Below are 110,380 nucleotides of genomic sequence, written 5' to 3' on the forward strand. Positions count from 1 at the left end.
CCAGGCAAGTACTGTCTGATCAGTCTCCAATCTGTTTAGAACTGAAGACTAAAGGACTAAAGGACAAGGTGAAGATCATTGATATTTTACCTCAAACTGCTTTTGAAGTATGAGAGAAATTAGGATCAAACATTTTGTCAAAAACTGAAAGCTGACATACTTGCATTGCCCTTAGAAACACATGGATTAACATAAAGGATATGATGATGGCATAATTATTTTTACACAACCCACAAAGTTATGTTTGTAGTGTACTAGCAATTGTAAAACCTACTCAAAATCTACTCAAAAGGTCAGAAATAGTTTTAGTAAATTAGGACAACACTCAGTTGTTAAAAAGTTAAACGACACTAAAAGATCAGAAAAACAGACAAACACGACAAGGACAAACAAGTCAGCGTCTGTGAACAGACTTATACTGTAGCTGGTCCCAGTGAACAAAGTTGAGTCATATGTCAGTAGGTTAAAGCCTAACTGAACTTCATTCCTACTGTTTCATGAAAAATGTACTGATTCACATTGGAGGAAACAATGAAAACTGGAGACAAAAGTTCAATAAAATAAATTTATTACTGACGTGCTCAAAGATCAAATTGTCTATATTGTCCCTCTTCTCTGACATCACAGTTTGAAAACAACTTCACAACAAGTTATCAACATTTTCATACTGGAAGGACTGAATAGGACTGAAAGAGGAAGGAGTTCACAAATAATCATTTAGAACTTGTTCAAAAAGAAACAGATTTAATCTATGAACGTGAAAATGACATCAATCTCTCAGTCCTGCACATCACACACACTCAAAGAAGAACCAGACCACCAGACTCCAAACCCAGCAAAAAGAGGTTCAATGAATGTGGTGTTAAAGGTGTGAAGGTGAATCATTTTGTCAGAGAAGACACTGTAGAAGGACACAGAACCAGCAGGACGGTCCACATACACTGCTACTCTGTGAGACACAGCAGAGGAGGAGATGGGTGCTTCTATGTTATTGTGAAAGCCAGAATAACCACCTCTAGAGCACCTCAGATTCCAGGACTGATCGTTGTATCCAAACCAAATGTCTTTGTTGCCTCCTTTCCTTCTGATTCCTCTGTAACTCACTGATAAATAAATCCTTCCTCTCCACTCAACCTCCCAGTAACAACGATCACTTAGTTCATTACTACAAAGCAGCTGAGCCCACAGATCAAATCTGTCTGGATGATCAGGATATGGCTGATCCTCCTCCACATGTGTCACCTTCCTGTTGTTGTCAGAGAGTTGTAGTTTTGTGTTAATTGTGTTCATGTCGATTGTAAGTTGACAGAAATCTGATGGAGAGAACAATGATATTGATGATATTGATCTATCTTCAGTTTGATGACGACTCATGACAGTTTGAAGATGGTTGAATGTTGCTGATCTCATTAAACACACTTACACTTCCTCAGACCTGGTTTCATCCATCGCACTCCACCAGGCTCCATCCTGAAAGAAGGGGGGGGGGGTCAGAGCATGGACATTACATGGCTCTAAACATACATTGGTTTAGGATTGTGTTCAGATAGAGCTCCTACTGTATGTAGGGATGGACTTTAACCAACAACTAAGGAATTGGATCCTTGGAATTTACGGAGAAGGAGAAATTGTGGAGAAATTGTTTCACTGCTCTGTGAAACCTACTGTAGTAGAGACCCAGCAATCCAGTAGAGAAACTAATATCACAGTAACTCATGTCAAACGGTGGAGCATTTTATCCCATTTGTGACTATTTAACAATTTTCCAGAGAAAACTGACGAAGACAACAACACAACAAACAACCTGCAGCTTCACTGGGAACAAACATCAGAGATCAGACTAAATGTGCTGCTTTTACTTTAGGCCAGTAAATTACTCAAATGTGATCAAATCAACAGAAATAAGGTTGTCTCCCCACAAGCAACTGGTTTATTGGAGATTATTTACATAACTGATGCCAACTGATTGTAATTGAATATTTTGGCGCAGTGGTTAGCGTGATTTTGAATCTAGCAGCAGGAGCTGCAAGCCAGTGACTTCTGTGCTGGTCATGAGCCCAGATAAATAGAGGGGTTACATAAAAACTTGCCAAAAAGACAACCATACGAATCATTTGCTGTCACGACCCCTGACAGGAAAAAGCAGAAGAGAGGAGAGACCTTTTACTGAATGACATGAGGAGGTTATTGTTTGTTTTCCAATTGACCAGAAGATATGCTTAATTCATCTAATCCTATTGTGTTAGTTAGGTGAACACAAATAAAAAAGGATTGTTTATAGAATAATTTAGGATCTATATTCAGCTTCTTCTTTTGTTCCTCAGTGAAGCATTTGTTTCCTTACTCATCACATTCTGATTATTTTGGGAAAATAACTTGAATTTCACTTTACACAAGTGCAGATATTTGAGTAAATAAACTAAATGCTATAAATGAATGACTATTAGGTTTTCTCAATTGCTTAAACACATTTTTTGGAACTATGCCGCTCATTCTCACAACAGTAAACATAAATGTATAACATGGTTCATGGCTCAGAAAAATGGGTGTGCTGCTTTGTATGGTTTTGGAAATTTGGTTTAAAGATCAGGAGCCTCATGTACGTGTAAGGGTTCTTACCCACAAAAACTCGGCATAAGCAGTACAGTATCAGAACTTTGTACGCCAAAGTACTGTAGAAACGTGCGCAAATCTATGGTACTGTAGCTGGCTGGCTGGCGTATATACTTTTCTACAGCTATCGGTCCATTAGCAACACGAAGAGGTGTAACTGTTCATCATGTGAAAACGATCATTAGTCACAATGAAGAAAAACAATATATAGTTAATATACAGCCACACGTCTGTACTGTAATTAGATTAGATGATAAAAAAATAAGAGGAAAAAGGTGCAAACATATATTCTACAGCCATGATAGGTGAGCTGTTAGAGGATCTACAGTAATAAAGGATCTATTAGAATCTGGTAGAGGCGTCCGTTTTGGATCGCGACGCACGTGCGGCCAGCGCACATCCAGCTGTTGACCACAGGGTTTCAGCCTCAGGGGCATCCAGAGGGATTGTGATTGACTGTACCTGCTTTGTACAGTACATAAGGGTAGTTATAGAGTTTCAGCAGTTGAGAAAAACTGTAACATTTCACTTTCTCCTCTATCACACATGGTCTTTACTGTAGTTCCTTCCATACCTCAGAGTGTCCAGTCTCCAGTGTGGATCCTCCAGTCCATCAGACAGCAGCTTCTCTCCTGAGTCTCCTGGATGATTGTAGCTCAGGTCCAGCTCTCTCAGATGGGAGGGGTTGAAGCTCAGAGCAGAAGCCAGAGAAGCACAGCCTTCCTCTGTGACCAGACAACCTGACAGCCTGAACACACACACACACACACAATGGACAAAAACACATTAATATAGTTTATTAGAGACTTCAGTTTTTCTCAGTCGCTTTAGTACAATTCTCAGGTCAGAATGAAATTGTTCAACCCTCACATCATTGGGAAAACACTCTGTTCAAAAAACAATGCTCATCTGGCAACTGTAGTCACTCTCACACACACACACACACCTGAAAACACCTGCACAAAAAACACAACACCAAACAGTCTTAGCCTCAGCGCTACAAACATGTCCCAGTCACATGTGTGGAGAACTATGCAAACATGGAGAGTGAGAGGAGGACAAACAGAAAGGAGCCGGCCGGACGTGGACGTGGAGGAGGACGAGGATGCAGGCGAGGACCAGTGTGACACGTGTATCAGATGAAATAAGGGCCACTCTCACCAAGTCCCATGCACTACATGCAGCTGTGCAGCACAGACCAGAGCAGCCCAGGTTTGTGTCAGTTTCCAGCGTGCAACTCTGGTTCAGGATTGGTTCAACAACCAGAACCAGTTCACAGTTTTATACCTGCCCCCTTACAGCCCTATCAAGTGAGGCAGTTGAAAGTATATGATCAGCAACCATATACCCAAAGGACTCTCCAGCAAGCAGTGGAAGAGGCATGAGGAGAGATTGAGGTGGACTCATAACAGAAGGTGATATTTTCCCTGATGCCAATGAACACATCGCCTGTGATGTGGATGAGGATAAAAAAGATGGGATTCATAAGCCCCCCTACAGTACCACATACACACACATCATTGTTTCTTCTTTACCTTTTGTTGCTAGATTTCTTTTTTTGTGAAAATTATTCTTTGGTTACTGCAGAAATGTAACAAAGTTCATCAGTGTGCTGCTGGTCATATGAAAGGGTAATTCAAATGGTGCTTATGTGTAAGGTTTTGTTGAGTGTTAAATGGTGATTGCAGTGTTTCATTTTGGTGAGATGATGTAAGTTCTCCAAGTGCTGATGTCTAATCGGCTTGTGTGTAGAGTGTTAACATAATGGACCAAATTCTACAAAAAGTGTATAAGCAATAGGCAAAAACTGTAATCATTTTCTACATTAAAGACGTAACCCCTGTATAATAATTTGGTTCTGTAATTTGAGCTTTTGAAAGTACTATACAAGACAATGTGAGTGTGTGTGTCCACAAACTGCTAATTTCTTAGCTTCATGAATCCTGACCTGAGAGTCTCCAGCTGACAGTGAGGACTCTTCAGTCCATCAGACAGTAGCTTCACTCCTGAATCCTGCAGGTCGTTGTTACTCAGGTTCAGTTCTCTCAGACTAGAGGACTGAGAGCTGAGAACTGAGGACAGAGCTTCACAGCTTCTCTCTGACAGGTTACAGCCACTCAGTCTGAGAAGCAGAAATGTAAAAAGGTTTCAAGTTAATGTCAATCACCTTTAATATTAAGTATGAACAACCATAGGAATAGCTTAGAAAATGCAAAACATTTATAATGTTACAGTAAATGAGCCACTGATGGGAAACCTTTGCAATTGCAACATTCTATTGTTAACCCTACTGTAGCTGTCCTAATAGTACTTGGCAGGCTCTATCTATTATCTTCAGAATCAGTTTGCACAGGGCAAGGAACTAGTTGTGGGCTACAACACTATATAAATGTCATTTGTGTACATCAAACACAGATGTATATGATAATCTAGGTTATTCCTGCGTTCTGAGAGGTTATCCAATCACTTTGTTCTGCACTCCTACATAGCTTGTCGGAAGTGATTTATTGGTCACGGGGCAATGTTAATTTCTAGTCAGATAGATATAAATAACCATTATTTGGATATATTGATCACTTTTCTTGCTACTTTAAGTGCTATAGTAGTGGAAAAACATTAGCAATCCACAATAGGAAATCCATAACCTCATCTGACTGTTCACAGTAAAATCAATATAATTTTGTCCTGCTTCACTTACAAAACAATATTTTTGCTAAGTTATTGTTCACTAATTGTGTTACGATTATATGGAGGTTAGAAGTTGCTGAGGCCTCCTGAAAAAACATTTTTCATCAGACAGAAAAGAAAGATTTTGCTTTTTTATTACTCGTAAACATTGCATTAGTAACACACTAATTTTTATGCCTCATATCACATCTCACAAGTGTCCCCTATATTATGACATTATTTGTATTCACATAGACATTGTGGTTGCCGAGATAAATTCATTTGAATGTAGCTAAGCCATTTTCCAGAACTGTTGGTCTGTCTCATATGAACAAGTTTTAACATTTTCAATATCTCCATGTCTTTAAAACAAACAGTAGCTTAATCTGACCTGAGAGTCTCCAGTTGACAGTGAGGACTCTTCAGTCCATCAGACAGTAGCGCCACTTTTAAATCCTCCAGGTCGTTGTTACTCAGGTCCAGTTCTCTCAGACTAGAGGACTGAGAGCTGAGAACTGAGGCCAGAGCTTCAAGGCTTCTCTCTGACAGGTTACAGCCACACAGTCTGAAATGTGGATGAAATTAAAACAAAGAGAAATCAAACTTTAATTTATAGTAAAAAAAATGAATTATTCATCATAATTAATGATATTAATGATAATTAAATTCCTTAAGCTTTACACCTACATAACATTTTTGGAGGCTTTGAGCACTTCAAACAAAAAAAGAAGATCCTTCTCGGAAAAGCTTGAGGAGTATTTAACTGGGTCAAACACGGCCAGTTCTTTTCCTGATGACACCAACATGAACAGAAGAGCTGACCACTGAGCAGCAGAGAGTTCATCTGTAGAGAGACTTCCTGAGTCCAGATACTTTTGGATCTCCTCCACTAGAGAACAATCATTCAGTTCATTCAGACAGTGGAACAAGTTAATGCTTTTCTCTGCAGACATAAATTCTGAGATCTTCTTCTTGATGTACTGAACTGTTTCCTTGGTTTTTAAATCACTTCTCATCTGTCTAATAAGGCCTTTAATCTGAGTCTGATTAGTCTGCAGTGAAAGACCAAGGAGGAAACGAACCAAAAGGTTCAGGTGTCCATTTGGACTCTGTAAGGCCTTGTCCACAGCATCATGGTAAAACTGTGTCTCTGTAGATTTGACTGTTGTTGGTTCAGATGTCTCAGATGTTTGTTGTTCTTCTGACAGCAGATTGACCTCAGTATTGATAAATTTCAGATGGACATGAAGAGCAGCCAGAAACTCCTGAACAGTTAGATGGACGAAGCAGAACACCTTGTCCTGGTACAGTCCTCTCTGCTCTATAAAGATCTGAGTGAACACTCCTGAGTAAACTGAGGCTGCTGTGATATCGATGCCACACTCTGTGAGGTCTGACTCATAGAAGATCAGGTTTCCTTTCTGCAGCTGCTCAAAAGCCAGTTTTCCCAGAGACTCAATCATCTTCCTGTTCTCTGGACTCCAGAGTGGGTCTGTTTCAGCTCCTCCATCATACTTGATGCTCTTCACTTTGGTCTGAACCACCAGGAAGTGGATGTACATCTCAGTCAGGGTCTTGGGCAGCTCTCCTCCCCCTCTGGTTTTCAACACATCCTCCAGAACCGTAGCAGTGATCCAGCAGAAGACTGGGATGTGGCACATGATGTGGAGGCTTCGTGACGTCTTGATGTGGGAGATGATTGTTGTTGCCTGCTGCTCATCTGTGAACCTCTTCCTGAAGTACTCGTCCTTCTGTGGGTCAGTGAACCCTCTGACCTCTGTCATCATGTCAACACAGCCAGGAGGGATCTGATTGGCTGCTGCAGGTCGTGTGGTGATCCAGAGGCGAGCAGAGGGAAGCAGGTTCCCCCTGATCAGGTTTGTCAGCAGCACATCCACTGAGGTGGACTCTGTGACATCAGTCAGGGTTTTAGTCTTGTTGAAGTCCAGAGGAAGTCGACACTCATCCAGACCGTCCAAGATGAAAACAACCTGGAACTGTTCAAAGCTGCAGATTCCTGCTGCTTTGGTTTCAGTGAAGAAGTGATGAACAAGTTCCACCAAGCTGAACTTTTGCTCTTTCAGCACATTCAGCTCTCTGAAGGTGAATGGAAATGTGAAGTGTATGTCCTGGTTGGCTTTGTCTTCAGCCCAGTCCAGAGTGAACTTCTGTGTTAGGACTGTTTTCCCAATGCCAGCCACTCCCTTTGTCATCACTGTTCTGATGGCTCTGTCTCTTCCAGCTGAGCATTTAAAGAGGTTTTCTTGTCTGATGGTTGTTTCTGGTCTGACTGGTTTCCTGGAGGTGGTTTCAATCTGTCTGACCTCATGTTCATCGTTGACCTCTCCAGTTTCTCCCTCTGTGATGTAGAGCTCTGTGTAGATTTGGTTCAGAGGGGTTGGGTTTCCTGCTTTAGAGATGCCTTCAAAGACAAACTGGAACTTCTGCTTCAGCTGAGATTTAAGTTGATGCTGACAAACTGCTGCAGGAGATCCTGCAAAGAATATGATTCTTATGATTTAGTTAAAGCATGACAATTTAAATATGGTCCACATTACAAAAAACGTAACCCTCCAACCCATCAGTAAATGTGTGATTGTGTCTGTGATGTTAAATGTTATAAATCCTCTTACTGCTCTGCAGACAGTCAGCCAGCTCCTCCTGCTTCATCCTCCTCAGGAAGTTCACTGTGATCTTTAAAAATGCGTCTCTGCTGCTCCTCCTCTGCTCTTCATCCTCATCATCCAACTCCTCCTCATCCTCCCTCTGACTCTCTAAGCATTCTGGGTAATCTGGACTCAGAACCTTCTGGATCTTTTTCAGCTCGTCTTTCACAAACGTAACAATGTTTTCCTCCAGCAGCTGGAACAGAAACTATATGAATGACAGCATCCAACTAAAACCATGGAGACAAACATCAGATCCATGTTGGACACACTGACGATCCACTGGTCTAAAAAGTGCAGCATGAGATTATTGTGAACACAACAGATGAACAGTAATAGCTGTAAATGTACAGACCATAAATATGGAGTCCAGGTGTGTTTGGTGCTGCTGGACAGACTGAGCACTGGGAACCTCTGAGCTCTGCAGGTCCACTCTGTGGAGGAACCATGAAGAATGAGTCACATGATGGGAGTCTAAATAAAGCAAATCCTTTACAGCAACACTTGAAACACAGACAACTTACGTCACAAGATATAAACAGTACAATTACTTATAATCATATCAAGTTTAAATCATAAGATTGTTCAGCCTGATTCAAACTGACAACAACAACTCACTTTGACTTTGATGGTTGTTGGTCTTTAAAATGAATATCACAGTCCATTGAAATATCACTTTTGAGGGACACACAGCTGGGTTCAGGTACAGGTCCAGCAGATTCTTGTCTCTGATCGAACCTGATGGACAAACAACTTACGTGATTTTCACATATTCATTTAAAGTTTCCTTCATAAATGATCAATAAAGGTATATATGTCAAGATAAAATAATAATAATCAGTCAGATTGTCTCTGTCATCTCACCTCTGAGCTTTGTTTATCTCCATTCTTCTGATTTTAGAGGAAGGGGCTCCCTCCTCTCTGTCCTCACACTGATCTATGCTGCTAAATTCACACTTTATACCTTCATGTAGAGAAGAAACGCAAATCATTTATCTGCAACTTAAACACACTGGGAAGGGGAAAATGAAAGTACAATCATACAGAGTGAAAGAAAAAGAAAGCTCTGCGAATGTGAGCCGCAAAGCCCCCACAATGCATCTCCCCATCACTAGATGGCAATGAGGTGTCAGTCAGGTGTTAACACGCTCCAATAAGCAGCAGCACAATAAGTCAGCTGTAAACGTTTGGCTGAAGATGGAGAGGAATGAACAAATGAAGGTGACAGTAGTACGGACCTCTATACAAGGCTAAATTGGTGTGCAAATACAAACCTGTTTGTATAAAGTTTGGCTTTATGAAAAGAAATAGCGAGGCAGATCCCAGAGCTCAAAGTGTAGGTGTTGAATATGGTATAAAGCAGGGGTGTCAAACTGATGCCAACGAGGGCCGCCGCCCTGATGTTTTTTCACCTCTCCCTGCCCCAGCTCCTACTGATAACCTTGACCAGGTGTGTTCAGTCAATGACAAGCTGGAAAAGTCAACTGACACACCGGCCCTTGAGGATCTGAGCTTGACACATGTGCTCTAAAGCTATCCAGCGAAGCATTAAAATTTTCAAAACTAGGACGGCATCTAGAAACCAAAAATCCAAAACTAGTTGGTAAGCCAACTGACTTTTTCAAGAGAAAACCAAGCACTTTCCTACCTGTTTCCCTGATAACCTCTGCTGTAGTTTTCCAGTCATCTGGAAGGTCTTCCTGACCACCCAGAGCCTGCCTCAACTTCTGCCTCACAGCTTTCTTCATTCTCCTCATCACCTCTGTTCCCCTCAAAAACATGCCCATTGAAGTCTGCTGCGACCACTACCCTCTCTCCTCTGGGTATACTCTCTATGACCTTATCAACCTCACTGCAGAATCTCTCCTTCTCTTCTACAATTACCATCATCCCTTCGATTTCTAACGTTAGGCTCATGCCCTGTACGAGACTCTTTTCACCTCTAGAACATTGTTCACAACCTCCCCTTCAGGATCACTTCTACCCCGTTTCTTGTTTCTCTTCCTATACACACCATGGTAGAACACACCACATTCCCTGTCATTGCACCAATGTTAAGAGTCCCTATTCTCAGATCTAGGCTCTCTCTCTGTCTACAAACCCTTCTGCCTGCTCTCCTTCTTTGACCAACAGTAGTCCAATTTCCACCGGTACCCTGTAGGTTAACATCATCGGTTGTTGTACAAAAGATTGTAGTTTAACTTTAGTTTAGTACTGTTGGTTCTTGTTTTGGCCAGTAGGTGGCGCTCTAGATCTGTCTTCCGTGTGTCAGCGGAGACTTGTTTTGAGAGACACATTTGCATTACACGGACATTTCTGAGTATTTAGCAGTGTGCATCTAATAAAGTAAGTAATGTCGTTTATACTGGATAGTTATTGTGTTGATGTTTGTGTACAGAGACGCCAGTTTTCAGTTATCTATAGTGGGTAATGGTAGATTGTTTTTGGGATGTTTAGAACACTAACCCTTTAGCCATGTAGCCTAACTATTGGTGCTGCGACCGCTAAGACTGTTGCTTGTTCTCAATGTGTCCGTGTAATAGAGCTTCTATAAGTCATGTTGAATATCTTTCATATATGTTATTAATAGGCTTCAGTCATGTCTTGTACTTTAATTGTTTATTGATAATTTCTTAATACTTAGTATTTGTTTTTGCTGTAGGAAAACCACACACCCATATGCATATATACTCAACGTCTGTGTTGCTGATCCTCATGAAGATAAAGTTTTTCCCAATCTGGATCTGTCTCTGCCTCTACCTCGACTCACCTGTACAGAGATTGTTATTCTGATCAGACACCCTGAGATGATAGCCCTTAAACACCAGATATAGTCGTCTGTACAGTTGTCATTGTTACCCAGACCTCGACTGATCCACTATAAAATTCTTGGTTAGTTGTTATTGGCAAGTTTTACGCCGGATGCTTAACGCAACACTCTCTATTGATCCAGGCTTGGGACTGGATTTAAAGGTCACTGTCTTGCAACCCCTGTGGCTAGATTATATAGTCTTGTTGCATGTTGTCTATAATATTTTAGTGTTAATGAAACAACAAATATGGTTGTGCCCCAACAAGGAGGTATAGACACACATTTTGGAGCAGGTTTTGATATTTATACTAAAATATTATAGAAAAATATGCAACATGACTATTTCTTCATAAAAATTAGTGTGCCCTGTGAAGGACATGTAGACACACAATTTGGAGCAGGTATTGAACGATTAGGCCATATGGTGTGGATAGTATTTAAAAATTACAGTAATATGTATAGAAAAATATTATAGAAAAATATGCAACATGACTATTTCCTCATAAAAATTAGTGTGCCCTATGAAGGAGATGTAGACCCACATTATAGAGAATGTTTTAAACCAGTAGGTCATATGGTGTGGATGGTATTGAAAAATTACGGTAATATTTATACAAAAATATTATAGAAAAATATGCAACATGACTATTTCCTCATATAAATGGTTGTGCCCTGTGAAGGACATGTAAACACATAGTTTGAAGCACCTTTTGGAGCAGTAGGTCATATGGTTTGGACACTATTGAATTATTAATTTCTTGAAAATCCAATTATTTTTTCGACGGTCCCTAAGCTAACGTCTTCGTGTATCGAAAGGTCTCGTTCTGTGTCTGCGTAGCGAACACGAAACGCGGATCGCTTGTTCAAACACGGACCGCTTGTCTGGAGGTACTTTCGGTCGAATGTCTGTTGAATGTCCAACGTCAAACTAACTTCACCGCGGTCAATGGATTTTGATGAGAAGCCCTTTTCTACCTTGCTTTAGAGAACAGTATTTACAAGTTATGGCAGATTAAACCGAAATAAGCAGCTAGATAGAATAAGTTAGGTAGGCTGATCTTAACCCCTTTACGAGGAGGTGCGCGCTCCCGCGTTCGACAAAAGGTTTTTGACAGACTGTCGGTGGTGGACACATGCTGGATAACGTCTGTATGGTAGTTCACTACTGTGGGAGCAGCTTCAGCAGCCTGAACTAGATATGTATTAATTAACTATCATCATATAAGAAACACACCTGATGGGCTGCACTACTTTAGCACTGCAGCAGCGGCAAAACGCTTCACCCCCGGCAACAGGTTGAATCCTTCCGTGAAACGTAGCGTCTAACACCCAGACAGGCGGATTTGGTTTGCTTACCAGTCCTTTCTCTCACTAGTTTGCTAGTGAAACTTTCTTACTTTCGCTTTTGCTGCGACGGTGCAACTGGGCAAACAAACACGAGCAGCTAATTGAACCAATTAGCAGCGCTGCTGATGTGATTGACAGAGGTGGGAGCCAACCAGGTAGGAGTTAAAAGTTTCTAATCAAAATGACATCAAAACACGGTGGACGGCAGTAAACATGGCATGCTTAGCATCTATAAGATAGACATGTTTCATATTACATACATTTGTAATCTATTCATGACAAGTCAAAACTCTAATTAAAATATACAGAACTACATTTTTAAAAGTCACAATTCCAAAAAACTATCTTCAATAGTCAGACATCAGTGCTGTGCGAAAGGCTCTTCTCCAAAGCTTGAGGGGAAGTGAGAGCAATGTTAAAGCCACGTTCTGTGGAAAAGGTTTAAAAAAAATCTCTGGTTTAACAAAATGAAACACTTGTCTCCTAAATGTAGTAAAAAACAAAGTTGCAGAAGCACCAAATACAGTGTAAATAGCATTTACTCAATTCAATTCAATTCAAATCACAACAAGGTTATCTCAAGGCATTTTACGAGGTAAGGTATTAGACCTTACACAACTAAACCCAACAAATCCCACATACAGCAAGCATTTAATTTGACATCAGCAGTGGAGAGGAAAAACTCCCTCTCTAAGGAGGAGAAGAGAGAGCTGGAGGGTCCGTGCATGAAGTGCAATTCATTATTCATGTGTAAAATATAAAATTGAAAATATAAATTGAATAACGTCTTTTTATGTTGTGTTTCGTTTCCGTAGATCGGTAAAACACATTTGCAATTTACTGATTTACTCATTCTCTTTTTCTCCACTTTAAAAACGAAATAAGAAAAAGGGAAACCGGGGGCGGGGCCAGTCGACGGACTTTCACAATAAAACGCCCAAGAGCGTTTGAAACGCAACATTGGCAAATATTTGTAACTCTTGAAGGATTGCGGTCGTGTTTTGACACACAATGAGACACACATTGTTAACATTAATCAACGTAACAATTATTGATTTAGCCCGTCTCTGTGCTGACGATAACTGTCGATTACGTTACGACACATGGCGTTTGCTAAAGGTATGACAGGCCAGTCAGCTCGCCACCGTCGGGTCACTTACAGAATCACCTGCCAACAAAGCTAAGTTTTCTGTGCATCCTGCTTCATTAGACTGCAGCGACATCACGACCTTGTCGACACCTGATGCGGAAGAATTTAGCGCATCTGCGGTGTTCCGGTGATTTTCAGTTTATGATGAGACTGAAATCGCGTCCTCCTGCTTGGCTGGTTGATGCTCTTGTGCCCAGGAAGACGCTCTAATGTTGTGCCGATCTTTGCAAGTATTCTAAACAGTGATTTATTACAGTTTATTGTGGCTCTTTAGACATGCTCCATCATTGGACTTCCTGTCTCAGAGCCTGCTTTACCTGCGGGAGAATAACAGCCACTCAACCTGCCTCACAATAACTGAACTCATTGTGAGCCATGACTGCCCTAATGTGCATCGCATCATCTTTGTGAGGCAGATTCTGTGGCAAAGTGTGTGTGATCAGATGATCCGTCACGCAACAAGGTTTTACTGTATGTACAGAGCAGATGAGTGACAGGATCTTTTTATTTCCCACCACCTACCTTCGGTATTGGTTTAGTAGTCATCATACCTGAGAGACTGGTTCTACATCAAAAGCGCTGCATGGTGAGCTCAGCAATGGATCCGCTGCAGTTTGCCTACCAGCCTGGCATCCGAGTAGAGGACGCCATCATCTACCTCCTCCATTGTTCCCTGGCCCACTTTGAGAAGCCCAGCAGCACTGTGAGGATTCTGTTCTTTGACTTCTCCAGTGCCTTTAATACCATACAGCCGGCTCTCTTAAGGGACAAATTGGAGTCAGCTGGCGTGGACACTTACCTGACAGATTGGAAACTGGACTACGGTCTAGGACTGGTGTCAGCAGAACCACCTTCTAATCAATGCAGGGAAGACCAAGGAGATGGTGGTGGACTTTCACAGATGTCAGTCTACACCCCTTCCTCCAGTGAACATTTAGGGAATGAACAACCAGACAGTACCTGGGTGTTCATTTTAACAACAAACTAGACTGTACTAACAACACAGACGCACTGTACAGGAAGGGTCAGAGCAGACTCTACCTACTAAGAAGGCTGAGGTCGTTTGGACTGAATGGGACACTCCTGAGGACCTTCTATGACTCTGTGGTGTCATCAGCCATCCTGTACAGTGTGGTCTGCTGGAGCAGCAGCATCACAGGAAGGAAGAAGCTGGATAAGGTCATTAAGAAGTCCAGCTCTGTCCTGGGCTGCACTCTGGAGTCAGTGAGGGAGGTGGGAAACAGAAGGGTTCTGGCAAAATTCAAATCCATGCTGGACCACGAGTCCCACCCACAGCAGGACACACTGTCTGCCCTGGAGAGCAGATGCAGTGACAGACTGATCCACCCTCGCTGTGGGAAGGAGAGATTCCGCAGGTCTTTCCTTCCTGCTGGTGTCAGACTTTATAATGAACAATTATAACATGGTGTACATTTCTACCACACTGCCACACACACGCTACATCTCCAGAGCAATTGCACCAGTCACTTTAATATCGCACTCACTTTGTTTGGTGCAGTCACCTTACCTCATTGTTATATGTGCATGATGTTGATAACCTGTGGAGTTCTAAGTTCTAATTTATTATAATCATTTTTGTGTTATTTCTTCTGTATTTATGTCTATATGTCTCTGTGCTGTTGCAACATGGTAATTTCCCCATCGCGGGAAAATAAAGGTATTCGATCTATCTATCTACCTTGCATTGAATATTTTATGTGCATGTTCCTATGATAGTAATGTCATGTCTTAGTCCTGTTTCCGGTTTTATTTTGAAGCACTTCTTGTCTCACCCACATCTCAGCTGTTTCCATGTCATCCCAGTATTTAGCCGCCACCTCACACACCAGTCAGACGCCAGATTGTTACGTGTGTACTCACCGCTTTCCAGCAGTATCGTATAGCTTACTGTACCTTGTCAGTGATCTTGTTTCATACCTTGACTTCGGATTCCTGCCTGCTCCTTGCCTGTACTTTTGCCGTGGAAAGACTGGTAACGTACCTGACTGTTTGACCAGGATTAGAGCCTGATCCTTACCTGCACCGCTGCCGTGTTCACCTGATAACGAAAGCTTGCCTGTCCCCGGATTTTGATTCTGCCTGCTCCTTTGGTGCTCACGTCTGAGAGAACCTGTGTATAACTCTGCTTGCCTTGCCTTAAGTTACGTAATAAAGACTGTCACCTCTTAAACCACCAACCTGTTCGTGCTGTGCACGTGGGTCTGATATCTGCAAAAGCCTGACAAGTAAAGCAGCAGTCCTTTTTTTCACAAAACATTTGCAGTCAGAACTGCCCATATGTTTATTTACCAAGTTTAAATCTGCCAACTCACAAAATCTTCAACATCTTCAAGGCTGAACTTTATAGAACATGTAAAATGTAATATAATCTATCAGCATAGAAACATATAAAACAATGGCTTAATTATTTGAAAACAAGTTGCTAAAAGAGCTACAGACTGTTTTTCTCAGATCAGGATGACAGATGAATCAGAAACAACAGTGCATCCTGGAACACTGTGGTTTCACCTCTTGTAATGCAGTCCTATGACCTATATGAGGCTGAGAGACAGTCACCATTGACACGAATGTCCTCTTTTGGCCAAAATCCCTTCCACACCCCAGAAGAACAACAGCATGCAGAGCTATGATTTGGGACTGCATTACAAGGGGTGAACCCACAGTGTTCCAGGATGCACTGTTGTTTCTGATTCATCTGTCATCTGCACATAAGATGTTCAATGCAAGGTATGATGACTACTAAACCAATACCGAAGGTAGGTGGTGGAAAATAAAAAGATCCTGTGCAGGCACTCATCTGCTCTGTACATACAGTAACACCTTGATGTTGCGTGACGGATCATCTGATCACACACACTTTGCCACAGAATCTGCCTCACAAAGATGATGCAATGCACATTAGGGCAGTCATGGCTCACAATGAGTTCAGTTATTGTGAGGCAGATTGAGTGGCTGTTATTCTCCCGCAGGTAAAGCAGGCTCTGAGACAGGAAGTCCAATGATGGAGCATGTCTAAAGAGCCACAATAAACTGTAATAAATCACTGTTTAGAATACTGCAAAGATCGGCACAACATTAGAGCGTCTTCCTGGGCATAAGAGCATCAACCGGCCAAGCAGGAGGACGCGATTTCAGTCTCATCATAAACTAAAAATCACCGGAAAACCGCAGATGCGCTAAATTCTTCCGCATCAGGTGTCGACAAGGTTGTGATGTCGCTGCATTCGTAATGAAGCTGGATGCCCCGAAAACTTAGCTTTGTTGGCAGGTGATTGTGTAAGTGACCCGACGGTGGCGAGCTGACTGGCCTGTCATTCCTTTAGCAAATGCCATGTGTCGTAACGTAATCGACAGTTGTCAGCACTGAGACGGGCTAAATAAATAATTGTTACGTTGATTAATGTTAACAATGTGGGTCTCGTTGTGTGTCAAAACACGACCGCAATCCTTCAAGAGTTACAAATATTTGTCGATGTTGCGCTTCAAATGCTCGTGGGGGTTTTATTGTGAAAGTCCGGCGACTGGCCCCACCCCCGGTTTCCCTTTTTCTTATTTCGTTTTTAAAGTGGAGAAAAGGAGAATGAGTGAATCAGTATATCGCAAATGTGTTTTACCGATTTACGGAAACACAGCATAAAAAGACATTCAATTTTCAATCTACACACGAATAATGAATTGCACTTCATGCACGGACCCTGGAGAGAAGCACAACTACTGGAGAGAAAAGAGACAACATTAGTTAAACATGGAACAATGATGGGAGATTATTGGATAGAGGAGATAGTGTCAGGAACGCTCGGATGAGGACCCAAATGCACAGCGTACACAGGTTGACGGTGATCAAAAGGTGGTTTATTCCGGTTAGGCAGAGACGGCGTCAGGGACAGGCAAGGTTCATACACGAGAGAGATACAATACCAGAATCGTCGAGCGTCAGATCGTGGTCAGGCAGGCAAGGTCGGTAACAGGCGGGTACAACACCAAGGCAGACAGAACAGACAGGGATAAGGTAGAGATGTCCAACTCGAGACCTCCCGCTCGACTCAGCATCGATCTTTTGAAGCGGAAGTGTCGTCAAGCAGAATCTCGAGCGCGTTCCGAATCACGTGACCAATGAGAGCGAGAGGTGTCGATACGTCACGTGACTGCCGAGCGACTTAAGTGCAGTATGAACGGACGGTTGTTTTAATATGTCAGAGCTTTATAAACGTGGCAAGCGGTCCGGAGATGATCTATAAGATGATAGATGATCTATAAGATAGACAGGTTTCACATTTCAGACATCTGTAATGTATTTATGACAAGTTCAAAATGTAATTAAAGACTAAAACTACATTTTGACAAGTCGCAATTCCAATACAAATATCTTTATTAGTCAGACATCAGTGCCGTGCAAACGGCTCCTCTCTAAAGCTGGAGAGGTGGTGAGAATGTGATTAAAGTCATGTTCTGTGGAAAAATAAAATGAAATAAAGGTCTTTGATTAAACTAACTGACAAACATGTCTCCTCAATGTAGTAATAAACAGAGTTGCAGAAGAACAAATACAGCTCTAATAACATCGGACATCAAACATGTTTGCCACATCAAGGCTACTTATACATTATTATCCAGAGAGAAACACAATTACACACCTTTGATTAAACAAGTTTTATTTGACAATAAAACATAGACTGTGGTCCTGAACAATCACGTATCAGCGAGGGTTTGATGGTCAGTCTGCTCAAGCAGTTCTCATGCACAACCAGCAGATGTCGCTGTTGTGACTGTGTCGTGATGGTGTCGAGCAATGTGTCGATTTCAGCCCAACTGTATCATAGTTGCTCAGTGATTCATGAGGCTTCGATTTCGCCATCTCTAGGATAAGGCAGGCTCAGCGTCAGCAGTCCAGAAACAAGGTACGTAAAACACGGCCGGACAGGATCAACGAAACTGGGAGCTATGACGGGTACACACAAACAACGATCTGGCAAGGGACTATCAGAACAGGTGGTGGCTAAATACAAAATGACTTGATTACTGATAACGTGCAGGTGTGGATAATGACCAGGACAGCTGTGACAAGACGTAAACCGGGAGTGAAGCTAAAACAGGAACAGAAACCAGGAGACTACCAAAATAAAACAGGATGATAAGGTCAATGAACAAAGTCCTCTTCAAAATAAAACTGAGCACAGAGCCAGAACCTGACAGATAGAAGGAAAAAGAGGAGCTTAATGTATAGATTAAGTCCCCCAGCAGTCTACAGTATGTCTATTGCAGTTTAATTTAATAGATGGTTCCTGTGACTAACAATCATTGCTAATACAGCCATATTGTAACAGAAGACACGTTTTTAGTGGTTTTACCAGAAACCAATAGGCCTAATAAACTTTATATTATGACAGCCATAGACCAACAGGCTTTAGCTGGTTGTACTTTGTATTAAGAATGAAAGTGAAAGCTACAGTAACTAAAGCTGTCTAAAAATCGTTTCAAAGTAGTAGAAACATGAAAGGACTACACATACGCCCTAAGAAAGTAAGACTGTCAGTTTTTAATAGCTGGTTCTCACATTCAAATGAAGTAATGACTTTATATTTTCCTTTCTTGAAGATATTGAATGAAATCAAGCCATCTGGTTAATTTGTACTTATTTAAAATACAAAGCACATTTCATCTCTTGATGTGTGTAAATGGAATTTAATCACACCACTGTGTCAAAAAAACAATAATCCAGCTTTTATGTTTTTCGTCATTTCCCATTATTTTCCAGCATACAGAGACCAACAACAACCAGGTACAATAAAGAGTAAAGTGAAAAGAAGTGAAGCATCAGAGACTTACAGCAGTTCTCAGCAGCAAACACAGTCCTGGTTCACCTCAAAGTCAGTGAAGCTGAAGATGTCTGAACTGGATCACTGCTGCTGAGAACACTGATACTGACCCATTGAGTAAATGAGAAGGCCGAGTCCCCTGGTCGCCATCTGTCTGATCACAATCCCCCCAAACATTGCATGATAGCAAGCAATGTTTCTACATGTACTGAAAAGTTGTAAAGTCTTTAATGATACATGGCACACCTATTCGTTGCACTAATTATTAAAGCACAGCAGTCCAATTCACACACGAGTAACAAAACAACAACAACCGAATTGGCTTTCAGCACTATCAGCTGCCAGGATATGGATATCCACTGGAACGATAGGGAAGTGGCAAACAGACTGAACAACAAAAAACAAATAAAGTACAAAACATGGTTATTCCACCCTTACAAAATATGCTCCCGCATTTGTTAAACAGACCGTGCAAGACCAAGTGAACTAACCAAAGGAAAAAAAAAATTTAAATAAACTCAACGGGAAGAAGGAAACGATATGCCACGCCGGAAATTCCTGCAACACACAATAACCAGAAATCAACACATCTTTTAATTCGATTATTAAAATCACCAATTTTAATATTCTACTATAAACCACAATCTGATCAGTGACGTGCGGTCGAGGTAGGCAGGGAAGGCAGGGCCTCATCTTGCCTGACAAAGACAGAGACCGAAGTCATCCATGTATTGTTTTAAGGTCTGTACTGATTGCCAGTTCCTGTTGCTCACAGCTTTGCTTAGCCTGTCCAATTCTGGGTTAAATACTAAATTAAAGTCCCCTCCTACTATAAGTTTGGAACCAGAGTGAGCAGACAGTGATGTGAAGAAGCTGTGAAAGAAAGAGAGGTCGTCAACATTAGGGCCATACACATTAGCTATGCAATACTGTACATATTTGGCCAATGATAACGTGAGCCAGCTGCAATGTACAGTACGCTCAACCCTTGATGGCCATGATCGTCATGAAGTGCATGTGAGACATGGTTCTGCAAACACTGGGTCAAAACAAGCTGGCCAACATCCCTTCCTCCATCCGATGCATAAATCTGGCGGTACAGTACAGAGCCTCTTTCTTTGATACCTCTCCACTGGTAAGCCAGCTCCGTCGTGTCCTTGCTTAGAATATTCCTCTCCTTGGGTTCTGGTGTTCTACCAGCCGTATAATATCCCAAAAAAGGCCCAATAACTGGATCTTGTTTCTGTAGAACAAGATCTAATTGTGAACACCCAGGCAAAATCCTCATTTTTGTCTGCACGATAGGAACTCTGTCGCCCTGAAGCTCTAAACCAGGGGTCTCTGCCTGGCCCACGTTCTCATGCTGACGCGACAACGCATCTTGTTACCTGCTGGCTCAAGGCAAACAAGTAGGGAGGCCACACACAGGTTTGTTTACCAAAAGGTGGTTTAATAAGTAAACTAACCAAAGCAACTCAACATAACTAATGAGGTGTGTTGGTCACTCAGTGTCAGTGGTGAGGGTAGTGCAGAGTTGAGTGGAGTATGGTGGTGTGTTGTAAAAGATGCAACAAACCAACAGTCAAAAACAGATCACGGTGGCTGCCAGCCCCAGAGCAAAGTCAGAGTCAGAAAGATCAGACCGCAAAATGTCTGTCCTTTTAAAAGCTCCTCCCAGATAGCACAGATGCTGTTAATCAGCCTTCTAGCTCCACCCACCAGCTACAGTACCTGCAGGAGTGAGGAGTGAACAGAACTGCCAAGCAAGAGGGTCGTCTGCATTGATGTTTTGGGAGCCCTGGCCAGAACCTGTTCCCAGAACTGCACTTTTCTGGACAGAGATCTAAGATGTTGTTCCTGTGATCTCTTGGAGCCACTCTTGTTTGTCCACCACTACTACAGTATGTCGGGTTGCTTGGCCATTACCAGGTCAGTTTGTATCTGTAAGTCCCAAGTGATCTTAGCTCTGTCATTCTTAACCACCTTTGATGGGGTGTCCTATTTAGACTTTGGGACTTCAAACCTGTACTCAGCACAGATATTCCTGTACTCTATGCCGGCCACTTGGTTATGGCGTTCCATTTATGCCCTGCCTGCTAGCACCTTGCATCCTGCTGTTATGTGCTGGATTGTTTCAGGGGCATTTTTGCACAGCTTGCATCTGGGGTCCTGCCTGGTGTGGTAGATCCCAGCCTCTATTGATCTGCTACTCAGAGCCTGCTCCTGTGTTGCTAAAATTGCTTTCAGTCCAGCCTTGTCCCGCCACTGCGGCCTCCCACTGCACTGGACTCCCTGCCTCCACCTGACGAGGGACGTCAGATATGGAAGGCCTTGAAAGCTCAATGCAGCCCTGTTCTTCACAATCCATTCCCCGAATCTGCCCTGATCCTCATGGCTGGTTTGGTGAGAGGGGAAATTAGTTCCACCCGTCAGGGTGCTGGTGGATGTAAGCAGTGCTATGGAAAGAATTTCGAGGACCTCAAATATATTCTCTCAGCCCGATGTTCTTTGGATGGCGCCCCAGAACAAAACTATTCAGTAAAACAATCCAAAGATTCCCGTTTGGCAACTTCATGTCTTCCTGTCCCAGCTCATTTGAAGTCATCCTTCAGCCTGCTTCCAGCTCAGCTCCTGTTGTCCTTGTTTACATTCCTGCCGCGGTAGCGGCTCCAAGTCCAAACCCGCCTCCTTCCCCCACCAGAATATCCCCAGCATTGTGGATTAACCCTAAGTCACTTGTAGATATTACTTCCTTGTCTTCCAGTCCACAGGCCAAGAGGGATGCCTGCCTGGAGGTTGTTCAGCTTCATCGCAGGACTCCAGGAATAAAGGAGACTCTGGGACTAGCTGAACTATTCCCTGAACTGAATGCTACCCGGGCTTCTCAAGTCACGGCTACACAGCCTGTTCCAGTCACCACTCCAGTCCAAGTTCCTGATGGCCCGATGAAGCAGACCCCTCTAGCCCTGGTTTATGATGGTCCGGGGATCACCATGGCAGTGCTTGTTACTGATGGTACAGACAGAACGCCTCCAGTCCTAGTTCTTGTTGGTCCAGAAATAACCATTCCAGTCTTTGTTCTTGCCGGTCCAGTAAAGCGGACCCCTCCAACACTTGTTTCTGATGATCCAGAAATGACCCCTCCAGTCCTAGTTCCTGATGGTCTGGAAGAGACTCCTCCAGTCTTAGCTCCTGTTGGTCCAGAAGTAACCATTCCAGTCTTTGTTCCTGCCGGCCCAGTAAAGTGGATCCCACCAGCCCTTGTTCCTGGCGATTTGGTAAAGCGAATCCCTCCAGTTCCTGCTCAGTTCCTGATCTTCCAGAGATGACCACGCCTGCCTTGTTTCCTGGTGGTCTGCAAATTACCATACCTGCTTTATTTTCTGATGGTCTGGAGGTGACCACACGTGCCCTAGTCCCTGGTGGTCCAGAGTCGGCCACTCCTGCCCTGTTTCCTGGTGGTCCAGAGGTGACCACTTCTGTCTCAGTTCCTGGTTCTGTCAGAAACCTGGACTTTCAATTGTTGGTTTTGCCATTTACTGTTTTATTTTGTACTATTTCCGGTTTGTTGTGTTCTGCTTAGTTTCCACTCATCAGCCTTCTTATTTATACAACAGTACTCACCCCTATTGTTTGCCAGATTGTTGCATTGTGTCCAGCGTTTATTTTGTTTTCTAGTCCGTTTATGAACGTGTTCCAGTTCCTGTTTTTGATCCTGTTTGTCTAGTCCTAGGTTGTCTAGTGTTGGGACCGCTGCCTGCACTTGGATTTATTGTTTCTGACCATTGCTTGCCTGACTATTCTTTTGCCTGTGGTTTTGGAACTAACACCATTAAAACCCTTTTTTACTTCCATGTTGTGCAAAGGCAGGTTATTGGTGGTAGTTGCATAGGATTACTCCCTTCTGTGGGTCCTTCGGGATCAGGGCTGATCAGCTTTCTGTTAACCATTCAGGTTGGGTTCCATCCACTAGCAGCCACATTTGTGCCACCGCGCACTCATGGAGTGAGGTAAGCTTCTTCAACCAGACATTCAAAGCAGTGAATTAGCTGGATGAATTCCATTGTTTCAGACTAAGCTAAGCTAAGCTGCTTTGAAAATGGCATTATTGTTATGAAATGTTTGTTTAAAAGCCTGTTTATAGTGTTTTACCAATTGAGAAAAACTGTGATGTCATTTTAATGATATACAGTGCAGTACACAGTCAACTGAAAAGTTGACATTTAGAGACAGGTTGTTGGCATCACACCAGTCCGTTAACTGGTCCACCTCCTCTCTGTATGCTGCCTTTTTCTTGCTCATAAGGCCTACCACTGTCGTGTCATGTTCTGGAAAAAAACATACCACGCGAGCTTCTGACAACTCAATGAAAAGAAGAATTCAAAAACTTGTCTTTGTGAATTTATTTCTGCATATGCATAAAGAAAAATTTAATATGTTATGTTTAAGGATGTATATGATCAACATCAAAAATCCAAATATTCACTGGAAAACAACTTCACAACAAGTCATCTTTGTGCTTCAGCTTCCACCTTTAAAGGACAGAAGGAGAAGGACCTTCCCAAGGAATCTTGGAAACTGGTTCAGAATTAAATCAACATGACGAGAATAGCTCAAAACTAAACCGTAAGCTTTGGTCTAAATGTACATTACAGGATTAAGCTTTGGTCTAAATGTACATTACAGGATTTTTTAGGTGATATGTTCTGATCTTAATCTGGTCTTGTACATGAATTTGAAAACTACACAAATATGAACAGACTGAAATATGTCAAGAGTCACAACCTTTCTCTGACACGATCACACTCTTACAACTACACATCACACAGAGACATTGAGGAACTAGACCACCACAGAGTAAACCCAGGATAAAGAGGTTCAGTGAATGTGGTGTTGAAGGTGTAAAGGTGGTTCAGTTTGTCAGAGGAGACACTGTAAAAGGACAGAGAACCAGCAGGACGGTCCACATACACTGATACTCTGTGAGACACAGAGGAGGAGGGGATGGGTGTTTCTATATTATTGTGAAGGACAGAATATCCAACACTAGAGCACCTCAGACTCCAGGACTGATCATTGTATCCAAACCAACAGTTTTTACTGTTTCCTTTCCTTTTGATTCCTCTGTAACTCACTGATATATAAACCCGTACACTCCATTCAATTTCCCAATAACAGCGATCAGTCAGTTCATTGCAATACAACAGCTGAGGACACTGATCGAATCTGTCTGGATGATCAGGATATGATTGATTCTCCTCAACATAGGTCACCCTCCTTTTGATTTCAGACAGTTGTAAGTTTTTGTTCACTGTGGTTTTGTCGATTGTGAGTTGACAGAAATCTGATGGAGAGAACAAGACACAATCCAGCTGCAGTTATTGACCTATCATCAGTTTGATGACAACTCATGACAGTTTGAAGATAGTTGAATGTTGCTCATCTCATTAAACACAGACTTACACTTCCTCAGGCCAGGTCTCAACCATTGCGCTCCACTAGGCTTCACCCTGAAAGGAACAGAGGGTCAAAGACATGCAGACATGGACATTACATGGCTCTAATACGCACATTGGTTTAGGATTGTGTTCAGATGGAGGCTTGTATGTATAATATGTGGAGAAGAAGGTGATGTAGAGAAATTGTTTCACTGCTCTGTAAAACCTTTTCATGCAGTAAAGAAACTGACATCACAATAATTCATGTCAAACTGTTTCTCCTCCTTTGAGACTATTTAACAATTGTCCAGAAATAATGTTGTCTCCCCACAACCACCTGGTTTATTTACTGTATAGCTTATAGTTCAGAAAAATAGGTGTGCTGCTTTGAAAATGGCTTACTGTATGGTTTCATAAACTTGGTTTAAAGGTCTGGTTATAGTGTTTTAGCAGATGAGAAAAACTAATATTTCACTTCATCCCCTATCAGACATTCTGTGTAGTTAGGTAGTCTCCATACCTGAGAGTGTCCATTCTCCAGTGTGGATCCTCCAGTCCATCAGACAGCAGCTTCTCTCCCGAGTCTCCTGGATGATTGTAGCTCAGGTCCAGCTCTCTCAGATGGGAGGGGTTGAAGCTCAGAGCTGACGCCAGAGAAGCACAGCCTTCCTTTGTGATGAGACAACCTGACAACCTGTACACACACAATGAACAAAGTCTATGAGTCTATAACAATATAAATATGGAAAAGTCATGGTGTTTAAAAAGATATGTTTACATCTCAGAATTTGTGATTTGAGTTATTTTGGACAGCAATTTGAAGAGTTTATTAATCATTGTCTACATTAAAGACTTAACCCCTGTATAATAATTTGGTTCTTTTATGAAAGTCATAAGTAAGTACTGGCGGTTTGTTCCCCGCTGCTTCATGAAGCACCGTCCACACCATATGACCTACTGGTTTAAAACCATCTCTAAAATGTTCATCTATTTCCCCTTCACAGGGCACAACAACTTTTATTAGGATCAAATCATGTTGTTTATACATGCAACGTGAGCTGTCCCTCTGATGCTTGTTCCTGATTCTGCCCAATCTTGTCACTCCTAAGCTCAGTATTTTCATCTCCGCTATCTCCATCTCTGCCTCTTGTCTCTTTCTCACTGCTATCATTTTTAAACCACAGAGCAGAACTGGTCTCACCACTGTCTTGAAAACCCTTCTTTTGAGTCTTGCTCAAACCTCTTTTCAACACTCCCCATCACACTGAACTGTTGACCCCAAGTACGTGAACCCCTGCACCTTCTTTACCTCATGGCATCAGTGGTGCTCTTATGGGGCATGAAACCATACTCCACACCAGAAAACTTCTCTTCTATTCTTCAGGCATCTTCTCCCAAACAAAATGGTTGAAAACTCCACCGCTGTCTCTTCTGGACACTTTCACACCTCTACAGGTACATCGTCAGGACCAACATCCTTTTCACTCTTCATCCTTCTCATAGCTTTGCTCACCTCATATGTTTCTTTTATTTCCTGCTCCACAACATTCACATCTTCCTCCCCTCTTTCCCTGTCATTCTCCTCATTCATCAGCTCCTTAGAATCCTCCTTTTATCTTCTCCGCACACTCTCCTGGGTTGTTAGCACCTTTCCATCACTGTCTTTAATTACCCTTATCTGTTGCACGTCCTTCTCAACTCTATCTCTCTGTCTGGCTAGTCTGTACAAGTCCTTCTCTTCTTCCTTTGTCTCTAACCTGTCATACAGCTCATAGTAAGCTTTCTGTTTGGCCTTTATCACCTCTTAACTCTGCTCTGAGCTTCATTTGTAGTCCTGTCTACTTTCCTCAGTTCTTTCTACATCCCACTTCCTTTTATCCAACCTCTTCCTCTGGATGCATTCCTGTACTTCCTCATTCTACCACCAAGTGTCTTTATCTTCTTTCCTCTATCCAGATGACATACCAAGCACTTTCCTACCTGTTTCCCTGATAACCTCTGCTGTAGTTTCGCAGTCACCTGGAAGGTCTTCCTGACCACCCAGAGCCTGTCTCAACTTCTGTCTTAATTCACAGGTTTCTTCATTCTTTAGCTTCCACCACTTGGTCTATTTTCTGTCATCTTACTCAACACCATGCGGTGCTGTCTGGCTACACTCTCTCCTACCAACACTTTGCAGTCACTAACCTCTCTCAAATGACCTTGTCTACATAGGATGTAGTCCACCTGCATGCTCTTACCTCCACTCTTGTGTGTCACTCTGTGTTCCTCTCTATTCCGGAAGTAAGTGTCTACAGCCATTTCCATCCTCTTAGCAAAGTCCACCACCATATGTCCTTCTAGGGACTCTTTCCTTTACACCAAACCTGCCCATCACCTCCTCATCACCCCTATTCCTCTCACCAACATGCCTATTGAAGTCTGCTCCAACCAGTCCCCTCTCTCCTCTGGGTATACTCTCTATGACCTCATCTTACTCACTCCAGAATCTCTCCTTCTCTTTCAACTCACAGCCACTTGTGGAGCATACCCACTGACTACATTTACCATCATCCCTTCAATTTCTAGCTTTAGGCTCATCACCCTGTCACCCTGTCTTTTCACCTCTAGAACATTGTTCACAACCCACCCTTCAGGATCACTCCTACCCCGTTTCTCGTTTCTCTTCCTATGCACACCATGGTAGAACACCCCACTTTCCTTGTCAGTGCACCAACGTTAAGAGTCTCTATTCTCAGATCTATGCTCCTGCTTTTCCTGTTCTCTCTCTGTCCAAAAACCCTTCTGTCTGCACTCCTTCTTTGACTAACAGTAGTACAATTTCCACCAGCACGCTGTAGGTTAACAGCATCAGTTGTTGTTGTTCAACCAGACCTCGACCGATCCAGTATGAAATTCCTATGGACAATTTACATAGTTGTTATTGGCAAGTTTTACGCCGGATGCCCTTCTTAATGCAGCACTCTCTATTGATCCAGGCTTGGGACTGGATCAAAGGTCACTGGCTTGCAACCTCTGTGGGTAGATTACATAGTCATGTTGCTTTTTTTTTCAATAATATTTTAGTGTTAATGAAACAACAAATATGGTTGTGCCCCAAGAAGGACACGTAGACACACAGTTTGGAGCAGGTTTTGAACCAGTAGGTCATATGGTGTGGATGGTATTGAAAATTTACAGTAATATTTAGACAAATATATTATAGAAAAATATGGAACATGACTATTTTCTCGTAAAAAATATTGTGCCCTGTGAAGGGGATGTAGATGAACATTTCAGAGAAGGTTTTGAACCAGTAGGTCATATGGTGTGGACGGTATTGAAATATTACAGTAATATTTATACTAAAATATTATAGAAAAATATGGAACATGACTATTTGCTCATAAAAATGGTTGTGCCCTGTAAAGGACATGTAGACACATAGATTGGAGCAGGGTTTGAACCAGTAGGTCATGTTTGGACGCTATTGAATTATTAATTTCTTGAAAATCCAAATAATTTATCGACGGTCCCTAAGTCAACGTCTTCCTGTACCACACGGTTTCGTTCTGTGTCCGCGTAGCGAACACGAAATGCGGATCGCTTGTTCAAACACGGACCGCTTGTCTGGAGGTACTTTTGGTCGAATGTCTGTTGAATGTCCAACGTCAAACTAACTTCACCGCGGTAAGCAGCGGCCGCCCCCGTCTAAGCACGCACACCCGCACCTACATAGCAATCAGTACGCATTAACACCTGATCAGCCACCGAGAGCGGGCGCACATACATCTTGGATCCCTCACACACACACACATTACGCGTTTTTCGTTTGGTATAATTGCTTTTGGTCGTTGTTTTATTACATATCGGGAGTAGTCGGACTTCCGTGTCGATGTGATACGCGGATCCGGCATATTATTTGGTCCCATTCGTTATTAGTGGGAGAGCTGAACAGCTCTCACACTATTGATATCTTCGGTTTTTATTATTTTGCTACTTCTTATTATTTCACCCGTTTTTCGGTCGGTTTCATCGTCTCAATTCATTGTAGAAACGTCGTTAAACTTTCTAAACGTGTGTCGTAAACGTGGGGGCTATTACTTTTCACATTTTCAGCTTTTCAAGTTTTAACGTTATTCAACTTTTTTCGTTGTTTTTTTTAATAATGGTTCTTCTCTCTTTTCATCAGCGTCTGTCATCGTCATTCTTTGGCGTAGAAACTTCATTTCAACTTCAAAAGCGCCTATCGTCTTTCAACTTTATCGGTGTAAAGCAGTGTCCTTGTACCTTCCATACTTTTCAACTTGTGAGCGTTTAGATTTAGTGCGTTTTTTGTTACATTCTCTGTTACAAACACCCCCAAGACCAGACAGGACGGAACCCACAAGCAGTAACAGGCGAGGATGGCAGAATACAAAACGATATTTATTATTACTACACAAAACAGAGGGTCACTACAGAGTAGGAAAAAGGTTCACCAACTAAACTCAGGAGCACTGCAAGGCAGGACCAAACAAACTAAACAGAGGAATAACACTAAACAGAAGTAACTACAAAACAAAATCAGGACACAATAGGTCGCTGCACTGAGTAGGCAAAATATAACCAAGAGTAACAAGGCTTTCACAAACTACAGAGTCAGGCTCTACACCGCTCTACAAACGTAGCCAAATTAGGAGTAGCAGGGCTGTTCACAATCCAAACTAAACAAAAACCAACCGTCATACAGGAAGCCAGATGCAAACAGAGAGTCCACCATGACACACTGACAACCGGAGGAGTCTCCATCCTCCACTTAAATAGTCCCCCAGTAATGATGTTCCCGGAAGGAAACAGCTGCTCAGTGCCGCCCTCTGAGGTTGGGAGGAGACTCACAACATTCTCAGCTTTTCCATTAGTGTGTATTGCGTCAGCTAGAGTGCGTGATGTCACAGCTAGAGTGAGAGGGTGCGCTTTTTAAAGACAGAACTTCTGTCTTTAACTCGTCACTACAGCCACAATTTTTACTCTATCAAAGTAATTATTTCACTAAATCGTAGTCATACTTGTCTTCTTTCTAATGATGTGTCTGGATATACCCTCAGACCTATACTTTAGTCGCTATCGACCTCAAAGCTCAGAGAGATCCTGAAATTCTCCCATAGACTAATGATAATTTTCGGCAGACGTCTGGAGAAAAAAACAGGAGGAAACATATTTTGAAATTGCGACTGTGGCGACAGTGAGTCTTTATTCCTCAAACATAATTAAGCTAATTTCTTAGATGATCTTTAGGGAAATGAATCCTGACCTGAGAGTCTCAATTTGACAGTGAGGACTCTTCAGTCCATCAGACAGTAGCTTCACTCCTGAATCCTGCAGGTCGTTGTTACTCAGGTCCAGTTCTCTCAGACTAGAGGACTGAGAGCTGAGAACTGAGGACAGAGCTTCACAGCTTCTCTCTGACAGGTTACAGCCACTCAGACTGATGAGCAGAAATATAGAGGAAACAAGTTTCTAGTTAATGTCAATCACCTTTAATATTAAGCATTAACTGTATATATATATATATATATATATATATATATATATATACACAGTATATAACTGTAAAATGGCTTAGAAAATGAAAAACATTTGTTATGTTAAATGAATTTGTAATTCACATTCTGTTTAATTTTTGGTTTCTCTCTTATAAATAATTTTTGACAAATAAAATATCTCCATTTCTTTAAAACAAACAGTAGCTTGATCTGACCTGAGAGTCTCCAGTTGACAGTGAGGACTCTTCAGTCCATCTGACAGTAGCTTCACTTTTAAATCCTGCAGGTCGTTGTTACTCAGGTCCAGTTCTCTCAGACTAGAGGACTGAGAGCTGAGAACTGAGGACAGAGCTTCACAGCTTCTCTCTGATAGGTTACAGCCACTCAATCTAAAATGTAAAAAAAGGTATTGTGAAATAAAAAAAGAGAGAAAACAAAACTTAATTTATAGTAAGAAAATAAATAATTATTTTTTTTATAAATGATGAATAAATTTTTAGACTTACACAACTTTTTTGGAGGCTTTAAGCACTTCAAACACAAACAGAAGATCCTTCTCTAAAAAGCTTGAAGAGTATTTTACTGGGTCAAACTCATCCAGTTCTTTTCCTGATGACACCAACATGAAGAGCAGAGCTGACCACTGAGCAGCAGAGAGTTCATCTGTAGAGACCTTTCCCGAGTCCAGGTACAGTTGGATCTCCTCCACTAGAGAACAGTCATTCAGTTCATTCAGACAGTGGAACAGGTTGATTCTTTTCTCTGCAGATGGAGACTCTGAGATCTTCTCCTTGATGTACTGAACTGTTTCCTTGGTTTTTAAATCACTTCTTGTCTGTCTAATAAGGCCTTTAATGGGAGTCTGATTAGTCTGCAGTGAAAGACCGAGGAGGAAACGAAGGAACAGGTCCAGGTGTCCATTTGGACTCTGTAAGGCCTCGTTTACAGCATCACCGTAGAACTGTGTCTCTGCAGATTTGTTTGTAGCAGTTTCAGACATGTGAGATGTTGATTGTTGTTGTGACAGCAGGTTGAACCCAGAGTTGATGAAGGTCAGATGGACATGAAGAGCAGCCAGAAACTCCTGAACACTCAGATGGACGAAGCAGAACACCTTGTCCTGGTACAGTCCTCTCTGCTCTATAAAGATCTGTGTGAACACTCCTGAGTAAACTGAGGCTGCTCTGATATCGATGCCACACTCTGTCAGGTCTGACTCATAGAAGATCAGGTTTCCTTTCTGCAGCTGCTCAAAAGCCAGTTTTCCCAGTGACTCAATCATCTCCCTGTTCTCTGGACTCCAGAGTGGATCTGTCTCAGCTCCTCCATCATACTTGATGCTCTTCACTTTGGTCTGAACCACCAGGAAGTGGATGTACATCTCAGTCAGGGTTTTGGGCAGCTCTCCTCCCTCTCTGCTTTTCAGCACATCCTCCAGAACCGTAGCAGTGATCCAGCAGAAGACTGGGATGTGGCACATGATGTGGAGGCTTCGTGACGTCTTGATGTGGGAGATGATTGTTGTGGCCTGCTGCTCATCTGTGAACCTCTTCCTGAAGTACTCGCACTTCTGTGGGTCAGTGAACCCTCTGACCTCTGTCACCAGGCCAACACAGCCAGGAGGGATCTGATTGGCTGCTGCAGGTCGTGTGGTGATCCAGAGGCGAGCAGAGGGAAGCAGGTTCCCCTTGATCAGGTTTGTCAGCAGCACATCCACTGAGGTGGACTCTGTGACATCAGTCAGGGTTTTAGTCTTGTTGAAGTCCAGAGGAAGTCGACACTCATCCAGACCATCCAAGATGAAAACAACCTGGAACTGTTCAAAGCTGCAGATTCCTGCTGCTTTAGTTTCAGTAAAGAAGTGATGAACAAGTTCCACTAAGCTGAACTTTTGCTCTTTCAGCACATTCAGCTCTCTGAAGGTGAATGGAAATGTGAAGTCTATGTCCTGGTTGGCTTTGTCTTCAGCCCAGTCCAGAGTGAACTTCTGTGTTAGGACTGTTTTCCCAATGCCAGCCACTCCCTTTGTCATCACTGTTCTGATGGCTCCATCTCTTCCAGTTGAGCCTTTAAAGATGTCTTCTGGTCTGATGGTTGTTTCTGGTCTGACTGGTTTCCTGGAGGTTGTTTCAATCTGTCTGACCTCATGTTCATTGTTGACCTCTCCAGTCTCTCCCTCTGTGATGTAGAGCTCTGTGTAGATTTGGTTCAGAGGGGTTGGGTTTCCTGCTTTAGCGATGCCTTCAAACACACACTGGAACTTCTGTTTTAGCTGAGATTTAAGTTGATGCTGACAAACTGCAGCAGGAGATCCTGAATAAACAACCAAAAAAATGATTAATGTAATTTGTTAGAAACATGTCAGTTTACTTCTGGTCCACATATAAAAATCACATCAGTAAATGTGTGATTGTTTCTGTGATGTTAAATGTTATAAATCCTCTTACTGCTCTGCAGACAGTCAGCCAGCTCCTCCTGCTTCATCCTCCTCAGGAAGTTCACTGTGATCTTCAGAAATGCGTCTCTGCTGCTCCTCCTCTGCTCTTCATCCTCATCATCCATCTCCTCCTCATCCTCCCTCTGACTCTCTAAGCATTCTGGGTAATCTGAACTGAGAACCTTCTGGATCTTCTTCAGCTCCTTCTTCACAAATGTGACCATGTTTTCCTCCAGCAGCTGGAACAGAAACTATATGAATGACAGCATCCAACTAAAACTATGGAGTCAAACATCAAATCCATGTTGGACACACTGACAATCCACTGATCTAAAAAGTGCAGCATGAGATTATTGTGAACACAACAGATGAACAGTAGTAGTTGTACATGTACAGACCATAAATATGGAGTCCAGGTGTGTTTGGTGCTGCTGGACAGACTGATAACTGGGAACCTCTGAGCTCTGCAGGTCCAATCTGTGGAGGAACCATGAAGAATGAGTCACATGATGTGAGTTCACACACAAGCAAACACAATGAAGTGATGTTTGATTGAGTCAGAGACTCCCTGTAGTGGTTAAGGTTTACTGTGACAGTCAGTTGGTTCAGTCTCAGCAGCTCTGAACAACATACTGTATATCTCTGCCTCCATCTCTGAACAAGGCTGAAGCAGTTCAGTTAGTTCCATAGTTTTCTCTGGACCCCTCCCCAATGTGACTGGCGATGACATGTATAGCCGGCTGTCATAGCTCCACGGCTGGTTGTCCAAGGGCATTTTAACCTTAACCTGAGCGACAGTAGTGTGTCACTACGGCCAGGGCATCAGACCTCTCAAATCCCTGTTATTAAAAGACTTGATAAGTGACCATCACATAGATCTGTTCTGTGACACCTGGTGTGACAGATCTAGTGTCACAGTGTCAGGAATCGAGAGTCTTTCCCATATTATTACCTACTTCCTGTTTTTATTTTGTTCTGCCTTTACTTTCAATCCATAGTAAAGAAAGAGCATACTACAACATACAAAGGAAAGTGGGAACACTAGTAGGATGTAGTGGGGATAAGAGGAAGAAGATACTTAAAAAGCACAAGACTTGAAAGTGTGAATGTGGAGCGTAAGTAGAGCATGTACAGTAATAATCTATTGCCCAAAATATACAATTCAAAGGAAAAGGTTGATAGAGTGCTTGAGAGTACAAACAAACAAAGTTAGGGTTGAAGATAATACTGAATTCAAAGGCTGAATTTAAGTTCTTGGAGAAGACAGGGCTGGATAAAGTTTGGATATAGTTTTTTAGATACAGTGGGTGGTGGTAATGCACTGTAGAATGCAAGCCACCATAAAAAAATCAAAAATAATAATCAATCAATAATAAGAGTTCTGGGTCATTACTTATCAGCTGTTTCCTGTTAGTCATCAACCCAGTATTTAAGCTCCAGCATTTGTTGTGTAAAAATTCATAAAGTTTATAAAGTAATTACTGTTGAGATTCCAGGAGACAATGTTACAAAATAATATGGCATCTGCTGTACTACAACAGCACCCACTGTGGCAGGTGTGGATAATAGCACTCACTGGGTCACGTGTGTAAGGAGGAGACCCTGTTATGCAACAGAAGTGTAGTAGCACCAAGACCATTAAAACTACAGTGTGTTTTACTGACCTACTGTAGATAAGGCAGGTGGGAGGAGGGCAGCTTCTGCTGCAAGCTCTTGACCTACAGTAACCTGACCTTGCGAAAGTGAAGGTTTGGAGGGGAGCTGCCCCGCCCGGGGAGAAAAGGGCAGAGCAACAAGTGTCTTCACTTTGTTTGGGATCATGATTGGGTAAAAATATAATAAAATAATGGTCAAAAACACCCTAAAAGGTCATGATGATGATCTAACGTCCGGGGAGCTGAATCCCACCCCGTGAGCAACAGGTATATAAGGTGATGTTGTGACCAAAAATCCTCAGTCTGTCTTGTCTTCTGTCACTTTTCTGTGGAATAAACGCTTTGTCGACCCTGGATCTTACTGCTCTGGACTTAGTCATTTTTTGAGACCCTGCGGTTGGGACAATAATAATAAATAATTTTGGGTTCTGGCTACTGGGACTTAGTTTATTTTCCACACTTTGGGAGTTTTATCTCGTCAACTCTTTGGGAAGTTACTAATTTTCTGGAACCTTACAACTGTGCATTTTAGTTCATTTTTTTTCTTTTTGGGATTTACCATTTAATCTCTCGAATTTATATATTTAGAATTTTATTATCTCAATAAAGGATATTTTACACCTATTGGATTTATAAAAAGCTCAGTCAGATTGGAATACAAAATTTAAAGGCTTTAGTGTCGGACACGACACATTCACCATATCCAATTGCCAGATTGTTCATTGTCAGCATTCCAGCATTTTTCTTGTCTTTACCTTGACCCAGTTCCTGTTCTTGATCACGTTTTTGCCTGAGCCCTTACCATCGATCCTGTCTTACCTGTGCTTAGACTGTGCTTGTCCTGACTGCCTCCAGTCTGCTCCTTGTCTGTGCCTGTCCTGTGATTATTGTACAGCTGTCCTTCGTCTGTCTGACCTGCCTCTGCCTCTCATGCAGTGAGTAGCACAGTTTTTGCCTATTGCTTACAGGCTTAAAGCAAATGCTTAGACCAAAGCCTCAATATTAAACTTCTTGTAGCACAATGTCAAACACAGTGTAACCACAAATTAAACACATTTTCAACTTTGCACTTTGGTCTCAATTCTGTAACACTTGGGAAACACAATACAGTACATGTTGTCTTACATTAGACACTTTGTTTAAAACCAAAGTTCCCTGTTATCATTGGGAAAACACTCTGTTCAAAAAGCTCATCTGGCAACTGTAGTCACTCACACACACCTGAAAAAAACCTTCACAAAAAACACAACACCAAGCGCCTTAGCGCAAGAGGACGAGGACATAACCTTTGATGTTGATGAGGTCTTGAGGCCAGACCCAAGTAGAAGACAGGATCCATAAGAGAAAAGATGTCGTGACCCTGTGCTGGCTCCACCAGCCATTCTGTTTTCCTCACCAGGCCACGCCTCTGCTTTGGACCACGCCCACTCCCTCCTTCCCTCAGTAAACTCTTGGTAATCAGTTCAGTTTCTCACACCTGTGCCTGCCCTCTGCTGTCTTCATATACCTTCCCAGCCCATCACTCTGTGCTGGGTCATTGTCACCACTCTCTCCCCTGACTTTGTTGCCTTCCAAGAAACCTGAAGCGAGGACTATTTATGGGTATTGTCGCCAGTTAGTCACGTGTTGCTTGGCATATAAAGACATGCAAAGGCACCTGTCTTTTGGTTAATGCTTTGCAGTAGCTTCCCTTGTTCTTGCAATGTTGCTAGCTTTCAGTTTGTTCATGCCCAGGTTGCCCATATTAGCCACGCATTGCACTGCATGTAGGACGTGCAGTGGCACCCCTGGCCTTCTGCTTAGCCACGGTTGCTCATGCTTTGCCTTAGCCACGTTGGTATCTTGTCCTGAGCTCCATGTGTTACCTTTTGTTTTGGTTATGTGTTTTGCCTCCTGGTGCATTTTGTTTAGTTTCAAAGGAGTGTTTTGTGTTGTGACAAAATAAACTGTTTTCATTGATTCATAGCCTGCTCTGACTCTGCCCAGATGGATTTCCACAGCCTCAATCCTCCATCTTGTGTGGCAGATCGTGACAGAAGAACAATGAAAAAAATCCTGAACAATACTGTATTTGAGGTTAATAGTGTTTTTCATAAAAAGCCTTAGACCTATGAGTTTAGCTTATTTAAAATGGGGATAATGGGGAGTTTATATTTAGTATATTTATCATCATACAAAGTTTACATCAAATTGTTTAGCCTGATTGAAACTGACAACTTACTTTGGATCTGGTGCTTGTCTTTGTTTAAAATCTGTCAAACAACCCTTCGACAAATTGTCATTTAAGGACACACAGCTGGGTCCAGGTCCAGTTTCAGGTTCAGCAGACTCTTGTCTCTGATGGGACCTGAAGTTGTTGAAAAACTTATGTGATTCTCACATTCAGTCAACGTTTCCTCATAAATGACCAATAATAGTAAATATGTGGTGATGAAATATTAACTAGTGTCAGTGACTTGGAGACAGAATCAGTCAGATGGTTTCAGTCATCTCACCTCTGAGCTTTAGTCTTCGTCTCCATTCTTCTGATTTTAGAAGGAGGGGTTTCCTCCTCTCTGTCCTCACACTGATCCATTCTGCCTTCCTACCTTCATGTGGAGAAGAAACACAAACCATTTTCCATCATTACATCTGTAACTATCAGCTGCTCCTCCAATGATTGTCTGTTCTCTGTTTCATATCAGTGTCAGTTAGATGTAGTCAGACAGTGGGAGGCAGAGGAAGGTGCCACCACCTGCTGTACTTCTACTATCAGCCACTAGATGAAGCCGTGAAGCTGCAGCCCAGCACACACAATGATAGAGCAACGGTCAGGTCTATGTGTGTTTTTGCCAGTTCACACACACGTCTAAACAGCGACTTGCCACCAAGTATATGAACACGTCCACTCAGGCATAACACAGTGGAAAGCAAAATACAAACCACTGATCTCAGTGTAAATCAGTGCTTCACTCATCGTCATTGGAGCCTGATGCTATTTGTTGTTTATGCTACTTGTCTTTTATGCAAAGAATTTGATCTAGATGAACAAATGCTTTGATTTATTGAATCAATTTTGAGCTGGATTATTGTTTTTTATAAAAGTACATCTATTCTAAGTCTAGACATATGCAAACAACTATTCACACTTACACCTACGAGCAATTTAGAGTGACCAATCAATCTAATGCATGTTTTTGGACCGTGGGAGGAGGCCAGAGTACCCGGAGAGAGCCCACGCAGACACTGGGAGCTCCACACAGGAAGGCACCCGGGACCTTCTTGCTGTGAGGCAACAGTGCTACCCACTGCACCACCGTGAGAGAGAGTTGTCTTTTGTATAATTTATTGTGATAAAAGAAAAGTAAAAATAATGGGCAAAGCAAAATAAAACACCAGCTGGGGAGATCAGAACATACACCACAGAGGTGTGATGCAAAGATCCCACAATCCTCAAGTCGTCTCCTGCCTTTTGTCCGGAGAACCCAGAGAGAAAAGAAAACCAATGTGTTTTGTAATTTAACTTCAGGACACATTAACAAGTACACTGTTTCAATAGAGCAAAATGAGAGTCTGTGTGTGTGAGAGAGGATTGAACCCTGCGACCTGGGCGACAGAAGCATGACGCGCCAACCACTGTTCCACAGCTGGGGCATGTAATGTCATGTAAAATATAGAAATATTAATTAGGACTTAGTGCCTCACCAGCCATGAAGCTCACGTCACTGGTGAAAACAAAGATACCAGTCGAATTATGTTTATACACGCTCCCTGTCTCCACCTGACAACGCTGGGAGATACAGATTTTAATGTGGGAACAATGTTAATGTTGAAACATGTCACAGAGTCAGAGCACTGGGTTTAATAGAAGTACAGACCAAACGCATGTTTATGAGAATGGAGAATAACTTCTGACTGTGACAAAATGTCTGCAAGTGAATGTTTCCAATCTGAAACAAGGTGTTAGTTCTACCACAGAATGACAGACCTGGTGTGTTGTTGACCCAAAGAAAACCAGAGGATGGGCAAACACTCCGAGTTTAATTATAACAGAGGAACAGAGGGAACTGAACAGTGATACTGAGTTTAACTCGCTTTACTCAGAATTAAAGGAAAACTTCACCAATTTTCAATGGGAGTTGACCCCTAACAATGGCAAGTAGTATTTAAAAATGAAGGGACAAAATATGGAGGTACAGATTCCTCCATATTTTCTATGCAGAGAAATTATCATTTAATCCTCTGCAAGTCCTCTGAGACATCTCAGGAGATTCATTGCCATTTGCCTACAGAATACAACTACTACATCCTGTTTTTTTCTGTACATGCCCCGAGAAGGGTTGGGCTGAGGGGGGTAGAGCTAATTGACAGGTAGGTCCAATCACTGCAGCTCAGGTGATTTGTCAGCGCGCAGTGCATTCTGGGTGGTGTAGGATATGACCATTTTCAGCCACAACACACATTACTTTAGTTTCCTTGTTTTATCTGGAGAAAGACCATCAACATTAAATGTCGTTGCACATTTTTGCTGATAAAATGTAAATTATTTAAAACACAACTTGCTTTTCAGCGGTGAAGTATTGCTTTAACATAGAACCTAGACTTTAAACAACAACACAGGATTTACCACTGGACCTACTGTAACACACAATCAACATTAATAAATTCTGGATTTTGTTTTAAGTTAACACAGCATTCTCAACCAACAAGCCAGGCATGCAGTGTTAAAGTTTTCATTTCCCATTATTTTCCAGCATACAGAGACCGACAACAACCAGGTACAATAAAGAGTAAAGTGAAAAGCAGTAAAGCATTTACATACAGAGACTTACAGCAGTTCTCAGCAGCGAACACTCTGACTCTGAGTCCTGGTTCACCTTAAAGTCAGTGGATCTGAAGATGTCTGAACTAGATCACTGCTGCTGGGAACACTGGTACCGACCTACTGAGACGTTTTAGACTGAGCTGCTTCCTGGTTTCTTGTCAGAGTCACTTCGGTCAAACCTGAATGTTCACTTCAGCAAAACAAAAACAATCTTTAACTGTCTGCTGCTGGCTTGGATGTGGTCCTGACTGAACTGGTTTCATAAGGGTTCAAATGCACTCTTGGGCACTGCGTATGTTCTTGTATGATACAACAATAACATCAGTGCTGAGGCACAGATTAACTATTATTTAATAATTATATATAATAAATGTATAAAATATTCCACAGTACTCCCTAACCTCTCCCACCGGAGAACACACACATGACAGGAAGGGGAGAGTGGGGGGGTGTAGCCCACATTTATCCCCAATACAGAACAAAACAGAAGAAATAAAGAAGAGGTGCTCCAGTTCTGTTACTATCAGGTATTAAATATATAATTAGATACAAGATAATATTATTATACAGTACTAACATCAGATTTTGTGTAATTATAACAATATACCCCGGTTACATATAAGGTTCAGACAGTTGTCAAAAGTAAGTAATAGACATTTGTTTAAGATTTTGGTCTTGTTTGGTTTCGGTTTATATGGCCGAAAAGACAAGAGTCTAAGCTTTCCAGTGGTGTGTAACAATGCTTTTTTGAGATATTAGGACTAGACTGTACATGTCTTTATACTGTAGCTCGGGCAAACCTACCAGTTGGCCCATAGTAAATAGGTAGAATAGGTAAGAAGCTATCTGATAGCTATAAGCTATAACGCTTAAAAACTGGTTTACTACATGAATCTGAAAATGACACAGACACGAACATACTGAAATATGTTGCAACAGTTACAACCTTTCTCTGACAGGATCACACTCTGACAACTACACATCCCACAGAGACATTGAGGAACCAGACCACCACAGAGTAAACCCAGGATAGAGAGGTTCAGTGAATGTGGTGTTGAAGGTGTAAAGGTGGATCAGTTTGTCAGAGGAGACACTGTAAAAGGACAGAGAACCAGCAGGACAGTCCACATACACTGATACTCTGTTAGACACAAAGGAGAAGGGGATGGGTGTTTCTATGTTATTATGAAAGACAGAATAACCACCACTAGAGCACCTCAGACTCCAGGACTGATTGTTGTACACAAACCAACATTTTGAATTACCTCCTTTCCTTTTGATTCCTCTGTAACTTACTGAAATATAAACCCTTCCTCTCCACTCAACCTCCCAGTAACAGCGACCAGTCAGTTCATTACTACACAGCAGTTGATACCAGTTATCAAATCTGTCTGGGTGATCCAGATATGATTGATCCTCCTTCACGTGTGTCACCTTCCTGTTGTTGTCAGACACTTGTAGGTTTTTGTTTACTGTGTTTTTGTCAATTGTGAGTTGACAGAAATCTGATGGAGAGAACAAGACAATCCAACTGCAGTTATTGATCTATTATCAGTTTGATGATGACAGTTTGAATATAGTTGAATGTTGCTGATCTCATTAAAAACACACTTACACTTCCTCAGACCTGGTCTCAACCATCGAACTCCACGAGGCTCCACCCTGAAAGGAGGAGGGGGTCAGAGCAGAACATGCAGACATACTGTAGACATTACATGCCTCTAATACACACATTGGTTAAGGATTGTGTTCAGCTGTGTCATGGATCCAGATTCATTGCCTTGTTCTGTTTTTGTTTCCGGTTTAATTTTGATATTTTGCGTTTTTATTCTGCCTGTCGTGGTTTTGTCTAGTTTTTCCTACCAGTCACCTGTCGTTGTATTTATGCCTCAATTTTTTCATTGCTCATTGCCAGATTGTACTGTTTATGTCACTATTATTCAGCCTGCCAGCATTTCAGTGTGAGTCCATGGGTTTGATTCTTGTGCCTGTCTTTGACCTTGCCTAGCCTGTGCTTTTGCTGGAAACTCGATTTACTGTTTTTAACCATTGCCTGTGTTTCCACACTTTTGCCTGCTGTTTGGATCTGTCACAATTAAAGTACATTTTTATTCCTGTCCTATCTTTAGGGCTGTGCATTTGGGTCCTATTCCCTGCCATTCCTAACAAGATGAAGGCTTGTATGTACAGTAGGGATGGACATTCAGCAACAACCATGGAATTGGATCCTTGGAATCTATGGAGCAGGACTAAACTACATAGCCTTGAGTTATTAATACAACGGCATGTAACTTCTGTTTCTGTGCGCCCATGACTCCCCCTGAAAAAATGCTGGCCACCCAATTGGCCCCGCCAAAGAAGCTCCACTCACATTCAGTGCATACAGACCGTACATCCATCCATTTTCTAAGACGCTTATTCCCATATGCGGGGTCACGGGGGGTGCTGGAGCCTAACCCAGCTGGCTATGGGCGAGAGGCAGGGTACACCCTGGACAGGTCCATCGCAGGGCAACACATAGACAGACAACCATTCACACACACACTCACACCTACGGGCAATGGAGAGAGTCCAATCAACCTAATGCACGTCTTTGGAATGTGGGAGGAACCCGGAGAGAACCCACGCAAACACAGGGAGAACGTGCAAACTCCACACAGAATGGGACCAGGGCCGCCTCCGGGAATCGAACCTTCTTGCTGTGAGGCGACAGTGCTACCACCGTGCCGCCCACAGACCGTACAGGCATGTTCAATCAAGAGATAAATACAAACCATAAATAAATACAAGACCAAATGAATAAATAAGTCAATCTTAAGCAAATTATTAATGAAGAGAATACAATAAAAATACAGTAAGATAAATTTGTCAGATGCATAAAAGAGATGTACCACAAGACAGAATAGATTAATTGCGTACATAGGAACATTCAGTGTAATCATAACAAGGCACAAGCTGTATGATAACAGTATAGGAAAATGAAGGAACGATTTTTCCATTACCAGCTCAGATGCAGGTCACCAGATTTTACTCATGACTCAAAGCAGGAAATAATGTGTATAGTTCAGAAAAATTGGTGGGCTGCTTTGAAAATGGCATTATTGTTATGAAATTTTTGTTTAAAAGCCTGTTTATAGTTTTCTACCAATTGAGAAAAACTGTGATGTCATTTCAATGATATACAGTGCAGTACACAGTCAACTGAAAAGTTGACATTTAGAGACAGGTTGTTGGCGTTACACCAGTCCGTTAACTGGTCCACCTCCTCTCTGTATGCTGACTTGTTCTTGTTCATAAGGCCCACCACTGTCGTGTCATGTTCTGGAAAAAACATATCACGAGAGCTTCTGACAACTCAATGAAAAGAAGAATTCAAAAACTTTTCTTTGTGAATTTATTTCTGCATATGCATATGCAAAGAAAAATTTAATATGTTATGTTTAAGGATGTATATGATCAACATTTAAGAATATGAACATGAATCAGAAACTCAGATCAGATGATTATTAAGGCATTAATAATAAAAATGGGATAATATAAAATTTCCATCACAGTCATCAGTCAACTTACAGTTTTTCTCGAGAAAAACAACATTGAGAAAAGAAAGAGAAAAATCCAAATATTCACTGGGAAACAACTTCACATCAAGTCATCTTTATGCTTCAGCTTCCACCTTTAAAGGACAGAAAGAGGAGGACGTTCCCAAGGAATCTTGGAAACTGGTTCAGAATTAAGTCAACATGAAGAGAGTAGCTCAAAACTAAACCGTAAGCTTTGGTCTAAATGTACATTACAGGATTTTTTAGGTGATATGTTCTGATCTTAATCTGGTCTTGTACATGAATTTGAAAACTACACAGATATGAACAGACTGAAATATGTTCAACAGTCACAACCTTTCTCTGACAGGATCACACTCTCACAACTACACATCACACAGAGACATTGAGGAACCAGACCACCACAGAGTAAACCCAGGATAGAGAGGTTCAGTAAATGTGGTGTTGAAGGTGTAAAGGTGGATCAGTTTGTCAGAGGAGACTTTGTAAAAGGACAGAGAACCAGCAGGACGGTCCACATACACTGATACTCTGTGAGACACAGAGGACGAGGGGATGGGTGTTTCTATATTACTGTGAAGGACAGAATATCCAACACTAGAGCACCTCAGACTCCAGGACTGATCATTGTATCCAAACCAACAGTTTTTACTGTTTCCTTTCCTTTTGATTCCTCTGTAACTCACTGATATATAAACCCGTACACTCCATTCAATTTCCCAATAACAGCGATCAGTCAGTTCATTGCAATACAACAGCTGAGGACACTGATCGAATCTGTCTGGATGATCAGGATATGATTGATTCTCCTCAACATAGGTCACCCTCCTTTTGATGTCAGACAGTTGTAAGTTTTTGTTCACTGTGGTTTTGTCGATTGTGAGTTGACAGAAATCTGATGGAGAGAACAAGACACAATCCAGCTGCAGTTATTGACCTATCATCAGTTTGATGACAACTCATGACAGTTTGAAGATAGTTGAATGTTGCTCATCTCATTAAACACAGACTTACACTTCCTCAGACCAGGTCTCAACCATTGCGCTCCACTAGGCTTCACCCTGAAAGGAGCAGAGGGTCAGAGACATGCAGACATGGACATTACATGGCTTTAATACGCACATTGGTTTAGGATTGTGTTCAGATGGAGGCTTGTATGTATAATATGTGGAGAAGAAGGTGATGTAGAGAAATTGTTTCACTGCTCTGTAAAACCTTTTCATGCAGTAAAGAAACTGACATCACAATAATTCATGTCAAACTGTTTCTCCTCCTTTGTGACTATTTAACAATTGTCCATAAATAATGTTGTCTCCCCACAACCACCTGGTTTATTTACTGTATAGCTTATAGTTCAGAAAAATAGGTGTGCTGCTTTGAAAATGGCTTACTGTATGGTTTCATAAACTTGGTTTAAAGGTCTGGTTATAGTGTTTTAGCAGATGAGAAAAACTAATATTTCACTTCATCCCCTATCAGACATTCTGTGTAGTTGTCTCCATACCTGAGAGTGTCCAGTCTCCAGTGTGGATCCTCCAGTCCATCAGACAGCAGCTTCTCTCCTGAGTCTCCTGGATGATTGTAGCTCAGGTCCAGCTCTCTCAGATGGGAGGGGTTGGAGCTCAGAGCTGAGACCAGAGAAGCACAGCCTTCCTCTGTGACCAGACAACCTGACAGCCTGCACACACACAATGAACAAAGTCTATGAGTCTATAACGATATAAATATGGAAAAGTCATGGTGTTTAAAAAGATATGTTTACATCTCAGAATTTGTGATTTGAGTTATTTTGGACAGCAATTTGAAGAGTTTATTAATCATTGTCTACATTAAAGACTTAACCCCTGTATAATAATTCGGTTCGTTTATGAAAGTCATAAGTAAGTACTGGTGGTTTGTTCCCCGCTGCTTCATGAAGTAGCGGCCGCCCCCGTCTAATACGGGGTGCCAAATGTAAAAGGAGCACCTATAACTAGTTTCCTCACATTTAACTAAATGACACAACATGTTTTCTCACATTTAGTTAAATGTGCAAAAGTCTAAATGTAAATGTTAAATGTAAATGTTAAATATAAATGTAAATGTTAAATGTAAATGTTAAATGTAAATGTTAAATGCTAAATGTTAAATGTAAATGTTAAATGTAAAATGTAAAATGTTAAATGTTAAATGTTAAATGTTAAATGTAAATGTTAAATGTTAAATGTAAATGTTAAATGTTGGCCGAGCGTAAAACTGAATATTCATGAATGGGCAAGTAGACTCCATCCCTACCCTCAAACAGCGCTGGTCTCAGATCAGAGACGCGAACTCAATTACCTCAAACAGTGCGCGCAAACCCCGCCCACATCTGATCTGGAAACTTTTGTTTTTAGCCTGGACGTAACTTCGGCTAGCTAGTATAGTTAGCCAACTAATTCTCCACCGGCGCCACAGAAATATTCTTTTTAAACCTACTTGACTACTCATTAATGGTGTTTACGACAGAACGGCAGTTTGAAGCGGAGCCTCAGCCCGCACACCTGCCGTTACAGCCCGTTCAATCTCCCCCAACGGGAGGGAGTCGGAGCTGGCGGCCATGATGGCTTCGACTTCAGGCTTCTCTCCAGTATTTTCGTGCACCGATCCAGAGTCAGATGTGGGCGGAGCTATGCGTACTGTTTGACGTGTTTGAGTTCACGTCTCTGATCTGAGACCAGCGCTGTTTGAAGGTAGGGATGGAGTCTACTTGCCCATTCATGAATATTCAGTTTTACATTCGGCCAACATTTAACATTTACATTTACATTTAACATTTACATTTAACATTTAACATTTACATTTAACATTTAACATTTAGATTTAACATTTAACATTTACATTTAACATTTAACATTTAGATTTAACATTTAACATTTACATTTAACATTTAACATTTAACATTTATATTTAACATTTAACATTTAGATTTAACATTTAACATTTACATTTATATTTAACATTTACATTTATATTTAACATTTACAATTAGACGTTTGCACATTTAACTAAATGTGAGAAAACATGTTGTGTCATTTAGTTAAATGTGAGAAAACTAGTTATAGGTGCTACTTTTACATTTGGCACCCCATAGTCTAAGCACGCACACCCGCACCTACATAGCAATCAGTACGCATTAACAGCTGATCAGCCACCGAGAGCGGGCGCACATTGCTACATCTTGGATCCCTCACACACACATTACGCGTTTCTCGTTTGGTTTAATTGGTTTTGGTCGTTGTTTTATTACGTATCGGGAGTAGTCGGACTTCCGTGTCGATGTGATGCGCGGATCCGGCATATTATTTGGTCCCATTCGTTATTAGTGGGAGAGCTGAACAGCTCTCACACTATTGATATCTTCGGTTTTTATTATTTTGCTACTTCTTATTATTTCACCCGTTTTTCGGTCGTTTTCATCGTCTCAATGCTTCATTGTAGAAACGTCGTTCAACTTTCTAAACGTGTGTCGTCTAAAGGAGATGGGGGCTATTACTTTTCACATTTTCAGCTTTTCAAGTTTTAACGTTATTGAACTTTTTTCGTTGTTTTTTTATAATGGTTCTTCGTTTTTTTCATCAGCGTCTGTCATCGTCATTCTTTGGCGTAGAAACATCATTTCAACGTCAAAAGCGCCTATCGTCTTTCAACTTTATCGGTGTAAAGCAGTGTCCTTGTACTTGTGAGCGTTTAAATTTAGTGCGTTTTTTGTTACATTCTCTGTTCTCTGTTACAAACACCCCCAAGACCAGACAGGACGGAACCCACAAGCAGTAACAGGCGAGGATGGCAGAATACAAAACGATATTTATTATTACTACACAAAACAGAGGGTCACTACAGAGTAGGAAAAAGGTTCACCAACTAAACTCAGGAGCACTGCAAAGCAGGACCAAACAAACTAAACAGAGGAATAACACTAAACAGAAGTAACTACAAAACAAAATCAGGACACAATAGGTTGCTGCACTGAGTAGGCAAAATATAACCAAGAGTAACAAGGCTTTCACAATTTACAGAGTCAGGCTCTACACCGCTCTACAAACGTAGCCAAATTAGGAGTAACAGGGCTGTTCACAATCCAAACTCAACAAAAAACCAACCGTCATACAGGAAGCCAGATGCAAACAGAGAGTCCACCATGACACACTGACAACCGGAGGAGTCTCCATCCTCCACTTAAATAGTCCCCCAGTAATGATGTTCCCGGAAGGAAACAGCTGCCCAGTGCTGCCCTCTGAGGTTGGGAGGAGACTCACAACATTCTCAGCTTTTCCATTAGTGTGTATTGCGTCAGCTAGAGTACGTGATGTCACAGCTAGAGTGAGAGGGTGCGCTTTTTAAAGACAGAACTTCTGTCTTTAACTCGTCACTACAGCCACAATTTTTACTCTATCAAAGTAATTATTTCACTAAATCGTAGTAATACTTGTCTTTTTTCTAATGATGTGTCTGGATATAACCTCAGACCTATACTTTAGTCGCTATCAACCTCAAAGCTCAGAGAGATCCTGAAATTCTCCCATAGACTCTAATGATAATTTTCGGCAGACGTCTGGAGAAAAAAACAGGAGGAAACATATTTTGAAATTGCGACTGTGGCGACAGTGAGTCTTTATTCCTCAAACATAATTAAGCTAATTTCTTAGATGATCTTTAGGGAAATGAATCCTGACCTGAGAGTCTCAAGTTGACAGTGAGGACTCTTCAGTCCATCAGACAGTAGCTTCACTCCTGAATCCTGCAGGTCGTTGTTACTCAGGTCCAGTTCTCTCAGACTAGAGGACTGAGAGCTGAGAACTGAGGACAGAGCTTCACAGCTTCTCTCTGACAGGTTACAGCCACTCAGACTGATGAGCAGAAATATAGAGGAAACAAGTTTCTAGTTAATGTCAATCACCTTTAATATTAAGCATTAACTGTATATATATATATACAGTATATAACTGTAAAATGGCTTAGAAAATGAAAAACATTTGTTATGTTAAATGAATTTGTAATTCACATTCTGTTTAATTTTTGGTTTCTCTCTCATAAATAATCTTTGACAAATAAAATATCTCCATTTCTTTAAAACAAACAGTAGCTTGATCTGACCTGAGAGTCTCCAGTTGACAGTGAGGACTCTTCAGTCCATCTGACAGTAGCTTCACTTTTAAATCCTGCAGGTCGTTGTTACTCAGGTCCAGTTCTCTCAGACTAAAGGACTGAGAGCTGAGAACTGAGGACAGAGCTTCACAGCTTCTCTCTGATAGGTTACAGCCACTCAATCTAAAATGTAAAAAAAGTTATTGTGAAATAAAAAAAGAGAGACAACAAAACTTAATTTATAGTAAGAAAATAAATAATTTTTTTTTTTTATAAATGATGAATAAATTTTTAGACTTACACAACTTTTTTGGAGGCTTTAAGCACTTCAAACACAAACAGAAGATCCTTCTCTAAAAAGCTTGAAGAGTATTTTACTGGGTCAAACTCATCCAGTTCTTTTCCTGATGACACCAACATGAAGAGCAGAGCTGACCACTGAGCAGCAGAGAGTTAATCTGTAGAGACCTTTCCCGAGTCCAGGTACAGTTGGATCTCCTCCACTAGAGAACAGTCATTCAGTTCATTCAGACAGTGGAACAGGTTGATTCTTTTCTCTGCAGATGGAGACTCTGAGATCTTCTCCTTAATGTACTGAACTGTTTCCTTGGTTTTTAAATCACTTCTTGTCTATCTAATAAGGCCTTTAAAGGGAGTCTGATTAGTCTGCAGTGAAAGACCGAGTAGGAAACGAAGGAACAGGTCCAGGTGTCCATTTGGACTCTGTAAGGCCTCGTTTACAGCATCACCGTAGAACTGTGTCTCTGCAGATTTGTTTGTAGCAGTTTCAGACATGTGAGATGTTGATAGTTTTTGTGACAGCAGGTTGAACCCAGAGTTGATGAAGGTCAGATGGACATGAAGAGCAGCCAGAAACTCCTGAACACTCAGATGGACGAAGCAGAACACCTTGTCCTGGTACAGTCCTCTCTGCTCTATAAAGATCTGTGTGAACACTCCTGAGTAAACTGAGGCTGCTGTGATATCGATGCCACACTCTGTCAGGTCTGACTCATAGAAGATCAGGTTTCTTTTCTGCAGCTGCTCAAAAGCCAGTTTTCCCAGAGACTCAATCATCTTCCTGTTCTCTGGACTCCAGTGTGCATCTGTCTCAGCTCCTCCATCATACTTGATGTTCTTCACTTTGGTCTGAACCACCAGGAAGTGGATGTACATCTCAGTCAGGGTCTTGGGCAGCTCTCCTCCCTCTCTGGTTTTCAACACATCCTCCAGAACCGTAGCAGTGATCCAGCAGAAGACTGGGATGTGGCACATGATGTGGAGGCTTCGTGACGTCTTGATGTGGGAGATGATTGTTGTGGCCTGCTGCTCATCTGTGAACCTCTTCCTGAAGTACTCGCACTTCTGTGGGTCAGTGAACCCTCTGACCTCTGTCACCAGGCCAACACAGCCAGGAGGGATCTGATTGGCTGCTGCAGGTCGTGTGGTGATCCAGAGGCGAGCAGAGGGAAGCAGGTTCCCCTTGATCAGGTTTGTCAGCAGCACATCCACTGAGGTGGACTCTGTGACATCAGTCAGGGTTTTAGTCTTGTTGAAGTCCAGAGGAAGTCGACACTCATCCAGACCGTCCAAGATGAAAACAACCTGGAACTGATCAAACCTGCAGATTCCTGCTGCTTTGGTTTCAGTGAAGAAGTGATGAACAAGTTCCACCAAGCTGAACTTTTGCTCTTTCAGCACATTCAGCTCTCTGAAGGTGAATGGAAATGTGAAGTGTATGTTCTGGTTGGCTTTGTCTTCAGCCCAGTCCAGAGTGAACTTCTGTGTTAGGACTGTTTTCCCAATGCCAGCCACTCCCTTTGTCATCACTGTTCTGATGGCTCCATATCTTCCAGCTGAGCCTTTAAAGATGTCTTTTGGTCTGATGGTTGTTTCTGGTCTGACTGGTTTCCTGGAGGTTCTTTCAATGTGTCTGACCTCATGTTCATCGTTGACCTCTCCAGTTCCTCCCTCTGTGATGTAGAGCTCTGTGTAGATCTGGTTCAGAGGGGTTGGGTTTCCTGCTTTAGCGATGCCTTCAAAGACACACTGGAACTTCTGCTTCAGCTGAGATTTAAGTTGATGCTGACAAACTGCAGCAGGAGATCCTAAATAAACAACCAAAAAAATGATTAATGTAATTTGTTAGAAAAATGTCAGTTTACTTCTGGTCCACATATAAAAATCATATCAGTAAATGTATGATTGTGTCTGTGATGTTAAATGTTATAAATCCTCTTACTGCTCTGCAGACAGTCAGCCAGCTCCTCCTGCTTCATCCTCCTCAGGAAGTTCACTGTGATCTTCAGAAATGCGTCTCTGCTGCTCCTCCTCTGCTCTTCATCCTCACCACCCAGCCCCTCCTCATCCTCCCTCTGACTCTCTAAGCATTCTGGGTAATCTGAACTCAGAACCTTCTGGATCTTCTTCAGCTCCTTCTTCACAAACGTGACCATGTTTTCCTCCAGCAGCTGGAACAGAAACTCTATGAATGAAAGCATCCAACTAAAACCATGGAGCCAAACATCAGATCCATGTTGGACACACTGACGATCCACTGGTTTAAAAAGTGCAGCATGAGATTATTGTGAACACAACAGATGAACAGTAGTAGTTGTACATGTACAGACCATAAATATGGAGTCCAGGTGTGTTTGGTGCTGCTGGACAGACTGAGCACTGGGAACCTCTGAGCTCTGCAGGTCCACTGTGACGTTCTGCCTCCGCGCCGCTAGAGGCGCTCCTGGGGTTTTGATGTGGGTCTGTGGTGGAGGTTAATTTCCTTTTTGTAATTAGTTGACCCACCTGGTTGTGTTGGTATTTAAGGGATGTTTTTTGTTTCACTCATTGCTGGTGTGTACACGGTTGTAGCTGGATGCTACACCAAGTTGCGTTTCAAGAGAGGAGAGTTCATGGAGTTCCTGCGTGTTGATTTGATGTCCTGTGAGGTTTGTGAGTGTCTTCTGTTTCATGTTTAGGGTCTTCTGTTTCATGTTTAGGGTTTATGTTTCATGTTTAGGATTTTTGCCCGTAGTGTACGGAGCGTTAGTTTAGATAGAGTTTTAGGTTGTTTATCGTTTTCCTGCAATGCAGTGATTTTTAGTTCTTCCTTTGTGTTGAACTGAGTCCTGCTGTGCAGTGAGTTTTTGTTGTATTTAAATAAACTGTTAATGTTAATTGTTCCTTCTGTGTTTGGGTCGTGCATTTGGGGTCTTCCCTCTCTCGTGTTTCCCTGCGACCTGGTCTGCCGGTTGCGGCCAGGTGTCTGTGTGAGGGATTACACACAGAGCTGTGTGCTGGAAGCACGTCGGCCGTGGTGCCTGAAGCCTCCGCTCAGTGTGAGCGAGATCTCCTCCCGGCTCCGTGAGAGCCGTAGTTCTCCCCGCTTGGAGCTGGTGTTCACCGCCTCTCTCCACCGCATTCCCTCTCCTGCCCCAGGGTTCCGTCAAAGCCCCGTCGGTTCGGAACCGACGGGGCGAGTTCGTAACATCCACTCTGTGGAGGAACCATGAAGAATGAGTCACATGATGTGAGTTCACATACGAACAAAGTTTGATTGAGTCAGAGACTCCCTGTAGTGGTGAAGGTTTACTGTCACAGTCAGTTGGTTCAGTCTCAGCAGCTCTGAACAACATACTGTATATCTCTGCCTCCATCTCTTAACAAAGCTGAAGCAGTTCAGTTCGTAGTTTTCTCTTGACCCCTCCCCAATGTGACTAGCAATGACATGTATAGCCGGCTGTCATAGCTCCACTGCTGGTTGTCCAGGGGAATTGTGACCTTAACCTGAGCGACAGTAGTGTGTCACTACGGCCATGGCGTCAGACCTTTCAAATCCTGTTATTAAAAGACTTGATAAGTGACCATCACAAAGATCTGTTCTGTGACACCTGGTGTCACGGATCTAGGGTCACAGTGTCAGGAATAGAGAGTCTTTCCTGTATTATTAGCTACTTCCTGTTTTTTGCTCTGCCTTTACTTTCGATCAATAGTAAAGGAAGAGCATACTACAACATAGAAAGGAAAGTGGGAACACTAGTAGGATGTAGTGGGAATAGGAGGATGGATGACCTCATTAGCAGAATGAGGTTTGGGCATATAGGTCTTAATAGCACAAAGAATATACTTAAAAAACACAAGACAGGAAAGTGTGAATGTGGAGCGTAAGTAGAGCATGTACAGTAATAATCTATTGCCCAAAATATACAATTCAAAAGAAAAGGTTGATAGAGTGCTTGAGAGTACATAAAACAAAGTTAGGGTTGAAGATAATACTAAATTCAAAGCTGAATTTAAGTTCTTGGAGGAGACAGGGCTGGATAAAGTTTGGATATAGTCTTTTAGATACAGTAAGTGACCGTTATGCACTGTAGTATGTAAGCCGCAATAAAAAAATCAAAAATAATAATAAGACTTCTGGGCCATTACTTATCAGCTGTTTCCTGTTAGTCATCAACCCGATATTTAAGCTCCAGCATTCACCATATCCAGTTGCCAGATTGTTGATTGTGTTTTCTTGTCTTTGCCTTGACCCAGTTCCTGTTCTTGATCACGTTTTTGACTGAGCCCTTACCATCGATCCTGTCTTTCCTGTGCTTAGACCGTGCTTGTCCTGACTGCCTCCAGTCTGCTCCTTGTAATAGGCAAAAACTGTGCTACCCACTGTCCTGTGATTATTGTGCACCTGACCTTTGCCTGTCTGACCTGCCTCTGCCGGTGGTGCAGTGAGTAGCACAGTTTTTGCCTATTGCTTACAGACTAAAGGCAAATGCTTAGACCAAAGCCTCAATATTAAACTTCTTGTAGCACAGTGTTAAACACAGTGTAACCACAATTTACTGTACACACATTTTCAACCTTGCACTTTGGTCTAAATTCTGTAACACTTGGGAAACACTATACATGTCTTAAATTAGACACTTTGTTCAAAACCAAAGTCCCCTGTTATCATTGGGAAAACACTCTGTTCAAAAAGCTCATCTGGCAACTGTAGTCACTCACACACATACCTGAAAAAAATCTGCACAAAAAACACAACACCAAACAGTCGTGGAAGAGGACAAGGACATGGCCTTTGATGTTGATGAGGTCTTGAGGCCTGACCCAAGTAGAAGACAGGATACATAAGCCCCCCCTTCCAACACCACACACACACACACACACACACACACACACACACACACACACACACACACACACACAGACACACACACAGACTCTCATTTTGCTCGTTTTGCTAAATTTCCGTAAGAATGTTTTTTTGAGAAAACTATTGTTTGATTACTGGAGAATGTTTTCTAGAAGTCTGAGCAAATTACAATTAGAAATGGAGACACGAAGACTGGTATGTTTCATATAACGTTCATCAGTGTGTTGCTGGTGATGTTTGATAGCAGTGTTTCATTTCTGTAAAGACGTGAGTTGTTGATCTCCAAGTGCTGATTTCTGATTGGCTTGTGTGTAGAGCTGGCCAAATTCTGTGTAGTAAAAGAAGTGTGAAAGCAACAGGCAAAAACTGTCACAACTAAAGACTTGCTGTATGTAGGATTTGTTGGGTTTAATTCGGTAATTATGTCGTAAACATTACTGTTCCTTGTAAAGTGGCTTGAGATAAATATATGTTCTGATTTGGTGCAATTGAATTGAATTGAATTGAATTGAATTGAACTAAATGAGGCATCTGCTGGGATCAGCGCTTTAGATGCTGACTGATTGGAAGTGTTTGTCAGAAGATGTCTTGACCCTGGGCTGGCTCCACCAGCCATTCTGTTTTCCTCACCAGGCCACACCTCTGCTTTGGGCCACGCCCACTCACTCCTTCCCTCAGTAAACTCTTGGCAGTCAGTTCAATCTCTCACACCTCCCACGTCCAGCATTGTGTGAGACCATCTCCTCTGACTTCGTCACCTTCCAAGAAGCCTGCGTCTCAGACAGGGACTATTTATGGGTATTGTCACCGGTTAGTCACTTGGCAAATAAGACGTGCAAAGGCACCTGTCTTTTGATTCATGCAATGTTGCTAGCTTTCAGTTTGTTCATGCCCAGGTTGCCCATGTTTGCCACGCATTGCACTGCATGTAGGACGTGCAGTGGCACCCCTGGCCTTCTGCTTAGCTACGTTTGCTCATGCCGTGCCTTGGACCATTTGGTACTTTGCCTGAGCTCCATGTGTTTAACTTTTGTTTTGGTTATGATGTATGTGTTTTGCCTCCTGATGCATTTTGTTTAGTTTAAAGGAGTGTTTTGTCTTGTGAGTGTTGTGACAAAATAAACTTTCTATTGATTCATGGCCAGCACTGGCTCTGACTCGGTCCAAATGGAGTTCCACAACCTCGATCCTCATCTTGTGTGGCAGATAGTGACAGAAGGACAATGAAAAAAAAATCCTGGACAATATTTGAGATTAATAGTCTTTTTGTTTTCATAAAAAGCCTCTCTTTGAAGATCTTTGAGTTTAGCTTATTAAAATTGGGTCAATGGGGAGTTTATATGTTTAGTGTATTTATAATCATACAAAGTTTACATCAAATTGTTTAGCCTGATTGAAACTGACAACAACTTACTTTAGATCTGGTGCTTGTCTTCGTTTAAAATCCACAAAAGTGACCTTTGACCTGTCACTCATTAGGGACACACAACTGGGTCCAGGTCCAGGTTCAGTTTCAGGTTCAGGTCCAGGTTCAGCAGAGTCTTGTCTCTGATGGGATCTGAAGTTGTTGAAAAATAGCTTAAGTGATTCTCGCGTATTCAGTCAACATTTCCTCATAAGTGACCAATAATAATAAATATGTGGTGATGAAATATTAACTAGTGTCAGTGACTTGGAGACAGAATCAGTCAGATGGTTCCAGTCATCTCACCTCTGAGCTTCAGTCTTCATCTCCATTTTTCTGATTTTAGAAGGAGAGGCTCCCTCCTCTCTGTCCTCACACTGATCCATTCTGCCTTCCTACCTTCATGTGGGGAAGAAACACAAACCATTTTCCATCATTAGTCCTGTAACGATATCAGCTTTTCCACCACGGATTGTCTCCTTTTTGCTGTTTCATATCGGAGTCAGCTGCTGTACTTTACTATCAGTCACTAGATGAAGCCATGAGGCTGTAGCCCAGCACACAATGATAGAGCAACAGCCAGGTCTGTGTATGTTTTTACCATTGATTTCTCCACCACATTACAGTTTTTATTGGTCGCTTTGACGCAGCCGTCCAGTGAAACAACACATTGTCTCAACAGTTCACACACAGGTCTAAACAGCGACTTGCAACCAGGTATATAAACATGTCCAATCAGTCATTACACAGTGAACAGCAAAATACAAACCACTGATCTCAGTGTGAATCAGTGCTTCATTGATCGTCATTGGAGCCTGTTGCTGTTTGTTGTCTTTGTAGTTTGTTAAATTTACCTTTTATGCAACAATTGGGTCCAGATGAAGAAATGCTTTGATTTATTGAATTCATGGAATTTATTTTTCAAACTGTGACAGAAAACTGAAATATTGTAAATATTACAGAAAATACATGTAAAATACAGTCAAATCTATTGGAGAATAAGTCACAGCCACTGTTGATACTGTTGATAGACCTCCTCCATCCATGCTGTAAAGACCAACACAGACCTGGCACTATTTTAAGGTCTAAGGACTGATAGCAAATTGAATATTTTTGTGAAGGAGTGTCAAACAGGTGCTATGGTGAGTTCATACTGGTCTTACTGGTTGCTAATTTTTTGGAATAAAACAATGGAGTTTAGACTGTGTTTTAATGGAGTCAGTGTTAACTGTTTTGTAAAACGGAGGAGAAAATGTGTCAATCCAATGAGAATGGGTTTACACATTTGTATGACGTGTCTGATGCTCTGCTGGAATAGTGATGATGAAGACTGAGCAAACTTTTTTTTTTTAGTAAAAGTAAAGAAGTACATCCATTCTAATTCCTCAAATCAAGAGAAACAAGAGCAAAATGAGAGTCTGTGTGTGTGTGTGTGTGTGTGTGTGTGTGCGCGTGTGCGCGTGTGTGCGTGTGTGCATGCATGCGAGTTCTGTGGATGAGTATAAATTACAGATATAATTTGCGCTGTTTGTTGTCTGCTGTAAAAATAACACTCTTTGTAAACCAAATATGTAATGTAATGTAAAAGGTAACTCCTTTCGGCTTTATCCCGTCAGGAGTCACCACAGCAAATGATTCACATTGTAGCTTTGGCAAGTTTTTACACAGAATAACCTTCTTGAAACAGCCCCTCTCTGAGAGGATTGAACTTACAACCTGGGTGACAGGAGCACGACGCGCTAACCACTGTAATGTCATGTAAAATATAGAAATAAAAATCAGGACTTGGTGCCTCACCAGCCATGAAGCTCACCACACGTCACTGGTGAAAACACAGATACCAGTCGAAATATGTTTACAAAATGTCTGCAAGTGATTGTTTCCAATCTAAAACAAGGTGTTAGTTCTAACACAGGATGACAGACCTGGTGTGTTGTTGACCCAAAGAAAACCAGAGGATGGGCAAACACTCGAGTTTAATTATAACAGAGGAACAGAGGGAACTGAACAGTGATACTGAGTTTAACTCACTTTACTCAGACTTAACACACGACTTAGACTTTTACCACTGAACCTAACACACTTACAATCAACATTAATAAATTCAGGACTTTGTTTTTAGTTAACTCAGCACTCTTTCACAATGCAACTGGAGGGGAAGAGTAGAAGGTGGGTGTGGGAGGGCATCGACAAGCAAGACAGATGTGAGAGGGAGGCAGAGCCAGCTGAGGGATCCCAACACATGGAGAGCCTTTTCTGTGTGATTAAATGAGACACTGTGCCTCAACCCACAGGCAAGGCATGTAGTGTGAAACTTTAATTTATTACTCTGGAGATTGTAGAATACATGCCAAAACATGTTATTGTGTCTGAGAACTGGAGAGACAGCACCTGGTTGTTTGGGTCGAAATTGTCAGGACCACAGCTCCCAGTGAGACCAGTACAGTCATATTGTAACAGACACGTTTTCAGTGGTTTTACCAGAAACCTATTAAGCTCATTAAAACTTTATTTTCTGTCAGCAATTTTAGCTGGTTGTAGAGAGTGAAAGTGAAAGCTAACTAAAGCTGTCTAATAAACATAATAGAAACAGAAAGGCACGCACATGCGCCCTAAGAAAGAGACTCTCATTTTGAAAAAGTATACACATAAACAAAAAGCAGGTGCTCACATTCAAATTAAGTAGTGACTTTATATGTTCCTTTCCTGAAAGACTTAACTGAAATCAAGTTAATTTGTCCTTACTTAAAATACAAAACACACTGGTTTTGTTTCTCTTGATGTGTGGAAATGTAATTTAATAAAAGCAGTCTGTCAAAAAACAATAATCCAGCTTTTATATTTTATGTCATTTCCCATTATTTTCCAGCATACAGAGACCAACAACAACCCGGTACAAAAAAGAGTAAAGTGCCAAAAAGAAGTGAAGCATCAGAGACTTACAGCAGTTCTCAGCAGCGAACACTCTGGGTCCTGGTTCACCTCAAAGTCAGTGGAGATGAAAACGTCTGAACTGGATCACTGCTGGTGGGAACACTGGTACCGACCCACTGAGACCTTTAGAATGAACTGCTTCCTGGTTTCTTCTCAAAGTCACTTCGGTCAAACCTGAATGTTCACTACAGTCGAACAAAAATAATCTTTTGTGGACTGTTGGCTGCTGACTGGAATGTGGTCCTGACTGAACTGGTTTCATCAGGGTTCAAATCCAGTCTTGGGCACTGAGTATGTTCTCGTATGATACAAAAATAACATCAGTGCTAAGGCACAGAGGAATTGTAATTTAATATTTATATATAATAAATGAATAAAATATTCCACCGTACTCTCTAACTCCTAACTTGCATAATCATATTTTTGTCCATCCATATTCACTGATTTTCATTTTCATGCAGAACCATTGTATATTGTAAAAAGTTAAGACTTACATCTCAGAAAAAAAACATAGTCTTATTTAGGTGGATCATCTATTAATTGTCATCATGGAAAGTACAATCATTCAGTTTAGTTGAAAACTGTCCCCAGACCACTAATGTCGTTGTAATAGTTTGTCCTTTATTTATTTTGTCCACTAGATGGTGGAGTAGAGCAAGTGATGAATGAGGTTTTGCTTTTGATAGAACCAATCCGATAAAAAGCCTTAATGCTTCACGTGGCAGTTTTAGCTGAAACCAGCTACTATAGCACCATATCACGAGGCACTTTACAAGTTAACCTCCAACACAGGAAAATTACCAGGCTGGATAATCTGCGGGAGGGCTGCGGAGCGTGTGCGCCCGTCGTGACGTGTTTATTGTGTGTGTGTCATCTGTAAATGTGTAATAATTGTGTGATGTGTTGTAAGCGCCTTGGTCGTGATGAGCGGCGTTCAGGAGCGGCGCAGCTCACAGCGCTGTAGATGAGAAGGCCGAGTACTGGTCGCCATCTGTTGTAGCACGTCACTCGGTCTCCACCTCAGTAACTACTTAAAATAATGGCATGCAACTCTAGCAACTCATAAGTAAAGCAGATTTTATTACAATTTTTAAGCAGGCAATGCAGTCACCCTGATCACAACACCCCCCATACATCACATGATACCAAGTGTAACGGAGTTAGTATTAATTCCACTTGTGGTCAGCTGAGGGCGCTGTCTTCCCCCCTCCAGGGTGGGGTGTCACCAAGAAGACAAGAGAGAAGAAGAAGACTGAAGAGTTGTGGCGGGGAAGAAGTCAAGAACGACGCCTGATGACCCCACTGAAAAAGTAGCGATGGCAGCGTGAATGGCCAGACTTTTGTTCAGTCCAGGAAGTTTGTTTGAGTGTTTTGCACATGCGTATTGTTCTCTCTTTTTGGGAAAGGTTTTGCTTCAAGGATGCTAACTACATGGAGATGAGTATCTTGTGCTAGTCCCATAAATAAACGGTACAAAGTGAACAGACGACGTCCTCCCGACCGTCATTTAATATATAAAACACAACGCAGAGTCACTAAAGGAGGGTTGCTAAACTAACCGGTTGGACGCAAAGTTCAATTGAGTTAGTTACACAAGCAACGTTTCTACATGTACTGAAAAGTTTGTAAAGCTTTTAATCATACACTGTGCACCATCTTTTAATTCGAACATTACTAAATTACCAATTTTAATATTCTACTTTAAAATCACAACTTGATTATAAATCTACCTGCTACATCAATCCTCATAAGCACAATAGTTGCGCATCTCCCTCTGGACGCCAACCAAACGACCACGTGGCCACACCGCAACGTCCAGCAGCACTACACCATAAAAACAACAAAGCCTCAGTCTAATAAAACCATTGTCTGCCACAATGCTCAATGCACAATGTTCTCCACTTGGTTGCTCTCCCCCACCATCTCATTGTCCCGGAACACTCCTTATTGCTGTCCTATGCACCTATCGGAGTGCCCCCCCCTGCCCCACAGGGGCGATGGAGTACACTACATCTTGCTCAGAAGGTGGCTGGACTTCCCAATAGGGTTTGGGTAACCAGAAGTCCTGGGTCTTATTATGGTCTCTAACAGAACAATTCCTAGCATACACCAAGTCACCCTCAAAATCTGGACTTACACCCTGATTCTGATCATTTAGAAACTGATTCAGCTCGTTTCACCGAGTATATCATACAGTATGCAACCACCAATTGTCATGTTTTTTACGTTTTATTTTGACAACTCCCTGTGTAATCTCGGTCTGCCCTAGTTTCTCCTGTTTTATTTGAAGCAGTTCCTGTCTGTGTAGTGTTTTACTTTTCGGCTCATTCATGTGATTCACCACCTGCAGCTCATCAGTAATCAGTATGAATTGGTATTTAAGCCCCAGCATTCACCACACTCTTTGTCTGATCACTTACCTGTTCAACTCTCCAGCGTTCATGTCGAGTAAGTCCAGCCATGTACCAGTTTTGGATCATCGTGTTTTTGACCTTGCCTTGCCTGCTCTCTGTCGGTACTGATTTAGACTCTGCCTATGTATTTAAACTTTTCCTGGAGACTAACTGCCCTTGCCTGCTCCCTGTCTGTACCCTTGCCTGGATTTTGCTAACCTGTGTACCGACCTTTGTCCATCTGACCAAAGATTGCATTAAAACACACCAAACACAGTGCTGTGCATTTGGAGTGAACAGGACTGCCAAGCAAGAGGTTCGTCAAAGTCTGCATTGATGTTTTGGGTGCCCGGGCGACAGGACCCATGACCTAAACACTTCACTTGTCTGGCATTTAGACAGCTTCACGTTTAACCCCTTCTTCCCCCTCCAACCATTCCTGATTATGCTGCACATAGATGAAAAAACTATCACGTCATCCAGGTAGCGCAGTAAAGACTGGTGTCTGCAATCTCCAAACAAACGCTTCATTAGGCGCTGAAAAGTGATGGGTGAATTATATAATCCAAATGGCATTTGATTAAACTCAAATAAACCAAATGGCGTACAAAATAGTGTAAAGCAATAGTTTGATACTTTGAGATGCCCCAGGTTTTCTCACAAGCACCTGCCCTTGATAAGGAAGATGCAGCCTGTAGTTATTTGAGATTTGTTCCAAAGAAACCAAAACAAACCAGCACCTGGTCACAAATGGCAGATGTTAAGGAGGATGGGATTCGTAGCAGTCAGCTAGTTATACCCTGATCCAGAACCTGATATCCTTATGAGGTGTCGAAGTTTAGATCTGCTTCCGCTTTTATTCTGAAGGACTTCCTGCCATAATCACACCACAGCTGTTTTCCCTGTCACTACGGGTCCTCATTACACACACCTGTCAATAATCAGTAATCTGCATCAGTATTTAGTCTCCACCTCACACACTCTCCACTTGCGTGCAATCCACCACTTTCCAGCGTCCTTGTATTTTGCCTAGCCTTGTGAACCTGAACCTTGTTTTTGACCACCGTGAACGACTTCTGCCTAATCCTTGTCTGCCGTGTCCACCAAGCCCACCTGGTAACGATCCCGCATTCCATTCTGACCACGAGTTTGCCTTATCCTTAACGGTACTGGATATCTGCCTGCACATTAACAGCGTGGCTCCGCCAGGAGAACGCCGGGGCAGGACTCGTGGAGGCAGTCAATCGTCTCTCCCCGGGAAATCCTGGCGGAGCCACGCCGATCCAGGTTCTGGCACCCGCAGCAGCGAGTGAATGAACTACACTCTCCCGCGTTTCCCACGGAGAGAGCCAAGGTGGCTGTTATTGGAAAAAATAGTTTCTTCCTTATTCTATGCAGTTATTATATGATTTATGACTTATGTTCTGCAATCAATAGCTTATGTTTTGTCTTACTGTAAGTTATTGACATTTCACCTACATTGTTCAATGGTTGTCTCTGCCTGATAGACTCTGAACTCTAACTCCCAAACCCAAGGCCGGGGAGTTGTGTCTCTGTCTGTTGAGACTTGGTGCTCCTTTCTCACAGATAGTTGGACGTCAGCGATGCGTGTGAGAATGTAAACATCTCCACACACGGCGACAGGGATGAGATGCAGTTTGCATGTAGTCTGATTGGGTTAGGCAGACATTCCACCCTAGTCGAACGGAGAGGTTAAAAGGCAGAAGCAACTTGAGGATCGTGGGCTCTTTTCCTCACACCTTCGTGGTGTGTGCATAGATCTCCCAAGCTGGTTTTTGGTTTGTTGATGTGCACGATCAATATCCATGCTTTCTTTTTGCTTTCCCCATTATTTTTATTTTCCTTTATTTTTATAATAAATCTCACAAAAGACAATTCTCTCATCTGCCTCTTTATGGGAAATTTCCACCACAGTGGCGTATGCAATTTTGCACCTGACTGGGGAGGCTGAAGTGTGGGCGACCGCCGAGTGGCAAAACGGTTCGTCATGCATGTTGTCATTTAGAGCCTTCTCTGATGCGCTTAAACATATTTGTCAAGAGATCACACGCGAGAGAGAAGCAGCGCGGAAGCTGGTACACATTCGGCAGGGCGGAAGAACCACGGCGAAGTATTGGGCGACGTGTTCATCCGCGGTCTCTCGTGGCGCGTCAAGGACTGTCTGGCGGCGCGCAATCTGCCGAGCGATCTGAACACCTTGATCGCGCTGGCCATCCAGATAGACCAAAGACTGGGGAGTAGCGAGCGGAGCGGAGCGGAGCGGAGAGAACGAGGTAATCGCACCGAGGCAGGACGGAAAACGTTCTGAGAGGTCAGTGCGACGCAGACAGTTCTTCCGCCTCGCGGAGCTCAGGAGGGGCCCAGCTAATGGAGGAACCCATGCAGCTGGGACGCGCACGTCTCTCCGACTCAGAGAAACGACAACGATGCTCTCAGGGCTTATGTTTGTATTGTGGTCAGAGTGGGCATTTTGGAGTAAAATGTCCACTAGACATTTGGCACTGCCATCATGTTTGGCAGTGCCACCACCATTTCCTGGTGGTGGAGGCTTGCTATCATCCGGTGGTGTTGGGCCACACCTGGCTTCAAAGGCACAACCCCAGGCTGAATTGGAGAAGCGGCGAGGTAAGTAAGTGGGACGCAGTTTGCAGGAACACATGTTTTCAAGTCGCAGCCGAGGTAGAGAACCCACCGGTCGGATCGGAGCGAGAGAAGATAGACCTAAAAGGGGTTCCGGATTGTTACCATGATCTCTCCTCTGTGTTCAGTAAGTCCAAGGCCATGTCCCTACCCTCGCATAAGAGCTGTGATTGTGCCATTAATCTGCGGCCCGGATCCATCCCCCCTATGGGGAGATTATTCCAGCTCGCCCCAGCAGAGAGACGATGAATACCTGGACCCTGCCCTGGCAAGGGGTATCATCAGGCCTTCTTCGTCCCCCGCAGGGGCAGGGTTTTTCTTCGTGGGGAAGAAGGATGGCACCCTCCGACCATGCATTGATTACCGCGGCCTCAACGACATCACAATTCGGGACTTGTACCCTCTTCCTCTCCTCTCGTCCGCCTTTGAGTTGTTGTCGGGGGCCAAGTGGTTCACGAAACTGGACCTTCGGAACGCATACCACCTGGTTCGGATCCGCGAGGGGGACGAGTGGAAGACGGCATTTAACACACCAAGTGGCCACTATGAATATCTGGTGATGCCATTTGGCGTCACCAACATTCCCGCTGTCTTCCAGGCCTTTGTCAGTTAGGTTTTGAGTCCTATGATTAACCGCTTCGTGTTCGTTTACCTTGATGACATTCAAATTTTTTTCTAGCACGGAGGAGGAACACAAAGCTCATGTCCGTCAGGTTCTGAAAAGGCTGCTTGAACACTGTCTCTTTGTAAAAGTAGTGCGACTTCCATGTCGACACCTTATTGTTTCTTGGATTTATCGTTTCCCAGGGCCGGATCCAGATGGATGCGGCCAAAACCAGGGCGGTGGAAGAATGGCCGGTACCCCAGTGTCGGAGAGATGTTCAACGCTTCCTGGGCTTCGCTTTCTATTGTCGTTTTATTCGGCGATTCAGTAGTATACACCAGCTAACATCTCTCAAGACTCCTTTTTCAGTGGTCAACCGAGGCGGAGTCGGCGTTCCAGCACCTCAAACGGAGCTTCACCACCGCACCCGTGCTTTGCATGCCGGACCCAGCAGGCCAATTTGTAGTAGAAGTGGACGCCTCGGACTCAGGGGTTGGTGCGGTGTTGTCGCAGCGTGATCCAGCTGAAGGTTCATGTCCCTTAAGCTATCTTCAGCTGAGAGAAACTATGACATCAGAAACCGGGAACTGCTGGCAGTAAAGGCCGCACTTGAGGAGTGGAGACACTGGCTAGAGGGGGCAGAACAGCCATTTTTGGGTCTATACCGACCACAAAAACCTTGAGTATATCAAAACAGCCAGAAGGTTGGGCGTTATTCTTGAGTTGGTTTCACTTTCACCTTTCATATCGCCCAGGATCCAAGAACACAAAACCTGATGCCCTCTCCCGTCTCCATGACAACCTAGACGCCCCAGTGGAGCCAGATCACATTCTGCCAGCAGGATGCCTGGTGGGAGCAGTGACCTGGCTGGTGGAGCGACGTGTCCAGGAGGCCATCCAGGGTCTTCCAAGACCACCCGCATGTCCCCCCAATCGTCTGTTTGTTCAAGGAACTCCTCGACTGCAGGCGCCAAGGACAAGGGTTCCAGTATCTGGTGGACTGGGAAGGCTACGGGGCAGATGAGAGGTCTTAGGTCTCGTCTCGGGACATCCTGGACCGCTCGCTTCCACCGGGCGCATCTAGAGGCACCTGTCCCAGACGAGCTCCGCCAGGAGAATCGGGTTTCGGCGACAGAGGTGACGCCTAGACCCGGTCCCTCCTCCTGACCCACCCTCCGCTCGCTCTGGTCGGGGGTCCTGGGGGCTTTCCTTGGGCGCCGTGGTAGATGCCCTAGGGAGGGTTACTGTCACAGTTTAGATCTGCTTCCGCTTTTATTCTGAAGGACTTCCTGCCATAATCACACCACAGCTGTTTTCCCTGTGACTACCGGTCCTCATTACACACACCTGTCAATAATCAGTAATCTGCATCAGTATTTAGTCTCCACCTCATACACTCTCCAGTTGCGTGCATTCCACCACTTTCCAGCGTCCTTGTATTTTGCCTAGCCTTGTGAACCTGAACCTTGTTTTTGACCACCATGAACAACTTCTGCCTAATCCCTGTCTACATTGTCTGCCGTGTCCAACAAGCACCACCAACCAACCCACCAACCCACCAACACACCCGTTGGTTGCAACCCGCAGCCGTTTGTTCTTGTGTCCAAGTCTCCTGCCTCTGCTCCTGTCGCAGAGCCTGCTTCCAGCTCAGCTCCTGTTGTCTTTGTTCACATTCCTGCCGCGGTAGCGGTTCCAAGTCCAAAACTGCCTCCTTCCCCAACCAGAATATCCCCAGCATTGTGGATTGACCCAAAGTCACTTGTAGACATTACTTCATTGTCTTCCAGTCCATAGGCCAAGAGGGATGCCTACCTGGAGGTTGTGCAGCTTCGTCACAGGACTCCAGGAATACAGGAGACTCTGGGACTAGCTGAACTATTCCCTGAACTGAATGCTACTCGGGCTTCTCAAGTCACGGCTACACAGCCTGTTCCAGTCACGGCCTCGCAGCCAGTTCCAGTCATGACTCCTCAGCCTGCATCACCCTCAGTCTGTTCCAGCCACAATTATGCAGCCTGCTGCTGCTACCGCTCTACAATCGGCTCCACTGCTCCAGTCTCCTGCCAGCCACACCATCTCAGCATGTCACCGCACCTCAGCCTGTTCCAGCTACAGCATTGCTGCATGCTCCTGCATTTAACCCACAGACTGTTGCTGCAAAGTCTCTCCCTACCTCTGATGCCTCGACCACCAGGCTGCAGTCCAGTCCAGTCAGGTCGTGTCAGGCTGCCGCTGAAGCTCCAGTTCAGTCATGTCAAGCTCAAACTCCAGGTCAGTTATGTCAAGCTCCAGCTCCAGCTCAGTCGTGTCAAGCTTATGCTCAAGCTCCAGTTCAGTCGTGTGAAGCTTCTGCGCAGGCTCCAGTTCAACCCTGTCAAGCTCCTGCTCCAGATCCAGTACGGTCACATCTTGCTCCTGCTCTGCATTGAAGCCTCGCCCGACCCACCGGCCTTTGCCCATGGCGGTCTGAGGAAGGCCATTTATACCTTTTACCCTGGTGGTCCGCTGAAGAGGACCCCTCTAGCCGTGGTTTCTGATGGTCTTGCTAAAGACCACTCCAGTCCAAGTTCCTGATGGCCTGATGAAGCCCCTCTAGCCCTGGTTTATGATGGTCCGGGGATTACCATGGCAGTGCTTGTTACTGATGGTACAGATGGAACGCCTCCAGTCCTAGTTCTTGTTGGTCCAGAAAAAAACATTCCAGTCTTTGTTCCTGCCGGTCCAGTAAAGCGGACCCCACCAGCACTTGTTTCTGATGATCCAGAAGACCCCTACAGTCCTAGTTCCTGATGGTTTGGAAGAGAATCCTCCAGTCTTTGTGACATTCAGCCTCCGCGCCACTAGAGGCGCTCCTGGGGTTTTTGTGTGGGTCTGTGAGCTCATTTCCTGTCTAATTAGTTGACCCACCTGTTTTGGTTTGTATTTAAGGGATGTCTTTTGTTTCACACACTTGTTGTTGTGTACGCGGTTGTAACTTGGAAGCTACACCAATGTTATAGTTAAAGAGGGGAGAGTTAAAGAAGTGGAGTTCCTTTTGTTCATTTGATGTGCTGTCTCACCAGTTATGGTTTGTGAGTGTCTTGTGTTTTATGTTTCATGTTTAGGATCTTGCCCGTGTTACGGAGCGTGTTTTGTTAAGCCTGTTAGACAGTGCTGTGGTTTAGTTCTTAGTTGTCCTCAGTTAATGTCATGTGTTCATGTGTAGGTTTCTGCCCGTAGTGTACGGAGCGTTAAGTGTTTAGTGAGTTAGTTTTTCATAGTGTTTTCCTGCATTGCAGCGATTTTTAGTTCTGTGGTGGAAATTTTCCATAAAGAAGCAGATGAGAGAGTTGTCCTTTTTCTGCGATTTATTGAAATAATAAAGAAAATAAAAATAATGGGGAAAGCGTGCACATCAACAAACCAAAAACCAGCTGGGGAGATCAGTGCACACACCACGAAGGTGTGATGCAAAGAGCCCACGATCCTCAAGTTGCTTCTGCCTTTTAGCTTCTCTGTCCGACTAGGGTGGAATGTCTTTCTAACCCAATCAAATTACATGCACCATCTCTTCCCTGTCGCAGTGTGTGTGAAGATATTTACAGAGACACAACTCCCCGACCTTGGGTTTGGGAGCTAGAGTTGAGAGTCTATCAGGCAGAGACAACCATTGAACAATCTAGGTGAAATGTCAAATGCATACAGTAAGACAAAACATAAGATATTAATTGCAGAACATAAGTCATAAATCATATAATAACTGCATAGAAATAAGGAAGAGACAATTTTTCCCATAACAGTTCACACCTGTTGTGTTGAACTGGATCCTGCCATGCAGTGAGTGTTTGTTGTATTGAAATAAACCCTTTTGATGTTAACTGTAAACTCTGTGTTGGGTCGTGCATTTGGGGTCTCCCCCCCTCTCCCTCTCGGAACCGACGGGGGGAGTTTGTAACAGTCTTAGCTCCTGTTGGTCCAGAAGTAACCATTCCAGTCTTTGTTCCTGCCTGCCCAGTAATGTGGATCCTACCAGCCCTTGTTCCAGATGGTCTGAAGATGACCACTCTAGTCATGGTTCCTGTTGATCTGGAATCAACCATTCAAGCCTTTGTTCCTGGCGGCCCAGTAAAGTGAACACCTCCAGCCCTTGTTCCTGGCGACTTGGTAAAGCAAATCCCTCCAGTTCCAGCTCAGTTCCTGATGTTCCAGAAATGACCACGTCTGCCTTGTTTCCTGGTGGTCCGGAAATTACCATACCTGCTTCGCTTTCTGATGGTCTGGAGGTGACCACACGTGCCCTAGTCCCTAGTGGTCCAGAGTCGGCCACTCCTGCCATGTTTCCTGGGGGTCCAGAGGTGACCACTTCTGTTTAAGTTCCTGGTTCTGTCAGAAACCTGGACTTTCAGTTGTTGTTTTTGCCATTTCCTGTTTTATTTTGTACTATTTCCGGTTTGTTGTGTTCTGCTTAGTTTCCACTTGGCCATCTAGTCATGCAATTTCACCAGCCATGACAGTCATCAGCCTTCTTATTTATACAACAGTACTCACCCCTATTATTTGCCAGATTGTTGCGTGTTGTCCAGCGTTTATTTTGTTTTCTAGTCCGTGTATGAACGTGTTCCAGTTCCTGTTTTTGATCCTGTTTGTCTAGTCCCTGTTGGGACCGCTGCCTGTGCTTGGATTTATTGTTTCTGACCATTGCTTGCCTGAATATTCTTTTGCCTGTGGTTTTGGAACTGACACCATTAAAACCCTTTTTTACTTCCATGTTGTGCAAAGGCAGGTTATTGTTGGTAGTTGCATAGATCCTTCGGGATCAGGGCTGATCAGCTTTCTGTTAACCATTCAGGTTGGGTTCCATCTACTAGCAGCCACATTTGTGCCACCAGGCACTCATGGAGTGAGGTAAGCTTCTTCAACCAGTAGGCATGGATCATGTCAGGGTCTGTTGCTGTCCAGTTCTTTATATTGGACACCCTCTCTTTGATCTGTGTTTAATGCATCTACTCTTGTGTTATTACCCTGTTTTGGGGCAGTTCTGGTAGTGCCAAGTGAATTAGCAACACCACCTAGTCTCAGAAAGGGCTGAGTTACCTGAGATAAGGAGCGTGTAAAGGAGCGTGAAGTGGGACTATCGTGAATAAGGCTTGCGGTCACACGAACACGTGGGGCTATATTTGGTGATCGCTGTGGTGGAAATTTTCCATAAAGAAGCAGACGAGAGAGTTGTCCTTTTGTGCGATTTATTGAAATAATAAAGAAAATAAAAATAATGGGGAAAGCAAATAAAAAGCATGGATGTTGATCGTGCACATCAACAAACCAAAAACCAGCTGGGGAGATCAGTGCACACACCACGAAGGTGTGATGCAAAGAGCCCACGATCCTCAAGTTGCTTCTTCCTTTTAGCTTCTCTGTCCGACTAGGGTGGAATGTCTTTCTAACCCAATCAAATTACATGCACCATCTCCTCCCTGTCGCAGTGTGTGTGAAGATATTTACATTCTCACACCTGCATTGCTGACGTCCAACTATCTGTGAGAAAGGAGCACCAAGTCTCAACAGACAGAGACACAACTCCCCGACCTTGGGTTTGGGAGCTAGAGTTGAGAGTCTATCAGGCAGAGACAACCATTGAACAATCTAGGTCGAATGTCAAATGCATACAGTAAGACAAAACATAAGATATTAATTGCCGAACATAATCGTATAATAACTGCATAGAAGTAAGGAAGAAACAATTTTTCCCATAACACTCCCCCCTTTTGATTACACATTATTCACTAAGAAGAAAAATTGTCAACATTACATTCTGTAATAATAAAAGCCCCTTGCAAATGAAACAATAAGTGTATTAAGTCAAAATTCAAAATCAAAAATACACCTTCACATAAAATGCAAGTAACTTAGGGATAAAAGGTTGGGAGCTGTTTTGGTGGGTAGTTATACAAGAATAACTTCTGTATAAGCATGTGAAGAAAATAAGTCAATAATCATATTTGTATCAGATTATATTTTGTGATCAGATATCCTAAGACCATCGTCAAAATCATTAAGTGAATTAGAGTTGGGGTTTTTGAACATAGTGCATTGTGTCATTTGATAGTGATTGCTGAGGTCGCACGCATGATGAGACCTCTAACTAGTGGGATAACGCAAAAACCAAACAAGAGAATCACAGGCATCTCAATGATAAAGGAAACAGCTGTGGACATGAGAACAGATTTCCATTTTCCAGACATTTCGTCTAGCCAATTCCAAGAGAAAGAATCTATACCAGAGTTAGCTGAGACTCTGAAGGCCGTGGAGCGCCTTCGCCAAAATACCATTAGAATCAGTGTTATTCAGGATGTAAGTACAACATACCTCGCCAAACATAACACAAACACCTCTTTTCTCTGCTAACAACGTGTCTACGGCCATTCAATTGTAATGTAATAAAGACAAATAATGTATGATAGCCATAGGTTTCCGATGGGGTTCTGTTTCATATAATCTTAAGATAGATTTCATACTTTCGGATCTTTAATTGTACATTTGGGTCTAGAGCGAATAGGAGAATCAGGGATTTAACCAGAATGATGATGCGTTTTGTCTCATAACCTCTGTCATCTGTAAATGAAGGATAAAAAGTAATTGTAGCAGTGACTAAAGTGATTGTGAGTACATTAAACACCAAATCAACTTTAGGATATTTAAACTCAGTGTTGTGAATTATGTGAAATTTTCTCATTCAAAAGTAGTGTGTAAAGTTACATAGAAACATCATATGATCAAGGCAGCAATCCAAGTAACATAAAATGAAGTCTAACACAACATGTTTACAATTGATGTCTCGTAACAATCTGCTTCTTCCTGTTGAACATTAGCATTAGATTGTTTCCAACCTGTGTGTTGAAGTATTGACAGTTCGTTGGAGTTCTTCAGGTTGTGATCAGCTGATCACAGAGACACTTGGGATTTGTTATCACCGCCAGGTTTCCTCCCAATGTCGTCTGAGTCACTGTCACTCCCGTGATGTGAAGAGTCTACACGTCGTCCAGCGTCGGCAAGTCAAGGCTGTCGTGTGTGTGTTTTCTCAGGAGCATGTGTGTAGATGTACTGTATGGTCTGATAGTGTGATTCACCGGCGCAGCTTCAGGCGGCGCTTGGCTCACACCTTTAGCTGAATGGTCAACGCAGCCTCGCCTCAGTGCGTGTGTGAGCACAGCGAGGGTCGTCCTTCTCAGTTCTTTTCATCAGTGGTAGTTTTCTGTGAGATGTAGATGGAGGGTCGTCTGTTGGATCCGGGACCTTCCTGGATGGAGTGGATCCAAGTCGCTCTCTCTGTGACCTTTACAGCCGTGTGGGTCGTCAGAAGGACGTGGAAGGGACCTCGCCACCGTTTGGAGTTCCAGTGCTTCCTCCTGAACTCCTTAACGATCGCCCAGTCCCCTGGTTGGATGGTGCAGTGGTCCTGTCGCCTGTTTTCATCAGTTGGGAAATCTGAATTGTGGGGAAAAAGTGTTTGGGCGGCACGGCTGCCATCAGGCCCAAACCAGACTCCATGGCTACAGGTGGAACCATTCGTCTGCTAGAGTCTGCGTTCCTGTGAGGTAGAAAATGTTTAAAGCACAGGGAGAGAGAGGAGGAGAGGGTAGAGAGAGTTGGAGAGAAAACAAGGATCAGGAGAGGGAGGGGTTTTTGGGCAGCAACCTTTGCAGCAGCGTCTGCAGCTGCATCTCGGCCGAAACAAAGTTGTCAATGATGTTGTCAGTCGGACAGTTACAAACAGCATTAGCTGTAGGAAGCAGGACAGCGTCAAGCAAAGCAGCAACCTTATCATGATGTGAGATAGGTTTGCAATCAGACTTCAAAAGCTTCCCATGCTTCCACAGAGCGTCTGTGGAGTCTGTATAGATGGTAACACACTCTCCTTCTGCTAGTTTACAGGCTTCAGTCAATACGATCAACTCTGCAGCCTGAGCAGAGTAGTGTCTTAGCAAAGAGCCAGACTTTAAGACGACCTCTTGATAGTAACGTTCAGCATGTTGAGCAAGGTGGTGTTGTATTTAAGCCGTCGGGCTGTAGAAAGATGGGATGTTTTCTGTTCCTAAAGAATCAAAGTCACAGCATGAGGACAAAAGAACAGAAGTCGTACAACCTGATTTCTCATTCACTGTTTGAGTGAAAGGTTGCGTAGGGTCAGATCAGGGAGACCCAAAGTAGGAGCCTGAGATCAGTGAACGTTGTTCAGCCTCAGACGTCCACGTGAGACAAAAAGTAGACGATGAATATGTCTGCATCAGAACCCTGAGTGGGGCCTCAAAGACAGTAAAGTTAAGAATGAAGTTCCTACAATAAGAACAAAAACCTAAAAAAGATAAGCTGTTTGTACGTTTATACGTGCACGGTTTAGGCAGGTTTCAAATTGCTTCAACACTGTTGGGTGAGATGGATTTGCCATCAGCTGTAATTACAATGACCCAGAAAATAACCTTAGTCTGAACAAACTGTAATTTAGACAGGCTCTCTTTGTGGCCTGTAGCATCCAATGTTTCAGTAGCTTAGTGGTGTTTGCAGTAATGCCATCTATGGCTTCCTTTAAGAGGGTGTTGTTGTTTACATGGTCTGTGGTCAGATTTAGGTGTGATGACCACTGGTTCACATCCTCTGATCAAACCTACATCATGTCTGTGTGTGAGCCACAGGGAAGCAGGGCTTCCTGTAAGGCTGAGTGTTGGGTCAGAGCGTCCTCTGAAAAATAAAAATAAAAACAAAAGCATGTAGGGTGTCATTAGAATGTGGAGGTACCAAGTTCACTGTTTGCTGCACATGACGGGCAGAATAAAAAAAAGTTTTCTAAAAGTATGCAAAGTAGGTGATTACGTCACATGGGGTCGGAAGTCGTTCACCAGTCTCCACCCCGTTGACATCTGTTCACGAAAGGACCCACGTCCTGTCATCTGTCTCCATCATGTTTTCACAGAGGGACGTGTGGAACTGTAGAATAAACTTAAAAAATCTTTTTGTTTGTTAGCAAAAGAAATCGCAAGCGCAGACCTGTGTTCATCCCAAAAGAGGGAAGTTGAGGTCAGTTTGTGTGTGTGTGTGAAATCATAACTCTTCAAACCTTTCATCAGGACCAGAAGACACGTGTGCTGTACAGGACAGGTCAGATGCGTCTCTGGAGGTCGTATCACATGGAAACAAGCTGTGATGCAGCCTGTGTGAGGGGCCTCAGTTACAGCCCCCCCCCCCTACTTCAGCAGCCACTGATAAGAGCACAGCTGAGACAAAAGAGGGATTATTTAGAATGTCTGTAGATGTAACCTGCACTCCGTCTGGAGTGGAAATCAATCAAATAATAGTCTTTTAATAGTCTGGTACATACAGTAATTATTATTACTTCTCTCTAATAGTCGTCTTCCCTTTAATAGTCATTAATAGTCGGTTTCAGTCGGTTTCAGTCTTCCTATAGTCTGTTTTTTTGTTTTTTTCTACAGTCTGTTTTGTTTTCTCTATAGTCTGTTTTGTTTTCCTACAGTCTTCTAGTCTGGCCAGACAAACCTATATTGTGCACAAGTATTTTTAGAAACATGGAGGATTTTATTACTGAATTTGTTGCAAGTTAAATTGTTTAAACCCATCAGACTGTAAAGTCATGCAGCAGTTGTCATTTAGCTGTTTGTCATCATTTTAAAATCACTCTGTGGAATTTTTTGAGCAAAAAGCGATTCCTCATTGCGAGCAGATAAGCATGAACATGAATTTGAGCGTGTATCAGCTGTAAGCGTGTTTCTTCATTGCGTGTATGAATGTGTGTGTGTTTGCGGTACTGTTTTCTACATCACGTGAAAAGGAACCGTCACCTTCCTCCTTCCCCAACCATCAGTCTGATGTGAGCGCCAGTGGGTGGAGCCTGACGTAGATGGGACAGTTGTTTCTCGATTAAAGACCTTTCCTGGATCCTCAGATGCAGCTCTATTGGGCCGATCACGTCTGAAGCCTCTCCTGTTGTTTCAACCAGTGTCCGTGTCAGAGCACGTCTTCTCTGCTGTTGCTCTGTCCTTGTTTTCCTTTGCTGATTGTCATAAGCAGGTGTCTGTGTCAGACACACACGCTTGTAGTAGCTGGTGAGTCTGATGAGCCCAGAACGTGATGGCTGCAGACGTTGTGGGAGTCGCTGAGGCCTCCATGCTGTGGTCTGTGTCCTCCAGCTGCTGTGGTATCAGAGCTTCCACCCTGTTCTGGTTGTTGGTCAGGCGCTTCTTCTCCTTCGGTTCTTCTGCTGATGGTGGGAAAGGAGTCCAGATCCGCATTTACCCTCATCGTGCTCAGTTCTGCATTAGAATAGAGAGCAGAAACAATGGGAGCATTTGCTCTTGGCATGATGTGTGTGTGTGTGTGTGTGTGTGTGTGTGTGTGTGTGTGTGTGTGTGTGTGTGTGTGTGTGTGTGTGTGTGTGTGTGTGTGTGTGTGTGTGTGTGTGTGTGTGTGTGTGTGTGGCAGAGTGCAAACAATTCTTCCCCAGAGTTGTTATCTCCTTTTTTTCTGTTACTCTCATCTCTCTTTTGTTTCTTTTAGGGCTTTAGTTTTGATAGTTTTGCTTTTTCAAATCTCATCTTTTTGTATCTAATTTTTCTTTTTAAGGTGCATATGTCTTTTACACAAGTGATTCTCCTTTTGAACCCATAACCAGTTTCCCACTCATGGAAACATGAAATGCACTGATAACCGTATTTACTTTTTAATTTTAATTACTTTTACTTTTGTAATGCTGCAGTCTGGTGGTGGAGACTTAGATCGCCCCGAACCCATCTTTTAGAGTCCCGGCGGTTTCCTGCCTTAGACTTTTTTGTGTTCCGGCCGGAACCTTTTTCGAAATTTCTCTTCCACAGACGTCTCCGTAGAAAGGGAACCGCTCAGATCAGCGACAGAGTTCTCGGAAGTGCTCCCTCACCGTCAGGCCCCTCTAAGACCCGGGTCCCTCGTATCTCGAAAGCACTTCCCCCTGTAAACGCGCTCCGTATTTCAGAAGCCGTCTTTTATTTCCTTGTCCACACCCTTTGGACTGCGCTCAGATCTGCACACTGGTCTGTATCCTCAGTACAGACAAAACAAGCTCGGTTCCACGAGCCAACCCTTAACAACCACCGTCTCAGTCACCAGGGCACACTTTGACCTAATTAATTTTACCCGAATATTAAATTTTAAAATTATAATTTTTTTCCCTAATATTATATTTAGAAAGATGAAAGATAGAAATATTATCATCTCTATAGTTCTAATTATGTTTTCTTTTATGTTTTAGTCTAGTAGGGACCCAAGTAAACCCGGAATACCTGAAACCAATTTCAAACCCGTTTTCTTTCTTTTTTTTTTTTCTTCTTCGATAAGTTGTGACAAAACGGAATCTCTCTCACCGGGCCGAGTAGAGGTTGGATTTTGTGTTCGTTGGATCTCGTCAGAGGCGATCCAGACGGGTGAGCAGTCCTCCCACTGAGAACAGCTGTAGAGGTTTGGAGGCTGAGCGACCCTAGTCCTCAGGACTATCGTCCCTGGTCACACCGTCCAGACGACCTGCAGCGGATCCTGTTTGTAGACGCCAATTTCTGTGGTGGTAATTTTCCATAAAGACGCAGATGAGAGAGTTGTCCTTTTGTGCAATTTGTTGAAATAATAAAGAAAATAAAAATAATGGGGAAAGCAAATTAAAAGCATGGATGTTGATCGTGCACATAAACAAACCAGAAACCAGCTGGGGAGATCAGTGCACACACCACGAAGGTGTGATGCAAAGAGCCCACGGTCCTCAGGTTGCTTCTGCCTTTTAGCTTCTCTGTCCGACTAGGGTGGAATGTCTTTCTAACCCAATCAAATTACATGCACCATCTCCTCCCTGTCGCAGTGTGTGTGAAGATATTTACATTCTCACACCTGCATTGCTGACGTCCAACTATCTGTGAGAAAGGAGCACCAAGTCTCAACAGACAGAGACACAACTCCCGACCTTGGGTTTGGGAGCTAGAGTTGAGAGTCTATCAGGCAGAGACAACCATTGAACAATCTAGGTCAAATGTCAAATGCATACAGTAAGACAAAACACTGATTTGTAAAAGTAATGTAAAAGATATTAATTGCAGAACATAAGTCATAAATCGTATCATAACTGCATAGAAGTAAGGAAGAAACAATTTTTCCCATAACATCGCGGAAGCGTGCAGTGGTTGGTCGTGCGTGTGGCGTGGTCACAGCAGAAACAGAGCACCGCACAGTACCACAATAAAGCACTTAGGCTAGCAAAATCACAGATTACAACACTTCAATGTGCACCTCTTAGATTCACGTAGATCTGTAACCGCGTTACAGTCACGTGATCACGGAAATGCACAGTGATCAGATCGCATGTTCCGGAAAATAAAACAATCTCCCCATCACATCACATCCCCATCAGCTATTCTCAGCTGCACCGACCCCGAGGGCATGACCAAGCTCTAGCTCCTGTCCCTGTTGACCATTCTAATTCCTCTTGGTCCGGAAGAGACTAATCCAATCCCTGTTGGTCTGAAGGAGGCCATTCTAGCCCCTGTCCCTGGTAAAGCAAACCCCCCAGTCCTGATTGATTCCGGGACCACGCCAGACTTTTTTCCTGGTGGCCCACAGAAGACCCTATCTGCCTCAGCTCCTGGTGGTCTGGGGATGACCGCACCTGCCTCAGTTCTGGGTGGTCCAGAGAGGGCAGCATCTGCCTCATTTCCTGGTGGTCCGGAGTTGAACGCGTCTGCTTCAGCTCCTGGTGGTCCAGTGGAGATCATGCACATCTCAGGTCTTGGTGGTCCAGAGATGACCACGTCGGCCTCAGTTCCAGGTGGTCCATAGAGGACCATGTCTACCTCAGTTCCTGGTTGTCTGAAGACGGCTGCGTCTGCATTGTTTTCTGGTGGCCCAGAAATGACTATGCCTGTCTCAGCTCCTGGACCACCAGGAGCTCTTGTCTGTTAGCAGTACTGTCTACTAACAGTACTGACTCTTTGTCTGTTAACAGTACTGCTCCTTCTCTCTGATAGCAAGACACTGGTCATACGGGTGAAAGAATGTAAACATCTCCACACACAGCGAAAGAGATTAGGTGGTAATATGCAATTTGATTAGACCAGAGAGGGAAAGGGACAAAAGGCAGGAAATGACTTGAAGATTGTGGGACCTTTGCATCTTACCTCTGTGGTGTATGTTCTGATCCCCCCAGCTGGTATTCTGGTTTATTGATGTGCACATCTATGTTTTAATTAGCTTTGCCCAGGTAGGCAGAATGTCAAAAGTAAGCGAGAGGCAGTTGGATGGTCAAAACAGGTAAGTAGGTCAAAACACGTACGGGCTAGGCTATGGTACCGGTAGGAAAGATCCAGACTCTCAAAATGTGGTCAACACAAGCAGAATGATGACTGGTAGACAGAAACACGAAATGCTAGAACGGATACAAAACTCATGATCTAGCAGGAAACTACATGTAAGGTAAATGCTGTTGTTTGATTACTGAGGTAAATGAAAGGATTGTAAACAGCTGCATAGTCATGTGACTAAAATGTAAAGTTGTTAAAGGGCATAACTGAACAGAAACCGGAAGTAACTACAAAATAAAACAAGAAATGCGTGACAAAAAACCCAGACTGTGACACTGGCGACCTGTTCAGGGTGTACCCTGCCTCTCGCCCTCAGCAAGCTGGTATAGGCTCCAGCCCCCTCACAACCCTGAATGGGAACAAGTGGTAGAATGGATAGACAACTCTCTCTCATCGGCTTCTTTATAGGAAATTTCCACGACATCCAGCTGCTCCGGTGCGAAGGCTGCAGCTCCTGGTACTGTAATGGCTGTGGTGGGTCAAGCTCCTCTGAGTCACTGACGGGGAAGAAGTCCAGATCTAGATCTACAGTATCATCATCACACTCGGCTCTCTATTAGGGTAGAGAGCAGTGTGGTAGTGCTTTCAGTCCAATTTTTTCAAATCTGTAATTTCTGTAATTTCTCTTTTAAGGTGTGGACTTCTTTTAAACCAAGTGATCCACCTTTTGGAAAACCATAACCTGTTTCCCACTCATGGAGACATGAAACACGCTACACACCATATTTTTGTTTTGCAACTATGCTGTCTGGTGGTGAACACTTAGTCTGCCCCGAACCCATCTTTTCAGCAGTTCAGCAGTTCCCAATCCCAGATTTCCTATTAACCCTTAAACTTTTCACGGATGTCGCCACAAAAATGGAACTAATCAGGCCTGTCAGCACAGTCGATCCCTAAGTATTTTCAATGGCAGATTCTCTAAGCTGAATCCTTTGTAACTTAAACACTTAACTTTGCGAACGCACTCCTCTGACAGGAGTCGTCTTTTTTCTGTGTTCTGTGAGTTTTGACATTTTCACCTAATAAATTTTTCTTTTCACCTAATGAATTTCTCAACCAATGAATGATTTTTGTTTAACCAAATACGCTTTGTTTAAACAAGTTAACCAAAGCCAAGTTGGAATTTGAATTTGATGGATCTCGTGAGAGCTGATCCAGACGTGGTGAGCAGTCCTCCCAACTCTGAATGCCTGTAGGGGTTTGGAGGCTGAGAGAGCCAAGCGCTCATGGCAGACGACGTGCAGCGAAGATCCTGTTCATGACAAAATGTCATGGAAATTTTTGTCTAAATAAGCTGATGAGAGAGTTGTATGTTGTGTAATTTATTGTCATAACAAGAAAAGTAAACGATAAAGGACAAAGCAAACAAAAATACCAGCTGGGGACATCAGAACATACACCATGGAGGTATAATGCAAAGATCAAACAATCCTCAAGACTCCTCACCCTTTTGCTCCTTTTCCTGGCATAGTGGAATGTCTCTCTAGTCCAATCAAATTGTATATTTCCACCTCATCTCATGTCACTTCATATATATATTCACAGATATTCACATTCTTCTACCTGATACCACTGAAGTCTCGCTATCAGAGAAAGAACACTGAACGGTAAGTGACAGAGGGACAAAGCTCCTTAGCCTTGGTTTTGGAGTCAGATAGGAGCCAGTTCTAGGGAGGGCCAAGCAGGGGCACCCATAAAGCAGAGTAAGAGAAATTTGTCAGATGCATAAAAGAGATGTACGACAAGACAGAATAGATTAATTGCGTACATAGGAACATTCAGTGTAATCATAACAAGGCACAAGCTGTATGATAACAGTATAGGAAAATGAAGGAAAAGTTGACATTTAGAGACAGGTTATTGGCATTACACCAGTCCATTAACTGGTCCACCTCCTCTCTGTATGCCGACTTGTTCTTGCTCATAAGGCCCACCACTGTCGTGTAATGTTCTGGAAAAAAAGCATACAGTACCACGAGAGCTTCTGAAACTCAATGAAAAGAAGATTTCAAAAAGTTGTCTTTGTGAATTTATTCATGCATATGCATATAGAAAAATTTAATATGTTATGTTTAAGGATGTATATGATCAACATTTAAGAATATGAACATGAATCAGAAACTCAGATCAGATGATTATTAAGGCATTAATAATAAAAATGGGATAATATAAAATTTCCATCACAGTCATCAGTCAACTTACAGTTTTTCTTGAGGAAAACAACATTGAGAAAAGAAAGAGAAAAATCCAAATATTCACTGGAAAACAACTTCACATCAAGTCATCTTTGTGCTTGAGCTTCCATCTTTAAAGGAGAGAAAGAGGAGGACGTTCCCAAGGAATCTTGGAAACTGGTTCAGAATTAAATCAACATGACGAGAGTAGCTCAAAACTAAACCGTAAGCTTTGGTCTAAATGTACATTACAGGATTTTTAGGTGATATGTTCTGATCTTAATCTGGTCTTGTACAGTACAGTAATTTGAAAACTACACAGACATGAACAGACTGAAATATGTTCAACAGTCACAACCTTTCTCTGACAGGATCACACTCTCACAACGACACATCATACAGAGACATTGAAGAACCAGACCACCACAGAGTAAACCCAGGATAGAGAGGTTCAGTGAATGTGGTGTTGAAGGTATAAAGGTGGATCAGTTTGTCAGAGGAGACACTGTAAAAGGACAGAAAACCAGCAGGACAGTCCACATACACTGCTACTCTGTGAGACACAGAGGAGGATGGGATCGGTGTTTCTATATTATTGTGAAGGACAGAATATCCAAGAATAGAGCCCCTCAGACTCCAGGACTGATCGTTGTATCCAAACCAACAGTTTTTACTGTTTCCTTTCCTTCTGATTCCTCTGTAACTCACTGATAAATAAATCCTTCCTCTCCACTCAACCTCCCAGTAACAACGATCACTTAGTTCATTACTACAAAGCAGCTGAGCCCACAGATCAAATCTGTCTGGATGATCAGGATATGGCTGATCCTCCTCCACATGTGTCACCTTCCTGTTGTTGTCAGACAGTTGTAGTTTTCTGTTAATTGTGTTCATGTCGATTGTAAGTTGACAGAAATCTGATGGAGAGAACAATGATATTGATGATATTTATCTATCTTCAGTTTGAAGACGACTCATGACAGTTTGAAGATGGTTGAATGTTGCTGATATCATTAAAAACACACTTACACTTCCTCAGACCTGGTTTCATCCATCGCACTCCACCAGGCTCCATCCTGAAAGAAGGGGGGGGGGGGTCAGAGCATCGACATTACATAGCTCTAAACAAACATTGGTTTAGGATTGTGTTCAAATGGAGCTCCTACTGTATGTAGGGATGGACTTTAACCAACAACTAAGGAATTGGATCCTTGGAATTTACGGAGAAGGAGAAATTGTGGAGAATTTGTTTTACTGCTCTGTGAAACCTACTGTAGTAGAGACCCAGCAATACAGTAGAGAAACTAATATCACAGTAACTCATGTCAAACTGTGGAGCTTTTTCTCCCATTTGTGACTATTTAACAATTGTCCAGAGAAAACTGACAAAGACAACAACACAACAACCTGCTGCTTCACTGGGAACAAACATCAGAGATCAGACTAAATGTGCTGCTTTTACTTTAGGCCAGTAAATTACTCAAATGTGATCAAATCAACAGAAATAAGGTTGTCTCCCCACAAGCAACTGGTTTATTGGAGATCATTCACATAACTGATGCCAACTGATTGTAATGGAATATTTTGGCGCAGTGGTTAGCGTGATTTTGAATTTAGCCGCAGGAGCTGCAAGCCAGTGACTTCTGTGCTGGTCATGAGCCCAGATAAATAGAGGGGTTACATAAAAACTTGCCAAAAAGACAACCATACTGTCACGACCCCTGACAGGAAAAAGCAGAAGAGAGGAGAGACCTTTTACTGAGTGACATGAGGAGGTTATTGTTTGTTCTCCAATTGACCAGAAGATATGCTTAATTCCATCCATTTTCTAAACCGCTTATTCCCTAATGCTGGGTCACGGGGGTGCTGGAGCCTATCCCAGCTGGCTATGGGCGAGAGGCAGGTCGCCAGTCCATCGCAGGGCAACACATAGACAGACAACCATTCACTCACACCTACGGGCAATGGAGAGAGTCCAATCAACTTAATGCACGTCTTTGGACTGTAGGAGGAAGCCGGAGAACCCCGAGAGAACCCCGGGGAGAACGTGCACTCCACACTCCACACAGAAAGGCACTAGGGCCACCTCCGGGAACCAACCCAGAACCTTCTTGCTGTGAGGCGACAGTGCTACCCACCGCACCACCGTGCCGCCCATATGCTTACTTCATCTAATCTTAATGTGTTAGTTAAGTGAACACAAATAAAAAAGGAATTGTTTATAGAATAATTTAGGATCTATATTCAGCTTCTTCTTTTGTTTCTCAGTGAAGCATTTGTTTCCTTACTCATCACATTCTGATTAATTTAGGCGAAATAACTTGAATTTCACTTTACACAAGTGCAGATATTTCAGTAAACAAAACTAAATGCTATAAATGAATGACTATTAGGTTTTCTCAATTGCTTAAATACATTTTTTTGAAACTATGTCTCTCATTCTCACAACAGTAAACATAAATGTATAACATGGTTCATGGCTCAGAAAAATGGGTGTGCTGCTTTGTATGGTTTTGGAAATTTGGTTTAAAGACCAGGAGCCTCATGTACATGTAAGGGTTCTTACGCACAAAAACTCGGCGTAAGCAGTACAGTACAGTATCAGAACTTTGTACGCCAAAGTACTGTAGAAACGTGCGCAAATCTATGGTACTGTAGCTGGCTGGCTGGCGTATATACTTTTCTACAGCTATCAGTCCATTAGCAACACAAAGAGGTGAAATTGTTCGTTGTGACTAATGATCGTTTTCACATGATGAAGAAAAACAATATATAATTAATATACAGCCACACGTCTGTACTGTTCTTAGATGATATAGAAATAAGATGAAAAAGGTGCAAACATATATTCTACAGCCATGATAGATGAGCTGTTAGAGGATCTACAGTAATAGAGGATGTATTAGAATCTGGTAGAGGCGGCCGTTTTGGATCGCGACGCATGTGCGGTCAGCGCACATCCAGCTGTTGACCACAAGGTTTCAGCCACGGGAGCATCCAGAGGGAGCTGCAGACCGGTCAGGTAGTGGACCCTGAGCTGAGCCGAGCTGAGCCATGCCAGCTGTGTGGAATGCAATCATCCGTATGTCAGCAAGGCATGAAGTTCCCATAAAACGGATGATCAGGGCAACATTAAAGCGCAGTTTGCATCGAGAGCAGATTGACTGTACCAGCTTTGTACATGAGGCTCCTAGTTATAGCGTTTCAGCAGTTGAGAGAAACTGCAACATTTCACTTTCTCCTCTATCACACATGGTCTGTACTGTAGTTCCCTCCATACCTGAGAGTGTCCAGTCTCCAGTGTGGATCCTCCAGTCCAGCAAACAGCAGCATCTCTCCTGAGTCTCCTGGATGATTGTAGCTCAGGTCCAGCTCTCTCAGATGGGAGGGGTTGGAGCTCAGAGCAGAGGCCAGAGAAGCACAGCCTTCCTCTGTGACCAGACAACCTGACAGCCTGCATACACACACACACACACACACACACACACACACACACACACACACACACACACACACACACACACACACACACACACACACACACACACACACACACAAAATGGACAAAAACACACTTTGACAATGTAAGTGTGTGTGTCCACAAACTGCTAATTTCTTAGATGAAGGAAATCCTGACCTGAGAGTCTCCAGTCGACAGTGAGGACTCTTCAGTCCATCTGACAGTAGCTTCACTTTTAAATCCTGCAGGTCGTTGTTACTCAGGTCCAGTTCTCTCAGACTAGAGGACTGAGAGCTGAGAACTGAGGACAGAGCTTCACAGCTTCTCTCTGACAGGTTACACACACTCAGTCTGAGAAGCAGAAATGTAAAAAGGTTTCAAGTTAATGTCAATCACCTTTAATATTAAGTATGAACAACGATAGAAATAGCTTAGAAAATGGAAAACATTTACTATGTTACAGTAAATGAGCCACTGATGAGAAACCTTTGCAATTGCAACATTCTATTGTTAACCCTAGCTGTCCTAATAGTACTCGGCAGGCTCTAAGTATTAGCTTCAGAATCAGTTTGCACAGGACAAGGAATAGGTTGTGGGCTACAACACTATGTAAAAGTCATTTGTGTACATCAAACACAGACGAATACGATAATCTCTAATTCCTGCGTTCTGAGAGGTTATCTAATCACTTTGTTCTGCACTCCTACATAGCTTGTCTAAAGTGCTTTATTGGTCACGTTTTTTATTGCACCGAAGTCATAAAACGCGTTCAGCCATTCAGTGGCTACCAGTTCTGTCAATTATGTGTTGGTGTTTTTAGGCCCATTGCATAGCTTGTAACGAGTAGAAAGACATCTCATTGACCAAGGTCAGTTGCTGCTAGGCAAAGTTATGCACGAACAGACCCCCCCACCTGCACTCTGGTGGACATTTGCGACAGATTTAGACACACTGTCCAACGGCTGGGCAATGTTAATTTCTAGTCAGATAGATATAAATAACCATTATTTGGATATATTGATCACTTGCTACTTTAAGTGCTATAGTAGTGGAAAAACATTAGCAATCCACAATAGGAAATCCATAACCTCATCTGACTGTTCACAGTAAAATCATTATAATTTTGTCCTGCTTCACTTACAAAACAATATTTTTGCTAATTTAATGTTCACTAATTGTGCTATGATTATATGGAGGTTAGAAGTTGCTGAGGCCTCCTGAAAAAACATTTTTCATCAGACAGAAAAGAAAGATTTTGCTTTTTTATTACTCATAAACATTGCATTAGTAACACACTAATTTTTACGCCTCATATCACATCCCACAAGTGTCCCCTATATTATTACATTATTTGTATTCACATAGACATTGTGGTTGCAGAGATAAATTCATTTGAATGTAGCTAAGCCATTTTCCAGAACTGTTGGTCTGTCTTTAAAACAAACAGTAGCTTGATCTGACCTGAGACTCTCCAGCTGACAATGAGGACTCTTTAGTCCATCAGACAGTAGCTTCACTCCTGAATCCTGCAGGTCGTTGTTACTCAGGTCCAGTTCTCTCAGACTAGAGGACTGAGAGCTGAGAACTGAGGACAGAGCTTCACAGCTTCTCTCTGACAGGTTACAGCCACTCAGTCTGAAAAACAGGGACAAAGAAAATGTAAAAATGTGGATTAAGATATTAGAAAATAAAAAAGGAGAAAAAACCCACAATTTATAATAATTGTTAAATGGTGAATAAATCTTTACACTTACTTAACTTTTTTGGAGGCTTTAAGCACTTCAAACACAAACAGAAGATCCTTCTCTGAAAAGCTTGAAGAGTATTTTATTGGGTCAAACTTGTCCAGTTTTTTTCCTGATGACACCAACATGAAGAGCAGAGCTGACCACTGAGCAGCAGAGAGTTCATCTGTAGAGACTTTCCCTGAGTCCAGGTACTGTTGAATCTCCTCCACTAGAGAACAGTCATTCAGTTCATTCAGACAGTGGAACAGGTTGATGCTTTTTTCTGCAGATGGAGATTCTGAGATCTTCTTCTTGATGTACTGAACTGTTTCCTTGGTTTTTAAATCACTTCTTGTCTGTCTAATAAGACTTTTAATGGGAGTCTGATTAGTCTGCAGCGAAAGACCAAGGAGGAAACGAAGGAACAGGTCCAGGTGTCCATTTGGACTTTGTAAGGCCTTGACAACAGCATTAGGGTAGAACTGTGTCTCTGTAGATTTTTCTATTCTTGTTTCAGACGTCTGAGCTGTGCATTGTTGTTCTGACAGCACATTGACTCCAGAGTTGATGAAGGTCAGATGGACATGAAGAGCAGCCAGAAACTCCTGAACACTCAGATGGACGAAGCAGAACACCTTGTCCTGGTACAGTCCTCTCTCCTCTATAAAGATCTGTGTGAACACTCCTGAGTAAACTGAGGCTGCTCTGATATCGATGCCACACTCTGTCAGGTCTGAATCATAGAAGATCAGGTTTCCTTTCTGCAGCTGCTCAAAAGCAAGTTTTCCCAGTGACTCAATCATCTTCTTGTTCTCTGGACTCCAGAGTGGATCTGTCTCAGCTCCTCCATCATACTTGATGTTCTTCACTTTGGTCTGAACCACCAGGAAGTGGATGTACATCTCAGTCAGGGTCTTGGGCAGCTCTGCTCCCTCTCTGGTTTTCAGCACATCCTCCAGAACCGTAGCAGTGATCCAGCAGAAGACTGGGATGTGGCACATGATGTGGAGGCTTCGTGACGTCTTGATGTGGGAGATGACGGTTGTGGCCTGCTGCTCATCTGTGAACCTCTTCCTGAAGTACTCGTCCTTCTGTGGGTCAGTGAACCCTCTGACCTCTGTCACCATGTCAACACAGCCAGGAGGGATCTGATTGGCTGCTGCAGGTCGTGTGGTGATCCAGAGGCGAGCAGAGGGAAGCAGGTTCCCCCTGATCAGGTTTATCAGCAGCACATCCACTGAGGTGGACTCTGTGACATCAGTCAGGGTTTTAGTCTTGTTGAAGTCCAGAGGAAGTCGACACTCATCCAGACCGTCCAGGATGAAAACAACCTGGGACTGTTTAAAGCTGCAGATTCCTGCTGCTTTGGTTTCAGTAAAGAAGTGATGAACAAGTTCCACCAAGCTGAACTTTTGCTCTTTCAGCACATTCAGCTCTCTGAATGTAAATGGAAATGTGAAGTTTATGTTCTGGTTGGCTTGGTCTTCAGCCCAGTCCAGAGTGAACTTCTGTGTTAGGACTGTTTTCCCAATGCCAGCCACTCCCTTTGTCATCACTGTTCTGATGGCTCCATCTCTTCCAGCTGAGCCTTTAAAGATGTCTTCTGGTCTGATGGATGTTTCTGGTCTGACTGGTTTCCTGAAGGCTGTTTCAATCTGTCTGACCTCATGTTCATCGTTGACCTCTCCAGTTCCTCCTTCTGTGATGTAGAGCTCTGTGTAGATCTGGTTCAGAGGGGTTGGGTTTCCTGCTTTAGAGATGCCTTCAAACACACACTGGAACTTCTGTTTTAGCTGAGATTTAAGTTGATGCTGACAAACTGCAGCAGGAGATCCTGAATAAACAACCAAAAAAATGATTAATGTAATTTGTTAGAAAAATGTCAGTTTACTTCTGGTCCACATATAAAAATCATATCAGTAAATGTGTGATTGTGTCTGTAATGTTAAATGTTATAAATCCTCTTACTGCTCTGCAGACAGTCAGCCAGCTCCTCCTGCTTCATCCTCCTCAGGAAGTTCACTGTGATCTTCAGAAATGCGTCTCTGCTGCTCCTCCTCTGCTCTTCATCCTCACCATCCAACTCCTCCTCATCCTCCCTCTGACTCTCTAAGCATTCTGGGTAATCTGGACTCAGAACCCTCTGGATCTTCTTCAGCTCCTTCTTCACAAACGTAACCATGTTTTCCTCCAGCAGCTGGAACAGAAACTATATGAATGACAGCATCCAACTAAAACCATGGAGCCAAACATCAGATCCATGTTGGACACACTGACGATCCACTGGTCTAAAAAGTGCAGCATGAGATTATTGTGAACACAACAGATGAACAGTAGTAGTTGTACATGTACAGACCATAAATATGGAGTCCAGGTGTGTTTGGTGCTGCTGGACAGACTGAGCATTGGGAACCTCTGAGCTCTGCAGGTCCACTCTGTGGAGGAACCATGAAGAATGAGTCACATGATGTGAGTCTAAATAAAGCTTATCCTTTACAGCAACACTTCAAACACAGACAACTTACGTCACAAGATATAAACAGTACAATTACTTATAATCATATCAAGTTTAAATCATAAGATTGTTCAGCCTGATTCAAACTGAAAACAACAACTCACTTTGACTTTGATGGTTGTTGGTTTTTAAAATGAATAATTTTGTCCTTTGACATATCACTCTTGAGGGACACACAGCTGGGTTCAGGTCCAGCAGATTCTTGTCTCTGATGGAACCTGATGGACAAACAACTTAGGTTAATTTTCACATATTCAGTCAAAGTTTCCTTGATCAATAAAGGTAAATATGTCAAGATGAAATTAATAATAATAATAATAATAATAATAATAATAATAATAATAATAATAATAATAATAATAATAATAATAATAATAATAATAATAATAATAATAATAATAATGCTATGAGTTGGAGACAGAATCAGTCAGATTGTCTCCTTCATCTCACCTCTGAGCTTTGTTTATCTTCATTCTTCTGATATTAGAGGAAGGGGCTCCCTCCTCTCTGTCCTCACACTGATCCATGCTGCTAAATTAAAACTTTATACCTTCATGTAGAGAAGAAACGCAAATCATTTATCTGCACATTACAACATAAGTTGGTCCTTCACGGTGTCTTATATAAGCAAACAAAAGTTTCTTTAACTCCAACACTAAACACCACCTGCTATGAAGCCGATGTGCTAAACACACTGGCAAGGGGAAGATGAAAGTACACTCATACAGAGTGAAAGAAAAAGAAAGCTCTGTGACTGTGGGCCGCAAAGCCCCCGCAATGCAACTCCCCACCACTAGATGGCAATGAGGTGTCAGACAGGTGTTAACACACTCCAATAAGCAGCAGCACAATAAGTCAGCTGTAAACGTTTGGCTGAAGATGGAGAAGAATGAACAAATGAAGGTGACAGTAGTACGGACCTCTATACAAGGCTAAATTGGTGTGCAAATACAAACCTGTTTGTATAAAGTTTGGCTTTGTAAACAGAGATAGCGAGGCAGAGCCCAGAGCCCAAAGTGTAGGTGTTGAATATGGTCTAAAGCAGGGGTGTCAAACTGATGCCGACGAGGGCCGCTGCCCTGATGGTTTTCAACCTCTCCCTGCCCCAGCTCGTACTGATAACCTTGACCAGGTGTGTTCAGTCAATGACAAGCTGGAAAAGTCAACTGACACACTGGCCCTTGAGGATCGGAGCTTGACACATGTGCTCTAAAGCTATCCAACGAAGCATTAAGTAAGCCAACTGACTTTTTCAAGAGAAAACCAAGCACCTTCCTTCCTGTTTCCCTGGTAACCTTTGCTGTAGTTTTCCAGTCATCTGGAAGGTCTTCCTGACCACCCAGAGCCTGCCTCAACTTCTACCTTAATTCACAGGTTTCTTCATTCTTTAGCTTTCACCACTTGGTCTTATTTTCTGTCATCTTACTCACCACAGTGCGGTGCTGTCCGGCTACACTCTCTCCTACCACCACTTTGCAGTCACTAACCTCTCTTAAAGGGCTCATATCATGCAAAATCCACTTTTTAGACATTTTGGAGTGTCCCTATGACTCTATGGGTCACATATACACACACTGAGCAAGGTAGAAATGCATTTCCTGCTTTTTTCACATTTTGAAAACGTAAATTTTCTCATCCAATGAAAACAGCCACGACCTACTCTGAGGCCGTTCCCCAGGTTTCGTCACACTGGTTGAAAGTCCTCCCTGCAAATCCTGAACCACCACCCCCACAATGATCCCGAACCAAAACTGGACTTCCGCCATTTCCCCCCTCTCACTCCCCGTGAACAGACCAGCACGGCAGCGCCCAAGTCCTCCCATAGAAATAGTTCAGTTCTTAGGTGTTCTAACCAACACCAAAGTCTATTCACTTTACCAAGGGATCAACAAGTGAGGATTTGTGGGTCACTTTTATTTTTAACGGACCGGTGCCAGAAACACTGCCTCAGCATTTATACGTATGTGCATTTCAAACGAGGGTGCGTACAATGCTGGATTTGTTTCACGGCTCCTGTTGGAAAAAAAGGACCTATTCCTAAAGTCCGTCATCCACTCACTGAAGTAAGTACATGCTTGATATTTATAATGTTTTAAATGTTAGTTTGTCCGTTTAAATGTAGTAACCTAAGTGTGGGGCAAGTTAGTAGCTAGCTATGCTAACGGCTACAGCAAGTCGACCGAGCCTTTGTCCCCTTCAAATGTGCTCATGTGGGCTCCTGCAGCCACACACCTGTGTGGAGAAAAGCTAATGACTATCGGCATCGAGCGGCTACAGGCAGGGAGCGGTGGGTCTAGCGTCTGTCCTTTTTCTGTAATCACATACACCTGCGGGGAACAGCTGATCGTTATCGCCCTTCCAGCGGTGACAGACAGGAAGCGGTGGATCTAGCTCGCTGTAGTAAGTTTGTGCTTGATACTTGTGATATCTAAATATGTTAGTTGGGTCTGTTTAAAATGCAGTAACCCACATGTGAGACAAGCTAACCGCTAGCTATGCTAACGGCTACAGTGAGTCAACCGAGCCTCAGGAGTGAAGGTATGTAAGTTTGTATGTACCAACAGTAAGATAGGTAATAGAAGATTTTAATTGGTATATACTGTTTAGATTTTATATTTAAATTGTAACAACTGTTTATCTGTTGTTTTAGCACAGACAGGCCTGTCCTCTTGTTTGGTTTAATTTTTTTTCTGGTATTGTGTGTTCTTACATTAGAGAAGGTTTTGACCTACATAATAATGAACATTTCACTAATCTACAATTCTGATTGCAGTACCTTTTTGTTTTGATGAGGTGATGGTGAGGACAATCACAGCTTCCATCTGGTAGAGGACTGCTTCCGCTCAGTCTTCCAAATAGTGATGAGAACAAGGATCACCACATCTCCCTGTTTACCCTACTTTCATGCATTTCTTTTGCAAGGCCCTGCAAAAGCTTCTGACCTCAAACCCCCAGACTTCTTAATTAACTCATTAACCTATACATTGCACATTGGAGTGTGAAGGTAACAGTTTGTTCTAGCTTTGGAGTAGTGGTGTATTTTTTTGGTTTACAATAAAGTTGGCTTTAACTATTATGTATTTCACTGAACTCTGTTTCTGAAGGGAAAACACTTTTATTTAGGAAATCATAGTATTGAAATTACATGTTTTTTTCTCTTTCTAATATGGTAAGCTATAAAGTTGAAGCGGCCATAAATAAAAAGCATATAAATTATATATAAATAAAAAATAAAAAAATTCTTTGAGTATCGCACTCACAAAAAACACATTTTTACTCAAATGGTAAGGGAGTTATTCCACAGGTGGTTTACATCCATCATACAAATAGTGTTTTATCCATCAGGAAACTCTGCCTTCATCTACAACCCGAGCATGAAGAGATGGCAACTCAGATTCTTCACCCCAGGAATCCTCAGCACCAGCTCACTAGCCTCTGTAGACTAGATACCTGTAACAACTTAGATACAGAGACATATTACTGTCAGATTTATCAAGAATGACAAAAAACATAATTAAAAGCAGTAAAAATACTTTAGGTCAATATATAATTTGAACCAATGCTTTTTGTTCCCAGGTAGGTCATGCAGTGATTGCTCTAAATATTAATGCACATTTTTAAATAAAATTATGTCAGAGCAGCAGCACAAGTAAGACAAAACAGTGAAATGTGTAAATGTAAAATGCATTTATATTATTTCAGCTATGCTCTCAAACTTATTTATTTGTATAACGTGAGCTAAAGTAGTGTTTTCTATTAACGAGAGTTTTCCAGGTAAGTCGTGTTGTGAATATTGAAGCTGCACACGCCATTTAGCATACGCATTAGCAACCGCTAGTAGCTTTGCAAATTACATAAATCAATTAAATTGAAGTAAATGCGACATTACCAATGAGACACATCTTGCATCAGCCGAAATGTGGCGACTTCAACAGCCTCCTCTTCAGCTTCAGGGTCAGATTGGGGATCGTAGACGTATGGTTCCACTACGCTACGAACCAGCTGGCTGGCTAACGTCGTGCAGTCCTGTAGCGGGTCTTCTTCTTCTGTGGAGGATTGCGGTGGATTGTATTCTCAACGTCGCACTACTGCCACCTATAGTATCCTAACCGTGCGGTGGCTCGTATCCATTGAGCCAAAAAACAACAACAACAAAAAAGGTATGCGCTTCCGCACAGAGGTGTGGCGAGCAGCTTCGCTTGCGACACGCCCAGAAAACACAGCGTTTGCTGATGGGGAGTGAAAACAACATATTGACAGAGGCAGTGTGGACGATCTAAAGGGTTTTATGGAATGAAAATTTACAGAGACCTTACTAAGACATTAAAGTCCAATATTCTTTAGAGTGAAAAGCTGTATGATCAGGGAGCTTTAAATGACCTCGTCTACATAGGATGTAGTCCACCTGCGTGCTCCTACCTCCACTCTTGTACGTCACTCTGTTCCTCTCTATTCCGGAAGTAAGTGTTGTTTACAGGCATTTCCATCCTCTTAGCAAAGTCCACCACCATCTGTCCTTCTAGGTTCCTTTCCTTTACACCAAACCTTCCCATCTCCTCATCACCTCTGTTCCTCTCACAAACATGCCCATTGAAGTCTGCTGCGACCACTACCCTCTCTCCTCTGGGTATACTCCGTATGACCTTATCAACCTCACTGCAGAATCTCTCCTTCTCTTCCAACTCACAGCTACTTGTGGAGCAGACCCATTGACTACATTCACATCTTCGATTTCTAGCTTTAGGCTCATCACCTTGTATGAGACTCTTTTCACCTCCAGAACATTGTTCACAACCTCCCCTTCAGGATCACTCCTACCCCGTTTCTCGTTTCTCTTCCTATACACACCATGGTAGAACACACCACTTTCCCTGTCATTGCACCAATGTTAAGAGTCCCTATTCTCAGATCTATGCTCCTGCCTTTCCTCTTCTCTCTCTGTCTGCAAACCCTTCTGCCTGCTCTCCTTCTTTGACCAACAGTAGTCCAATTTCCACCGGCACCCTATAGGTTAACATTGTCGTTGTTAACCCAGACCTCGGCCAATCCAGTATGAAATTCTTGGTTGGTTGTTATTGGCAAGTTTTACGCCAGATGCTTAACGCAACACTCTATTGATCCAGGCTTGGGACTGGATCAGAGGTCACTGGCTTGCAACCCCTGTGGCTAGATTATATAGTCATGTTGCATGTTGTCTATAATATTTAGTGTTAATGAAAGAACAAATATGGTTGTGCCCCAACAAGGAGGTAAAGACACACATTTTGGAGCAGGTTTACATATTTATACAAAAGTATTATAGAAAAATATGCAACATGACTATTTCTTCCTAAAAATGGCTGTGTCTTGTGAAGGAGATGTACTCACACATTCTAGAGAAGGTTTTGAACCAGTAGGTCATATGGTGTGGATGGTATTGAAATATTACAGTAATATTTATACTAAAATATAGAGAAATATGCAAGATGATTTGATTCTCATAAAAATGCTTGTGCCCTATGAAGGAGGTGTAGACCCACATTATAGAGAATGTTTTAAACCAGTAGGTAATATGGTGTGGATGGTATTGAAATATTACAGGAATATTTAAGCTAAAATATTATAGAAAAATATGCAACATGATTATTTCCTCATACAAATCATTGTGCCCTGTGAAGGACATGTAGACACACAGTTAGGAGCAGGTTTTGAACCAATAGGTCACATAGTTTGGATGGTATTAAAATATTATAATAATATTTATACTACAATATTATAGAAAAATATGCAACATGACTATTTCTTGATAAAAAAGGCTGTGCCCTGTGAAGAGGATGTAGACACACAGTTAGGAGCAGGTTTTGAACCAGTAGGTCATATGGTGTGGATGGTATTGAAATATTACAGTAATATTTATACTAAAATATTATAGAAAAATATGCAACATGACTATTTCCTCATGAAAATGGTTGTGCCCTGTGAAGGAGGTGTAGACAAACGTTTTAGAGAAGGTTTTGAACCAGTAGGTCATATGGTGTGGATGGAATTGAAAAATTACAGAAATATTAAAACTAAAATATTATAGAAAAATATGCAACATGACTGTTTCTTCATATAAATGTTTGTGCCCTATGAAGGACATGTAGACACATAGTTTGGAGCAGGTTTTGAACCAGTAGTTCATATGGTTTGGAGGCTATTGAAATATTAATTTCTTGAAAATCCAAATAATTTATCGACGGTCCCTAAATCAACGTCTTAATGTGCCGAGCGGTTTCGTTCTGTGTCCGCATAGCGAACACGAAACGCGGATCGCTTGTTCAAACACGGACCGCTTGTCTGGAGGTACTTTCGGTCGAATGTCTGTTGAATGTCCAACGTCAAACTAACTTCATCGCGGTCAATGAATTTTGATGAGAAGCCCTTTTCTACCTTGTTTTAGAGAATAGTATTTACAAGTTATGGCAGATTAAGCCGAAATAAGCAGCTAGATAGAATAAATTAGATAGACTGAGGTTAACCCGCGTTCGACAAAAGGTTTTTGACAGACAGTCGGTGGTAGACACATGATGGATAACGTCTGTATGGTAGTTCACTACTGTGGGAGCGGCCTCAGCAGCCTGAACTAGATATGTATTAATTAACTATGAAACCATTATCATATAAGAAACACACCTGATGGGCTGCACTACTTGAGCACTGCAGCAGCGGCAAAACGCTTCGGCTTCACTCCCGGCAACAGGTGAATTCTTCCCTGAAACGTAGCGTCTAACACCCAGACAGGCGTATTTAGTTTGCTTACCAGTCCTTTCTCTAGTCCTAGTTCGCTTCGGTTCTGAACTTTCTTACTTTCGCTTTTGCTGCGACGGTGCCCTTGGGCAAAAAAACACAAGCATCTAATTGAACCAATCAGCAGCACTGCTGATGAGATTGACAGAGGTGGGAGCCAACCAGGTAGGAGTGAAAAGTTTCTGTAGTTAACCAAAACGACATCAAAACACGGTGGACGGCAGTAAACATGGCCTACTTAGCATCTGTAAGATAGACATGTTTCATATTACAGATATTTCTAATGTATTCATGACGTTTTGACATGAAGTCAAAACTGTAATTAAAATATCCACAACAATATTTTGACAATTACACAAGTTACAATCAAAAAAACTATCTTCAATAGTCAGACATCAGTACTGTGGGAAGGGCTCTTCTCCAAAGCTTGAGAGGAAGTGAGAGCGATGTTAAAGCCACGTTCTGTGGAAAAGGTTTCAAAATAAAAGTCTCTGGTTTAACAAAATGACACACTTGTCTCCTAAATGTAGTAAAAAACAAAGTTGCAGAAGCACCAAATACAGTGTAAATAACATCTACTCAATTCAATTCAAATCACAACAAGGTTATCTCAAGGCATTTTACAAGGTAAGGTATTACCTTACACAACTAAACCCAACAAATCCCACATACACCAAGCATTTGACAGCATCAGTGGAGAGGAAAGAGGAAGAAACCTCCAGCAGAATCAGGCTGGATGTGGGCATCCATCTGCCTCGGCCGGTTGGGGTGAGGGGAGAGAGAGAGAGAAGCACAGCAACAACAACAAGACAACAAGTAACAACAGAGCACAGGCAGGATGGTAGGACCAGGGACTGGATGCAGGCAGGATGGTTGTATCCGCAGCTGCCCATCACAGACACGTAGATCTGAGTCCAATGATACTTGTAGGTGAGGACAGAATGGGAGAATGAGAGAGAGAAGAGAGAGCTGGGGAGAAGTACAACTACTGGAGAGAAAGAGATAAGATTAGTTAAACATGGACCAATGATGGGAGGTTATTGGATAGAGGGGATAGAAGGAAAAAGGGGAGCTTAATGTATAGATTAAGTCCCCCAGCAGTCTATGTCTATTGCAGCATAACTTAAGAGATAGTTCCTGTGACTAACAATCATTGCTAATACAGCCTTATTGTAACAGGAGACACCTTTTCAGTGGTTTTACCAGAAACCTATTAAGCTTATTAAACTTTATATTCTGACAGCCATCGACCAGCAGGCTTTAGCTGGTTGAACTTTGTATTAAGAATGTGAAAGTGAAAGTTAACTAAATCTGTCTAAAAATCGTTTTAAAGTAGTAGAAACACAGGACTACACATACGCCCTAAGAAAGCAAGACTGTTATTTTTGTAATGTCATACACATCAATAAGAAGCTGGTTCTCACATTCAAATGAAGTAATGACTTTATATTTTCCTTTCTTGAAGATATCGAATGAAATCAAGCCGACTGGTGTGGTGGAAATTTCCCATAAAGAAGCAGATGAGAGAGTTGTCCTTTTGTGCGATTTATTGATATAATAAAGAAAATAAAAATAATTGGGAAAGCAAATAAAAAGCATGGATGTTGATCGTGCACATCAACAAACCAAAAACCAGCTGGGGAGATCAGTGCACACACCACGAAGGTGTGATGCAAAGAGCCCACGATCCTCAAGTTGCTTCTGCCTTTTAGCTTCTCTGTCCGACTAGGGTGGAATGTCTTTCTAACCCAATCAAATTACATGCACCATCTCCTCCCTGTCGCCATGTGTGTGAAGATATTCTCACACCTGCATCGCTGACGTCCAACTATCTGTGAGAAAGGGGCACCAAGTCTCAACAGACAGAGACACAACTCCCGACCTTGGGTTTGGGAGCTAGAGTTGAGAGTCTATCAGGCAGAGACAACCATTGAACAATCTAGGTCAAATGTCAAATGCATACAGTAAGACAAAACATAGAATATTCATTGCAGAACATAAGTCATAAATCATAGAATAACTGCATAGAAAGAAGGAAGACACAATTCTTCCTATAACACTGGTTAATTTGTCCTTATTAAAATACAAAGCACATTGGTTTTATTTCTCCTGATGTGTGTAAATGGAATTTAATCCAAGCACTGTGTCAAAAAAAACAATAATCCAGCTTTTATGTTTTTTGTCATTTCCCATTATTTTCCAGCATACAGAGACCAACAACAACCAGGTACAATAAAGAGTAAAGTGAAAAGAAGTGAAGCATCAGAGACTTACAGCAGTTCTCAGCAGCGAACACTCTGGGTCCTGGTTCACCTCAAAGTCAGTGGAGCTGAAGATGTCTGAACTGGATCACTGCTGCTGGGAACACTGGTACCGACCCAGTGAGTAAATGAGAAGGCCGAGTCCCCTGGTCGTCATCTGTCTGATCTCAATCCTTCCAGACATTGTGTTACGAACACCCCCAAGACCAGACAGGACAGAACCCAAAAGCAGTAGCAGGCGAGGATGGCAGAATACAAACGATACTTTTATTATACTATACCAAACAAAGGGTAACTACAGAGTAGGAAAAAGGTACATAAACTAAACTGAGGCGCACTGCAAAGCAGGACCAAGCAAACTAGACAGAGGAATAATACAAAACAGAAACCACTACCAAACAAAACTAGGACACAATAGGTCGCTGCACTGAGTAGCCAAATTAGGAGTACAGGGCTGTTCACGATCCAAACTAAACAAAAAACCAACCGTCATACAGGGAGCCAGATGCCAACCAAGAGTCCACCAATTAATGATGTTCCCGGAAGGAAACAGCTGCTCAGTGCCGCCCTCTGAGGTTGGGAGGAGACTATACTATATTGTACTATACTTACTGTAGGTACAGTGTCTTTTATCTTTGTCTGAGGGGAGGCTGGACAGGTCTGCGCCTCATCCAAAAGACGGCGCTGCTACCACCCTATAACACAGAGTATCCCCACAAATGGGTTTCACTTTTCTAAAAAGACTTACAGTGCTGAATGTATGGAAATGTATTACTGCCATTAAGCCACATAGATGGTTTGGTTTACATATTCTATTAACAGCGACCCGAGGGTGATTGCAGGATATTGTATTTCTGAAGTTGAACGGAGAAAAGGGACTGCAGCCAGGATTCGATCAGACATGGGCACAGAAAACCAAGAACGCCACATCAGCATCCAGATGGGCCCGGTAGATCAGGATGAGCCCGGTGGAACTCCACAATGAGGCTTGCGTCCAGAATGTCCCTGGCTGGAACCCATGAACGTTCCTCCGGACCGTAACTCTCCCAGTCCACAAGGTACTGGCGACCCGGCCCCGTCGTCGACAAGCCACGAGGGCCCTGACTGTGTAGTTGGGCCCACCGTCGATGACCCAGGGAGGAGGCTGAGGAGGCGCCGGAGGGACTAGTGAACTGGAGCTGACCATCTTGAGATGGCTCACGTGGATTGGGGGATGAACCTTCATAGATCTAGGTAGGTCGGAGTCTGATAGACACAGGATTAACAATCTTTGAGATGGTAAATGGCCCAACGAATCATTGTACCAATTTACGTGACTCCATTCTCAGCCGAAGGTCCTTGGTGGACAGCCACACCCGATCGCTCACAGCATACTCTGGCTCGGGAGATCGCTTGCGGTCTGCTGCCCCCTTGTACCTGGCCTGAGCCCGCAGCATGACCTGCCGAGCCCCATGCCAGGTCTGCCTACAGCGACGGAGGAAGGTGTGGACTGATGGAACCTGCACCTCCCGTTCCAGATCTGGAAATAGAGGTGGCTGGAACCCGTAGGCACACTGGAAGGGTGTTAATCCGGTAGTAGCACACAGTGGGGTGTTGAGCGCATACTCTATCCATCCATCAGTTGCTGTGCCCAAGTGGAGGGGTTTCTGGACGAGAGCAGTCAGAGACCCGTCTCCAGTTCTTGGTTGACTCTCTCGGTCTGGCCATTATCTCCGGATGGTAGCCAGACCAAAGGCTCACAGTGGAAATCCCAGAAAAGCACAAAATTCCTGCCAGAAGTGTGAGACAAACCGGGGGTCTCGGCAGACACCACATCTAGCGGGAACCCATGGAGCCTGAAGACGTTGCGTTGAGGAGTTTGGACATAGACACAAAATGAGCTAGCCATGAGAAACATTCAACCACTGTCATGACTACCGTGTGCCCCTGGGAAGGCGGAAGACCAGTTACGAAGTCCAAGGCGACGTGTGACCAGGGCCGAAGGCAAACTGGGAGTGGACAAAGCAGACCCGCTGGGAGCTGGTGAGACGGCTTGTGGACGGCACACAGGGGACGGTTAGGAGGACAAGCAGGGAGCCTTGGCAGACCCCGGATGGCATCCTTTACCCGGGTCTTGATGGCCCAAGTCACTGCGCCAACCACACAGCCGGGTGGAAGGATGGGTGCTGGTTCCGCCACGTCTGCCTCTGTGTCATGTAGCTGGGACAGGGTGTCTTGTTTTATAATCCTGGAACCAGGAATTATCATGTCCCCCAGGACCTGATAAATGCATTGGTCAGCCCAAACGGCATCACCAGGTATTTAAAAATGGCCGTTGGGGGTGTTAAATGCGGTCTTCCATTCATCCCCCTCCCGGATACGCACCAGATGGTAGGCTTTTCGGAGGTCCAGCTTGGTGATGTGGTCAAATACCTGAACTGATTGTCTATTGCATACAGCTGACGTGCAAATGGCAGTAAAGCTGGCACATGACATGGGTGAACAACAAAAAACGGAAATAGTGCAAAACAAAACAGGAAATGACAATGGTGAGAATGTCCACAACTAAGATATGGCATGTATTGGCAAAGAAAGAGGGAGAAAGATATGGAGGATGGAAGGAGGGAGAGAAGTGGAAGACCAAAGGAGAGGGAGGGATGGCACGTTAGTAAAGTTTAAAAACTGATAATAAAACTAAGTATCCTTTACAGTATAAGCATTAGTAGCCTGGCATTGTACTATACTTACTGTAGGTACAGTGTCTTTTATCTTTGTCAGTGATTTTTGATTAATTACTGAAAATGTTCCTTTTGTCATGGCGTTCAAGGCAGCGGACCCACACGCACAGCGGAGACTTAGGTAATGAAGGTGTTTAATCAGGCTCGTGGTCAGGCAGGCAAAGGTCGGTACACAGTGGTAGCAGCAACGGTACAGGTTAGGTTCAGGCAGTCAGCGATCAGAGACAGGCTTGGTTCACAATTACGGCAGTTCACGGTCAGAGGCAAGGCATGAGGCAAGGTCCGGAGAACAATGGTCCTACACGGTGTAGGATGATAAATGAAATGCTGGAATGTTAGCGACACACAGGAACATGATCTAACAATCTGGCACTGAGACAGTGCTTAAATACAAGACAAAGTTAGTAATGACTGACAGAAAACAGCTAATGAGATCATGTGACTGGAAAGTAAAACTAAACTAGACTTGACAAGACAAAACCGGAAATACAAGAAAACAAAACAAAAGTGTCCAGGCTGTGACACCTTTGTCCACAAAACCTTAACATTTCATCAGCATCAGTTTTTTTCTTGACTGGAGCGATGCTCGTAAAGTGTGCACCTTTTACTTGTACTAGTACTACTACTTTTGTTTACATATACAGTAGTATTAATATCTTTCTCCATTTCTGCATGAATCACTGCGAGTCTCATCTCCGGAACAACCACATCATACGTCTGAGCATACATGCAGTTGCTCCACACATGATATATGTGCTTCCACATATTTTTGGTGAATGTGAACACTTGAAGATGGCGTCTTTTCAAGCAGTGGAAACATGCAAAAGAACAATGTATTAGGAGGACCATATCATTGTGACAGCACAGTATTCATGCTGTCCTGCCTTGTGATGTCAGAAAACTTTCTACATGCACCAACCACTCCTCATGAAGCCATTGAACTGTATCTGTTTCTAAGAACCCGAATACACAGAGACCTGTGACAGCGTTATGCTAAGATGAAATGGAGAAGATTTTTCCTAGAACACTGAAACATTTTTATCTACAATTATAACATTTGTATGTACTGCATTGCTATTACCTGTTAATACAACATTTTCATGAAGTTATTATTTTTTTCGGCATTCTTATCCACACAGCACAATACTATGTGCTTGCTTTGTCTCATTCAATAATCTAGAAATCAGGATTATTTACTGTCGTAAACAATTTATATTTGAATGTGTTGTTTTTTCTGCTGTCTGTCAAATATAAATGAAAATGATTGACCAACTTGAATGTGTTTGTAGAAACACTGTTAAACCAAGTGATCCCCCTCTTGGAAACCCATAACCTGTTTCCCACTCATGGAGCCATGAAACACCCTACACACCATATTTTTGTTTTGCAACTATGCTGTCTGGCGGTGAACAGTTAGTCTGCCCCGAACCCATCTTTCCGAGTTCAGCAGTTCCCAATCCTAGATTTCCTGTTAACCCTTAAAGTTTTCACGGATGTCGCCAGAAAAATGGAACTAACCAGGGGCCCATTTCAAGAAGGAGGTTTTGTGGAAACTCTGAGTTTGTTAACGAACGCTAATCTGCAGACAAATTATAAAAAAAATCTAAGAACTATAGAACTATAGTAAAGAAGGTCAGAAATCAAAAGTAGGAAGAATTCAGAGACCGTTATGTTGAGTACTTCATATCCCAGTATAAACAGCTATTCATCTAGCTGTAAAATTTCAATACAAAGATCTGTGAATAATCTAAATTTATTGAATGTCCTCTGACCAGCTTGACTTCTAAGCCCCACCAGGCTCTTCTCCACAGCTCTTTGAAGACCCCGCCACGTCGGCTGGCGGGGTCCGGGAGGGCGGAGCTGAGTCCAGCCTCCTCCGGACGGAGATGCTCTGGGGATCCCAGGGTCGCGGCGAATGACGACGGCAGAGGCCGCGCCATCGTCGTGGCAGGAGGTGACGTTCCCAGCGTCCTCACAGGAGCCGACAGGAACTAGAACAGCGTCCCCACAGGAGCCGACGGGAACTAGAACAGCGTCCTCACAGGAGCCGACGGGAACTAGAACAGTGTCCTCACAGGAGCCGACGGGAACTAGAATGACCTCTACCGGGCCGACGGGAACTGGAAAGGACTTCTCACTGGAGCCGGCAGTGCTGCTCACGGACTCCTCACTGGAGCCGGCAGCGCTGCTCGCCAGATCGTTCTGTCAGGAAACGGCAGAGAGAGGACCCAAATGCACAGTGCAGACGCAACAGACAGATGGAGTAGGTAAAGGGTTTTAATGCGGGAATCGTAGTCTCCAAACAGTCCGAGTCATACACTTGAAAGCATGAAGGCATAGGCACAGAAGGAGCAGGCTAAATCCCTTCCGGAGGACAGGCACGGGTCGATAACAGAATTCACGAGATACAATACCAGGTCAGGATCAGGCAAGAATCAGAAGTCAAAAATACGGAGCAGGGTTAAACACGAAATAAGCTATCAATAGAATGCTGGAAAGTGATGGTAGGAGTACAAACGATCTTGCAGAGAACTAAGGAAACAGGTGGTGTTTAAATGTCCTGGTGAGTAATGACAGATGAGACACAGGTGCGTGAACTGAAAACCGGAAGTAAAGCGAGAACTGCTGTGGCGTGACCAGAACCGGAAGTGTTACAAAATAAAACAGGAACCAAGGCCAAAACCTGACAACAAGTCCTTACTTTACGAGTGAAATATAACAACAATACTAAAATTATTTAGTATTTAGTTACGCTGAACACTGTATGATTAAAATGTAAACTTACGCATTGACTCGAGGAGCTATTTTCTTCCAAGCTAAGCCTGAGTTTAGTTTAGTTTAAACTCAGAGTTTGTTAAACCTCCTCCTTGAAACGGGCCCCCGGCCTGTCAGCAGAGTCGATCCCTAAGTATTTTCAATGGCAAATTCTCCAGGTTGAATCTTTTGTACCTTTGTGGTGGAAATTTTGGAATAATGGCAAATGAGAGAGTTGTCCTTTTGTGTGATTTATTGAAATAATAAAGAAAATAAAAATAATGGGGAAAGCAAATAAAACACATGGATGTTGATCGTGCACATCAACAAACCAAAAACCAGCTGGAGAGATCTGTGCACACACCACGAAGGTGTGATGCAAAGAGCCCACGATCCTCAAGTTGCTTCTGCCTTTTAACCCCTTTCTCTGGCTCTGGTGGAATGTCTCTCTGCACCAATAGAATTGTTTGTGCCACCTTATCTCGCTGTGAGTGAGAATGTTTGCTCACTTCTGCATCATCATGTCTTGTTATCCAAAGGAAGGAACACCGAGCTTCCAAGACAAGATGCATTGGTTTTAACAGCCTTGGGTCTGGTGGGGAGTCAGATAGGATGTGTCACGATAGCACAGATGAGGACCCACATGCACAGCACAACACAGCTTGGATGGGGATAAATGACGGTTTATTCCAGGTTTAACGAGGTCAGTTCAGGCAGAGTCATACACGCGAGATCAGACGGGGTTTAAACAGGCTCAGGCAGGGACGGCGTCAGGGACAGGCAAGGTTCATACACGAAAGCAGGATTACAATACCAAGTCGTCGGGCGTCGGATCGTGGTCAGGCAGGCAAGGTCGGTAACAGGCAATAGTTGAACACCAAGGCAGACAGAACAGGCAGGGATAAGGCAGGCTCAAAATCAGCGGTCAGAAACAGGGTACACGATATACGGCCGGACAGGATCAATGAACTGGACTATGACGAGAACACACAAACAACGATCTGGCAGTTTGCTAGAGTGAGAGGTGGTGCTTAAATATACTGAGCTGATTACTGATCGCATGCAGGTGTGGGTAATGACCGGTAATGGCAGGGAACAGCTGTGGAGTGACATAGCAGGAAGTAAAGCCGAAACAGAAACAGAAACCGGGAGTGCTACCAAAATAAAACCGGAAATGGAAACCGGAACCAAAACAAAACAAGGAACAAGGCCAGAGACTGTGACAGGATGAAGCCAGAGTCCGGGTGTAAAAGACAAACATATATCAGAAATTATTAGTCAGTCAAATGGAACATCAGATGTTTAAACTTGATGTACAGGGCGCAAGAGATTAGTTGTTTGTGTAAGAATGTTCAGTTCAGTATTGCACCTAACCAGCACATGACGACTGTTGTGGATAAGAAATAGCACAGAGGCACAATTTTTCCATTGCAACCTTAAACACTTAACTTTGCGAACGCACTCCTCGGACAGAAGCCGTCTTTTTCTTTGTCCCCCCACTCTGCGCTCAGGTATCTGTAATCTCTCCTCAACCACCTAGGGAGGATCTGCAAATCAGTTCCACAAGTCAACCCTTGCAAACTGTCTTATCACCACACAGAGCAGGAGTTTTGACATTTTCACCTAATAAATGTTGTTTTTCACCTGATGAATTTCTCAATTAATGATTTTTATTTAACCCAATACCATTTTTTCCTCTCTTTTTTACCAACAGCAGAAAGAAATCTCTGTGACTGGGCCAAGCCAAGTTGGAATTTGAATTTGATGGATCTCGTGAGAGCTGATCCAGACGTGGTGAGCAGTCCTCCCAACTCTGAATGCCTGTAGGGGTTTGGAGGCTGAGAGAGCCTAGCGCTCAGGGCAGACGACGTGCAGCGAAGATCCTGTTCATGAAACCACAAAATGTCATGGAATTTTTCTAATAAATAAGCTGATGAGAGAGCTGTATTTTGTGTAATTTATTGTCATAACAAGAAAAGTAAAAGATAATGGACAAAGCAAACTAAAATACAAGGTGGGGACATCAGAACATACACCATGGAGGTATAATGCAAAGATCAAACAATCCTCAAGACTCCTCACCCTTTTGCTCCTTTTCCTGGCATAGTGGAATGTCTCTCTAGTCCAATCAAATTGTATATTTCCACCTCATCTCATGTCACTTCATATATATATTCACAGATATTCACATTCTTCTACCTGATACCACTGAAGTCTTGCTATCAGAGAAAGAACACTGAACGGTAAGTGACAGAGGGACAAAGCTCCTTAGCCTTGGTTTTGGAGTCAGATAGGAGCCAGTTCTAGGGAGGGCCAAGCAGGGGCAACCATAAAGCAGAGTAAGAGAAATTTGTCTGTCGTGTTCAAATGTCACAGTCCATCTTAGCACCACCCACCAGAGAGGTTCAAGTGAGCAAACCAAGCACTCCCTCCAAGATACTCAGGCCTGCTATAATAAAAACCCCAGACACCTGTGGATCTGGTCTTTTAGACTGCAACGAACAGTGCAGGAGGAAGCAATCCAGCTCCAGGTTGGACCCAAAGACGCCACTGGTAATATGAAACTGACATGTAAAAGTATTGTAAAAATAAGGATAAGTTGAGAACTGTTAGGAGAAGCACTTTATATATAGTAATATGTTTGTTCCAATAGTTGAGCATTAAACAATTTAACTAAAATGTGTTTAAAGCTTAAAATATTAATTTTGGTATTAACGTTGGTTTGAAACTAGCATATTGTGCTTATTTTTCTTTAAGGTTATCAACCTATTCAGCTATGCTATTCATCTAATCATCTTTTCAACCATCCACCTGTTGGTACTTTGCTGATGATGGAAATAAACTACAAAGAACATGAATGAGTTGTTCCGAGCGTCCTTTGGAGTGAACCTGAACATTTCAAGTTGGGTTGAGCTGGATAAGATGCGATAACTTGACATTGTCAGATGCATAAAAGAGATGTACGACAAGACAGAATAGATTAATTGCGTACATAGGAACATTCAGTGTAATCATAACAAGGCACAAGCTGTATGATAACAGTATAGGAAAATGAAGGTCCAGCAAACAGCAGCTTCTCTCCTGAGTCTCCTGGATGGTTGTAGCTCAGGTCCAGCTCTCTCAGATGGGAGGGGTTGGAGCTCAGAGCTGAGGCCAGAGAAGCACAGCCTTCCTCTGTGACCAGACAACCTGACAGCCTGCACACATACAATGAACAAAGTCTATGAGTCTATAACGATATAAATATGGAAAAGTCATAGTGTTTAAAAAGATATGTTTACATCTCAGAATTTGTGATTTGAGTTATTTTGGACAGCAATTTGAAGAGTTTATTAATCATTGTCTACATTAAAGACTTAACCCCTGTATAATAATTTGGTTCTTTTATGAAAGTCATAAGTAAGTACTGGTGGTTTGTTCCCCGCCCCCGTCTAAGCACGCACACCCGCACCTACATAGCAATCAGTACGCATTAACAGCTGATCAGCCACCGAGAGCGGGCGCACATACATCTTGGATCCCTCACACACACACACTACGCGTTTTTCGTTTGGTATAATTGGTTGTGGTCATTGTTTTCGTATCGGGAGTAGTCGGACTTCCGTGTCGATGTGATACGCGGATCCGGCATATTATTTGGTCCCATTCGTTATTAGTGGGAGAGCTGAACAGCTCTCACACTATTGATATCTTCGGTATTTCACCCGTTTTTCGGTCGGTTTCATCGTCTCAACGCTTCATCGTAGAAACGTCGTTTAACTTTCTAAACGTGTGTCGTCTTTAGGAGATGGGGGCTATTAGTTTTAACGTTGTTCAACTTTTTTCGTCGTTTTTTTATAATGGTCATCTATGGTTATCATCATTCGTTTTTGTCAACTTCGCTCTTTTCATCAGCGTCTGTCATCGTCATTCTTTGGCGTAAAAACGTCATTTCAACGTCAAAAGCGCCTATCGTCTTTCAACTTTATCTGTGTAAAGCAGCGTCCTCGCTTTCAAGCGTTTTCTGTTTAATTTTTTTATTGCACATTTGTTAAAACTTGATGGCTGTCTCTGAGTTTTGTCTTCGGCTAAATAAGTGTAAAACAGTCCTTTATTACTCATGCAGAATCAATATATGCAGAACAAACAACTTGCTGCATTAATGAGTCGGAGATCTACTGAGTCCTGGCGTTCTGGAATGCCACAGATAGTTTATTACAATTTATTTATTTTTATTATATGATATTCTCTACAACTTAGCAGTGGTAGTCTGCCAGACTTGTGTGAAATACCATAAGAAGAGCGTTTAAAAAAAGTCAAGTGAAAGGTTTTGGCGTCTCACAGCTACGTAGGTGCAGCTGATCACGCGCCCGATCTCCCATGGAGCTTTTTTTTTGTCTCGGAGCTAAAGTATTTTACACCTATTGACCGAGTGGAGACAATATGTTAATGTCCCTTGTTTTTCTGCAGATATTGTGGTAAATGTCATTACGGTAAAGTATAATAATGCAGCTTCCGCTTAAAGGGCACATTGCCTATGTCTTAGTGTTTTAACTGTTTAATTGAGCACCTTAAAAGTGGTCAAAGTGGTTTATGCTGCAGAGCAGGAGTTATTTTCGTTTTCATTCAGTAAAAAACGTTATCATTTTTCGTGCGTAATAAGCACATGTAAAACAAACAAGCTGCTGCATTAATGCGTTGTTGATCTGCTGAGTCCTGATGTTCTGACGCGCCATAGAGAAAAAATTACAGGACATACTGTATAAGGACAGCAGCAACTTCAGCAGTTGACAACAAACACTAGCGCGCATTGACAACTTGATCCAAGTCATCTGCCCATGAATAGGTGGCTCCTCAGCACCATCGTTGGAACGTCACATCACTGTCTGCTTCAGACGGTGACGCCACTTCCCCGATTCTCTCGTTGCCTGCATTATCACATGCATACATTTCTGGTTAAGCTCTACCTGGACACATCATCTGTCTTCATGCTTTTCATTCAGAGTCAGAGCAAACTATAGGTCATTTTGGTCGGAGTAAATTTTAAGCATTTGGTTAACCTTAAAAGCTGCTATAACGAGAGAACGACTTAGTTTTTCGTTCTCTGCTTTTTTCTCAAAACGAAAAATCAGCTTTAAATCAAACTCCGTGCCTTGTGTCGAAAAAACAACAACACTTGAATTCCGTTTGTCGCTCATATAAAGAGAGGCCGAAACGAAACGAATCCAGTTTGTTTTGTATTTTTTCCTAATGATCAACAAACCAGAAGACGATTACAGATATACAAATAAAATACATTTATAACACAGATTGATGAATAAATATAGATTCCTATTTTAGGTTATTATACTTATAATATTCTATTGGGTTGGCTGGAGGAGGGACTGTGTCTCTCGGCTGGCCTGGAAACTGTGTAAAAACATCAGCAGCTTCGGCAATTGACAACAAACACTAGCGCACTAGCGAGCAAAGACGCATAATAATCTATAATATTTAAAAATGAACTACTCTACATTTAATGATACAATACCATGACATCGTTTTTTGTGCTTAATGTGCAGACACAGATATAGATGAACAGTCGGACCTCACATTTTTGCGCCACCTGGTGGTTAAAACGAGAATAGCACCCTGATTTTTTTCAGCTGGCTGCAGGATTAAAAATCCTTAGTCGGGGACGCACCCGTGGCGCGCTGGCGACGCGCACGTACTGCGGTAAAAAAGGTGGTCGCTTTGAAGTGCTATGACTGTATCTTCCATACTTTTTAACTTGCGAGCGTTTAAATTTAGTGCGTTTTTTTGTTACATTCTCAGCTTTTCCAGTAGTGTGTATTGCGTCAGCTAGAGTGCGTGATGTCACAGCTAGAGTGAGAGGGTGCGCTTTTTAAAGACAGAACTTCTGTCTTTAACTTGTCACTACAGCCACAATTTCTACTCTATCAAAGTAATTATTTCACTAAATCGTAGTCATACTTGTCTTCTTTCTAATGATGTGTCTGGCTGTACCCTCAGACCTATACTTTAGTCGCTTTGACCTTAAAACGCAGAGACATCCTGAAATTCTACCATAGACTCTAATGATAATTTTTGGCAGACGTCTGGAGGAAAAAAACAGGAGGAGACATATTTCGAAATCGCGACTGTGGCTAGAGTCTTTAATCCTAAAAAAACATAAAATTAACACCATTTGCTTATTGAAGATTTGGGACTCGTAAAATCAAATATTTTGTGATAACTATTATGGTTTTGCTGGAATAAGCCTATTTATCAAGGGTGAAAGTCTGCTTTCACAGAGCAGAGTGAGCCTAATTTTCCCACCTTTCGTCTCCATGGCGACGGCGCAGCTGCAGATTTGACTGACAGGTCAAATTGCTGATGCTCAGTGTACAGAGCAGTTCTATGCTTATTTCTGATCAGTCAAAAACACTATTGGATTGTGTAGTAATTAAGCACACATTTCCTCTTGATCCTTTCAAAATAAAATCACCAAGCCAAATAATTAGCTTTAATAGCAATATTTCTGCTTTTAGATGGGTAATTATGACTATTTAAAGATAGATTAACAGTTTAGTAATTACCCACACGCTTCCTCTATGTCCTTTCAAAATAAAAGCACTAATGCAATTTATTAGCTTTAACTGCACTGTTTTTGCCTTTGAATGGTTAGTTATGATTATTTAAAGACTAATTGACAGTTACGCTATTACCCCCACATATTTCCTCTAAATCCTTTCAAAATAAAAGCACCAATTACAATTTATTACCGTTAATGGCAAAACTGATTCCAAAATTTCTGGTTTTGAATACTTACCAATCGTCAATGAGAGTATTTTAGAGATCAGTAAGTAACCACTCACACTTATTAGGGTGCTTTTATTCTAAAAGGGCTTAATCTAAATCTTTTGCTTTAATAGGGCTATTTTTGCAATTGAATGATAAATTATAACTATCTAATGACTATTTTATAGTTTACTCACTATATAGTTTCACTCACACGACCTCTAAATCCTTTCAAAATAAAAGCACCAATGTAATTTATTACCTTAAATGACAAGATTTTTGTTTCTGACTGGTAAATTTTTACTAGTTATTAAACTATTACACAGTTAGGTATTTACTTACAAATACTTTCTTCAAATCAAAAAGCTAGTCAGCTTATTTATGATTGTCAACAATGCACCTTGGTCAACTTTTTAATCTTTGACATCTTTTTACTTTGGTCAACTTTTGAATCATTGTCATATTTTATTTTATTTTATTTTATTTATTTATTTTTTGTTCTGTCCAGCAGTTTAGCAAGCAGCATATATTACGCTGAATGCCATATTGTGATGGACAGCTTTGCTTTAACAAGAAGAGTATATATAGAATATATATACTCTTCCTGATTTATGGTTTATTTAATGGTTTATTTAGCTAATCCAAAATGTGTGTGATGTTGCTGTGTTGGTGGATATGTTAGGTTTCTGCTTTAGGGTGTGTATGCGGGAGGAGGGGGGGGGGGGGGGGGTAAGGGGTGCAACCAGCTGCTGAAACCAAGCAAGTCTGTTAAGTAAACAATCGGAGCAAAAAAAAAAATAAAAATAAAAAAATAAGAAGCAGGGATGTACCTTAGGCTAACACATTCATAACTAAACAATTTTTGTACTGTGGTTTACCTTGGAGATTAATACTAATACCAATAATAGTGCTAAGGTATGTGCACATACTAATACAAATATATACATACAATATACATACATATGTGCATTATTATACATATCCCATACTACTTAATAAAAGTCATGACATAAAACACCACAAATTCCATATTCACACATTATTCATATTGGTAGTGATAAGTATCAATAATACTTACAGTTGGATTTGGAAAGTGTCCCACTACAAGGTTAGTAAGGCTGTAGCTTAACATTATTCACCCAAAGGGTGAGGCAGACGTTGGTGCATGAACAATGCCACTTGTGGAAGCCAGGGTGATGTGAGGGGCTCGGCCACTACGCCCATCCAGCAAGCAGAGGAAGGAATCCCAGCAGCCAGGGAGCAGGAGGGCAGGTGTTGCGACCCAAGCCGCCCACACAGAGCCCCCCAGGCAGAGCTGCAGCAGCCACAGAGACAGCACCCGAGGCCAGAGTGGGCCACCGGGGGTCAACGCTGTCCGCACCATGAGAACCAGGGGCAAACACTCCCCCCAGCGGGAGGGTCGGCCTGAAAGAATAGAGCCCGAGGACCCACGCTCCGTAGGGAGCCCGCCAGAAGATGCCCCCGCGCCCATTGTCATATTTTTAATCTTGTCTTAGTATGACCTTGGTCATCTTTTTAATCATCATCTTTTTAATCGCCATCTTTTGTCATCGTTTTAATCTTTGTCAACGTTTTCATCGTTTTCATCGTTTTGCCGTGGTCAACATTTGGATGTAGTCAACTTTTTGACGTCAGCAGCTAAATCAGCGTTTGGCATCGTTGCGGCAGCAGATCAGCTCTCCCACGTAATTTCTCGAGAAATTACTTTTTCTAGTTTGTGTTGTAGTCTTGTATTAATGTTCCTGGGGATTATTGTGTGGATATGTTTTGTGGGATTTAAGTGTATACCTGTTTAAGGTGAATGTTGGGGGATTTATGGCCAGTAGTGTCCAGAACTTTCTGGACAATGGTTCCTTCCAATTGAAGGGGGCAGGGCCAGGCCTTTAAGAAAAGTGGCCAAACTCCATTGTGGGGGGAGAGTAGTCTGGCTACAAAAGCGAGTTGGGTGACAAGAGAAGAGACATTCATTTTTGAGCAGTTTTGGGTTTTGATTTCCACCTTAAAAGTTTGTCCTTATCATTTATTTTTTGTTGCACCTGTGTTTTTTGGGATCACCTGTAAAAACTGGTTTTTATTTCCACTGCACTTTCTGGGCTCAATAAACATAACATCTGCGAGAAAGCCATCAACCCTTTTTTTGTATTTTAACAGTTTCTCCACGTCTCGAGTGAGCAGTCAGGGCTCACTCACCACAAGTACTTATGAAAGTACGATACCAAGACAATGTGAGTGTGTGTGTCTACAAGCTGCTAATTTCTTAGATGATCTTTAGGGAAATGAATCCTGACCTGAGAGTCTCCAGTTGACAGTGAGGACTCTTCAGTCCATCAGACAGTGGCTTCACTCCTGAATCCTGCAGGTCGTTGTTACTCAGGTCCAGTTCTCTCAGACTAGAGGACTGAGAGCTGAGAACTGAGGACAGAGCTTCACAGCTTCTCTCTGACAGGTTACAGCCACTCAGTCTAAAATTTAAAAAAGGTATTGTGAAATAAGAAAGAGAGAAAACAAAACTTACTTTATAGTAAGAAAATAATTATTTTTTATCATGATTAATGATGAATACATTTTTAGACTTACACAACTTTTTTGGAGGCTTTAAGCACAAACAGAAGATCCTTCTATAAAAAGCTTGAAGAGTATTTTACTGGGTCAAACTCATCCAGTTCTTTTCCTGATGACACCAACATGAAGACCAGAGCTGACCACTGAGCAGCAGAGTGTTCATCTGTAGAGACCTTTCCGGAGTCCAGGTACTGTTGAATCTCCTCCACTAGAGAAGAGTCATTCAGTTCATTCAGACAGTGGAACAGGTTGATTCTTTTCTCGGCAGACGGAGACTCTGAGATCTTCTCCTTGATGTACAGAACTGTTTCCTTGGTTTTTAAATCACTTCTTGTCTGTCTAATAAGGCCTTTAATGGGAGTCTGATTAGTCTGCAGTGAAAGAGCGAGGAGGAAACGAAGGAACAGGTCCACGCTATTACCCCCACATTTCCTCTAAATCCTTTCAAAATAAAAGCACCAATTACAATTACAGTTACAATTGTTGTTCTGACAGCACATTAACTCCAGAGTTGATGAAGGTCAGATGGACATGAAGAGCAGCCAGAAACTCCTGAACA

At 42.7% G+C, this 110,380-nt stretch overlaps 3 protein-coding genes and 3 long non-coding RNA genes across 9 annotated transcripts; all 6 read right to left on the reverse strand.

The window, feature by feature from the left end:
• Nucleotides 1-551: 551 nt before the first annotated feature.
• On the reverse strand, nucleotides 552-40,125 carry LOC114849073 (NACHT, LRR and PYD domains-containing protein 14-like). Of its 4 annotated transcripts, none has more exons than XM_055505603.1 (11): nucleotides 38,938-40,100; nucleotides 36,622-36,714; nucleotides 36,348-36,473; nucleotides 8,302-8,380; nucleotides 7,914-8,142; nucleotides 5,968-7,774; nucleotides 5,672-5,845; nucleotides 4,562-4,735; nucleotides 3,188-3,361; nucleotides 1,424-1,470; nucleotides 552-1,313 (listed from the first exon to the last, which is right to left on the reverse strand). In XM_055505603.1, the coding sequence occupies exons 2-11, from the start codon at nucleotides 36,699-36,701 to the stop codon at nucleotides 778-780; spliced, it is 3,426 nt and encodes a 1,141-aa protein (XP_055361578.1). In that variant the 5' UTR covers nucleotides 36,702-36,714; nucleotides 38,938-40,100; the 3' UTR covers nucleotides 552-777. The 4 variants fall into 4 exon arrangements, with proteins under 4 accessions (XP_055361578.1, XP_055361583.1, XP_055361586.1 ...); XM_055505611.1 differs by having other exon boundaries at nucleotides 1,112-1,246; nucleotides 38,938-40,125; XM_055505605.1 differs by lacking the exons at nucleotides 552-1,313; nucleotides 1,424-1,470; nucleotides 3,188-3,361; ... (3 more) ...; nucleotides 7,914-8,142; nucleotides 8,302-8,380 and adding exons at nucleotides 23,481-24,436; nucleotides 24,556-24,602; nucleotides 25,051-25,224; ... (3 more) ...; nucleotides 32,482-32,710; nucleotides 32,870-32,948 and having other exon boundaries at nucleotides 38,938-40,099.
• Nucleotides 8,957-17,373, reverse strand: LOC129603633 (uncharacterized). The gene is made up of 3 exons (XR_008693720.1): nucleotides 17,195-17,373; nucleotides 11,993-12,533; nucleotides 8,957-10,716 (listed from the first exon to the last, which is right to left on the reverse strand). It is a non-coding gene; the product is annotated as an uncharacterized LOC129603633 (long non-coding RNA).
• A 2,253-nt stretch (nucleotides 40,126-42,378) lies between the features above and the next one.
• Nucleotides 42,379-85,936, reverse strand: LOC129603631 (NLR family CARD domain-containing protein 3-like). Its single transcript, XM_055505926.1, has 8 exons — nucleotides 85,821-85,936; nucleotides 85,433-85,661; nucleotides 83,492-85,298; nucleotides 83,199-83,372; nucleotides 81,915-82,088; nucleotides 43,995-44,168; nucleotides 43,505-43,551; nucleotides 42,379-43,385 (listed from the first exon to the last, which is right to left on the reverse strand). The coding sequence occupies exons 1-8, from the start codon at nucleotides 85,821-85,823 to the stop codon at nucleotides 42,856-42,858; spliced, it is 3,138 nt and encodes a 1,045-aa protein (XP_055361901.1). The 5' UTR covers nucleotides 85,824-85,936; the 3' UTR covers nucleotides 42,379-42,855.
• On the reverse strand, nucleotides 54,244-57,237 carry LOC114849555 (uncharacterized). Its single transcript, XR_003784642.2, has 3 exons — nucleotides 57,094-57,237; nucleotides 54,457-54,549; nucleotides 54,244-54,303 (listed from the first exon to the last, which is right to left on the reverse strand). It is a non-coding gene; the product is annotated as an uncharacterized LOC114849555 (long non-coding RNA).
• On the reverse strand, nucleotides 78,994-81,607 carry LOC129603638 (uncharacterized). The gene is made up of 3 exons (XR_008693726.1): nucleotides 81,558-81,607; nucleotides 79,307-79,353; nucleotides 78,994-79,127 (listed from the first exon to the last, which is right to left on the reverse strand). It is a non-coding gene; the product is annotated as an uncharacterized LOC129603638 (long non-coding RNA).
• Nucleotides 85,937-103,459: 17,523 nt separating the features above from the next.
• LOC129603017 (ribonuclease inhibitor-like) lies at nucleotides 103,460-109,984 on the reverse strand. The gene is made up of 3 exons (XM_055502442.1): nucleotides 109,963-109,984; nucleotides 109,548-109,773; nucleotides 103,460-103,676 (listed from the first exon to the last, which is right to left on the reverse strand). The coding sequence occupies exons 1-3, from the start codon at nucleotides 109,982-109,984 to the stop codon at nucleotides 103,460-103,462; spliced, it is 465 nt and encodes a 154-aa protein (XP_055358417.1).
• Between the last annotated feature and the right edge of the window lie 396 nt (nucleotides 109,985-110,380).

The sequence above is a fragment of the Betta splendens genome, chromosome 2 (genome assembly GCF_900634795.4).
Source record: "Betta splendens chromosome 2, fBetSpl5.4, whole genome shotgun sequence".
Classification (NCBI taxonomy): domain Eukaryota; kingdom Metazoa; phylum Chordata; class Actinopteri; order Anabantiformes; family Osphronemidae; genus Betta; species Betta splendens.

Bases quoted from the DNA above. Each gene is read 5' to 3' on its own strand.
- LOC129603631 (XM_055505926.1), bottom strand. The intron at 43,552-43,994 runs GTATGGAGACAA...TGCTCCTTTCAG, and splicing joins TGGAGACTGGACACTCTCAG to GGTGAAGCCTAGTGGAGCGC. The intron at 43,386-43,504 runs GTAAGTCTGTGT...TCTCTCCATCAG, and splicing joins GAGACCTGGTCTGAGGAAGT to ATTTCTGTCAACTCACAATC.
- LOC129603017 (XM_055502442.1), bottom strand. From the start codon at position 109,984: ATGAACACTCTGCTGCTCAGTG. The intron at 109,774-109,962 runs GTCAGCTCTGGT...CTTACTATAAAG, and splicing joins GAACACTCTGCTGCTCAGTG to TAAGTTTTGTTTTCTCTCTT. The intron at 103,677-109,547 runs GTCAGGATTCAT...GTATGTGTGCAG, and splicing joins TGTCAACTGGAGACTCTCAG to GCTGTCAGGTTGTCTGGTCA.
- LOC114849073 (XM_055505603.1), bottom strand. From the start codon at position 36,701: ATGGATCAGTGTGAGGACAGAGAGGAGGAAACCCCTCCTTCTAAAATC. The intron at 7,775-7,913 runs GTAAGAGGATTT...TATTCTTTGCAG, and splicing joins GGCTGACTGTCTGCAGAGCA to GATCTCCTGCAGCAGTTTGT. The intron at 5,846-5,967 runs GTAGGTGTAAAG...TCCACATTTCAG, and splicing joins AAAGCCTCCAAAAATGTTAT to ACTGTGTGGCTGTAACCTGT.